The sequence below is a fragment of the Anomalospiza imberbis genome, chromosome 1 (assembly GCF_031753505.1).
Source record: "Anomalospiza imberbis isolate Cuckoo-Finch-1a 21T00152 chromosome 1, ASM3175350v1, whole genome shotgun sequence".
Taxonomy (NCBI): domain Eukaryota; kingdom Metazoa; phylum Chordata; class Aves; order Passeriformes; family Viduidae; genus Anomalospiza; species Anomalospiza imberbis.
This window is the reverse complement of record NC_089681.1, coordinates 38,817,743-38,939,638: the sequence shown is the minus strand read 5'-3', so window position 1 is coordinate 38,939,638 and position 121,896 is coordinate 38,817,743. Positions and strand designations below refer to the sequence as shown.

Sequence of the window (121,896 nt, the reverse complement as noted above, 5' to 3'; positions counted from 1 at the left end):
AGAAACTCTGGCACAGAAGTGGCAAGTCAGCTCAGAGGAATGGGGTAGGAACACAAGAAAGGAAAGATGTCTCCATGTGGAGAAGGCAAAAGCCACCAACTCTCTCTAACAATCATTTCTCTCCAACTTGGTTACAGCAAGGAACCTAAAAAGCCATGATTCCAGCAGAAAAGGAGAGGAACTCAAAAGGGAAACCCAGACAGTGCTAAAGATGTTAACAAAATATGTTCCCAAAAACAATGAAATGTGAAATGCTAATCTTTTACTTTCCTGGCAAACAGTCTATGCTAAGGAACACCTGTGTGGAATGAGCAAGACGTAACTTTCTGCAGTTGTGTGCAGGCTGCTTGTCTGGCTGTGAGGCACCTCTTCCCCAAGCATTAGCCTGGCTTCTTCAGAAGTCAGTGCCACGGCCAGACAGACATCTATGGGATCATCTATGGGATCAACTGAGTTTCTCCTGGAAACACTGCAGAGAGACATCCCACATACTTTGTCTAGCACATGCCATGCCCTTGAAGTTTGTCCTGCAAACTAAAACAAACGATGTATGAGACTTGCACTAATCTGAAATGATGGACCTATGTGTCCCAAAGGAATGGTCCCACTATGGATACCCCAAACTTACCTTCCAGTGTCTCACAGTCTTTCAAAGTGCAATTTGATGGCAAACTCAATTGCTTCCTTCAGTTCAGATCTGTCTTGTCACAGAGACAGTAGCATCATCCAATTTGTTCCTTGGTGAAATCATGAAACGCAGGTATTTATGCCTTAGGATTTTTTGAAAAACTGACATTTTACCAGTCATAAATTATAAAGACAGTTATGCCTTTGCAAACTACTCCCAGCAAAACTGGATGGACTCTGTAATTACTTATTGCAATCCCAAACATGCAGATCAAGATTATCTAGTGAAATGCCAGGCATAAATTATTCATTAACTAAAACCATTCTGTAATTTTATTGATGTATTTTGTGGAGTTCACATATTTTTGTACAGCAAACATAACACTGTAGGCCACAAGAAGCTGCAGCACTATTGTTTAATAGCAGCAAGGTATATTTTATAATCAGGGTATGTGGACAATAAATAGTCTGTTTCTTTGGATGTGAATGTTTAAAATGAAGTTCTGCTGCAGCTTCATAATGTGATTGCTATTTTACAGAGCTTATACACAAAAATATATATGCAATCTTTTTGTCTATATTTTATACAAATACAACAGTAGTTTGTGAATACATTTTAAAGTACATATACATGATAAGCAACTCAATTTCCCATATCACAGGATAGCAAATTTTAAATGCAAGAAACATATACAAATTCAGTCTGGAATGCAGGGTTTTCTGTGTTCTTTTTTTTTTTCCTCTATTTTTTTTGACTCAAAACTTTTATCATTAAAAACATTTTAGCATACAAGTCCAAACAATTTTTCCACTAGCTAAAAATATAATTTCAGCAATCCGAGTCAGGTTTGGGTGTGACATCATTCACCAATATATTCTTCCCAGTTTTTGTCTAAGGCTTTTAGTAACATATAGTATGTTCTTCACTCCACACCATATAAAAAGCCCACATTTAACATTAACTAGCAGTCACCTATTTTTGTGAACAAGAGCTGGGCTTGTCAGCGTTTAAATTTGCATGTCCAAAATTTTACTTTTGCAAGTGCATATGAATACATTGTGGTGTTGCACAAAGTTCATTAATGACAAATTAAGTCACAGTATAAAAATATATCATACAACTATAGGTCTAGTATAGTCCTTTTTTTTCTATGGGTAAAAATACATCTGAATGAGACAGGGAGGTTTGTAGCACCATGAGAGGAGTTGTATCCCAAGTTACATTAGCAGCATGATCCAATATAACAATATTGCAGGAGTGTTTCTGAGGAGATAAACATTCACTCTGGTTCAACTGTACCACTGAAGCTTATACTGAAAAGTGTTTACATATGATTAGCAATAGTTCTGTGTCACTTCCAGGGCTAGATAACTGTTATCAAAAGACACTGCCTTCCAACAAAAGTAAGACACCCTTATTGCATAAAAGCTTTGGGACTACCCAAACACATTTTGAACTACTGTGGCATTACTTGTAAGTTGAGCATGATGCTAAGTAAGCTGTGGTTTAAACTGTACACTGGGGGGAAGCAGGATGGGCAGCTAAGCCTATAATGGTTTACTACATATCAGATAAGTACATATATTTCAGAGGCTTATCTATAGACTGAGAAGAATACAGGAGAAGCTGCTAAACCAGTGTATGAGACAGACATAACAAAGGATGCAGGATCCCCATAGCATTTACGGATGCAGGATCAGGCCCAAAGTTAACTTCAGACAGCAGCATAGCGATGATAGGATGTGATTAAAAAAAATCTGTATCAAATACTGCATGTTAAATATTTTTGACAAAGTTTACCATCAAGAACTCCAGAAGACAGTTTGCAAACGGTGAGGACAAACTCCTAATTGTTTTTGACTGGTATTCAAAATGGCAGTAGAAGACAGTGTAGTTTGAAACATGTAAACCTAGTAAAAACCATTGTAAAACCCTTAAGAAAGACACACTGGTTCTGTGCAATATAGCAAATTGATAAGAAAACACTGTAAAAATGTACCTGTTTAAAATTACAATGTCTACCATTTTGTACACAAAGCATTATACCAAAGGCCTACATATATGTAATCTAATGGCACTTGAAACAAATTATAATAAAAGGTTTTATAATAAAAAGCATAACCTGTAAGAAATTTTCTTAAAAGGTTTAGGTTTTCTTTTTGAAAGTGCTATATCTTGTAATATGTGTAACATAGAGGTTGACCAAGCTTTATTTTAAAAAATATTGGCCTATAATACAAGTTTAGCTCACTAGGCAAATGATCCTGAAAATATGTACTCTTAACATTCATTATTAGCTTAATAAAGCAATCAGCTCTGGCTCATGTTTCAGTCAGTATATGGTTTTTAAAAACCGCTACTGCCAAATTAACAATAAATCACTCTATTCCACAATTTACTACTAAATAAAGCACAAGCAACAAGTACACAAAAATATATATATTAAAAAAAAAAAAAACAAAACAACAAAACAACCTTACTAGAAGTTTAGAAGTTGCACAAAGAGTGGTGCATGATCAGCCAGCCCTCCCCCCTCCCACCAAGAATCCATGGGAAATCAAGAAAACGGGATTTAAAAACTGATTTCATAGTGGCCAATATTGACTCTGCCTAAGCGATGCTCAAAAGCACTCTGGTGGTGTTGGTATTGCTTAAAGGGTCAGTCTGCTTCCATGTTACCCTACATCCTAGTTCAGCTGCAAACACTCTGGGTGCAGCCACCCACTGAAACCCTGACTGAATGAGGTTCAATATCTTGTCTGAGGTCTCTATTTCTCAAGTGAAATGTATATCTAACTCCAAGTGAAATGTCAATCCCTTTACAGGAAGCTAAGGCACGAAGAAAGTAGTAAGGGTTCTGGCTACACCCTAAGAAACGGGTGTTGGTAAAGTCTCTGTGGGTTTTGGTTTTTACGAAGTCTTTCGGCAGCTGGGGCTGATAACAAGTGGCTCCAGACTGGAAATTTGTGTGCCAGAGGCTGCCCAGGGAGGGCACCGCTGCCCGGTCACACTGCTGGGCCAGCTGCAAGATGCCAAGCACTCACAGCTCTCCTCTGCTGCAGGGAAAGTTGCAGATGCTTGGCTCCACACAGGACATAACCCACTGCAGGAATTAAGTCCATTTATCTTCATCTCATATTAAAAGGACTGAGAATAAACCCAAGTTTTTCTTAGATGCGTTACGGTCGTTCATGTAAACTAGAGCTACATTCGGTTGCATTCAGCTTGTGCTCTGTTCATCTGTGTTTTTCTTTCCTTTAGAAAGGTGAATGGAAAAAAAGCAATATTGAACAAATCATTCAACTGAAGATGTAAGCAAGCGAGCAATCTGTTTCACAGAAACCAGAGGAAGCAGTCGTGAAGCAGAGCTAAATGCCCACTTTGAGATAACATGCTCCTAAACCCAAAATCTAAGAGTAGTTTGCAGAATTTCAAAAGGTATTTTCCTTATTAATACATCCTTATTTTAATGCCTTTGGAACACAAACACATTTATAAAAATGTTATTTTTCAGTAATAAAATTTAAATACACATATGTATAAAATAGTAAAACTACACCTGCATATTGCTCCTAGCATTAAAAAAAAACAGTAGGAGCTACTGATAAAACATCTGGAGCATGAGCTCCTTAAATGGGAGCAACTTTTGTTTCTGTGAAGTATATTTAGTTTAACCACTTAAAACCTTATATCAATTCTCATTATTGTTTGAGAGATACTAATGTACTAGATTTCCATTTTTTAATTCCTTGTACAAAAATGACAAGGAAAATAATGTTATTGTTGAATTACAGCAAATATAGTTTGCTTTTATGCATCACAGGGTTGGTTGTTTTTTTAGGTTTTTTTTTTCCTCTTTTGGTTATTAGGGGTTGGGGAATAGAATATATATTGCATTAGGTAAAAGTGGTGTAAGCAATATGCTTTTACTTCACTCCTAAGAGTCCTGTCTTTAAATCTTGGCAATGGGCAAAAAGTCCCTAACCAAGTACCCAGGTGTAGAAAGTGTGATTAACAGCTAACTTGTTGCTTAGGAGGACACAACACACCATGTAACACAACTGAAAAGATCACTCCAATAAAAACAAAACAAAACAAACTGGTAGTTGCAAATTTACATTCACTTTCTGACTGCACACTAGTTTTGAACTGAAAATAGGTACACACTTTCTGGCTGGACTTGATCCACCCTTTGGCGGTGGCAGCGGGGAGAAGACTGACGCCTACAAACGTGAACACACTACTGGAAGGTTCCTATGCAGTACTCTTTCTATGCTACTAAAGAGAGAAAACAGCAAGTTAAGAATTAAAACAAAAACTGCGACAAAATATTCTGCATTACTACATTACACTTTTATATTTCAAGATCAGCCATTAATTTTGCCTGTTTCCCTATACCAGAGTCACAAAAGCAGAGCAACAGTTTCAAATTCAACTTGAAACATCTGTCTTTTAGGCAAGCAGAGATTCTCTGTCGAAATTCTGTTCAGCCCTAATTTTAGAGAATTATACTAATTTTTTTTCTTCTGTTATCCATAACAGGCTACCAAAATTTAAGCCAGAAAATGGCAAAATTCTTAACAACTTTTATAATGACTTTAATACAAGTCAAAATGCTATATATATGTACATGTGTATATATGGACTTCTATATATACACACACAAGTTTTCAGAAAAATCTGAATTCTATATTTATTTTAAAAATTTAGATTTGTCATTAGAGAACAGGTCAGATGTGTCACCATTTGGGAAGAGGATTTGTTTGGAAACAGACTGGAGACTTTTTTCCCCAAATCTCAGGAATTCTTGTGATACATATTTTAAATTGATTATTTGCAAACAGTAAAACATATTAAAAGGTAAAAGTGGCAGTTCTACCACTGACATTAATAAAACAGAATAGCTGGTATGGTTGAAAAAGTTTTAAAAACGGGATGAGTGTTGTGAGTTTGCTTGGGATGACTTTCTACTGAACATTTTAAATGTGTAAATTGGCAGTGAAAATGAAAACAATACAATGAGACTGTTTAAAAAAAAAAACAACAAACCAAAGTAAACACAGCTGAGAATAAACACTTTCAAAACATTTTAAAAAAGTTAATTTAAATTTCTTACTGGCTTCATGAGATTGGTACTGTACAAAAGCAGAGAATTTATAATGTCTTATAGTAGGCACTAAGTTAAAAATGGTCACCTAAGGCATTTCTACAAATAGACAGTTAACAAGCCAGCTTTGTACATCCTATTGGAAAGCTTGATGAAATCGTGGTAGGGTGGTGGTTGTGCTTAGACTGCTTGTGAAAGCTGCTGACAATGAGTGCAGAGACCCAAGACCTATACTATTGCTAGGATCTTGTGGATCCTGGGTTTGTGGTGGAAGTTGAGTCATAGAAGAATGTGCCTCCTCTTGCGTATAACTCATCCCGAGGTTTCCCACTGAAACAGAAGGATTATAGGGAGGGCCATTTACAGGTATGAAGTTGAACAGCTGAGAAAAGTCCAATGATGGGGCGTTTAGAGGTTCGCTAATAGGAACGGAGCCCTTGGAAAGGGAAACTTCCCCAGACCCATCATCTAGTGGCCCTACTTGTGGATCCAGCCCTAGTTTTGATGAAGATGCTTGAGAATCCTGGGATGAAGAAGGCATTCCACTTTGCAACTCCATTAAGTAACTTTCAATTTCCCCTTTCAATGGCTGTTCTTTTTCAGGCATAGAAATTGAGTATGAGGTAGTACCGAGTGGGTATTTCAACGACAGCTGGTGAGAAGGGTGGACAGACTCCATATCTATTGGACAAGGCATTCCCAATGGTAACGATGTGGCAACCATTTGGTGTGCAGATGCAGAACTCTGCATGGACTGAATCTGAGTGTTGTAGAGATTTAATTGCAAAGTGTTTGTAAATGGCTTTGATGTCAGTTCACTGGAAGGTAAAGACATCACTGGAAGCAGCTCATCCTTAATAGGCACAGAAACATTGCAGGTAAATGGATCTAGAAGGTCCATTGGCTCTGTTTTGACCTTCAGAAGTTCTTGGTTGTGACTTTTCTTCATGTGGCGCGTGAGGTGATCCTTCCGCCCAAATCTCTGTGCACAGTACTGACAGAGGAAGTCCTTTCTTCCAGTGTGCACTACCATGTGTCTGCGGACATCCTTTCGGGTGTAGAACCGACGATCACAGTGTTCACACTGGTGCTTTTTCTCCTTCACTCCACCCGACGACTTGCCTGCATGAGTTTTTAGGTGCTCCAGCAGCACTCCTGTGCTTTCAAAAGTCTGCAAACATACCTTACAGGTGAGGTCACCACTTGTTGCAGCATGCAAAGCCAGGTGACGTTTGAACCCAAGCTTGGTATTGTAGTTCTTTCCACATTCTTCACACTTAAAGGCCTCTTTGTTGGGATTGTGTGTATGTAGGTGATTCTTTAGGTGATCTTTTCGGTGAAACATTTTCTCACAATAATTACACTTGTGGGTTTTCTCAGGAGAATGAGTAGCCATATGCCTTTAAACACAGATATATTCTGTAAGTAATTATTTTGATCAAAAAACACACGTGCTCATTTTTTAATGGCAGCTAAATACTACACTAAGGGCTGCTTTGCAACAGAACCTTTTAACTGAAAGCATGACACTACAAAGACAGTTTGACAAATTTAAATATAGCAAAACGCGAGCCATTTCTCTTAAATTGACACTTTAGTTTTGGTGGGTCTTAGCTACGGTAACAGGGGTATATGGGCAAGTATGAAAGTACTCGTGTAAAAGTCCATAGCCAAAGAACTTTCAGTCCATACTCTTTTTCTTGTGACAATTCCTTATACAAATGAAAATTCTACTCTCATTAAAAACAAAACAAAACAAAACAAAAACAAACAAACAGAAAACAAAAGCAGAAAACAAATTAAGAAACAAAATCAAAGACATTAGCTTGCAAACTTAGGTAATTTAGAATTCTAGAAACAATCCAATAGCTACTTTAATTAACACATCCTCTCTGCAATCAGCTGAAGGCGTACAGAAATATATACTTTTACACGGCTTAACACGGCCAACATAAAATAGATAATATAATCTGAAAGATAAATAGAGTTTAATACCTTAGTAATTTGTACTTAGAAACAAAGGCCTTGGTGCAGTCTTGTTGTGTGCACTTGTAGGGCCTCTCTCCTGTGTGAGAGTATGAGTGAACCTTTAATTTCTCAACACTGTTAAAGGCCTTGTCACACAGTTGGCAAGGAAAGTTTTTTCTTGGTTTGGTTTCACCACGCTTACGTTTCCCTGAAGGGACTTTCTGGGTATCTCTTACTTCTGACAAATCACCAGGAATGACAGTGGCCATCGCAGCCTAAACCAGGCCTTCTTGTTGGACACTTGGGAATTGCCCAACTCCACTAAATGATTTAGCTTTAGATGGCTTCTCAAGTTTCATGTGGTCGTAAAAGAAAGCAAAAGGGGACTGGAAAAAAAAAATAAGAAACAACTAGTTTGTAACTAAACTTAGATTTTGAAGTTTACTTGCTATGTGATGCTTCTGAATAAAACTTAAAAATAAAGTTAGGTTCAGCTGGTCTAATGTAATACCTACAGGTTTCTTTATACTATTTGCTGCAACTCTTAAAATGCATTGCTCAGGATGAACAGATCCACATATGCCCTGAAATCACACCTCACAACTTTCCCCTCAAGCACTGATGGAGAACAGCAGAGTTTCTGTCAGATTAAGGGAGGCATCAGGCAAAGACCCTACCTACCCAGGCACCTTTTGGCAGCTTCCGATTTCAAAGGAATTATAGCCGCGCCTGTGGTGTTTGCACAGACATCCTCCCTCCAACCCCCCACCCCCAACTATCAAAGCCTGTAAGCCTCAAAATGTTTGAAAACCTGCACAAAACACAGCAGTACCCATGCAGACACTATGGAGGGCAAAGCTCATGTTCCCTTTTGGATATACCTCCCTCCCCATGATTACTGCACATCTGTGCATCTACTCTGGCAAAATACATGCACTGCCAATGATGCCTAACACGGGTGAAATTCTCCTGTAAACTCACTCTCTGCTAACAGACACTTGATCTATGAATGGCAGAAGTCCAACGGATTAAGGTTAGATTAGACAGGTCAGGGTTTTATCAGCCAAGTGCTGGAGACCCCCAGCCTCCTGATGCTACCCTGTGAGACATGAAGGCTGTAAGCATTCAGACTCAGGCTAGCTCAGGATGGAGGATCCAAGTCCTGCCCCTGTGGCACAGCAAAATGCCAACTAAACCGGAGGCTTTCATTGTAAGGAGGTGCGTGACGTGATCCTTGTGTCTCACTTGTGGGTGAGAAGTTTTAAATTCGTCATCTGGTATCATATAGTAGCAACTGGGCACCTGCCACCACAGGGCACTCAACAGCCCTCCTTTGTCAGGGGTTGCTGACAGCTTCGCTTCATCCTTGGAGCACAACTGCTACTACAGATACCAAAATCCTGTGCTACCCAGAGTGGGAAGGGTGGAGCGTGAGGTCTGCAGCAGCAGGGACAAGGAGGACAGCAGGGCAGCACTCAATGCAAGCATTTTTGAGGGCTGGAAAGCCCTAAAATTTAGCCTTTCTCCCTTGAAAGTGCCACCACCCACCCCCAACCCCGGTGTCATGGCTGGCAGCTGCTGTCCCCTCTGGTCTCTGCTGGGGCAGCTGCGCAGGAGGCAGCCGGGCCGGGCGGCACCAGGGCCGAGCAGTGGCCGGGCCAGGGCTCGGTGTCCGGGCAGCGCCAGAGCCCTGGCAGCAGGGCCAGGGAAGCCGCAGCTGCTGGGACAGGTGGAGCTGGGCAGCTGGAGCCGGGCAGGCACCACCAGGCTGCAGCTGCTCCAGCCCAACGCCACCTCCCTGGAAAATAAACCGGCCTCCTTCCTGCTGGCAGGGAGGGAGGCCGGGTAGCTGGGAGGGAGCCCCGGCCTGAGCTATCCTCTCACCCCTGCTGAGGCTCAGCAGAGATGGAGGGAGCCAACTGCTCCAGAGAGAAGTGGAGAGCAGCGCCCAGGTGTGCCAGGGGATAACAACACGGTCCTTGCAAGTGCCCCAGCATGGTCCCTGAAGAAAGCGAGAAGGAAAAAAAGCCTGTGTTTTCCTCTATGCATGGCAGGACAAGAGAAGCAGGGAGAGGAAGAAGGGGAAGTGCCTCTTTAATGTCTGCATTTTAAGAATTCCTCAGACCTCCGTTTGAAATCCTCCATTTGAAATGTGTACACAGAATATGTCTTTGTCTAAGCCTTTTCCTCCCTCCTCCCCATTTTCCCTTGTCTTTAGAGGAGGAGAGAAGTACTGGCACATCAAGATGGAAATCTGCTTCCTTTCAACCCTAAAGTCCTTGAATGACAGGTTAAACTATGCTACCTCCTTTAAACAAGCAGTTTTGCAAGACCACCTTATTCCCTTAAATTTCATAAGGAAACACTAACTTCTTTTAAAGATACCTAGTGAGAGAAAAGGCATTTCTTTAAGGACTCTATTGATTTCAGATTTGTCTGAAACTCATTCCCATTCGTGGGAGGAAGCCTGGAGACATCAGTTCCATGAGTGGGAAAATGCACAGGTCTTCAAAGTATCAGCTTAATTTTATTTTCTGTCTCATAATCAACAATCTAGTTCACTAATTCTAGCTCATAAAGGACAGTTGTTTTGAAACCTAAGAGCAATAATTTTCTTCAATAGAAGTGAATGAAGACCAGTTCCAAAGACTTCAATGAAGCCACCAATGTAATCAAAAGGAGAGTCTGATTCACATCAAAGTTGTGATATATCTGTTGACTGAAAGTTGTTTTTTTAATATAGGCTTTAACCAGAATCAGGTAATAAAATTAATTTTGTTCTTCTGATAATGAACACACTGGTCTTCAGTGCATATTGGCCTGAATGTAGAACGAAATTTTGTTTTAGTCTAATCTGACAAATGAAGTTCAGGGGGGAGAAGAAAGTCCACCCTGACCTGCACTTGCACAGGGTACTTTTATACCACACAGGCACCTGCATGAGACCCATCACACGGAGCTGAGCACAGCAGTCACAGCCCTCACCACATGGCCAGGGCACACTTACAGCCCCAACGGGGCACGAGGGCTCCAGCCCCTCTGCCCCCCCTGCCAAAACCATACCTAGCTTGAGACAGGGAAGTCAGGATTAGCAGAAAAGGCAAGGGAACAGTCTCCACAGTCTGCTGCACAAGAGTGGCACTACTTTGGCTCAGCAGCAAGGGGAGTCGGTGCCCAGATGGTGACAAGAGAAGTGGGGACAGCAGGAAAGATACAGAGAAAGAGGATGAGCCACCACAGGGAGGGAGAGTGGACAGAACAGGGATGGGGGTGTAGGGCTAGGGAGGCTCAAGTTGTGCTGCATAGGCGTTGGGAATATCTAAGGACATGATGAAAGGGGTGGGCTGGTAACACTGGGGTGGGTGGGAAGGAACTGAACGTGCATCAAGCTGGGGAGATGCAGGACATGAGGCCATGCAGCAGGGTGAATCTGACGTGATGTCAATAGCAGCCTTCATTATGAAACAGCATATTAAGCTTAACAAATTAACATCTGACAACTTCTCACTCCTTTTCTCAATGCAAAGATCACACCTCAGGCTGGAGACCATCCTATATTCAGGCCAATATAAGATCACTGTTTTCTTCTCCAAAATTTTAGGTAACCTAGCTGCTGTGCAAGTCAGAACATTCACAGGGATGAAAAATTTGGTTTCTGTTCCTCTATGATCAAAACTAATTAAGCTGACTTTGAACTGTGTTTAAGTGTCCTTAACAATGCATCATTAGAACAAATATAGTGTGGATCCAATCTTTGACAATGACAGTTTTATTAAAAAACACGTATGCACTATTATCTCAGTATCACTTCTCAAAAGGTGAGGCAATTAAGAATGTCAGTACTGATCTCTTTCCTTTTTTTGGGTGTGGATATATAGACTGAGCAATGGAGATAAAATTTTAAAAAAACACTGATCCTCAAATATTAAATTTTTCAAAGACCAGCTGAAAGAATTTTATGAGTAATACTGCCTGCTTGTGTCTCAACATATTATCACTTAAAATCCATATTCTTACTGGTGCTTTCACAACTGCAGGATGAATGATTATATGCAGTATCAAATATAACAAACACATTACACAAAAGCTTATATATAATACTATTTTTAAAGAAGCATATATTTAAAGAGGATTAAAGCAGCCTCTGTTCAATGCACACCTGATGTTTGCCCACTAAAGTCCTCAGATTTTGGTCTTAACCAGTTCCGCTGACTCTTCTTGGAGGAAACCAGAATCCAGTACTTCCCATTTTTACTGGTCTGAAAAACAAAAGGAACAACGGACTAGACTCCAGCGAAACCAGTGCATTCATAAAGGCTGTGATGCGGCAAGACCAGGGATTGGAAAGAATCAGAAAGGAAAAGTTAAAAGGGACAGATCCAACCCATGCACAGAACATTATATACTGTTAATTATAAACTGTAGGAATCATTCTTGCATTATCAGTAGCAATTATGCACTTCAATTTGCAGTATACTTACATAATTTCAACTAATGCTATGCTGGACAGTGACACATAAAGAGATAAAATTAGACAAAAGCAGAGTTTTCATATAGTTAAAAAAAATCCACAGACCACAAATAATTTAGATGTAACAGCAAAACATGTGACATGCTGGGCCCAGACTTGAGTTTCTTACTCAGAAAGGACTGAATAAGAGAAGATTCTGGATTAGGCCCAACTTTACTAGAATCTAATGCCTTCATTCTGCTTAATTATACAGGAAATAGCAGCTTAAAAGGTGACCTGCAAAGGAAAATAAAATTAATTTTAAAAAAATAATAAAACCTCTTAATGATTAACATGCTACAGGTAAATCCCAAAGGAGGGCAAGTCTAGGTATGCCTGAGCAAACTGAGAGGGCCTTTTTGGAATTTCCCTTGTATCTCCCTTTCCCCTGCCATCATCCTTTTACAAATTTGCAGCAAGTCTTCCTTGTCTTGCTAGAAGGCCTCCTGGATGACACAGGTATACACAGAAAACCTGTTCAGTGCCTCTTTGTAATGGGGAGGTTTATCCTGTCCAATTCTTCCAGATGTGTAAGGGCAAAGCCCTATACATACCCCACAGCAGGCTGAAGCTGTTTGGCAGGAGCCCTGTAGTAATGTAACATTTCCCCTCACACAAAACATTTTCCCTTCTGGCTCCTCATTCATTCCAGAAATCATTCTTCCTTTTGATACCGAGTTCAGCTCTGCACAGCCCCAGCATCCTCTGTTGGTGAGCATGAATGTGAGCAAACAGGTGTCCCTTAATACCTATTAATGTCAGAAGTGCTTAAGAGCAACCAACTGAAGTTCTCTGATGGCTGAGGAACATTTATGTGGGGCTTTGTGGCAGGAGGCAGAAACAGCTCCAGTACTCAAAGAAAAAGTTCTGTTTTCAACTAATCAGCACAACCCTCACCTCCATTTTTTGGGGTTCCCAAATCATCTTGTTTAAGGGAGAAAATGAAAATGACTCCTGATCTCCTCTCCCAGCAAGACCCTTATAAATCCATTCCCCTGCAATGCCCATCTCAACATCTTCCACTATCACAAAGGAAGAGTTTCATTCCCCACATGTTTCTACTGAGGTACTACTATTGTTAAGTGTTGCTACTAATGTACTACTATTGTTAGGTAGACAATATTTAAGACAGACACATAGATGTAATGGACTAAGTCCTCATGGACTTAGCTCCTTCACTATTCACATTTACAGACTATTTCCTGTTGGGAAAAAAGACCCCAACAAATCCTGTTAAAATATTATCAAGTCCTCTCAGTGGCATTTAACATTTTCTCTTAAATGTTTATAGTTCTCAATGCTCATCGCACATCTAAAGTCACTCTAGCAAAAAGCAGATGACCTCAGGGACAGGCCACTAGAGAAATGGAAGGACTATGGAATCGGGAAAAATGAAGCAATTGTAACAAGTAAACAAAAAAAATAAAAACGAGATGTAGCTACAGGAGCTACAGGAGCTGAGGAGAATGAAGGAGGACAGTCAGGTACTCTCATTCATTCATTACCTTACGAATACAGCAAAATCACAATGCAGTGGAACCAGGTGAGGGCAATGCTACACGTACAATTAGTGGGATCTCAATTTCTACAGGGCCATTCTTACGTAAAGAGCTCAACAATGTACACACAAAAGGGGCTACATTTGTATGAATAATGAAAACATTTACTCCGTTTGACAGGATTAAGTGAAAAGATAAAATAATTTCGATGCTTTGCAACAATAAGCGTTCTATTGGATAAAAGACTTTTCCTTATGCACAGAAGACAAAAGTTGTCCATGATAATGCTGATTTCTAGACCACCTTTCTCAGAAGCTTTTGGTGTTTGAAAATTTCTGAGGCAAAATACTGGACAAAGATGTACCATTCTCCTTGTAACTGCTTATAGTCATAGTGCTACTAAGCTTTTCACCTAGATGAAGTAGGAAGAATTTTTAATGAAAAACAAAGTTTGAAGTATTCTCCACATGAAGAAGAGAAGCATCACACTGCAAAATGCATTGTCACAGGCGTGTACCCAAAGCCCACTTGGGTATAACAAAACATAACTTCTCTAATATGTTAAAATTCTAACAATGTACCATATCTTCCATAATTTGTAAAGCACTAATTTTGCTAAGTCTCCAAACACCCTGGTAATTCCAGGTTAGATAATATTTCAATTTCAACAAAAAAAAAGTGCCCCAAAACCCTTGTGTGGAAGATAAATAATATAAAATATAAATATAAAATAATCTATTCCTTTTTATTATTAAAAAGAGTAACACTTATTTTGCCAAATTCACAGTTCCTGTTTAAAAATCTGATAAAATAGTTACACTTGAAAATATTTTAAAACATTTGATATCTTAACTAAAAGGATAATGAAGACAATACAGAAATATAACCAATAATCCTCCTCCTAACTTGCATTTCATACTTAAGAGGGTTCAAGCACAATAAAGGAAAACAACAGTTTCATGATTATTTTCTTTCAAAATAAAAGAGCAATAATGAGAACACAGTACTGAGAACACAGTATTTATCATTTTGCCTTTTATATAAAACAGCAAATCTAGCTTCAATTCCTGAAATCAATCAGTTTTAAACCACAGGAAGGGCACTAGAAATATTAGAATCATAAAAATGGTAGAACTCAGTAAGGAGTTAATAGCATTAGAGTCACTGTGGGTTTTAAATATTTCTTTAAGGAAACAAAATGGAAAGTGGTTACTTACCCTACGGAAACTGTGATTCTTTAAGAAGTGCTGTCCGCACAGATCCCAGGTGAGCACGTACTCACACGGACAGGACCAAGTCCTCTGAAGTTATGTCCATCCAGGCTGTGCCTGTGAACCATCCCAGCTCTGCACAAGGCAAAGGACTCCCCAGCAGTGCCATGCTCTGCCACCACTGCCCCACCTAGCACAGCCAGCAGCAGTGGCAGCTCCCACCTCTGCTCTTCACTCACACTGTGGCACAAACCCAATCGCCCACACCACTGCCATCAACGCGCTGCTTTGACAACTCCCTCTCCCCTGCTGCTCCCAAACCTGTGCTCCCACCTCAGGGGTTTAGGTGCTGATGTGACTTGAGCTGGCAAGGTTTGCTGTGGATCGTGAAAGGGAGCAGGGGCATGGGAGAGCAATACATGGACAAGAGTTGATGTCCTAGCTGGAATTGTGGTGTGAGGTTTGGAAAGCTGAAACACCAACTGGCATCCTAGTTGAGGAAGAAAAGAGGATGAACAAATGCAACCCAAAGAAGCAAGGAGTTGCTGCTACTCAGGGTGGTAATGGAGCAAACTAATCTCAGGATGCCCCAGTCCAACCTCTCTCAGGTTTGCCAACAGTAAAGACCCATAGTAAAGAGTAAAGAACGATAGATGACTTTTGGTGCCTCTATTGCTCATGTACCAGAAGAGCCACCATTACCATAGCATAAGTAATGATTTTTCCTCTCTTCTGTACCAGGTGACTAATAGTCTAAAAAGCACTGACAAGCAGTCACCTGACTAAAAAGTACTGACAAATGAAATCTGCTCTGTTGGAGCAAACAGGGATAGCTGGGGGAACCGAGTTGGTGAAATCATCAGTAAGCGACAGCTGATCTCATCATCATAGCTCAGAAGAGCCAAAATAACTGTCAGACATCACCTCCATTTGTAGAGAGCCAGTCACTGGAACAGGTTGCCCAGAGAAGCTGTGGATGCCCCATCCTTGGAAGTGTTCAAGGGGACAAGTTAGACAGAGCTTTGAGCAACTTGGTCTAGTGGAAGGTGTCCCTGCCCATGGCATGATGGCTGGTACTACATGATCTTTAAAGTCCCTTCCAACCCAAACTGTTCTATGACTCCAACTACAAACCTCACCACCTTCAGCTGGGGCTCTTAAAACGGCACAAATGTTGCCAGAGCTCCTGAAGGAATTTAACCCCACATTAAGGCAATCAAAGAAGGAGCACCACGTAGCCTTCTCTGGCTTTCCCTCTGCTGTGGGCTTACACACAATCCTCTCACCAGGCAGTTTCATTTTGTGGGGGAGCAGATTTAATCCTCCTGCTGATTTAGCTGCTGGAAGGGGCTGAGGGCAGAAGTGGCTAAGTGCCTGCACTGCTCCAGGACAGCATGCTGGGACCTGCTGCCCTGCAAGGCTCAGGCACTCTTCCTGGATCAACAAGGATCAACGTGCCTACTGCACACTTGTGCAGGCCTCAGAGAGAGAGCAGGAGGTCTGACCAGCTCCGCAGAAAAACATTAGATTTTTTGCAGAAGAAGCTTCAACTCAGAGTAGCTGCAGGCAGCAGAAGATTCAACTTCCCACCTGTGGCTTTCAGAGGCCCCTCTTAGAGAGAATAAACTTTCCGTAAGAGAGGATCTCAGATGGAAAAGCTGATCCCACCAATGGAAACAGTCAAGCAGGTAAGAAAAATCCATGCAAAGATGTTGAAGTATTGATGCTTCAACCTACTTAGGGGTGCCTTTCTCCACATTGAATTAAAATCAAGTCTTCTGACTGATTCAGGGGTCTACATCCTGGCTTGTGCTTGGCAGGCCATTTGATCTGTATTTATTTGAACAGCATGTCACTTTTTAAAAGACACAGTTGAGGGAGCCTGCTCACCTTTGCTCATATTTAGAAAGAGAATCCTGACTTTGGTAGGAAGATGCTCATCCTCCCCCATTTGTTCTTGGCTGAATAGGGGTGGAGAGGGAAAGGGGCAATGAAGGTCTCTCTGTGGTTCTACATCTGGAAACTCAAGCTGAGGCATTGAAGCTGGAGGGCAGAAAGGAAGAATGCGCATTGCTAGGGTGAGGCAACAGAAAGTGAGTCTGGCCATGAAGTCTGACTAGGCCAGGAGAGGCTCACACCTGCACTTTCACAAAGTGAAATTTAATTTTCTGTCTGTTTTTGGTGTAATTTGGAAGAGATTTGAACAGCAAGCAACATGTGCAGACACCTGTCCAAAAATAAGGCACCGCCAAATGGCAGGAGGGACAAATCTTGGCCCCCAGAGCCCTGTCTCTGTGGCCTTTTGTATGGCAGGCAGTGAGAGGGGAGAGCTGGCAGGTGCCCTACCTGAGAGCAGCTAGAAATCAGCCACGCTTTTACAGCTCCTCTTCTCTCATAAGCTGACAGACAGATGTGAAAAGACAAAGGGGTCCAACACTGAGGCCCCAGTGGGGCAAGATGGCATTGAGAGGTGGGTGATGCCACTGGGCCTTCTGCATTTTCAGACAACAGTTACTGCAAATAGCCATTCAAAGATGAAGGCACTGGCCCTATGGTACAGTGGTGCTTCATGTAAAAGGAGCATGCACATGTACGCAAACTAATCACAAAAGAACAGATAGTTTTGCTGTGTGGGTTTTTAAAAAATATATACAGGGCTGTATTTATTTTATCTTGAACTTCAGGACCTGCTTATAGTACACAGCTCAATTCAGGGAAATCCTGGTCCCAGGATTCAAGCTCTAGCCTAGAGTGCAAAGGAGTGGTTGAGGGAGCAAGGTAGAACAGCAGTGAGAGCATGCACAGGCTGCAGGAAGACACAACCAAATCCCCAAATCCAGGCATGCAGCAGGAGAACTGCCTGCGAAAGCTGCTGCAGGAAAATGGAATGATGTGGGCAAAACAATGAAAATATCTCTCCACCAATCTTAGATATAAACATAAGAATGACTTAGAGATAATAACACATAAGAGTTCACCCCTCAGGGGAACAGCCTAACATCTAGAACACAATGAAATAACATAACCACTGAAACTAAAACCAGGCAACCATTGTAGTTTACCTTAGTGATAGCACATTGCTAATATCTACTGTGTGCAGAATGATGATTATGCTGCAAAGAATATAATATAGAAGACAGAAAAATACAAGATTCATCAATACTAGATTTTATTTAAGGCTTTGCCGTTTTGTTTTTTTTTTTTTTTAAACATCTACAAAACAGAGAAACCTACAGAAACTGCAGGTAGTTGAGCAGAAAAAAAATCCCAATCCCTTCAAACCAGTCTGAAATTTGGGTAGCAATGTAAACCAATGCACTAAAATTATTAAACACATTTCTTTTCTTGTGGGTAGTAAATACACAGATTCCAGTCGTAAACATCTGTTAAATATACATATATTTTATTAATTAATAAAGCAAGCACTTGGAGGAAAAAAACCCACTAGATTCCTGTGGGACAGTAATCATCATACAAAAATAGGCATTTATATAGATATGACTATTAAGTTTAATGTTTTTTTTTCATTGTCATAATTCTATGCAATTCTGAGAGCTGTACTACAGTCATGAAATTTGGACAACTAGCTTTTTAATTTTAGAAAGTAACTCATTCTTATAATATGCTACACTAGAAAGAGCATTACATAACTTTTTTTTCAGAATATAGAAGAAAAGTTCTATCATGTTTGCCCTTTTTTTTTCCCTTAAGTTTCTGGAAAAGTAGAACATGAACTTACTAATGTTTATTTTAGCATGACCTAATAGTCTGTAACTCAAAGAAAAAAAAAAAATCACAATACCATCCAGCATCTCTTTGTGGGCTTTCCATGTTTCAGATTACTTAGGTCCACTTTAAATCTTGAGAGCTCAGTTTTGATTACTAAATGTTCCAAAGGATTCCTGGTTATATACTAAATTAAAGGAAACAAGAGCTGCCTAGAACTAACCCATCTGATGATGGTGGTTTTATGGACTTTTTAAGAATCTCTATGACACTGCAAATATGTTTTTCTAAAAACTTTGGAGAGACTGTGATACAAATAACACTGTTAGCGTAATTACTGTTGGAATTTTTAAAACCAGTGGAAGTGTTTTCATGTGTTTTGGAATCACACCACCACCACCACCACCCCTCCTCCTGAAGAATAATCTGCACCCGTTTTTAAAGTGATGATGCTTTTGTGAAAACAAACTTTGGTTACTATTTAATCTGCATATAGACCCATGCTATTTTTATAATAAAATGCAAAGGAAATCCTGTAGATGCACATACAAGCATGAACATACAACCAAAAGGTGCATGAGATTATACACTAATATAGTCAGGAACTAATTCGATATTTTTAAGGAAAAGTATTTTCCTTTGCCAAAAGACACCTTAAAATGAGCATGGATGGGGGGGCAACATAAGTGCTATGTCTAGGCCAGTATTCTATCTTCAGTAGTAGCCAAAAGTATAGAACAGGTCACAGGTGTGTGGTATTTCTCTGATTCTCTTCAGACCACCCACTCCTTTGATGTCGGGGACTTTCTGAACCATATGTGGTTTCTGTTGAGCAACTTTGAGCACATCACCCTTCCAAGCAATAGTCCACAATTCTCCTGGAAACCATATTATTTTTTATAATATCTACAACATATGTTTAACAAGTCATCCCACAGGTCTCTCCACTACTGATTTCATGAAGAATATCTTATTTTTGAAGGCTCTGAATCTGCCTTCTCTCCTAACTGTGCATGCTTTTGTTTTGAAAGGCAGTGGTTAGTATTCATCTTCCTTCCTCTGCAGATGTCCACAACATTGCCCTCAATCAATTCCTTTCCCGGACCAAAGTTCCAATTTATAGAAATGTTCTTTAATGGAAGCCACCCTATGTAGCTCATCATCCTTACTGATCTTCTCTAAGCTTCTTCCAGTTCTAATATACCTTTGAAGGTATATTAGAAATACACAATACTTGGAAGCAACTCGAACATACACTCTTGTAATGACATTCTCAAAATTTATTCTGTACATTTTTACTCTAATATTTGGATTGTGTTTTGGTGACCAATGAATTCATGATCTCACAGGACTGCCAATCACAATTCCCAAATCTTACTCCTCAATGGTAATACTAAGCTCAAACTCTTAATCCAATATATAAAAGGGATTGTTCTGCCCAGTTATCCTTCTTAGTTATCATCATAATTTATCTACACTGAATCTTATCACCCATTTTGTTGCATAGTCCTCAGCACTTTAATGTTCTTCCATTGTTCTCCACAGCTAGCTCTCTTCTTCACAGCAAAGTTGCTCACCCAACTGCCTATCCCCTTACTGATACCATTCATGAACATGTTCCACAGATCTCTGTGGAAATTAACTGGGACCCTCCTTTAACTGGGAACTGACCTTCTACTTCTTCCCTTTGACTGTACCTCTTAAACTGTCATTCACTTTCATTTCATCATCTAAAACTGTCGTTGTGCAAAGACCTCCCCTTTTACATCATCTTAGTTTCCTTAAAAAGTCCTTTTGATAAAGTTCACTTTGATTTTTGAGCCAGAACATCTTTACTTCTTGCTGACCCTCCCAAGAACTCCAATTCCCCAAGACAGGACTTCCTCACAAATGCTTCTTTGACTCTTCTCAGATTATCATTCCTATGCAATTGGCCACCAATGTTGTGCTTTATTACAGCATCTACCAACCAAATATAGATTTCAGATTTGCCTGGTACAGGCCTGCCTGGCCCAGAATACCCCTGAAACCATGATTTTCCATACTTGCATTTCAGAAGATGTTTCTGAACCTGAATACTTGAGCATGTACCAACAATGTAATTAGGTTGCAGAGCACAAATAGATCGGATAGGTGTTCAAAGTTTTGCTTTTTGAGTCAGTCAGCTAAAAAATCATAATTAAAGATGTTTTTTACAGTTTCAGCTATCATTCAAGTAAAAGGGCTTCTGGTGCTCTAGTCCTGCTAGTTAACACAAGCTCAAATTAGAGGGGCAAGTTGAAATTGGTGGTTGAAAAAAATCTCAACACGTCATAGAAGCTGCAGGAACTGTGCTAGAACAAGGCCTTCCACAGGAACCAATTTCTCTCATGATGCTACACTAGATGGTTGAGAAGGTCAATTCTGGAACAAAAAGACAACTCATGCAGGACAGATACAAAGTGACTGAGAGACAGGGTAGTCTCCCCACTACATAACACCACATCCTGGGTATAGGCGGCAACCATGCAGTAGTGCAAAGCCTGCAGCAGAAGCCCAGTCCTGTCCTGAGCCACACTGCCAAAACAACATTTCCTGGGGGCAAAAGCTGTGACACAGTTTAGCACTGCTTTTTTGTAACCTTGGATTTCTTTGAACCATATTATTTATTGGAGCTATTCCAACTAAAATGCTGATAATCTCGGTTGCCCTGTTTCCTCTTATCCCAGCCCTCAAAGAAAGGCAACAAGTAAGAAAGAGTGACTATTTCCAAGCAGTCACTTCCAATACAACCTACAGTCAAGGAACTGCTGTTCTATCTGAAAGAAAATACTTCATAGAATATTGTAGCCTTACAGTAAATAGAAAGTGTTACATCTAGCCATGATTGCTTTTGCTACTACTGCTACAGCTGTGATGCTGGATGATGGTATCAATGACCTTATAAGCTAAAACACAAAAGCCTTAACTGAAAATGCAGAATACTTAAGGTAATACCAAAGCAAATCCCTCTTCAAAGCTGTAACCAGTGAGCCTTTCTGAAGCTCCACAGCACAGACACCAAATGTATTTCTGAATCTGTTCATGTACTAGCTTTGTGCAATGCTGTTACTACACACCTAAATAGCTTATTCTGACTAGAGTGACTACTCAGAGCCCCCACAAGTCCTGTTGCTACAAGAACATCCTTGTGAACAAGGTAAGTACATAGCTCCACATTTATTCCCATTTCCCATTTGGCATGTTGAGCATTCTGCTCCAGAGTACTGTGATGCCATGCAATGCAATTTGGGATGCACATCTCAATGCATAAGAATTCTGAGATTTGATGCCAGATTAGTGAACAAGTAAAAGCAGTCATGCATAATTTAGAGCTACACAACTGAACACTGCAGTGGGAGATAAGGCAGGCAGTTAGTATCCAGAACAGCCAACTGGATTACAGTATTTGGATTCAGGTGACCGGAAGCAATGACTGGATCAGTTTCAGGCAGCAAAGCCAGAATCTGCTAGAAGTCCACACAGATTTTGTCCTGGAACTGCACCAACAGAAAACCATTCTGGGAGCTCCCAACAGCCTGATGAAATGTCGTAACAATGTGGTCACCAAAAAACTTTACCATTAAATCACAAGGTAACTATCTTGTTATTGGCAGGACAAGTAAGCCAGGAAGGCTGACAGTAGCACAAGGTTTCTTCATGTCATGTCAAGGGACAGGGATAGGGTTCCCTGCTGTCACAGAAGCAGTTTGTGAAATGCATACGTGTTGCCCTACTATGTCCCAGCTCCACCTCCAAAAACACTAGCTTAAGACAGTCTCACTGGACACAGTTTACCACAGTAAGCATTCACCAACACTGGGTGATCTATGATGAAAGACCCTGATGTCCTGAAATTTAAATTTTATTCTCCACGGTCTAAGACACCAGGCCACTTACAAGCTCTCTTTTTTTAAAGCAACTTAGCAGACTCTGCTTCCCTGATTTCAAGCCTACATTAAGCGATGTGAGAAAAACACATGCAAGACTTTGCCTTGAACAGCTGCAAACTGCTAGTAGGGCAGGCTTCCAGAAAGGTGGAAGGAAGATGGTGACAAAAAAGATGGAATAAAAATAGTCTTATGACTGTATGGTATGCATCAATGTTTCACGCATGTTATGGGAAAAAATCCTGGAAGGCAGATGGAAACATGAAATAGAGATGCTTTTGTGAATCCCGGAGAATGTCTTCCTCTAAAAGTGCTTTCCAGCAAGACACTCGAGCTCCTTTCACGCTGTGGGAAAGTAGCTCTAGGCTAGCAAAAAATTTGCAATCAAAAAGGTATGTTTAATTTTATTTTTAAAAAGTTGTGAAGAGATTAATTTTACAATAGTTGTATGTTCAATTAATTTTTCAGACAGGTGTTTAGACAAATGGATTTATTTACTGATTTAGCTGATGGTCAATTTTTTTCAGTGAAAAATAATGACCTTAAAAACAAAGCAAGTCTTGCACAGAGTGCTCCTCTAGATGGTATACAGAAGAATCAGAGTAGTCAGGAAACATTTCAGCTCAACTGACAAAGTGGTATCAATCTGAAATACCTTCTATATTTTGCAGGGTGCTGGCGATAAAATGCTTAGAACAAAACTGTTCTAACAGTTTTGTTAGAACTGTTTAGGTTTAGCACCTTTGTACTGCCTATTTCCTGTCCCCTTCCAGAAACGCATAATACATCACAATCTTCTGGGGGTTCTCCAGGAAACCCTCCTTTCACCACTCTGCCTTTGCTGAACTGACAATTTCAAGGTTCAGATCCACCTTTTGTTTATCTTCTGAAATCTTATGGCCACCTTTGAGCTACTAATTTCTTCTTCATATGGGCTACAGCTTTTTTATGGGCTAAGAGAAATCAGAAAAAATAAAGATGTTACTAGTCACCCCACTCATTACAAAGTCTATTTTAATACTACTAACTAATTTCTTCCCTCATGACCGCATTTAGATTCTTTTCTCCCAGTTTCTCTTTTCACCGTGTGCCTTTCAAGACTGCAAGATGCTTTCCAAATTACTTCCACATACTACATATGCTGTTGTAGGTTTTTCTGAGACATACGTAATGGAGTAAGTTAGTTGCTATTGTTTCAAAACTTGAAATGGTCAGACACTGTTGGATATGGAATTTGAGTATAAAGTGTTCTGCTTTTGGTTGTTTGTTGGTTTTTTTGTTTGGTTTTTAAATAAAAAAATAATATGCATTACATATTTAACTGCATACATGGGAAACTAGCTGTCCTTATGCTGAAGGACAGCACCCCCTAACAAATTCCTGGGAGACTTAAGGACCTCATTTGTAAAGACAACAGGCAAATTGTGATAATGCACTTCAAGGTTACCTATCAACAAGCTTTATCCAGAAGTGTTAGAGTAGCATTTCCTTAGAGGGGGAAAAAAAACTTCCAATACCAACAACCCGACACCTTCTTTACCTGCACTTTTTGTATCAAAGCTCTCTCTTACACACTACTTTCACTCTTTTTATGGCACCTGAAAATTACGGTAAAATACACTGCGAAGGTAAGAAATTTCTGTTGCAGCTTTTAGATCTACACAAGCTCATTCTACTACACAGAAGATTCAGAACAGCAACACAGTTCAAAATTTTTTGTGTACTTCACCCTGGGTGAAGATTGAGCACGATAATGAAACTCCGCAACAGCATAGCTTTGTATTTGAGACTGCTCCAGGATGAATAAACACTCTGAGCATGACTAAGGTCTGGAGCAGGGGGGCAGCATAACCAAAGCTGGGGAAGGCCGTGATTAGCGAGGAGGAAATGACAGATCACGTCAGTACAGAAAAGAGGCAGAAAAGTGTGAATCACGTCTGGGACTTGACACAGCAAAGAAATACATTATTAAAGCTTTGAAGTAAGAGTGATGAGAAGATGACATTTCACTGAGGGGAACAAGAGTGAAGAAAAAAGCATGCAAAAGTATCAAAAAGTGTGATCATGAGCTCTTGCAATTGTGGAGTCAGGTACTAGACAAACTTTTACAAAACATGAGTCAGCAGCACAGATGTGACAGTCACTGACTGGGAGGAAGGCAAACCAACACTTGCTAAGCTGAAAGATGTCACACAGGCAGGGGTGTAGGCAGCAGCAGGAGGAAGCAGTCCCATACAACACTACACATTCTCTATGTCTACGCACACCCCCTGAACACAGGACTCCCTCCAGCCTTCAAACTATCTCCCCTTGCACCCAACCTGAGGAGCAGAGCTCCAGGGAGCATGGAGGTGAGCCATGCCATGGCTTCAGCTCAGCTGGGACAGGCAGCTCCTTGCTGTGTCTAACTGGGTTGAGCTGCTTCCTGCCTTCCGCACAACCTAAGGGTCCCCAAGGCAGGAAGCAGGCAGTGAGCTCCATGGTGACATCAACACCAAGAGCAGGATCAGCATTCTCCTTCTGGAGATCTCCAGGCTTTCCAAATAGGGCAAGTTAGATATGGGACAGAGTTGCAAAGATTTGGACAGTGAGGATAACTGATCTGGGCAGCTAAGATAACTTGATGATACTCCTCATGAAATGGGTCTTTTACACAGAAGGTACAGAGCACAGACAACAAGGGGAAGAAGAAGACATGGCAGGTATCAAGAAGCTGAGACAGGAAAGTTTCTGAGAAGTCCTTCCATACAGCTGGATTGGTAAGACGGCAAGGCTAGGTGAGCAAAGACCAGGGACAAAGGTAGCGGATACCGACAGTAAAGGCTGATACTCTGGATGACAGAATAAGAGAAATTAAAGGATGGAGGGACAGTAGCTGGAGTGCAGAAGTTTAGAGATGGTCACTAAGTGACAGCACATCTGTGTGGATGAGGAGCTCACAGAAAATAAATAAAACAGGAGTGTGACATAAGTTTGAGAATATCTAAGTTAAATGGCAAGGGAAAGGCTGCTACCTGAGTGATGGAGCGATGCTCCAGAAAAAGTAGTTCAAACCCTCCTGTGAAGTTATTGTGCAACTGGGCATGCAATACTTACCAGATCAGTTTCCTCCTCCAGCCTCCACAGGATCCAGTAGCTGTTTCTTGAGTATTGCTCACAGCTGAGGAGACACAGTGTTTTGCAGCAAACCCAGGCCAGGAGGACACTATGGTATAGGTGAGGCTACTGCCTTTTTTTTTTTGCTGGGTTGTTTTTTTTTTTTTTTTTTTTTTTTTTTTAACTCATTCACCTCAAGCCTCTGTTGTGGCACTGTGTACCATCTGAGAGAAAAAAAAGTAATTCATTCCTGGATTTGGTGGCAATGTCACTTGCAAAATCACAGCCCTGAGCATGTATGAGGGCACTGATCAAGAATACTGTTGAGTTTGTCTTCTGCTGTATCCTTTGTGGTCCCTTGTGCTGATTAATTCCCGAGGCCAGGTCCCGGTGTGTTTTCTCTCCTTCATTTATGTATGCACCTGTACCTGTCCATCCCGTAACAATTCATATCCAAGCAGGCTCAGTCATGTATGAACTGGAGGCCACCAGAGCCTTAGCAGGCCCTTCAAAACTAATTGATTATTATAAACAACTTTCTTACAACCTCCACCACAAAAAGCAGCACTGTTGCCTACCTGCCAACATGTATAGAGCATCTACCTCTACGCAGAATGATCCTGGAGTAAAGCAGGACATGGGTAGTGAGCCAGGTCGGAAGAAACAGGACTAAGCAATCAACCCAAAGAAACCCTGAGTGGAACCCAGCGCACCACAACAAGCATTTACTACAGTAAATAGTCCTTTGTGATGCAACATTGAGAATTCAGTTCAGCACAGACACAGGATGCTGTAAGAGGAACTGCACTGTATTCAAGGTAACATTCTACTGTGGAGTAAGCCATAGTGAATTTGATTTGTTAATTATTTCTCAGCAATCATCAGCCTAGAAATTCTTTCTCACTTCATCCATTTTAAAGTTCACAAAGGGACAATCCTACCTATTGTCTGCTTGAGTGAATCCTATGTTTCCGTACTTACAAAAGGAAAATAGAAGTAAAGAACGGAAAATGCAGTGAATTTTACATGCAGTTTCTGTTTGTTAGAGAAAAATCTTTTTCAGCATATAGGAAGAATATCACAATGAAAAAAAAATCCCCACAATGGGTTATTCCTCATCCTCTACCTTTAAGAGATAACACAAATGGATTTGTAATTACTGTATTCAAGCATCTTCTGTAAGCCAGTAAGACACCAAAGGAATGGGTCAGATGGATATGCACATTTCAGATCTGCTAAGTCCTGGTCCCATCTCTCTCACATCCCCCTCTGCAACTTTGAGAAAAGCAGCTCATATCTAAGGCATATCACCTTACACATTTTTATCAACTTCCAGTCCCTACTTAAAGAAAGAAACAAAACTACTTAACCAAATCCAGCCTACCTCTCTGTTAAGTCTTCCCTCCTCTCCCAACAAGACCCATCCATCCCTCGTTTCTAAAGTGCAGCCCTAACCACCATGCTCTTTCAGAGCCTCCACTGTCCATGTGCAGCTGCAGAGCCACACTCCTCCCTAGAAAGGCTTCCCTGCTCTGGTGGCAAAACCCAAGAACTCACTTCAGCTCCTTGCTGCCAAAGCCTGTAGGTCACTGTGCATCTCAAACCACGTCTTGGAGATTCTATCAGATGCACAGGCTGTTCTTTATTTACTAAGGCCTGGATATTAAGAAGACACCACTACAAAGAGGAGGAGTATTTAGTTACAGATATCATTAGCAATTTACAAGAAAATGAAATAAATAGGTCACATAGGAACAGATGAAGCACTGAGCAGCTAACTGGATGTTTCAGCTATCTTAAATTCAGTATTGCATCAAATGTTGTAAGAGAGCGACAGATTACAAATGCCAAGTTAGTCATTTTCAGTAACAGTTCTCATGGAATTTTTTCCTTCTAAATAATCAAAACAATTGGTCATTGGTCCTTATAAGGAAACGTGCCATACCAAACAGAATTTCATAAATTACTGCTGTTTTAACTTCATAGTTCCCTCCAGCATATCCACAGCACCTGAATTTTAGGGCTGCATTTTTATGCTTGTGTCTTTGTTGTTTTGGTTTTTATTTCTTTTTTTTTTTAACAAGATAACAAGATAAAGCTATTAAAATTATTGGCAATGGAGTAACTTGTTCAGCTTCAGAGTAACAGGTTTCATCTGTTCTTATGACAGAGACACTCAATAAAGCCACAGCATAGCAAATTTTAAACAAATAAACAGCCATGAGTTGTTTTTTAACAGCAAAGTATTAGCCTGTGAGATTAATTGCCAGAAGGTAGTTTACAGTCAGACAGACAAGATTTACACAGATAACTGGATCATCCAAAATTATAATATGATTTCAGGAAGGCTTCAGGGAAAAATAATAGCAATCCACTTCTTCCAAGACAAAATACAAATCAGACGAGAGTTAAATAAGAGAGGATCTCCTCCTCTGTATCTTACAGTTGTAACCCCCCATGAGGCATCTGATAGCACCTAATATCAAGACAAAATACAGGACTAAACAGAACAGTCAGAATTCCTGTGTTGTACCAGATCTAGAGAGGATAACACCTTTGTGGACTCCAAACAACAGCCTCCCATCTCCTCAGAGCATCTTTTGAAACACGCAGTTGGGCTTGCCTCGAGTATAGCAAAGTACATGTTTTAAGACCTCGGGCACTGGGATATCTGCCAAGTCACAACAAATATGTATACATAATCTAATCTACTTAAATTCTGAGTGGAAACTCAGCGCCCTTCAGGTATATCCCTCAAGGCTACGAATAGTATGCTTGTCAGACAGGATGAAGTTTCCCTGTGTGAGTAATAACTGAGTGCTTCTGGCATCTAACCACGCCTCCCAGCTTCACCCAAACCCAAAGATCAGGGAGGGAGGAGTCATCAGCATGAAGGTGAAGAGGTTCAGAAATAGGGGCAAAATGAAATTAAGGAAGAGGAAACCGAGACAAATTACAGTGGATTAGGAACAACAAGGCTCTCTTAACAAAACAGTAATAAGAAAGCCCCCTCTTCCCTTCACCTGTCCCATTATGTGGCAGATAACAGGCTGGTAAAAAAACTCCCCAAAACAGGGATTCCCATGAAGAGGAGAAGGGAGCCTAAAAGTGAAACGAAGCCAAGCAGAGGCAAAGCAGCCGAGTCAATGAATTGCACGGCAATGCTGCAGACAGGATTTTTCACATCATTGGTATGGTCACCATTTCTTAGGAAAAAGTGTCTAGAAAGAAAGCCAATGAAATCCTTTGGAGCCTGTAAAGGCTTCTACTGCTAAAAATAACAAAACAAAAATCAAAACAGTTTAGGATACACACAAATGTAAACATACAGGGGCATATGCTGACAGCAAAAAGCAGTAACTGTAGTCTTCTGAAATTACGGAATACAACTATTTTTCTTTAAAAGCAGGTGATGATTGAGTATGAAATTTCATACTGCACTTGTTTCTGTGACCTATGAACCCTCCGTTAAGAAAAGCTAAACAACTGGATAAATTTTAATAAGAGATCTTTGCATTTGGACTCTAGAATAAAGATTTCACTGGCAGCCTTACTTCCTACCACTAACCAGTCTCTTAATATACAGTATCTACTAATCCTTTAAAACACTTGGTTTAATAGCACGTGACAATAGTCAGCTTTATCTGAAGCAGATCTAGTGTGTTCTACACTACTTCTTTTAGCAGTTTTTTTTTCCTTTACTTCTGACAGATAATGTTACAATTACAAATTTCAAACTACAAATGCCCTACTTATTGAAATCTGAGTACCAGAGAGAGGAAAGGGAGATGAGGAGACTCATGCTCATTCCATCAGTGTTTGTAACTGTCCACATGAGCAATCTTTAAGAAAAAAGCAATACCTGTGAACACTAAGCATGGATTCATGACCAGCTAATGCTGGGTAATACAGTCTGACAGCAGGGCACCCACCCAAGCCTTCTATCAGCAAGAACACATGAAAAAGTAACACAGAAACTTGGCTGTAAAAATGACATTTCTTTCCTGCCTCCTATCATCTTGCAGAAATGTGCCAGAGTAAAGGAAGGTGTGCATCCCCTTCTGCAGGAAGAGCTGGAAGCTCATCTTACTAAACCACACTTGCTACATACCACCAACCACACACAATACACTTATTTATGACCTGTAGCTTCCACCCCTCTCCCCAGACTCACCCAGTCCTGCCACCTTGCACAAGCTGCCACCATGACTAGTGCTGGGGGGAAACATCTGCTAAAGAAAAGGGTACAAAACGGTCAAAAAGAGCTAGGGGTATGCAAATAAATGGCTAAGAAAAAAGACTCACTACCAAAACAGGTACAATGAATGGCCTGATGATTTCAACATGTTCCTTTCTGAAATCATTTGCTTCCTTACCAAAGCAGGGGGATGCTTTCGGATGAGCCTTTCCCAAATGAAAATACAAGAATGTATCAGAAATGAAAATAGAAGAATGTACATTTGCATTTTAATTTTTCACTGCTACCCTACTTGTCACCACAACTTTGAGGTTTGTACCCAAAAGGCTGTACTTGCCAAGATGAAGGCTGGTATTTCCCTTTAAGTACACACAAACCAGCACTCTTTTCAAAACAAAACAAAAATCAACACAAAACAAACCCCCCAAAAAATCACTCAGAATAGATATAGCTACAGTAAAGATAATTACTGTTAGTTAACCTAAAGGCCTGATCCATCATCAGATTTGACAGCTGCCTTGGCAAGCAACTTCAGCAGCTATCTTCTCATCTCTAGATCCAATCCCAAGAGCAAAGCAGCTATCTCCAGAATGAGGTAGCTCCACCTAAGCAAGCACCTTGTTTACTGCATCAACCATAGGCAGAGGCAACCATGCCCAGCCAACACAGCAAGCTGGCCGGACACAAGCCACCTTCTTGCTGGAAGCCAGACTCAGCAAAAGCTGAGTCTAGAGTCTAAAAGTCTAAACCAGCAAAAGCAGCTGAGCTTTTCTGCTTTTCATCCACGAGCAGCTCAGAGGCAGGGGTAACAGCTCTGGCACAGCATCTTGGCTAATGTTCTGGGATCAGAGATGGACACATCTGTCCAGCTGTCACGCTGAAGACAGCACACGTCAGCACTCTGTTAGTCTGCCCAGAACTTAGTTATTTTCAGCATGCCTCCACGCTGAAACAGTTCAGTGCTTCTTCCTCCTTCCCTTTCCCTTTCCTTTCCTTTTTTCCTTTCCTTTCCACACTCTGTGCCAGGTCAGACACCTAAAACATTCAAGTTAACCATAGAGAGCTAAAACAGTCAAATTAACTCTACTGAAAGAACTCCAACCATTTCCATGAAGTCTAAGTCTCTGGAGTGGTTTTGTGCCCGCACAAGAGGAGGCAGAGAGGAGTCACCTCATGAACAGGGATGAGCAGTTTGGGATTCCCACATCTCTAACCCCAAGAGCATGCACAGATTTCTTGTGGTCTCTTGGTACTAACTGTACTCAGTAGCCATTCAGAGTCAGGAACAGCAGCAATTTCAGCACCCTGCTGAACCATGGGGATTTGGCACCAGCTCTGTCCTGCAGACTCAACATCCAAGAGGGACCAACCTGATGGAACAGACTGAGCACAGCAGACTAATGGAGTATCACGGCACTGTGAGATGCTCTCACCTTAGCAGGGATGACAAAAGGTGCTAAATGACCAAGTTCATATTATTATTGGCAGTGTATAGATCTCCTTGAATAAACTTGGTGCGATCTAATTTGCCAAACATCTACAAACACAACAGGGAGAGCACTGGGCAGCTGTTTGAACTCACTACTCCTACTAGAGTGAAAATAATGTAGAAGTTTACAGTCCTCTGCACCATAGATGGTTGTCCACCGCAGAGACCAACACAGGCTTTTATGAAAGATGAATTTAAAAAAAAAAGCATCTACCACACTTATATAATCTTACCTTTCATATTGAAGTACTACCTTCTGATTTAACAGGAAGCAAAGCTGTGATGAGATGTAACAGTCTCACAACAGCATCAAATCCAAGTACACACTTTTTGCCTCATTTCAATATTGAGAAAGGTGAAGAAAAGTTATCTGAACATACAACTAATGATGATAGCATGGCCTCTTGCTTGGAGCACATTTTCAATGAAAACATGAAGGTAAAGAAAAAAAATCAGACAAAATGTCACATGATTTTTAAAACCATGAGCCATGTCAAACACCCAGCTTTTCTTCAACATTACAAATAGTCTATATACAAAAGAAGCACAACACTTCTAGTCTCACTCCTTAAGGGATACTCTACACTACCACCTGAGCAGTAATTTGTTGAGCTAAGAAAAGAGGAGTTAGTTCAAGAATAGTATGACAGGAGAAGCAGCAGATCAAGAGGAGATGACAACAGATTTCTTTCAGAAAAAGGTGGAAGGATGTTAGCTAGGGACTTCTGCCAAGATTGGTCTTTAGTCTTTTTTGATTCAACACTTTTATTTAGAATTTTTTTATGCCTTTAAGTGAGCACTACAAAAATATGCAGAAAATATCAAACTAGGAGGTTGCAGAAGTACAGTGCAGACTGAAACAGCACACAAGAAAAATGGTAACAAATCTTAAGGACAGAAACAGGATGAAAAGGAACAACAAACAATAGAGTAATGCTCTTAGAGACAGTGGTTTCTGCTGAGAAGTGATTAACTGTTAGTTGGAAGCAGCAGAGAAGGAAAAAATTTGAGTATAACCCTCCTATAAGCAGCTAATAAAAGTCACTAAAGAAAGCTGTTTCAGAAGAAATAAAATATAATTATTAAAAAAAAGCAGCTGTATTTTCAGTGCAGAAAGGCATATAAAGACACCACCATAGCGGACTACCAAGATCTTCCTGGGAACACCACATATAAATCTGGTCATACATATTCACAAAAAATTTACCTGGGATAGCACAACAAAACATCTGACCAAAGGAAAAAAAAAAAAAGACTAAAGTTCTTAATAAGTAAACCAAAGAGACAGTCAGTAGGGCTGGAACAAAGAAGTGGAAGTGTAAGCTTATCAAAATAAGTTTAGGCTGAAATTAAAAGGCTTTCTAGACAACAAAACACTGGCTTTAAGTTTACATGGAAAAAACTTCACTAGTTTGCAAGTGGCTCTATATAGGTTCACAGAGATAGACGTGGTTTCTGTGACAGCGAGGCATCTGGCTCAGCCAGGGTGATTTGTTCCAGTTCTGGGTGATTTGTTCCGGTTCGGGGTCTCTGAATACTCATTGCAACACAACGATGGTCCTTGCAGGCCAGAGCAAAAGTCCATCAGCCCAGCAGCCTTGATCCAGGGAAAGCCAACAGCAGATAATGAGGAAGACAAATGCGCAGTATTTTGGGGAAGTATCACCACTTGTGATTTAGGGACTTCGAGATCTAGACAGATTTAATACCCCCCTTTTCCACTATTCTGGCAGCCCTCTCTCATGCCCATGTAATCTTTTGTACCAACAACATCTCATGGCAAGGAGTGCCACAGCTTAATTTCACATTTTATTAACAACAGCTTCCTATTAGCTTGTTCTGAGCCCATTTCCCACTATTTCTTTTTCCTCTTAGCTAATGATTTTGCTCACCCTTTATCCCATCAATATCACTCAGGGTTTCTTAATCACCTTGTCTATGATACAAAACCTCTGTTTTCAGTACTCTCCCTTATGTAGTCTCTTACAGAGCTGAAAAGTCTAAACCAACTTAGGCCTTCCTTGCATGGAAACTGTTTCACTACTTTTTTCATTCATCACCTTGTCCTGTATCTTTGCCATGCTACTTACTGTATTGTAGTTCTTGTACTGTATTGAGGAGACACAACACAGATAGCTGCCTCTCTGATTTCTTTCCTAACAATTAATTCTCAATACGCAGTGAAGTACTATAATAAGCTTGACATCTACACCAGGCAAGAAAGCATAAACTTCACTGAACAACTGCAGTGGGGGTAGGAGGACACAAGAATAAACATATTGGTGAAGAAGCAACATAGTTTAGAAAAGGATGTCAAGCTCCAAGAAGCACGTGGCGTTTCTGGAGAAATCAATACACATGCAGAAAAGGGAGATGCAAATGAATGGCATGCGAGTACACCTCAACTGAAGTGGCTGGAGAGACAGAAAGCTGAACAGACTGGCAGCTCTTCCAATGAAAGAGCTGGAGATGTGAAATTAAACAAAAGGACACAGGTTTGAGAAGGCAATGCACCTGCCTTTTAAACATATCTGCAGTTTAACTCCTTGCAATTGCATGTTTAGACACTTTGCAAAACCTCAAGAGATAACAAAAAAAGTTATGGAAAAAATCCAGTAAAAGTTAGTAAAGGTTTTAATATACACACAAGTATAATTATTCTTACTAATAAAATGCAAGCATAGAATTTGATCAGCATTTCTTTTATCAGGTTAAATAAAAGTACTGTCATCTCAAGCCTTGATCAGGCTGCAAAGCCCTCCTGTAACAGTTCTTTAGCCACCCTTGATTTCAAAGCAGGGCAATTCCTCTGTTACTTTCCACAAGAACCAACGCTGCTGTCAGTAAGTACAAATGTGAACTCAAATCCAGTATACTTGACTATGCAGAATGAGTGGGATCACATTTCACCATGCTGCCAAACACTTGCCATTATATGATAAACTCCTCTATTTAACCTACAACTTTGCCAAACTGCCATTGTTTGGGCTGAAATTTTACAAATTAGTGTCTGCTTCCCTGTTTTGTTTCTTCAGTTTTTATTCATTCAAAACAGTGCACTTCTAAAACATAAAGGTTAATAGAAAAAAAAAAAAGCTTTGTCTGTGTCAAAAAATTCTGGCACACTTTTCCTACTTTTCCTTTGAACACCTTTCTTTGAGATGGAGACTTGAAATTAGACAGGGATAGTGGTGCAGCTGTCATTCCTGTGAACACTTCCCAAATTCAGCCAGTTTTTTAATTACTTATTCCACAATCCCATTAGTAACTCAGAAATCAATGTTTTGAGTCAGACAATTGAACACTGTCCTAGAGGTCTCAGATTCTACTAGAGATCTTTGTGTCATTTAAACTAAATGCTACAGAGAAGGTCATTAATTTTCCCATTCCTTGGCATGTGTCTACAAGGAGTGATTTGCAGAAATACTTAGTGCCTGAACCTGACGTGAAAGGCAGTGAAAGCTGCATTCTAAACAGATTATGAAGACAATGGTTTTGAAAAACTCTGCCTAGCAATCTCAGAACAGGTTCTTCCAAAAATTCCACAGAAATTTGATTCTTAAATAAATAACTAAAGAAAAAAAAAAACACAGGAGTAATTTACTTTATTCCTACTGCATTTTATCCTGTGCATGCACTACAGGCTCTCCTCCTTTGGAATCAAGATGCTTTACAGTATAAGTATCATGATGCAGGTTGCACAAGAGGTGTCTCTCCATCACAAGAGTCAGAAACAATGTACAAGCAGCTTGGCATTTCACCAGGGCAGGGACTGTGGCTGTAGGGCAGGTTTTCTCAAAGTATGAAGCAAAATATCAAACGTGCTAGAAAGCATACCAGAACTCTGTATAAATATGTTCCATTGTCAAGATCCATGTATAAGTTTCCAGCCAGAAAACTGGCTTGTGAACTCCCATCTGAGGGATACATACTGCTCTGAGAACCAGCATCCCACCGGGTATTTGCCTTCAATGACCCACAGCCTGAAAAACAGGATAGCATAGGAGTGCCCATGGTGATGACTGAGAGGAACATAATTTGGCTTTGTGAGCTTCTGTTGTGCCATATTGTTAAATTAACACAGAAAATTAAACAGTGTCCACACATGTAACTGCAAGTACTCTAACTGCTTTTTTCCCTTTCCTTTCCACATGTCTCAGTTCTTCTTTTTGAAGCAACACTGTTAGTTTGTCAGGACAGATGCCTGCTGTTTTTTTTTTCTTTTCAACCTCTAGTACACTGAATCCTAAAAATGGATGCTATTTTTTTTAAGACATGAACAAAGCAACACAACTCCTAAAGCCTTCTTTAGTTCTATTTATTCTTCTCCGATCACTGGTGCTTTGAAACAAACATTCTTCCTGTCCACTGCTCTCCTGTGAAAGACCACAGTATCTATACTTACTGGAGAAGACTGTTTCAGTTATTTAGGCTCCAAACTTTCCCATGCTTTACTTTTCAGCTTGCCCCAGAGGGCTTGCTCTCTTCAACATCAGAACCAAGATTTCTCTCTTTCCAAAGGTAGCTACTAAAATTCTCTCTCCTCACCAGGAAGCTCATCAACTCTTTAGAGAATCAAACACCATGATCATATCTGAAACTGAGGAGCTGAAGAGTCTCTTCTGATCAACTTACAGGTTCCAGACAACTTGCCAGCCCCACCCCCAGCCCAGTGCAAGGAAAGAGGTGAGACAGCAACTCTAGCCCTAAGAAATGTTGTCAGAGAGCACAGGTTGAGGCTTTAAAAAAAATAAAAAAAAATTACCAACTTCCCCAAAACCATGTTTTCTTCTTATTTGTAGGCCTTCCTGCCAAAGAAAAGCATATTGGGCAGGTGGCACACACTACAACAAGCTGACACTGCGAAACTCTCACCGGAAGGATACAAATAGCATCAGAAACAGCATCTCAATTTCCTTCGAAATATCCATGATTTTCTAACAGCCCAAATAAGCAAACACCAGGATAATTCCCGATCCTAAGAATGGAATGGCATGACTGAGCAGAGGGAGGAGGACTATATCAAGAAAGAATCTTTCCTATTCCTTTCTTAAAGCACAACTGCTTACAAGAGGCAATCTCATACAAATACAAGATATTTTCATCTGATCTTGTTCAGCTGTTTCTCCTTGGACATTTGAATACCACATTTATCAAAAGTAATACTGTATTTTTGGTTAGAGGTGAATTAAAAATTTTCCTCCTTAGAATCTATGAGAAGATACTTCCGTCTTTAGTTCAGTGGAGCAGCACAAACTTGTGGCTAAGAAATTTTGGGTGTAATTCTGAAAGGTACAAACAAACAAGCCGAAGTCCAAGTTCATGCAAAAATCCTCTCAGGGCAGCTGTTTATTTTATATAATTCTTCCAGCTGTGCAAAGGTGCTCTAACAAAATAAAGCATACTGCAGAAGAAAGGATAAGAGCTCAACAAAACTGGAGTATGGCAGAGTTCTTCCCTGGGGAGGGGCAGCGGGGGGGTGATTGGGGTGGAGGTAGGAAGTTCAAGCCTGAGAAGCTGCTGTGGCACACAGCACAGGGCAGCAAGACCCAGGAGCTGAAACCCTGCTGGCAGATGGATATTTCAGATGGTTCATCTCAAGGAATGTGTTAAGAACAGCACACAATAATCCAGTGAAGCATTCAAGTAGTCAGAGGATCAATATATTTTGCAGGTATGTATATCCTTGGTCACAATCTGCTAGCGCTTTATCTTATAAACTTCTTGTCAATACACAAATATTCCTGTTTCCTAGTGATCTTATGTCACAGACCATCATCAGAGTAAGAAGTGCAGAAACATTTTTCTTTTGCATCTGATGAGTAATTTGGGAGTGAAAAATCAAAGCAGAATACAAAAGAAATCTGGTACAGAAAAATGGTACATTAAAAAAAGTAGTAATGAAGCATTCAGAAAGAATGAATCAAAACAAAACCTAAAGTGACCTTTTCCTATAAATCAAAGATTTCAAAACACTAAACAATAAGAGACTTGATTATGAAGAAATCTAAATGTGCAAAAATAAAAAGGTCAGATGAAGGTGTTTGGAAGCATTATTAAAATGATCATCCACCCAGAGAAGGTAGTTTTCAGATGCACTGACTACTCTGGGCAATCTTATTTTATGCTCTCTCATCTTTTCTTAGAGATATAACTAAAAAAAACATTGTTAAGGAAAGCTGCAGAAACTAGGAATAAACAGGAAAGAACAAGATGAGAAACAAGTCATTGCTAGACAGAAAAATAGAGAAAGCAGAAATACGGAAAACCTGAAGCAAAATAACAAACAAACAGTTTAACCTTGTTGAGAACACTGGGACACAGTGATGATAACTACGAACACACATTCTTCTGGTCCTCTTTTACTATAAGGAATTTATCATGAGCTCAACTTTTTGTCTGATTTGGCTTTTTAAATATAAAAGCTCCTCTTCGGTAAATACATTCTCATCTTTAAAACAGAATTATGGTCGGAAAGTTGACACTAAAAATAGCACTTATTAAGGAACTTCATATTTACATCTTCTTGATTTCTGTATCAATTTACTCGATTGCAACAGTCAAGTGATGTCCTCTGGTCCTCAAGACTCAAAGGAGTTCTCCCGAGGGTTAATCCTGAAGATAAGTTTGACAGGGTGACAGTTTTCAGTTTAAATCCATAAATTATAGTTGAAATCCCATGTGTAACTGTAAACACATTATGTCTAAAGAACAAAGCATTCACAAATGTTTAGCAACTCTCTTAAGAAAAGCAAGTATCTGAGAAAAAAAAAAAAAAACAACCAAAATTAGATTAGGGAAACATAAGAAAAAATAAAAATAATACATATTCCACTAATCCATACTGGCATGCCAGGAAAACTTAAAGACAATTTGGAACAAACTTCACAAATTCTTACAATTAGGAAATACATGAGGAATAACATCATGAAAAAGTCTTCAAATTAGCAAGTGACCAAGAAGTACACACTTTGCCAATTTCAGTTCAAATCAAAATACTTCATGATACAAGCATATTTTTAGTACTTTTACAAATAAATGAGTTCTTTGGAATAAGATCCTTCACTCACTAACATTCTCATTTTTTTCCTTGCAGTCTCAGAAACAGCCATTTCAAGTTGACTTTTCCAAATCTCAAAATTAAAAGGGACACTTCACATGTAACCACATATGAAGTTAGAGGCTGAAAAAAGGGCAAACATCTCTTAAATATGAATCTTGGAAAAGCTGCAATTTTTATTTTTTTTTTCCTTCACATTAATGACTATCTGAAATAACTACTGCACTAACCTGATGACACACTTATTTATTATATTTTCTTATGCCTGTTATTCACTTTCTGGCAGTAACACAACTTCATTTAGCAATAGTTTAGACCCCTCAGTAAGGGAATGTGTACATAGTAGCTCTCTAATCTTGCTGCCCAGCTGCTAAGACAGTCACATGAGTCACTTGCTGCCTTTAGAGCAACACACACCACTTGCTGAATTTAGAGACATTCTCTGTTTGTGCATTGGCCATACATATAAATTGAGTAATACCCTATCCTAACTACATACAAAAATCTCTAGGTATTTATTTAAATCGGTGAGTCAAAGAACGTATTTTTTTACTAATGCAGTTAACAACCCAGCTCCACAAAATGATTTATGTACCAATTTTCAGTGTTATCGCTCTCACACCTGTTGGGATAACTTCAGCAATCAGTTCAAATGTAGGTAACTTCATCTAATTGTTCAGTGAAAATCCAGCCCTGGAAGAATGAAGAACTCTGCCTGCCAGGACGATTCAGTATAAAGTTTCAGAACAAAATACTTTACAACAATTCCTTCCTTATCAGTATTTTAAACTGTGACTGTTTGGAACATCACCATATTCAACAGTCTACTGAAAAACAATTTACATAAAGAGTGGCATTAATGCTTCCATGCAGCACCTGCTAATACACATAACTCCTTGTGGAAAATACTTTATTTACTAACATAACCCCTAAGTGTTATGTAGGAAGTGCTATTCTCATGCTATTTGGTGCAGTGCCTTAGAGGAAAGCACAGTGAGGAGACAGTTCTTTGGACTATTGCTGCATCACCAACGTAGGCCTGATGTTGTTTCATTTTTCTTAGCATCACACAATACCTTCTTTCCCATATTCTCCCTGTGTCTCATTACAGCACTGCTCTTTGCAGATGGTTATAGAGGGATGAGAACAAAGCCACAATGTACTGTGCTCTGGCCATACGTGTTTACTGACTAGCAGAGTAACAAAACCCCCACAGAATCACTTCAAGGTAAAGGGCTCATGCCACCAAACCTGAGGAGTCTTACATTGTATGAAACACACTTCTACATTCTACAGTCATTCTACACACATTGCACATTATTCTACAGTCCAAAACCATGCTGGCACAAATTCCAAAAGACGTTTCAGCAGGCCTAAGGAAGAAAGCAGCATATCAAACCTTAGTTAACTCTGTTAGTTTCAAGTATGGCCAAGCTTACCTCAAAACATAGTTCTTGCCAGTAGGAAATCACAGTAGGCAATGTCCCAACTTGCCAGTCAGGCAGTAGCACATTTTCAAGTTAAATATTCTAATCTGTCAGATAACATTAAGTAGACCTCCACAACTAGCCAGAATAGAGTATCACATAGTAACAACTAACTAAACTTTTCACTGATGTTGTATCATTTTGAATTAGCATTTAAAAAATAAATGAAAATAGTTACTTCTATGCTGTTTTGGCAAATTTTGCACAGTGATTCAACTAAATACAAACAAATTCCTTGTATTGGTATTTATTACCTAAAAAAAAATCTAGTCATTGATGTACACAGAGGCAGTCAACATACAGGTAAATCAGATTACCACACATATATATACTGTTCTTAAAAGCAACACTTAAGATTTCTGAAGTCAAAAGATAAGACAGAACTCTATTTTTCTGTTACATTTTTTCCACTTTACTGAGTTTTCTGCCAAGTCAGTACTGCTGTTTCCCACGTCTGCGTGACTCTTTACTCAGCAACAGTATACAATTACAAACACTGAAAAGACAACTTCAGAAAACAAAGTAGCAGAGGAACACGGGGTAAGATTAGCAATTGAAACAACTAATCCAGATGAATCTCAGAGTCTCCAATCCAGCTGGCGTAAATTCTCATACTCCTTTGTCTTTTCCCTCATCAGTACGGTATTCTATTCAGGTATTTGGTTATCACAATATAATATTCTACATCAAAATTAGTAATTACTACCCCCTCCCACTGCAAAAAAAAATTTTGCATATCCCAATTTTAATCAACAATTTGTCCCCAATAGCCAGAACTCCTTAGAGGAGGCCAAAACATGCTGTCAATTCTTGGAAAAAAATGTCTTCAATTTGATAATGAATGCTTTATGCATTGTATTGAGGACGTTTCTCTCCTAAAGAACTCAACTTCATGGGTTTATTTCTGGGCTATCCTAAATCTCTCAGATGGGCTCTTGTAAGAGGTAGCTGCTTAGAATAAAAACATTGCCTACAGAGTGATGTATGATGGCTTAGTGGATTAGCATGTTAAAAACATAATCTCTTTTGACACAGCTGTTTTTAAGTGTTCTTTAAAAAATTACAAAATGTTAATTCTGTTTTCCAGTAAACATAACTTCTGATCTGCTGAGTCAGAGATGTTATGCATAATAATCACAGCAGGAATACAATACTATTTGTATGTTTTTGGAGGAAAAAGCATTTGCACAATTTTGCGCAAATAATAAGAAAAAGAAAAATCACAGAGCAGAATTCAATTAAAGGCAAATCCACCAGAGGGAAGGGGAAGCTAGTTCTAACAAAACAAAATACTTGTTTTCCTAGGTAATTTCCATATTTCTAGGAAGTCAACTCCAGAGCCATGTAACACCCACATACAGGTTTTATAATATGTACTTCCAACAGTGGACTAAAATACTTCGTGCTACTAAGTCAGCACAGTACCACTTTTCTATGTATCACTTTTAATTCTGAATTCAAACCCCCCAAATCAACACTCACTAACTTTAGAAAGCACTTTATCATGCACTATCTGAATGTAGCAGAAGAGCTTTGTGTTTGTACAGCTTCCAGAAATCATCATGGAAGCTTCTGAATACCTAGGCATATCTAGGTTATGGATGTATGTAGACACAATGTAATTTTTTCCTGTGATCGAGTTATGAGATGGTTTTGTTATCAAAAACTATATTCTTCTATTATGTATTATATTAACAAATATACTAATATACCAACATTCTCTTACTGAGGGATCAAAGCTATTACTAAATGAATCTCTCACAACACATAAGTATTATTTACTTCACTAAAAAATTTCCAGATTATTGCAGTAGTTATTTTTCTTTGCTTTCAAGACAGTTTAATATTTTTTGAATATTTTAACTTCATTTATGTTTACATTAATTGCCCTTTCAAGTTGACAGGCTTCTAAAATTGTCCTGAAGTGCTTGTTTTTGATACTGCAGGAAAAAAATTAAATGCCAGTAAGTAAAAGAAGCATCTTATTCCAAATAATTAATTTATTTGTAAAAGCCAGAATTAAGCAGTTCCCTGTTCACACTTTAGAAAGCAACCAATCCTTCACCGCTGGTCTGCTCCTTCCACATTCAGGACACTGTAGTTCCATCATTAAGAAGCATCCCCTGCCGAGAAGCACATGACTCTACTGTTCCATCATGTACCCTCAATGACCACCAGCTTCTGAATGAAGCTACAAAAATACTGGTTTTTACTTACTAAAAAAATCCCTGAACAGCTTGCTTCTTGCCAACCTTAAAGACCATCCCTTTCAGTGACTGCCACCTGAAACAATCTCAAATGCACGTTACAGTATTAAAAAAAAAAGATCACAGAGAAATACCACTTGCCCCCAAGAAGTACTTCAGTTTTAACACAGATCTCTCACTCTGAGATGGGTTTATCATATTGGCATTACAGACCATCCGGTTACTACTACACACTTTACTAATGACCTACCTAGAACTTGACAGATCAAAATGGTGATGTTTGGAAAGCATGAAATAGAGGCTTTGTATCTCAAAAGTTCCACAGTGAAAGGAATTGTTAGCATCCAACCAGATTCTAATAAGCTTTGCAAGAGGAACCTGGGCCATGCATTTTTACTAATTGCTTAATTTAATTTGTTTTAATTTATAGCAAAGCACTGTTGAAAAGAAAAGGAAACTTTCAAATAATCTGGTCAAGATCAAATGGGAAAACATCTCCCTCTTCCACTTAGAAATTCTATAGTTCAGATCATTCAGTAACTTTGCCAGCCACAGCAACATACTAAAAAAAAATATCAAGAAGCAAACTTCCTAAACAAGTGACAAATGTAGAAAGTAGAGGTTAAAAAAAGGATTAATTTTTTTACCCCCATATAACCAGTCTAAAAATACTCCAAGCAAAAAGACAAAACACACACTCTGTGGGTCAGAACTCTGTCATGCACAGGGAGTGAAGTAATTTTGACTACATTCTCTCTCAGATGTACCCCCAAACACAAAATCACATCACAAAATTACAGAGTTGCTAAGTAACAGTGAATTCATAAGTTAATTCACAAAGGCAATATATAATCTATATATCTATATATATATCATATAATATAATATATAATCCAGGAGACCTCATAACCTTCCTACAAAGGCCTAAGTTACAAAACGTTTGGATATATTATAGAATTGTAAAATGGTTTGAGCTGGAAGGTACCTTAAAGATCATCCAGTTCCATGGGCAGGGACACCTTTCACTAGACCAGGTTACTCAAAGCCCTACCAAACCTGGCCTGGAACACTTTCAGGGATAGAACACCCAGAGCTTCTCTGGGCAACCTGTTCTGGTGCCTTACCAGCCTCACAGTAAAGAATTTCTTCCTAATGTCAAATCCAAACCTATCTTCTGTCAGTTTTACTCCTTGTCTTATCCCTACACACCCTTATAAAAAGTCCCTCATCCCCAGAGGCTGTTGCCAGCCAAAATGGTGGAAAATTTTATATATATTTGGGAAGGAAGGACTAACAGTTAAGCTCTTTCTTAACTGCTCTAAGTTAAGCTCTTTCTACTTCAAACTATGAGTCTTACAATCTCAAAGTAAGAAATGGGATTTAAGTATACTTCACAGGACAGTTACAAAGCACTTGCAACCTGACAGCTAATTTCTGCCTGCCTTTTAGCTTTTTTTGTTAAGCTGCCTACATGAAACTTTCATGCTAAAACTACCTTCAAATGCCAAGCTACCTCCTTTAGGACAAAATTCGGATGCTTAACAGAAGGGATTATTTGACCTTCAACCACAGTTTAACACCTAAAACTATGACAAGAATATTCATTTAGAGCATCCATTAAATCTTCCAGGCTTTGCTCGGAGTTGAGAGACTTTTTATTGCTGGGTTCCTGATGAAAAATGGAACAAGCAGCACAATACTCAAGTTCTTATTCAGACAAAACCTTCAGGAAATTTAATCTGCTAATGAAGAATTATGGAGTTCATTTCAAGATAACTGAATACATTATCAGTTTCAAGGTTGCAACACAACTATGTGACTGATACCACAAATTCATATGATTTAAATATTTTGAGAGGACTGAGGAGCAGTGATTTAAGTCACCAGAGCACCTTTTTGACCACATCTGTCTTCTCACTTGAGGATTGAAGGAAGAGCCAGTCTCTTTTTATGTTCAGTTGTTTTATTAGTCAAACTACAGAAAAACTGAAAATAATAACACATATCCAACCTCCCCAAACTAAAGTATCTTACTACTCCAATCAAACTGACAATCAATGTAGTTAAAAACTGCTTAATTGCACTTTCCTTTCAGTACAAATATTTAAGTATAAAAAAGAGCATGAAGTTTGTTTTACATGATGCATAGATTAAAACTGTACTAGAAATTGAAATGCATTTTTCAATATGGACTTAACTTACTTGTTCTCAAATATTCTGAAGTGGCCAAGTTTTCAAAGGTGTAATAATACAGAGGAGACCTCTAAAACCATTCTTCCCCCCACAAAGAAACTTATTTCACAGTTTAACATTTCTGAAAGTATAATCTAGTTTTCTGTTTGCCTTCTACAGCAATTAACACTAGAAGTGTGTTTGAGTATTTCTTATGAGAAACAATGATAGCACATATTTGACAAGACCTGACATCTTTTCCTCATAGATAAGTTTAATATTCATCCAGTTAGGGACTATTCCCATCACCCAAACACCATCATGATTAAGTTTCCTGTATTACACTGCACTCAATTTTTCTACTTGTAGCATCACCAGCTCAAGTTAATTTCACAGTACTCCTTGGCATAATTTTTGTAAGACAAAAATTATCAATAGCTAAACTTAAAGGGACACAAATAGATTCTGAGAGAATAAAAGAGTTTTAAACAAGTTAAAGTGCTGAGTTCAGAAAAGATGTATCCAAAAGAAAAGGATACACTCAGGCAGCTAAGACAAAAAAACCTTTAAAATTATAACTGGGAAAACATTACATTTTACAAGTAATGAGAAATTAAACAAGTTTGATATAAATATTTCACATATATTTTTTAAAGCAATTTCAACACATACTAAAACCAGCCTGAATAATTAGGATAATTAACATATTAGGATTCTTGGTTAACTTTTTAAGTAAAAAATAGTGTAACTTTGTTGTTTAGGAATAGAGCTGATTTCATTGTACTGGTATGCTTATAACTGTACTTAAACACCATTTAAAATAGCATGTAGCAACACCATTCTTTGACAGATGCAATAATATTTTTATGACTTTTTCTGAAACTGATTAAAATATAGCCATAAGCAATATGTTTGTGCTGGGGTGTAATTAGGAGTGGTTTAGTCTGAGCACAATCCTAGTATTCAAAAGAATAAAAGAAAATTTCAAATCACAGATGAAGAAAAAGCCTAGGTTTAAATAACTAGCATTTATGTCTAAGATCTTCTCTAAGCTAGGTGGTTCAATATTTCTTAGTGTCCTAGGTGAAACAAATCATGTAAGTATTGATCACAGTAACATCCAGTGAGCAAAATAAGCTTGAACAATATTGTGTTTAGCTTTTAAACAGGACACAAAACTCTGAGACCCTTTTATATTTGTTTTATTTTACTTTAATACCCTTCTTAAAGTACTTATGAGGAGAAGAGCACCAGTAACTGATAGCAGGTAGCTAACACCATGAATTCACACCTTTGTAATGTATCATCTTATGAAAACATAAGAACAGCTGCAGGCAATTTCTACTTTTATATATTTATATTTTATCTATACTTGCATGTGATAAATGCAGTATTACTAAGCCTTGCATGTAGGCAGCTGCAGTAAATGCAAAATAGTATAAATGAAAATTCCACACGTGACAGTAGGAGTTTGAAGAAACTTAACATTTACAAACTTGTAAATGTTTTATTACTAACTATACTGGCTTGATTGAAATTTAATAGCAAGCTGCCAAATTCTCTCATTCTGCCTTTCATTCAAAAGATCTCTTTAAAAAACAATTCCTATACCACAATTGATTCAAAAGACATGATATTGTCCCTAAATGTCTCCTAAAAATGAGCACATGACTGTATCTATCCCACATATAAATGTAACATTCATGATACATACATACACCACAGAGTAAACAGTTTTATTACAAGTGACAGGCTCTTGAGACAGTAAAATCTGATTTGCGTACACAGGGTCTTTCTGCTGCTCAAACATGGTATAGTGAGATCTCATTAACTCAGAATCAGATGATTTGCAAGGATTTTTAGAAAACTCATGCACTAGCAAAAACAAGTATGTACTCAATACATGAAGAGGGAAGGTAAGTTTTCTGACAGCCTCGTTCCTTTTTTGGTTATTTGGCAATTCACAGTAAATGTGCATAAGGCAAAATCAGCAATCTACATCTTATTTCCTAAGAAATACTTTACATTTGCAGACTGCCAAATCTGATGTGACTCTCAACCATAAAGAAAAGCTTTTCAGGTTAGAGATACACAGTGTCAGGCTACTGGTAAATTACCTGCACAATACATAAGTAAATCTACATGCAATCAGTATGGCTAAATTGTATCAAATAAAGTATTATTACAGCAATATGGAAGAGATTATTATTAGTTATCCTAACTTGAATGAAAAAACAACTTTGACAAATAATTCCCTTTAAACTCTTTCTAATCTGATTTCTAGGGATATTTTCCTTGAGAGAGGAATTTAGCACATTAAGTGCAAAAGAAGATTATAGCAATTCAGTTTACTGTAACAGACACTTTTTGCATTTTTCCAAGTTTCTTTACATAGTTATTTCTTAATTGCATCTGATGGCAATTCTTAGGTTCTACTTTCCTGACTCCCACTTGACTTTCTCAAATCTGATTTGAGGTATTTTACCTCAGAGTTCTGAGTTACTGTTGTATGCATTATAGCCACACTTGTCTGCATTCGTTTTTTTTTAATCTCACTTTTTGGTTTTATAATAGTTCAGACCTGTGGGGTTTTTTCCCTCTCTTTCCTTTCCTCTAAACAAATAGCCATTGGGCCACATTTTATTTTCTTTGTGCCCCCCTGTCTATAAAAACCATCAGATTTGGTCTTGAATAGAATAGCTCATCACTCTGGCCATGTATTTTAATGTATTTGACAAGGTATCTCTATACTCTGGACAGGCAAGGAACCAGGAAGGAGAAAGAAGAAGGCTACAGAGAAGACTATAATAGAAACTGATTAATTCCTTCAACATAAGAATAACTATATATCCTTGCCCACTCTTCACTGTCAGGTATGTACTTACACAGTCACCTCAAACCCCTGACATATATGGTGGTTAATTTTAATGCCCTGATCCTACAGTAACCGTTTGCTAGACATGCAGAGTCCATTTAAATATGAAAAATTTTAATACATCCTATAAGAAGGCCCCATCCTTTAAAACTGTGAGCACACAACTACTCTAAAAAGCATGCTATATCTTTTCAAAAGTCAAAAAACTCCCTCTAGTTCTATTAATTTCTGCTATTTGCCCTAAGATGAGACAATAACAGGTGAACAGTGATACAGATGTAGATAGAAAACACTTTAACAACACAGACTAAATAAAAATAAAACTGAATCTGCAGTAATGGTGACCAGTTCTGTTTAATATTAGGTTTTCTGAACTTGCATACAGTTAGGATCTTTTGCATTTGATATTTGGTGGACAACTGTTTATTTAAAATGCATTAGTAACTGCAATCTATGCAATTTCAGAAAAATGTTCAGTATATTCCTTGACAACTAAAAAAAAAAAAAAGCATCTGTGTAAGTGATTATAATGAGAGTTAATCAGTGTTTTACATTCAAGTTACAAGATCACACAATCTAAAAATCAATATAAATTGAATTAAATTCTAGATGTGGGGTTTTTTTAGATTAGAGGAAAATACACAATTGTCTATAATCAAAATGCCCAGATAATTGCAAAAAAAACCACTCTCATGCTTTGGAAATTCAAACATTTTATATTTGATCAATACAAATGTTACTTTGCTCTAATATTTGAATTATTTTAAAATAGTTTTATAAGGCTACCTAAACATTTGGTAATCAGTTAAAGATGCTTAGCAGTTCAGCAGATAAATACTGCACATTTTTTCAAAAGCTCTGCAAGCTAAATCCTTACTAGTAGCAGCTATTTGGAGAATAATTCCTTGAAAGCAAGTCCTCTGTCACTTCAGTGGTGGTCACTGCTAGCTCCTTTTAAGTCTATGCTGATTTGAGAATGGTCTAAGTACTTGAACAGATTTCATGTTTTCCAGAATATTTCTGCTTGGTAAACATATAAATTTGTTCAAGAACCCTACCAAAAAGTATTTGTTCACAAAAACTGGTTTTAACAACATAAGGGGTTATAGACAGAAAATTTTAAAAATTTATGGTTTAGACTCTGAAGTAAAAACATCTATTTTACAAAATAACCTTGAACAGCTACAAACAGTGGTTTATTTAGAACATGAGTAGTGCTCTCCTTAACCCATTAATTTTAAAACATATACAATACCCTGAAAGGAGGAGACTTTAGGGCACCATTTTGACTAACCAGCTACAGACATGGACAACCATTAAAAGTGTACTTTGTACACAGTGCCTTTTGTAATTACACAAACTTTTTAAAGGTTTCTTAATTTAAATCTCAAAAGTTCTACATTGAAAACTAATTTTTCAGGATAATTGCTAAATTAAAACTATACACCAAGAGCCACATTTGAGCTAAGCATTCAAAGAAAGCTGAATGTATGTCACTTTAGTTTCCTATATTTGCTTGTACTGTTGTAGAATACTGTAGTTATTAATTTTTAAACATTCTTGAATAGGATTGGTAAGTCTCTAAAAAGAATTTTAATACATTTACACCTCTCCTGTTTACCTAGACAAAGTAGGTTAACTTTATCAACAACACACCATAGTAATTGTTTCCTCAGGTGTTTTAATTTTAGAAAATCTTGAAAAAAATCAATCTGTATCATGTATGGAATGAGACCAATAAATAATAAAGATTATCTCAACTCTTAGAACAAGGAAGCTTTGAAAGTTACTTTGTATTTTTATTTAAAAAAAACACTTCATCACTGTAAGAATTCTGTTTTCTACAAAATAATAAGTCTGTAAAAAAATAATCCTAAGCAACATTTTTTTCTGCTATTATTATCTCCATCTGGATTATACCTTAAAATCAAACTGGTTTAGAAGAGTATCAAATTCTGAGAGAACACCCTTTCCTCTTTCTCCACCCTAAATCCTGAATTTTGTACTATGGTTGGACACACTGAATTTGCTTTGTAATACATAGCTGTAAGTCAAGAAAGATACTCCACAACACTGCTTCTTTCACATTGTTATTACCAGTGTCTATACCTATTTTCAGCATTAAAATATTAATGATTAAAAAGCTTCAAATTAGGTAAAAATGTAGAGACATGTTAAGCACTTCATACTGATGGTCACAGAAGCAGCATTTGAAGAGTTCTCAGTACCATTAACTAGTTTATTTAAGTTAGTTCTGCACATCTAGTACCATCTGTCTATCTACCCTGGTACATTAAAACTACCAACATATGGTGAATTGCTATTAATTTATCAAATTTCTATGCATTCCAGGGTAATGTTACTTCAGTCAATAAAAATAATAGATCAGTTTAAGAAATACTCAGAAAGGAACTTTAAAGTCTGAATTCTTGCTAACTATAAAAGAGATCTCTAAACTATAAAAGGCAGTTTTGGAAAAACATTCAATATCATTCCTTTATACAAAATGATTAATCTTTCTTCCTTAATGACCCTTTTTTCTAACCTAAAAGTAGTTAATGTGATTTAATTTTCACAGCTGTGAGTCACTGGAAAACTCTGAGATTTCTTCCCAAATCTTTAACCACAAGACTATCCTAGGCAACAAGTTTCTTTGGTCACACTTGCAGAAAGGGTACAGATCATTTGCAAGCACATGCTATTCAACACAGAGGGCTATCACAACTCCTGCTCAACTTCCACAAATTCACAGAAAACATGTGCTGCAATAGCCTCCATCCAAGTTCAGTACCCCATCTTCCCTCTCAAGAACCGCATACCTGTACTCAGTTTTCAATCCAGAACTAAGTACAAAGACTCCAAAAACAAAGCAAGTGTAAAGGCAACATTGCAACTCCTCATAAAGGTATCAAATTGCCATGTTAAAAGGCGATGATAATTTTTTAAAATAGGACATTCAAAAATAAAATTAAAATACATAGGCGATAATAGGGACAAGCAGAGCATTTCACATCATCACAGTTAAACATTTACAAGTTGAAAATTAAGAAAAAAACCGGTATCAGCCAGAACCCATGCTAAAAGCATGCATGCATACACACATGCACACATATACATGACACCAGACCACAGTTAGGATGACTTTTCTTTCTTTAAATAAAGCCAGAGGCAATTCTTCCAAGTGATGTTATAACTACACAGCTAAGGTGTACTTGTAAAGAGCCCTTACTTTGGCCAATTAAAATCTACAGTTATTTTTCAGTATTTTCAAAACATTTGGGGATGGTTTAGGAGATTTAGGCATAGAATAAACTTTTGAACAAACTCACGTGTTCCCAGCAAAACTGAATGTATTCAAAGTAAAAATAATGCACTTCACAACTTTCACAAAATGTCTGTGAAATTGCCCTACACACAGGGAATTCATCTCCTCCCACAGAATTCACAGCTACCAGAACAGCACTAGATTTTAATATTAAACAACTTGAGACTATTTCATTTCTGCAACATACATTCCAAAAACCACTCTCCAAAACACAGCATTTTAATTAACACACCAAGAAAACTCCCCTGAAGACCTGCTACACACAAAAGAATTGCTCTGATCCCAACGATTCTGCACGTTTCCCCCTGTTATCCTTCCCTAATTTATCAGACTAGGGCCGATTTGATACCTTTCCATTAAAAAAAAAAACAACGAACCACCCCTCTGCTAGAGGCAGAGGTGCAGCAGAGGTGATGATAACCCTAGGAAAAGAGAAGCTGTCTCTTTAAAATGCCCTGCTATGTCCCTGATCCCACGTGGAACCAACATCAGCAGCACTTTCGCATTAACTTCAACGTGAGGCGAGATGAGGCATCATTATTTCATATAAATAAAACGAGGAGACGGCAGAATACATTCTTTGTAGGAGACAAACAGGTGAACTGAACGTGCCAGGGAAATCAGCAACCACCCGCAGAAGAGGTGCCCTGCCCCCGAGCCCTGTCTGCTCTCCCTATGGAGCATTAGCTCAACCCCACACCACTCTGAAGAATCCAGTTCAAACAGAGGAGTGAGCCACCAAGAAAACTTGAAATTCAAAGGCAACGAAAATGCACTTTATAAACCGGAAAGGTTTACTCTTTGCCTCACACATCCTAATTAGATCAGGAAAGTGACACTACAAAAGCATTACATTCCCCGTCCGAAAAAAAAAAAAAAAAAGGGAAAGAAAGAGACAGAGGAAAGGAAAGGAGCCCCCATCTCCCCAGATCCCCCAAAAACACACACAAAAAAAAGCATTTAAAAAGGAAGTTATAAAGCACCACATCCAGCATTTATCTTATCTAGGATCAGTCCACATTACCCCCAAGTTATACACTTTCTGCACCATCATCTCCCCCTACCTCTCTGTCCTGAAAGGGATTTTCACGTTTTCTCATTGTCGGTGGCGAGTTATAAGAGGCTTTTGCCTTTCCAAAGAATTCATCAACAAAAAAAAATAATAAATATTAACTCCTTGCTCCCTGAAACCTTAAAACGGTCTCGGGAAGACACGGGTTTTATACTGTTACCTTGAGGAAGAAAAGGGGGAGCAGCCCCGATTTTTAGGTATTTTTTGGCATTTTTTTCTGATTTTTATTTTGTTATATGCCTCAGTTCTCCCTCCATTTTGGTTGTTTATGATACTGACAACAAGCTGTCCCTGCTCTCTCTCTCTCTCTCTCTCCGGATCTCTCCTGCTTTCAGTTAGCAAACCCCCCTCCCCAATGCAACACGACTCAGCACTTACTTGGGTTCACACTTTTCTCTAAACACACACCGATGGGGAAGGGAAAAGCTCCTGGGCTACTCGGAGGGGGAGAGCAGGCAAATTCGTTTCTTTATTACGAAAAAAAAAACTTTTGTCCAAAAAACGACGGGAAAGGGGGGTCGAGTGCCCCAAAGTCACTCCGGATCCCCCCAAACACGCAGCCGCCAGGTCCGGAGGACACCCCACGGGTAGCCGGGTCCACGGGGGAAATTTCTGTGCGAAATTTGTCCGGTTTGAGGCCGTGGGCGAATTTATATTAATTTTTTCCCTCATTTTTCGGCACCGCGGTCTCTAATGTCTTCCGCTCCCTCTCTCGCCGCTCTCGCCGCTGTCACTGCATTCACAGCACAGGCTCCGGAGAGGCGAGGAGGGGAGGGGGCGGCCGCGCCGCTCCTGCCCCTGCCCCTGCCCCGCGGCCCCGGGCCCGGGCCGCCGCGGGGGTCGGCGGCGGGCACCCCGCGCCCTCCTGCCGTCCCCGGGGCAGCCCCGCCGCCTCGCCCGCTCCTCGCGAACCAGCAGAGCGCCGCGGGGAGGGAGGGGAGGAGTGGAGGAAACTCCTGAGAGAGGTTTTTCTGAAAATCATCTCTTTCTCCCTCCGAGGGAGGGGAAGGGGGGTGTGGGGGGGGGCACCGCTCGCCTCGCCTCCCCTCCCCTGCTTTTCCCCCCGGGGGGGTCCGACGCGGGGCGGCGGGGGGCTGCGGGAGATGGGGGGAGAGGGATGGAAGGGAGGGATGGTTAACACAAACTTTTCCTCACTGCTCGCTGCTCCTCTCTGCTCTCCCCCCTCCTTCTCCTCCTCCCCCTTCATAATTTAAATAACCCTGATATTTCCCTGCTAAACCCCGGCGCCTGCCCCCCAAACCCGCAGCAGACTCACCGCGGGAGCCTCAGCATCCCCTCTGCGCCCCGTTTCCACCCTTTACAGTGTTCTCCGATTTTTCTGTAATTTTTTCCCCATATTTCGGGCTGGACGCGGCGGGCCTGGAAATTGTTTGCTTTCCCGTCTTTCCAGCAGCCATTGTAGTGTATGCGCTGCGGTGCAGCCCAGCCTGCCGCACACGCCGCGCCCACACCGCCCGCCGCCCACACGCACCGCGGGTTGGACGCCTCCCCCAGTCAGTCAGGGCCGCGGCCGCGCCCCGCCGCCGGCGCCTGCGGCCCGCGCCGCCCGCCCCGTTGGTGGAAGGAGGCGCCGCTCACGGCCGGGGCGGGCGCGGCGCCGCCGCCATTGGCGGCCCGGCCGTGCCACTCAGAGCCGCCGGGGCGTGGGCGGCGGCGGCGCGGGGCCGGGGGGAGCCGCGGGGCCGGGAGCGGGGTAGGCTGCGCCCGTACTTAAGCGAGCTGCCCGAGCCGCTGACGTCTTTCGAATTGGAGACGGGCTGCCCCGCTCCCGCCCCGGGCTCCAGCGGACACGGCCGGGGACGGAGGTGAGTGCCGCCGGCGGCGACCCGCGCTGTGCCCGCCCGCCGCTTCCCTTTCCCGGCCGGCGGAGGGACGTCTCGCTCGACCTTCGCCGCCCGCGGGCCGGGGCAGCCCCGCTCGGGCCCGGCGGCGGCGCGGCCCGGGCACCGCTGCCTGGCGGCAGGTGGTGCCGAGGGGAGGCGGCGGGAGCGGCCGCGGGGAACGACCCGGGGCGGGGGAAGGGGTCGCCGGGCGCCTCCGGCCGCTCCGCCGCCGGCGGAAGGCAGGGACCGGGCGGGGGGCGCCGGCCTCGCTCCCACACCTGAACGGCCCCCAGCCCTCCCCGGGAAGCTGAACTGGGCAAGGCGGCAGCTCCGCAGTGCTCAGCGTCAGGGACCGCCGGCTGCTTCCTCCTGCCTCCGCCGCCGTAACAGCCCAAAATGCCGTAGGAATTTTAGTACGGCCTTAGCTCCAGGGTTCAAAGTTTTAATGAGCTGGTCTACATCGCAGCATAATTAGCGAATTTGTATCTATATGCGTGTATTTAAAGCAGACCGAATGATTTTCAACGGGCAGGAGCCTGTAGCAAAGTGCCCTGATGGTTTATGAACTGAAAAAGCCCCAGGGTTAAAGAGTGCCAGCAGCAGCCCTGGTTCTCTGTGGTACAGTTTACAACTGTTAATGTGTTAAAGCATAATTAAGAACTGTGGAATAGCCAAGCTTTCGGTTGTGGTTGGGCTCTGACCTGTAATCTGAAAGCAGGAAGGGAAGCCCGTACACGTGCAAAACCTGGGAGGAGGGGAAAGCTCGCTTCCTGCCCAACTGCTCATTCAGTCACACAGCAGCATTTCGGCGTGACCTGCCTGCCCTTCCAGCTGATAATGTCTGAAGTACTTCGGAGAAGAGGGAGAGAGTAACACGCGCAGGAGCTATCAGACCTTTTGGGTGGTACTAAGAATGTTTCAGCATTTGCCCGCTCTGAGCTGCGCATCTTCCTTAGAACCTGAACTGCTTATTCGTTAAGTAGGTGTTTCATGGATTGCATGCATTGTTCCTTAGACCGGGCACGGTTGCAGACTCTGGTGGCATAATCAAACTGAAAGTGTCAGGTGCAGTTTGTATAAGGAACACTGATGATGACAGCCCATCCTATGACTCACAAGTATTCTTTCAGAGAGCAATTCTGAAGTCAGAGTGACACTGTACACCTTGAGGCATGTCTGCTTAGGCAGTAATATCAAAAGTGGAGTTATAACACAGACACATGCAAACATCCAAAAATCTTGTATCTGTTGTGGTGAGTTAGGTGAGGCATTGTGGTATGCTGCTGTTGCTTCCTACTTCTCCCTTCCCTTCTCCTTTCTTGAAGTCCGTGATGATGCTAGTATACCTGCTTGTGTTTCCATTTGAGTTGGAAGTGCCTGATCAAAAATGCACTTCGACCTATCAAAAAAGAGAGCATTTGCCTGGCTTGTGAAATTAGGCACTGAGTAGTTCTCAAAGGAAAGTGAAAGCATTTCCCCCCACCTTCCATGCTGTTATTTAAAAGGCCCATTTGCAGAAGATGATCATATGGAAAGCAAAGGGTACTCCAAGCACCAGGAAAGTATACATGCACAGATTGTAAAGCCTAAGGCTTGTTTGCTGGGAATAGCTTAGCCAAAGAGGAAATGCCATCTAAAATATGGTTTTCTACGAGCTACAAAGAGCAGTATTTTAATTTTTATTTTATGCTGGTATCAAGCAAAACGGGCTTTTTACTGCAGACTTGCACTTAACCATTCCCTACTGTGCACAGGAACAGGTCTTAGTTAAGAATTAGCACTTTTTTTTTTTTTTTTTTACAAAGTAAAAAACAGGATTAAGTTGTGTCCTTCATTAGCAGTACTTTAATTTTCTCCCTCTGTCCTATGTTTCTGATTGCATTGATTTTAGCAATCATCTGGTCAACATTAATTTAATTTTTTGTTAGATTTAGTATTTGTTTGGAACACATACCTGTATCGCCATATGTGTGCTGGAGGCAATGTATAGGAAGCTGTAAAGGGAAAGAGGGTCTGCTGTTCATCTTGATGTCATCATCTTGGATCAGTGTAGAGTCTTGGCACTGAACTCTGTGTGTCTCAAGCTTACAGAGTCAGTGTAAAACTACTAAATGGTAAAAAATGTGATTCAAGCCGTCGTACACAGTGTAAGTGGGTCTGGTCCCACCTTGCGGTGAAACCAGTTCTTTATCTATTAAATATTTGCTATAGCAACACAGGAGATAGTTGGGCACTTGTACCTGGGAAAGCTCAGTGACGATGCAGATATGATCCAGCTAAGGAGTAGGAACAAATCTGGAAAAGTTTACTTGTACATTCCTCCCACACGCTATTAATTGAAGTGTCTACAGTGTGTTGGCTGTGAACAGCTTCTATGGAGCTGTTTCTCCTACACGTGGTCACTTCCTCCATGATACACAGGCTGGTGTGAGAGCTGCTGCAGTGGCTCCATTCTCTGCAGGAATTTATCAGGGAGTGAGCAGTCTTGGCAATGGGCTAAACCTGCCAGTGTTGTCTTGCTGTTATTGCTTTTGAAATAACCCTTTGCAAAAGAAGGTTGGGTTTTGTTTAGGTTTTTTTTTTTTTAAAGATAGCAAAACTGTATGTTACTAGAAGGCCTTTATTACATGTTGAAATTCAGAGTTAGTCCTGAGTTACTGTTAAAAGTAGATACTTAACCTGTTTATTTTCCCTTTCTAGCCAAGGTACGAGTGTCTGTCTAGAATGTCCAGGCATGCAAAAAAGCTTAGAGATCACGATACAAATCCATGTCTAGCGGTAAGATGATCAAATTGAGATGATCAATTTCCGTCTGTACCTTTCAATGTTAAATAATGCACTTTCTAGAGGATTGTTTTGTGGATAGCACTTTGGCATTATAGCGCTTCACATTAAAAGTTTCTTAAGAGTCTGACGATGGGAAGGGCTGAAAATCATCCATTATAATAAGCATGAAATAAGAAGTAAATTCCCCATAAATAGGAGTAATATAACTGATAGTAGTCTCTTAAATTTTCTGTCCCTAAAACCAGAGCCTGAAATCCTGGTTAGACAAGCTTGGTTATTTCTTAAAAGTCTTTTGTGAGTTATACCAAGCATCATTGTAAACAAATATTCTGCGGACTCTGCACTTACTGTCTGAAGAGGGCTATTCTCTGTTATCTCTAAGTGAAATCACTGCTTGGAAGTACTGATGATCCTTTGTAATAGGTGTTCCTTTGCTCTCTTTGATAGTGTTCTTTCATCTGAATAGCTCGCTCCTATCTTCACAGATATTCTGTGACTTGTTAAAATATTTAAATCCTGAGTACAGTAACTTCCGTCAGCTCTGAAGTACATTTTCCCCTATTAAAGGAAACAGATGACACTACAAAATGTATGGATGACAACAACTATAACAAGGATATGTGTACTGATTATTTTTTGAAGTACAAAAACTGCAGACAATTCTGGGTAAGCACAATAAACTTTCTAAATTTTACTCCCTGCTTTGCTCTATGTACATTACTTCTGGCATGCTGCTTTCTGAATCCTTCAAACTCAGCTAATGATGTTTTTACGGTAACTTACCAGCTCAAGTAGTTATCAGTATATGTTGCTGGAAGACTTAAGCACATGCACATCATAGTACTTTCCTTGATTGTTCTGGGTTTGATTGTGAGTCAGTGTTCTTGCAGTACCTGATGTTTTCCTCTGAACTTGAGTCACATATTTCTAGTAATAAGTTCTCTTTTAAACTGATGCAGTGAAAAATTTCTGAGGCAAGGTAAGGTTATTTGGTTTCCCACTAGCTTGGATCATGTTCATTTTAACCTGATATAAAGCTTATTTGGTGGTAGAGAAGTATCATGAGGATCTATGTGCAGTTAAAGTGTTCTCTGCTGTTTCCTTATACCATTGAATTAAAGAGGTTTTAGCTTAGCCTTTAAATACTTGCACAAATTACAAAAAAAACCTATTTATGGGTGATTGTGCATTAGTCTGGGATAGAGTAATGGGAATACTGATTGCACTGTGTTGTGAAGCAGCAAGGTAAACTATCAGGTATCTTGAACTAGCTACTAGTATTTATTTATCAGCTAATCAGGCTTTTAGAGTACCTGGGTCTTGACATACAAAGCATTTTTCTATTTAAGAATCTTGTTCATTCAGAACTCAGGAGCAGAGATTCTGGGAAATCTGTTCTCATGGTCACTTTGTTCTATTTTCAGCATGGAATTATGATGCAAAGGAAGAGAAATGGTGTGAAACCAGAGATGCCCTCAGCAGAAGAAAGAAAGAAAATACTGGAATCAATGGGGAAGCCCTACTGACTAGAAACCTGAATTGATTGACTGTTGTCACTGTACATATGAAGGCTTAGCAGCAGCAAATCACCATTTTATGAACTGGATTTTACAGTTGCCATATGTTGGATTAAAATAAGATCTTAAATTTTGAAATGTGTCAGCTTTCTAGGATAGAACTTTCTGGGTTTGTTCATGCCTCCTGTCATAGGAACCTGGCCTCTTTTTATTGGAAGATACGGGTATCAGTGCAACTTGTGTAGAAACTTTTGGAAGTCGAAACCACCTTGCTGTGAAATGCTAAATATGAAATTAATGGGACTTGCAGAAAGTCTGTTTGAAAAGATGGGATTGGTGAGCATTGCAGTGTGGTTCTAAGTTCTGAGACTGGAGCAGGTTGAGAAGCTGGTACATGCAACATGTTCCTTGCACTCAGCTGTTCTGTTCAATAGTATGGATTTACCGTGTGTGATTTTATTACTATTTTCACATGTTGAATACTGTGTCCCCAGTTTTAATTTTTAATAAGACTGTTCATGAACTAAAATCCTAAATCCAACAGGCTTGTCATAGGGTCTGCCACTGCACTTGTCAGTGGCAGCAGAAGCTTGCAGTAAATCAGACCTGCGAGCTTTGCTAGTTAGAAGGTTAGAGAGACTGGTGAAGATAAAACTGAACTCCTCAGGTCTGAGCTGCATAGTAATTTCTGTGGATAGTAAATAGATACTTTGGTGGCGGGCCGGCAGGGAGGACTTGCAGACATGTAAACAGATCCTCTGAGTGACATGGCAGGTTTAACTATAGTACAGCTATCTAAGACTCTGGACAGCTGAAACCTGGGGTTTGGAAATGCTTACTCATACGAGATTACAAAGCTCAGTTTAAACAGGTACTCTAATCTTAAATAAGGTTGATTCTTTAGCTAAATTGAACAACTAATACATGTAAACATGTTGCTGTCTATTGGAAACAGTGGTTGTTACTTTTTTACCTTCTGGTGTCCTGGATTAAAAGCTTGTATCCTGTGATAAAAAAGAAAAACTACTGTCATGAGCTCAGGTTCCATGTGAAATCCTTTAGTTCTTACTGGGATCAACTTGGCAGAACTCTGGCTGACCTCATGAAGGATGGTGTAAAAATGTTGTCTCTCTATTTAGACTGTTTTGGAAAGACTTCATGGCTTTCTGTTTCTCCTGTCTGGCTTGTCTTGTTTCTTTCCACTGTAGGCCTATTTCTATGCTTGCTGAGATTTTTATGCTGTTTCCTTGTTGCTTGATCTGACTAGTAACTCCACAAAATCTGCTTTTGCTCTTCCCTTCTGCTCCCTGTCTACATCTGAGTTTTGAAATGGATTGATCCTACCATCTCTGTTGGAATGAATGTGTAACCCTATACCTTTTGAGAATGCAATTCTCTAAGCAAAGCTGTACAGCCTTCAAGCATGTCACAAGTTCTCTTGTCAGTTCCTGGCAAGGAAAATTTACTTTCTTGCATCAAGACCATAAGATTCTTTATTTCAAATAACTTTGCCTTCACCTAAAGTGCAAACTTAGATGTTTTCCTCTTTTTGTAGTTGTTTTTTGTTGTTTTGTTGTTGTCTGGTGTTGGTTGGGGTTTTTTTTTTTTTTTTTTGTTTGTTTTTTTTTTTTTTGTGGTTTTTTTTTTTATTGGTTTTGTTCCACTGTGTGTGGAGCTGAAGATACTTTGATTCTAGATTCAAGGGCTTGCTCTTTTTGGCCACATCCTTGCTACCTTTTAATACCCTCCTACATACCAGTCTTTCCTCTTTTTTTTTGCCTGTTTGGCACCAGTTCTTTTTTTGACTGATTTTAAAGTTTTGGTCTCTTCTCATTGCAGTGTTTTTCTAGTACCTTTGTTCTGCCTCTGATCTAATGATGTAGTCTTGTAGTGACTTTCTGATACAGTTCCTTTTGAAGGTCATGTGTTCTCTGTTCTCTTTCATAGTGTGAGAACCTCTTGCTTTCATTAAACTTAGCCATAATACTTCCTCATTAACCATGCCTCTCTTTGATCTTCTTGTTCATCTGCAGATTTTGGTAAGCTGTTGTCCTCTTCCTTAGGGCTGTGTCTCTTCAGACTCTTCTGCCTTTGCTGCCTTTCTGGCTTTTTGCCTCCCTTGGTGTCTAAGGGCACCTTCTCTCCTACTTGGCACAGGTTTGTCATTTGCCACCTCTGCTGTATCTTTGGACATGTTCTTTGCTCCTATGGCTTTAGCTACTATTCTAGTGCTTGCTGTTTTTCTGTTGCTGTGCTCTTAAATTCTGGGCTTATGTTAAAATCTACAGTACATTTTATGTGCAAGAAAAACATCATCTCATTCTTGAAGTGGGTATGCTGATTCTTCTTTGCATAACCTCAAGTTCCTTAAAGTGATCTCATTTATTCTAGGATTTCCTTTCAGGTTTTCTTTGCATGTAGAAATATTCTTTCTCTTAGGTTAACTGTTGCACTTACAAGTTTGTTTTTTTTTCCTGACAATATTTACTTGGGAAGCTTCCAATAATGTTGTTTTCTTTTAAAGGATGACTGGCATTGATAGGTACCCTGTGCTGCTTTGTGAAGTGTTGGTAAAGAACTGGTACTGTACCAGTGTTTGTAAAGTACTAGTACTTCAAAAAATCAGAAGGAGATGCATTACTGCTTTCAGGTGTCAGTGCAAGAGTGTGTGATCACAGGATTTGCTAAGGCACATGTAATGCAGGAGCAGTAGTCTAACATTAGACTTATCATCTGTGGATGTACATGGTAAGCTCCCTGTGGATGTTACAAGAAGAATTAGTTTAGTGTAGAACTGAGGGCAGTTTAAGCAGTGACCTTGTATATTTAATTCAGGTAATCAGTCATCTGTTATAGGGATTGTCATTTATTTCCATTGCATATTCCTTACTGTTAAATAACACAAGTTTATGAAAAATATTGAGGGAGCAAGGAGTTTTCTTCCTCATGTCATAATGTCTCTCAAGAGTGATCTGTTATTTGAGTATGAGTTTTTATTATTTTTATTCCTCACTCGATGTTGCTGTTCTTGCTTTCACTACTGAAGCTCAAGTGGTAGTGTGATAGCTTAAACATAGACTCTTACTAGTTGAGATTTTTCCATTCATTTTTGGAGTGTGATTAACTACCTTTGGTTGTGAGACAAAGATAATGGTCTTTTCCTCATACCTGAGATCTTACACGCCACATGTCACTGAAACAGAGGTAAGCTGCAGTCTGCTGCTCTTACTGGACCAAAAAAACCAAACAAAACAAAAACAAACAAACAAAAAAAAAAAACTGGTCTGCATTCTTAATTTCACTAAAGCACAGTCTTGTACGTAGCCCAGAAAGCGTAACACAGTGGATCAATATAATTAAGACAGAGGGAAGGGACCTGTGGGTTGGGTTTTGGTTTTGGGGGCTTTTTTAATACTTGTAATTACTCATTTTGCTTGTGATACAAGGACCAAATCTGGATAGCAGCATTAATGCTTGATGATTTTTTTTATTTGACAGCTGGATGGTGCTGTTGTACAACAGACTGAAAACAGAAGCACTCCACCCACTACTGACTTTCAATCTTTTTTTGTCTCTTCCCACAGAGGTATCAGAATTCATCCAATAGAAAGGAAAGATTGGTCCTGTCTCTATACTATAAACAGAAAAGGAGGAGAGGAGTCTAAATCATTGCTGGGAAATAGAAGATTTCTGTACAGCCTGAGAAGCTTTGGAATATATTCCTTGATAGACTTTTTTCACTGTGGTTATTTGATCACAACTAGGCACTGAGGAGCAACTGTAAGCTTTCTCCCAGGTCTAGGTGAATATCCTGATTTCCATCTGTACACTTGTGCCATCACATTTCTTTCTGTTACCCTACAGTGCAAGGCCTTGTCTGGCTCAAGAGTTTTCTGCTGCCATAATTGGGATGAGTCTGTGCTCTTGAAGATGTTCAAAGGAAGCTCACAAAATTGCAGAGTATGCTGATTTGGAAAGGACCCACAAGGATCTTTGAGTCCAAATTGTCTAGCTCTAGAGTCCTGAAAATTTCTTTGGATTTAGCTGAAGCTTTTGAAAGGCAGTGAGTTGAATCTGCTGTTGCTCTGAGTCTCCTTCATGGTCTTGTAATGAAACTTTTGCACACAAGTGATCAAGGACATGTGCATAGGTGAGCTTTTGGTAAAACTTGCAGAACAGAGAAGATGAATTTAGAGTACAAAATGTCACGCTGCTCTAATGCATTTGGAGACAGCCCTTAACTTGTGTTAAAGATATCTACATCTTTAAAGTTGGTCTTCCCAAATAGCCATGAAAGAATTATTGTGTGGATAAACAGTACACCATTGCAGGCTTTTATTTTCTTGGAAGAATCTGAGGCAACTGGAAGAAATAGTTCTGTAAGTATTAAAGTAATAAAAAGTAAAATAAGCAGACTACTTCAGAATATTTTAATTTTTATTGCAACCTGTTTGATATGAAGAAGAAAAGGGAAGTACTGCAATTATTTTAACTAAATACAGTGGATCAGTTAAACTTAATTGTTTTATGACATATATGGTACCATATATAGTATTTCAAGCTATCAGATTGTGACTAAGCAATTTTTTTCTATCCTTTAGGTTTCTATTTTAATGACTCCTATCTCAAAATCCTTTTTTGGAAGAATTGTTCTGAAAATCCTCAATCATTACTTCCTCTTAAAAGTCCCAATACCCTTGAGCTGTCTTTACCTATTTTATTTCAATAAGCTGCTATGCACTGCAAACACTTACTGATATCAAGTAACTGGCAGAACACAACAAAATTCTGCATAGGATAAAATTGAGCTGGTGTCTGTCAAATGGAAAACAATTGTAGCAAGGTGATGTGTAATGACAAAAAAGATTATGCTTAAGATAGTATATTCAGTCAATACCTCATTTCTTAAAGCAATTCACAGCTCTAAGACAAAGTTGCACCAATAGAAATAGGGGCCATCAGCTCATGCCTGACTTTGAAGAATCTAGAAAATTTTAATTGATTATAAAAGATTGCAATTGTTTTGGCAAAAAAAAAATTTTGCAGTGTTTTTATGTTTTGTTTCTGTGTCACACATGGATCTCAAATTTTTGTTTACCTGAAACATGTGGATCCCTCACCAGTCCTTGTCTGCAGGATTGCATGCAGCTATTGAAGTGGTCAGTGAATGTGGTTGCATATTACAAGTAGGGTGGCATTTTCTCCTATTTTTATTAAATAGTGGAATTGAATGAAGTTGCTGAATTGGAATATGTCAGTCATACAGTGCTTGCTTCAATCCATAAGTTAGAAATGGATGGAATGAAGCTAGCAAGACAAATCCTTAGGTAGGGGGTATACTATGAATTTGCCACATCCTGCAATATCAGTTTTGAGTACTTTCTGGCTGTATTTTTCCTAATGCTGAATGGATTTGAATGGATGTTACTGATAGTCTAAGGAATGCTGTGTTTCAGTATTTATCTATGTGACAGGTATACTAAAGTGGTTCTTAAGTTAAAGGTGATAGTTCAAGATGTTGGAAAAAACCCTTTGACTCTCAGATTGAAAATTAACAGGTCTTGAGGGTTCTATACCTTGTTGGCTGTTGTGTTGTTTAGACATCAAAAGCCTATGGGTGACAGAAACTGTGATTGCAGAAGTCTCTGATGCTTCATGTTCTACTCTGCACTTTGGTGCTGACAGACTGCTTGTTCCTACTGCAACACTGCTGGGATTTATGGAAAAAAAATTTCATCAGCCTTGAGGATTGACTGTGAAGTCTTCTAGGATGTAGGTGAACAGAGGGAAATTTATTTTTCTGCAAGGCATTGTTTGAATGGCCATCTTTACAGTCATTCCCTTCAGCAACTGCTATTCCATGTCCCTTCTTCCTCCCTCCAGCAGGTGCCTCTGTGTGATCTCCAGACCTCTACCCTGGGACATGTATCCAGCTGCCCAATAGCAGAGGGGAAAGGGGCTAACCACTGTTCTTCAGCCCAGCTGGACCTTGAGCACCTCTCTGTGGAGCTGCAGCCACCCTTGTATCCCTGGGCTGGAAGGGACAATGTAGGATGTCTGAGTAAGCAGCAAAATACAGGAAGCAAGTGCTGAAGTTGCAGCTGCTCTCCAAGTCAGAAAAGGCTTTCTGTGCTTGAAAAAGTGCTTAGCTATTCTGTGAGCACTCAGGGGCTGTGATTCTTAAACTCAAAGCTGTAAGATTGGGTCCAACTCTTACCCTGGCATTACCCAGTCTACCATCAAACCCTGTCCCTGAGCACCACATCTACACATCTCTCCAACAGCTCCAGGAATTGTGACTCCACCACTCCTCTGGGCAGCCTTTTCCAATGGTTGACAACCCTTTTGGTGAAGAAAATTTTCAAAGTCTCCAATCTATAGCTCCCCTGGCAAAATATGAGGCCTTTTCCTCTTGTCCTGTTGTTTGTTACTTGGAGGAAGAGACTGACTCTCGCCTCATTACAAGCTGCTTTCAGGTTGTTTGCAGTGAGCAATGAGGTCCCCCACTGAGCCTCCTTTTCTCCAGGGTAAACAACCCCAGTTCCATTAGCTGCTTCTCATAAAACTTGTGGTCTGGACCATTCTTGTAGAATGTCTAGCCTTCCTGGACTTGTTTATCCTTCAGGACTACTTCCAAAGCAGTCCTATCAACCAGGCTCCTAAACAGCCCAAAATCAGTCTAATGGTTGTCCAGTGTGGCAGTTCTGCTAGACACATCTCCCTTCTACCCCTCCATCTCCTCCCTTCTCTGAGAATCAAAAACTCATTTCATGACTGCATGCCCCAGATGGTTTCCAACAGTCCTTTTCTGTTCACATACAACTAGGGTGTCTTCCCTAGTTGGCTCCCTCATCGGCTGTGTTAGGAAGTTTTCTTCCACACTCCAGGAATGTCCTGGGCTGTTTTCTCTCTGCTGTATTTTATGAGGTGGCAAGCAGCTAAAAGTAGATAGAACCTAGAAGGAACCATGGTCTCCACCTTCAGCTAGGCAGTCTAAATAGTCCTTACAGTGTACTCATCTGTTTTGTCCTAGATGTGTTCACACTGCAGTTGGGTGCTGCAAGCATATGTGTATGAGCAGAAAACCACTGAAAAAGCTCACCGGTAGGTCTTTACTTCCATCTGCATCAAAAGCAGTTTTCAGGATTCTGTCATTTAAATTTTAATGTTCAAAACCCTGAGAATCAATAATAATAATAACACTTCAGTTCTTTTAGCATTGCTGTGACACAAGAAGAGTTCACAAAATGCTTTGGTTTTCTGTTGTGTAAGAAAATTTCCAGCCAGGAGTTGGTAGAAAGCATCAGCATCTCTTTCTCCTCCAGTTTGGCAGCTGCAGGAAATCAGCCTGCCAGAAATGTTGCTGTAAAGCTGGATGTTAGCAAACAGGCAGCTGCTCCTTGAGTCAGGGAAATCTCATTCTCTGACCCAAATGGGTACAGATCAGCCCAGTTTTGTACAGGTCTGGAAATGCAGGCTGGTCATTTTGATTGTACTGGTGAGGTCATTTGTTGCTGATTATTGCTACCAATTGGCCTCTATTGCTGATTATTGCTACCAATAAAGCCCCAAGAAGCTAATACTGTTTCTAAAATCTGAGCAATTTGCTAACTTACAATATTAATTGATTAATTCAGTTTTGTTCACATCCTTTCTTGGGTCTAGAATTACTGTTTACTTGTAGAAAATGATTATTTGGGCAAGTTTTTCCTTGTGATTTATTTCCAGTTCAGCTTTCACATTGCTAGATTCTGCACCAACCCAAGAGAAAAAACATTTGCTGTTCAGTAAGGGATTAATACCATTGATGAGATGTGCCTGACACAGGAGGTTCACAGATGTTTTTGCACAAGCCTTTAGAAGGACATTTGACATGTGGCATTGCAGGAACATATTCAGCAAATCTCTAGGTAAGGAAATTGACTTAGTAAGCCTCTTTTCATCAAACTAGATGGAGCCAAATCAGGTACTTTGCTGAGAAATTTTTGTTTATTACTGCAGTATGATTTGGTGCTTCCAAAGCTCTCTGGTTCAGGCAGTGTTTGTGAGGGGAAGGTGTTGGTGGTGTTGGGAGGTTTCCTGCTGGAAGAGGGTAGGTCTGCTGGGAGCACAGCAGTGCTTGCTGCAGAGATGCTCCTCCTCTGGGTCCTTAAGGAAGGGACCCAACACATTGCTACACAACCTATCCCCAAAAAAATCACTTGGCATGAAAACCAGAGAAAGCTGAGCTGTTTGGTAGCCTGTTTGCTGCTTTTCATTCCATCAGTGATAAACACTAATGAGAGGCTGAAGTAGGAAATGGTCAGAATACCAGAAGGCATCCTAGGACTCTGCTTCCAGACTCATAAAGATTTCTGAGGTTTATAACAAGGGGAACCATTCACTGTGCTATATTCACATGCATAAACCCTTTTGTGGGTAGTGAATGTGTTGGCATAGGCAGAGTTCTTTCAAAAGTCCATATTCAATACAGATTTCAACATCTGGACAACAAGTTATCTTTCTGTATCCCCAGGTACTGCAGAAGTTGGTCATGTTTTATAATTAAGTATGATTTTTCCAAAGAGAGATGATTGCAGGAAAAAGAAATTTTTCTTCTATCATAAGTTGCCTCCCTGTGTCTTTTTCTCTGCTGGAAGATATATGTGGTATTTGGGATATGCTTTTCTTCACAGTGGATCTTGGATTAAGGATCATGTGCTTTAGATTTTGCCTAACAGGTAGCCTGTCAGATAGCTCACAGATAGTGTTGACTCCCACAGTATTTATCCAAATGACCTTGAAGTGACTCATTCAAAGAAACAAAATGAAGGTCATAGTCTTTCCCACCTCAGCCCCCTATTCCAATAGCTGAATAGTGATATCTAATATTGGTTTGCCAGATTATTTCATGTAATGTCACGAGAGACCCTACCTAACAAAACAGTAGTCAGCATATGCTGGATAATGTAATAAGTGTAGAAGTAATAAAGTGGTGTCATGGTTGGTGAAATACAGGGCTTTTGGATGCCTTACTCTGAGAAAAGCCATGATAAGGACCTGCCTTTGTAATAAGGTATGAAACTGTCATTCTAGCAGTCTAGTAAGCTTTGTTTGACACTGGGAGAATGATATCTACCCAGAAAGAGCAGGGCATAATAAAGAGTTCCTGTACTACAAATCAGGGTAGTATAAATAAAGTTTTCTCCTATACTTTTCTTAAAGAAATGTGGTATTTATGCAGATCATATTACTGGTACATTTCTTCCTCAGGTACTAAAAATCCCTAATTCTTGAGAGAAGAAAAAAGGTGTTTGGCAGTAGCTTGGTGCTTCTTATGCATCTGCCTTGAATTTTGCCCTGCTATGGAGGACAGCTAAGATTTAATTATCTACAAGCAGAAAAAGAACTTATAAATCCTTCACAAAGACCATGTTCTTCCAGCTGGGCTGAAAAAAAACCCAAGAAATAGCAAGTAATGGCAGCTAATGGCATTTCCAAATAGGCCATCTCTAACCTTATTATCAAGATGGGTAGTTTGTACCTGTACCAATAGTATCATTGTTCAAACTTCCAGGCCTCATTCTGCTAAAAAAACACCAAAAAAACCTCACCAAAAAAAAAGCTAAAAAAAGCTAAAAAAAACACCCAAACATGAGAGGAAAAGAGCCTAAATCTAAGTAGATTCAGTGTTCAGTCCATGTCTGTGATCCTGTGCATGTTGGTCCTCTTGTGATGCCATCACATGCCATCACATTTTAGCTCTCAAAACTACAAATCGGCAAATGTAATTTTTCCTGTCTTTAAAACCTGTTTAAAATATTTGAATGTTATTAAGCTAAGTATCATTTGTGAGGATAATTCAAGGAAGAGAATGGAAAAAAATATTTGAGTATCTGCAGACTTGTTTTAGTATGAAATAAAATGTTTTAACCTAAATGTTTTTAGGTTAAAAAAAAGTCCTCTATGAGAGGGATTTTATTGCCAGTGTAAAATCTGTTTTTCTTTATGAAATGGAGACTTAGGCCATAGATACATTACTCTTTTGAATAACTTTTACAAGTTCATATGCACCTGTAGTATTGAAGTTCCCCACTCAGCAAATGGCCAAGTCTGGAGCATTGATCACCTGGATGGGGCACAGTGCAGCCTGTGCCTTATTTGTTGTAGACCTGTGGCATCCCCACAGGACCCAGGTCCAGACATTGAGTTTCAGACAAGCTTTTTCAGAATGGAAATCTCTGATTTTAGGCAGTGTTTCTTCCCCATGTCTCTTGGCCCTCTAAGTATGTCTCAGGCTGTACTCATGGTGTGGAAATGCCCAACCACTTGATACATCTTAAATTCTGACCTTTAACTGACCTTTAATTCTTCACAAAGACCATATTCTACCAGCTGGGCTGAAAAAAAATCACACTCCTCATGTTCTTATACCTTCATCCAAGTTCCTTAAGAAGTTGCACTACATGGTAAATTCAAGTCTTCTCCCATCTAGAGAAGTTGGTGCAAAAAAAGAAGATATGGGAATATTTTGCCTCTACTCATGTTGCCTTAGAGAAATAGCTTTTCTTGGGAAGATGGAGCCTAGTTCTAGTCCAGTTTGCTTGTCCTGAGGTAAACCCAAAGTTTGCCTTTGAGAAGACAAGAGTGTTCACTTTATTCACCTCTACCCTTGATGGCAGAAATTGTTTTCAACCCAGGCTGCATGGTCAAAGTGGAAGTGCAGTAAATGTTCCTGTTCTGTGGAAGCTACAGATCAAGTGATTATTGAGACTTGAGTGTAACCAAGTGTTCTAAAGCATTACACAGTCTGTGAATTTGGTTTTTCTGCACTGTGTGTTAAGGAATAATCAATTTTGTACCTTTATGTTGCAAAGTTTGGTGTTTTAATTGTTTATTGCAGAACAGTGAAAGCAACTAATTATTAATTTTTTTTTAAGTGATGCCCATGATTAATAGACAAAACATTATAAGGTGAGATAAATTGAAGGGCTGAGCTGTCTAACAGCTAACCATTGTCAACTGAAGAGACCCTGCTCCCTTTACCCTGTCCCATTGCCTAGGAACAGCTCATCTTCAACCTTCCACCAGTTTTTACATTTGCTGGGTCCTTCACTGGACTGCTCACATTTACTAACAAGGCAACTTAAAGGGAAGAGCTTCTTTGTGAGCAGTGACTGGTCTTATGTCATTTCACACTTAAACAAAGTGATGGTGCAAACACTGGAGCACATGAGCTTCCGGCACAAAGCAGCATCTGCTTATAGATAACCATTTGTGCTTGCTGCCCTTCTGTTCAGTTATGGACATTTAAGCCAAGTGACCTCCCATGTAAGCCTGGGTTACCACCAACCAAAGTGATGAGTCAAGACTGCAACAGCTCACATCCTCTGTGGCTCACCAGAGAGACCTCTAACACTGAAAGACTCTAGCTGCATGTCAGTGACTTCAATTCCACTTTTCCCATCTAATTGTTTAACAACAAAAGCCTGCAAAAAAAAAAAAAAAAAAAAAAAAAAAAAACCAAGAAGTCTGACTAACTAATCATGAGTATTGCTTCCTGTTTTCTGAAGCTAAACCTAGAACAACAGTTTGTGTAATGATGATGAACTGTTAAATAAAATAAGGTCTTCTTCCCTATGGACTTCATAATAAAAATTGTAAACAATGTTTGGCAAACAAAGCTGCAGGCCTATGGGCTGTCATTCCCAGATGGCATGAATTAGTGGAGAAAGGTTTGTTGTGCTTCCCTTCCCTAGCCGCCCACCCCTCCCTGGGTTTTGCATGTGCTAGCTTTGGACAGGGATGACTCAGCTGCTGGTGAATCACCTGCTGAAGTGCTGAAAGTGCTGGCTTGGCTGCTGTTCCTCCAGCAACAGTGAACTGTCAAGGCAGACTGGCAAGAGAATAATCCTCTGCAGCTGGGAGAATTTTTGTGCCTGCATGAAACAATCCCCTCTGACTGCCCCCCTGAACTGTTATGCTAGCTCAGTCTTGGGGGACGGCCGAGGAGCAGAGTTTCAGAAGCTAGGAGAGAGAGGCTCAGTTTCCATGTGTTTATTTTCTGGGGAGAAGGAGGAAAAAGAGACCGAACAATGGCGGAGTGGGTTTTTATCTAGGTTCTGGGGGGTTGGGGCCATCTGGCCTCTGGCCAATAGGTTCCCTCCATGGTTTAAGGGTGATTCTAACATTCCTATCTGTGGGGGTCTGCTGCAGGGTGATACCATTCCTTAAAGAACTGCAGCACCTGCACATCTTGATTTGCTGCTATTAGAGGTTGCACAGATACTACTGTGAAAAAAAAATGCCTATTGGAATCTTGCTTGCTAAAAAGCTTCCTTGTGCAACCGCTTATTCATGAGAGGGCTTTCCACAGGCATTGCTGAAATGCTGTCTTCATGAGGTTGGTGAATGGCTCATGTACAATGTAACTGGAGAAATGCTCCTAAGGGATGCTTCACTGTTTTCCTATTGGTGACCTGAAAAGTAAGGGAATATTCCAACCAGGGAGGTTGTTCCAGAAAAATATATGAGGTCTAGAAAATCCTTCTGAAATCTTGCTATTTCAAATTACTGTTTTCTGGATTGGTGGTGGTGGAGAAAGACAGAAGGAAAACTAAAAACCACATGGAAAACTGCCAGGCTCTACATCCCTACATGTCCAACCAGCTGCTGGGTAGAAAAACATGGGAAACTTATTGTCACTATGTGGCAAGTCTAAATGTCTTTTACAGACAGAGACTGTTTGAGAGATACAAACCAATGTTAGTTTATTACAATAATTTTTAACTTATGTGATCAATGTGCCTTTTTGACTATTTTATTCAGTGTTGGCATCTTCTTCACCTTAATAGTCAAAGAATCACAGAATCTTTTAGCTTGGAAAAGATCTCTGAGGTCTTGGTCAACCTATGACCAAACACCATCATGTCAACTAGACCATGGCACTGTCACATCCAATCTTTCTTTAAACACTGCCAGGGATGGTGACTCTACCCCTCCCTGGACATTCAATGCTTAACAACCCTTTCTATGAAAAAGTTCCTCCTGATGTTCAGCCTGAACCCCCACACTTGCACAGCTTAAGGCTGTGTGCTCTCATCCTGATATTTGTTACCTGGGAGAAGAGGCCAACTCCCTGCCTTGCTCCTTTCAGGTAATTGCAGACAGTGATAATGTCGAAGCGGAGCCTCCTTTGCTCCAGGCTAAACAACCTCAGCTCCCTCAGCCACTCCTCATCAGACTTGTGCTCCAGACCCTTCACCAGCTTTGTTGCCTTTCTCTCGAAATGCTCCAGAACAAAAATGTCCCTCCTGATCTGAGGAGCCAAAAACTGAACACAGGACTCGAGGCGTGGCCTCACCTGTGCTGGGTATAGGGGGACAATCCCTGCCCTGGTCCTGCTGGCCACACTATTGCTGACACAGGCCAGGATGCCACTGGCCTTCTTGGCCACCTGGGCACACACTGGCTCATGGTCAGACGCTGTTGCCCAGCACGTCCAGGTCATTTTCCACCAAGCTGCTTTCCAGCCACTCTGCCCCAGCCTGTACAGGCAGTAGTAGTGTACAGTGTATAGTAGTAGTGTATATGCCAGCAGCCTGCTCTCAGCAACAGTAGCACCAATTGCCCCTGCTGATGAGCAGACATTGTGAGGAGATCATCCCCGAGCCTCTCTTGTGGCCCTAAAGAAGAACCAGCATGTAGAGAACAGCAGTATCATAGCTCCTGTTTTGCTGATTATCCAGGTCATTCTTTCCCAACAGATATTTCATATCATCATCTTTGTTAGCATCTTCTGAGCCAAAACCCTCTTTCAAACCAACAGCTGCACAATGACGGTTAAATTCCCTGTCATATAGGGTGGAGAAAACAGAGCCAAAAAGGATTATTCAAAGTTACCTATCTGTGTAACTTCTCATTGTGGCAAAGTCAGAGGCTTCATCACCTGGCAGGTAAACAAGTCTATTTTCATCAATTCTTATTCTTGGAAAAAGTCTGATATTATTAACATTTTTGTGGGGGAAGATCCAAGGATGTGGCAGAATCCCAATATAAGTCAGGTTTGCTCATATAATCTCTCGATAAGCCTTCAAACTAGTCTTATGATAAGCATGTTTGAAAAACAGGGGATTTACTCAGGCATTCCTTCATGTATTTTCCCATGAGTATTCCACATTAGTAATATTAAAAAATATTCCATTGTCTGGAATAGCAGACATTGAATTTGGTGCTATTTGAGGTTCCTAAACACAGAACTAGTGATCCAAGACATCACCTCATGCAGAGTGCAAATATCCATATATACGCAGAAAAGTAAATGCAAGGGTGCACACACACCAAGTGCTGCCTACTCTAATCCCATTCCAGCCTCAGTGGAAAGCCACTGCTAAGTTGTGTGTGCTTAGTTGCATGACAGCATACACAAATCTTAAATACAAACAATTATTATGAGCATTGTACCGACTGTGATTTGCCTTTGTTTTGTCTTTCTATCTCAATTTCTTTTCAAACTGTCAGCCACTTTAGTGTTGGAAGCCTCCATACCACTGAAGCTAACTATTTACCAATATGTTAACTGTAATCCAAAGTTAAGCATAACATGTGTGTGCAAGTTTATAGGCATTTATCTTTTTCTTCTAAAACAATTACTTTTGTTAAGAGACAATTACTTTAAGAGACTATAGTCCAGTTACAATCAATCAATTTTGCTATTCTCTAAAAATATCCAAGGTAACAGTAGTCAATTTATAGCAGTCCTTTCTCTATGCAGGCAAAATACAAAGGTTATTAAAATTTTCCATCCAAGTCTCATTATAGTCCAGCTAGGGAGTGGCAATAGGATGAAAGCCAAGGAATTTCCAGAAATCTTGAAGTGCTACTAAGTCACTGACGCAGTGCCCTGACTATTTGCTTGATGAAAGATGCAGGGCCATTCTGCCCCTAATTAGCAGATATTATCAATGCATCCCAAAAAAAGTAAAAAATTCTTGCCTGCTTACAGTGGGGAAAGAAAAAGGATACTTACTTCCCCACTTAGGAAAAAAACACAAGCTTTTAGCACTCCTTGACCTCAGTCTCTGGAAAAGACTATTTTAGTTACCACATTTTCTAAGTCCCTTCCTCAGTTCAAGTCATTCTTTATTCAGATTATATTTGGTTTACAGTTTAAAAGATTAATGTGTCTATTGATGTGAAAATATCCTAAAAAACATTAGTAGGTGTATAAAATCTGGAGACCAGTCCTGTGGCAGAATATCTCCCAAAACAAGTTTAATGGAATACACAGGGGTGAAGCCTTAATGAATCCTGAACTTCATTAGCTACCACAGAAGCTCTAATGGTATACATACAGGAATATAAGAATGGACATTGTAGATTTCCTTGGGGTGATTTCCTGGATTTCAAAGTCGCAAGATCACATGCTTTGACATAGTTATGAGAGTTTGTATTTGGTTGTAAAGGCATAATTTATTGCTCTATTCTGTCTCCTTCAAAACTCTCAGACAAAGAATTGTTGTGAACCCTGAACTTATCCCTTAGCTTGTTCTCTTGATCTCCTTGGACTTCTACTGCTACTTTCTGGATTTTAAGACAACATTATTAAAAAGGAAAAAAAAATCCAAACAAATCAATCTATAACTCAGGTGGAGAACACGGGTAGATACTCCTGGTATGTTTTGTGGCTTTTTTCTGCTGTAATGCAACAAAACAAAAAAGCATATATATAGAAGAGAATAATACAGGACAGGCCTTCACACTGGAAATAATGCAACAGCTCTTCCTGTGGATGTGAAAAATCCATTGTTTCTGTGCCATGTTCTGAAAAATAATGTTAAAATGGCTAGGCTTGTGGTTGGCTGAATAAAAATAAATGCTGTGAACATGCCACTGTCTCCTTAGTCTAGGTTCCTAGCAGTCAGGTATGCTACCCCATAAAATGCTTGTGATAAGAGATTATTTAATCTGACAGACAAGTCACTACTTGTCTTCAGATGTAAATCTCAAACCTGCTACAGTGAAATAAATTGCAAAAACTAGTTGAAAAGTCTTTTAAAAGGGGATAGGCTTGGAAACCTTCCTGTCTCTCTATACCTCTGTGCATGCAGAATCAAAACAAAATTTAAACACTATACTTCATATCTGTGTAATTGAAGTGTGAAAATATATATATGTATGTTTATATATATCCTATATTTCACTCTTCTGAAGTGCTTATCCTTTTTACAAAATACCTTGTTTGTGAGACACAATGCAAACCTACCCCTATTTTAGGTCAGGAAATTCTCTAGAAAAGTAGAAACTGATCCAGCCTTCAGGAATCCTGTGGACCAAAAGGAAGTCTTCTGATACATCCCACAAGGAGACCATATACCAACTAATTACTCATCAACAATATAACCAATATCACCCTTCCCTCTTTTTTTGCACTCTCCACATATTTAGTGGATTCCCATTTGAACTGGTGAATTAAAGTTCCTCACTTTTTTTATCCCTTCTCCAGTCTTCTTTTCTAAGGGGGTTTTCCACTTTGGATACTGTAGTTCTTTTCTAACAAATGTAGCTGCCTCATTCCAAATCTAGGAAAAAGCAGATGTCAGGACATTATTTCTTGAATGTGAAGTGATTGTTTGAGTGCTCTCTCCCCTTTGAATGGGAGCTGAAAACCTGACCCATTTAGACGGGCAGAGTTACAATCACACAAATTAAAAGCAAAGATACTTTGTTTTTTCAATTATCTGAACACTAAGGACCAATCCATAATCCCTAAAATGTTGTTATAAATGTCATTGCAGATAAAATTATCTGGATCTAAAAGCATGAAAGAGGGCAGTCAGACATTTCATTGTCAATGTGGAAAAAAATAAAGGTTGAATAAACTAGCTTCATAGCTGTCTTCCAAGCCCTTGGCTCAGAAGCAAGGTTGGAAACAGATTTCTGCTTCTTGCTGCCGGTGGAGATAATTGCTACAGCAGGCTCTAACTGCTTCAAGTGTTTTTATTTTCTTTTTGGTGGAATTAATGTGGTATTCCTTTTTTTGGGAAATTTTAACACAGAAATTTCAACTAGGCACAATTACTCCCATCCTCTGTTAGAGACTGACTAAATACCAGAGGGTAGAAATTACATACTTGCTGAAGGAAACACTTCAAACAAGCACCTCACCTGGCTATTCTAGTGATATTTGCTCCTTCTGGATACAACACCCTTGACAGATGTGATTACTTGGAATTGACAGCTTTCTCTTAATTTGTTAGAAGCTCAGCAAAACACAAGTGGGACATTCTGCAATAACTGTAGCATGATTCAAATCAGTTTTGTAACTTTATTAGCTGTGCACGATTCATTGTGTGAGTGTGCTTCAGGGTTAATCATCATCATGACAAATATGCAGACAATAAATAATGCAAAGTGTGTTTTCTAGAATTAATATTGAGAGGATCTTCCATGTTAACCTTCCAACAAGAATTCCCATCTCTGGGGAACAAGCATTAAAGATGATGTGCTCAACAGATTCCTCAGCTATCATATATCACCCAGCATTAATCTCTGAGCAAGCTGCCTTTACAGCAATACAGTTAATAGAGATGATGCAGATACCTGCCCAGGGGGACTGCACCATCACCCAGGTTCCGTAGCCTAGACCGTGGCACCTTCTAGGCATGAAGTTTATGCTGCCAACAGGCCAAATTTTTTCAGCAAGAACCTCTTTAATTGTTGTTGGCTGCATGTGCTGACAGTGTTCCTGTTGCTGCTTGTGTTCTGGCTCTGTTGATTCTTCTTTCTGCCAAAGCCAGGGTTGCTGCCTCTGGACCCCAAAACATGGAGAGGAAAAAGTGTAACAATATATCTTAGGGTTCTTCCTTGCTGGGTAGGGCTTGTGGAAGACTAATCCACTACAAGTCCTACAGAACAATGTTTCCTTAGATGTAGCTATGCCTGACCTTGGATAAGAGGTGAAATGTCTCAACACAGCTGTACCAAGAACCAAGGTTTGTTTTAATTAAGCGGTAGCTACCCAGCAGATGCAACAATGCAGAGCACCGTGGCATAGGACTTCTGACTTTGTAACTCCTTTGTCTTGAACATCTCTGTCACAATCCTGAGGGTGCTCCTCCTAGTGTGATATTGCCAATTGCAAAGGTAGAAGGTGTGATTTTTTTCCACTTCTCTTCCCTAGATAGAGCTATGTTTTCCTCAGCCATAGGCCACAGGCTCTCTGTGAAGTTCTCACAGAACTTCAGGCTGTGAGTTTGGTGGCTTTCAAAGGCAGTGAAAATATCATCCAGCTGGAAACACCTAAGACTGGAGAGAATGTGTGTCATACAGTCAGTGGACAAAAGTCCCTGCTTGTAGTGCTACCCCACCTACCTAGGCATTGATAACACATTTTTAAGTGTCACCTGAGAGACAGTAATCTTGCATTTTCCTAGAATATCTGATAACTTTGGATCCAAACCAATTTATCTTGATTGTCACAGCAAAGAAAAAGTCAGTGTGAGAAGCTAAGTTATTTTGTTAACATGCTTATTTTACAAAGCTTATGGCTTTGAACAGCTGCTTAGCAAAGTATGCAGTCCACACAGGTGTCTTTGGAAGATCAACTGCCCCTAGGAAAGTCACCAGAGAAAAGGTACCTGCTTGGCTCCTTCCTAAAATGAAACCAGACCACCATGAACACCAGATTCCAAGCACGTACACATAGCTCCTGGGTATGAATTCTGAATTCATAAAATAATAATGGAGCTTGTATCTCAGCTGCTGGGTTTTTTTTGTTTGTTTTCCTTCTCAATCTTCTTCAGAGGATTTAATCGAGTTAATGTTTCTTGGCACTATGTTGTCCATGTTTTGAAGCATTAGGAGACAGCAAGATGTCTGCTACCACAGGAATATGATCTCACATGGAGAAGAAATACAGCAGGCAATAAAATAACATGGATTGCATTTGAATCACCATAACCATTATTATTAGGCCAATGCAGTCATCCCAATCAAATTTGGGACAGAATTTTTGGGGAGAAACTATTTAAAATTTCAGGCAATGGCCATGAAACCAACAATTCTTTTGTGGGAGCTGCCTGGTATGCCTTCCAGCAGTCAGACATTATGCTGTCACAAATGATATGCTGTTCCTTTCCAAGTTTTATCTTCTTGTTTAGGTGTCACAGTGATCCTTCCATGAGTTTTCTTGTCAAGAGCTGAAGGAAAGACTCTTTTTTGGCATCAGGAAAGTAATCAGTCAAGATCATTGTTATGCTGGAATTAAGTCACCTTTTATCTCAAGACATTTATATCTCACTTGCTCCATGCAACCTCCTGAACACAGGGGAAGGATGTGTGCTGTTTGACCTCCAGGATGCAACTCCACATCTATCATGCCATCACAGGAGATGGGAGAGATAAAAACCATCACAGGATAGGCTGTTATCCTCCAGGTACATGATGTAGTTTACCAGTGACCACAATATTCAATGTGGTGGCAGCACATTTATATAAAAGCCATTATTTGTGTACTCCTACTATGACAGCTAGCAAGCAGAGATCTTCTACTGAAGCTCTGTACGACATATTATGCATGCTCAGTCTAGTACAGAAATTGGTCTCTAAGAGATATGAATATACTCTTAACTAATTTTTGCATATAATCAGCGAGTCCAGTGAAGAGCTGCAAAGATAATTAAGATACTGGAGCACCTGCCATACAAGGAGAGGTTGAGATTTCAGGGATTGCTTAGTCTTGAGAAAAGGCTGAGCCCCAATGTGTATAAGTACCTAAAAGGAAGGTGTGAAACACAAACTCAAACTCTTAGTGGTATCCTCTGAAAGGACATGAAATAAAGTACATTCAATTTATACATAATTTTCATTTATCTGTTTTTAAACAGAGTGTGAACGAACACTAGAGCAGGTTACCCAGAGAGGCTGTAGAGTTTCCAACCTTAGAGATATACCAAACTTAATTAGCACATGTCCTTTCCACTGATTCTGTGAAGTAGGAAAATTCCTTGGAGATGTACTTATCTGCTAAAATTATCAGGTAAAATCAGATAAAATCCTCCTAGGGCTGTGAAAAACATGAACCTGCTGAAAATCCCCAAATCCTCCACCAGACTTACTGCTTCTAATTTTCCTCAGCAGAAGATGTTCACCAAATATACTAAAAATGAAAAGCTACTTGCTCTCACTAGAGCTGGAGCTTGATACTCATAGTGTTCATATACAGAGCTCACTTTTCCCCTTTGCTCCAGAACTCTGCATATCTAGTACTTCATAGCCAGGAGGGAAAAGCATGTTCTGTTAGCACAAAAAGGTGAGGAGGCTGAAGACACAGATACACCACATAGTTATTAGTGGTAGAATTTGTTAACACTGCAATGTGTGTATGGACTACACATTGAGACAATCTCCTTTTTACTTTTTTACTTGGTTAACTTCTGTTTCCTGAGGTGTACTGTAAAATGAGTAAAAATTTTGAGGAAGAAAAGCTGAAGATCTGAAAGGAGATTGAAACAAATCTCTTCTTCATCAGTCTGAATTCTAGCTCTCATCAATCGATCATAAAGGGAAGGTGATTTTTAACACATTTGTTTTACTCAGTGTTTCTTGCTCATCAGTAGTAAAGTAGTTTTAACTGGACTCCACTAATAAACCTTACTATTTGTATAGACAAGGGAAATGAAGGTAGTTTCTAGGTCATCATTGAAAGAAAAAAAAGACCCCATTAAAAAAGTCCCCCTTTTCTCCATACTGCTTCAATTGCTATACCAATTACTAGCAGAGAACTGTGAGATGAAGTGGACTTAGCAAGTACAAAAGTGATGTACACATAAACTTCCTTTTCCTTGTTTTGGATTACAAAAAGTCAAGGTAGCTTTCTAAGCATCCATTGTCAAAAAGGGCAACGCCTCCTCAACATATGCTCAAAATAAATGGACAGTCCTAAGAGTAAAGGGAAAGTAAAACAAGTCTCTGTAGATACAAGGCAACCTGTCACCCAACTCAGAGAAGCAAAACATTATGCTGTTACTCAAAGGACGGCTGTAATAATACCATTCAGTTCTGTCAGCACCATTCCTTTCTGAAATAATCCCAAGAGAAACCCCTATTACACAACACAACACCCTTGCTTTTAGTAGTTCGTTGTCTCTTTTGACGAGACGTTGAATAGCCCACCTAGACTGACAGTCTCATGCTTTATAAATACAAGTTTATTCTTCTTAGGAGATGACAATTTAAAATAGTTCTTAAAATACTGTACTTAAAAGATATAAAGACTTCTGTTACAAAGTTGCAGTCATAGTATTAGCTTTTAAAATAAATTAGGCACAAAGTAGATTAGTAGCACAAATGCTTAATTTACATATGCTTCCCTGTCCCTGCCCCAACATCCACTGTCATCTGTGAGTTGAGAGATCACACCTCCAAAAATTAATAAATGTAATTTTTTTTTCACCAACAGAATGCATATTTTTATCTCACAACACTTTCATTTGTAAGAGTTAGAATCTGTTGTTTGAGGAAATTCTTGAATTCTTCAGCTTACCAGGGAATGGTAAGGGCACCAGCAGTACAGCCCAACCTCATGGTTCATTGAATGGCAGCAAGAAGTCAGATCCACTACAGGCTTTTCTGGCTACCTGCTAAATACATGTAGTTTCTTGGTATTTTCTTCCCCACAAAGTTGCCAATTACTGGTTTGTGATGCAGAATCCCATTTAAGGCATTATAAACCACAGCAACTAAATTCAGTTAATGTATTTTCATAATGAGGTGAAAAGAAAACAATTCGCTGGACTAAAAACAGTAGTTCAGATGAAAGCTGTTGATTAAGAGCCAGTTAAGGAGCAACTCTTAAAAATCTTGTTACTATTGAGAAATGAAGCACCCAAAGTTCACAGCTACTAGTGAAACGAACTTTTCCCACCACCACCTTTAACAACATCCACTTTAGAGCTGCTGGTCTCTGAATTTTGTGCTTTTTCACTCCTTCTTTGGTTGACCTTTGAAGGTATTCATGACATCAAGGTTTCCAAAGTACTCTAAAAGGACAACACTTACTTTCACTGGTAGGAAGCTGTAAGGCAGGGACATGGAAGAAGAAGATAAAAAGGAACAAACAAACATCAGAAGAGTTGTGCAGTTTTATCACAGAATTAGTTTAAGGTGGCTAATATTGGCAAAGGCAGTATACTCTTTAGAATATAGACCCACTGGTCCGCTCAAAATATCCTTTACACTCATTTGGCAGCCTGAGTTATAGATAGATCAGTATTCCAACCTGGCTTGCAACAGAGTCAAAAGTGCCTAAATGCTAGAGCAAGACACCAGATGGGTTTACAGTTGAACTCAGTGATCTTAGAGGTCTTTTCCAACCAATAATTCTCTGACATGCAGTTATGGAGAAGCTGTCTCTACAGCCCCTGGTAAAACTGCACCCCAGTGGAGTCAGCAAGGCACAGTTAGACATTTCTGTCATTGTTCTGTGGCCCAAGGGTAGACTGAACCCATAGAAACAAACAAACAAACAAAACCCTTCCAAAAATGTGCATAACTTAATGAAAATTCAAACCAGCAAGTAGAAGCCTCTTTTGTACTTTAAGCATCCCCAGACAGAAAATAGAGAGAGGAAAAGAAACATAACTTACCTTTTCAAAAAATATAAAACATACATGATGCGTGGTATAAACAACATTTCTTGGTTCTGCCGAATAGCAGTGATTATCCTCTCAGCCACATACTCTGGATCCAGAATAGGAAGGATATATGGCCGCCTGAAAAGGAAAATATTGCTATAATGCAAATTGCTTTGGATTCACATTTTCTTAAAAAAGTCTCAATTTTACAGTTATTCAACTAAAAAAAGAAATAAACGCCACAAGTCCTATGAACAACAGAATCTTTATTACGTTAGAGTGAGTGGACATTGCTATTTTCCCCTGTATGACTTCTCATAAGACAAACCAGAGACCTCATATTAAGACACCAGACTTTTATTTGGCTCCTAAACTTTGTCATTATACATGCATACTGAGCAAAGGTATGCCATCAATTTCAGGAGGAGAATGGGGGCTTAGAAACCAGAGAGGACAAATGGAGCATCTGGCTTCTTCAGAGGAAAGGACAGTGATTATTTTTCACATTTCAGTTTAAATGAATACTAAAATACTTAGTTGCCCAGTCACTGGATAGCACTGTTAACAGCCACCTGAAGCCTTAAAAATAATACAAGCAAAAAAAGCCTGGCACATGATTTTCATAAAGGAATTAGGGATTTATAATATGCTAAAAACCCAACTTTCATGAAAACCTCACAAGAGTTTACTCACTTGGATATAACACCATCAAACATTCCTGTGTTTATGAGGTAAGGACACACAATTGTGGTTTTAACACCAGTCTTTCTCAGAGCTCTCACCTCCATATCAATTGACTCTGCAAAACCAACTGCTGCAAATTTACTTGCACAGTAATCTGTAAAACAAAACATTAATTGCAGTTAAATATTTAAATTTACAAATTAAACTTTACTGTCCAATACTAAACCACTTCACATGAGAATAGGAATGGTTTTCAGGATTAGGTTAAAATTTGCTTTTGATCCGATTCATTCCTTTTCTTTCCTCTCCTAAATCAACTGTTGTTCTAGACTGGCAGACAGAGAGTTTCTCATGACATCCCTGCTAGCACCTTTCCACTCTCTAATGAACAATGGTAAATGAAATTATTTTTTCATACAATTTTTTCTTTAAATCCATGCGCTCACTCACTGTGTCTCAAACTCACATTTTCAAGACTCTCTAATGTGGTTTCAACTTGAAATTCAGTTTGTACTTATGATCACTCTCTTGGAGCTAGATTTCTTTTACTGCCATGTCACCTTATTTCACATTCCTCCTTCTTTGTATACATATTCCAGAAATGTCTTCAGAGCTTCCTCTAAATCTAAAGCGACCTCTTCCCTATCCCACAACCTGCAAGTAAATTTTAACATTGAGGTTCTCAGCTTCCATAGTTCTATATGGCTTCTAGATCCTTCTGCCTTGGCAGAAAAACCTGTTTCACAGCACTGCTGAGCTTCTGGAAAACGCATTGTAAAGAAATGGTCTGTTTAAGGTCAGCTGTTTTGAAAGTCTGACTACTTGCTTTAATTATACCGAAAGATCCAGAATTTCAAAATAAGTTAGGGTTTTTTTCCCCCATGGATATTGATTGCAGAGTTTAAAATCAAACTAATTACTTCAATTAATATTAACTTTAATACACTTTAATACTACCTGCAGCCTTACTGGTTCCACACAGTCCTGCACAGCTTGCTATGCTAACCAAGTGTCCATGGTTAGCGGCAACCATTGCCGGGAGGAAGGCTTTGTAAGTCTGCAAAGTAAATCAGAGTTGCAATTTTACTAAGTAAGCTACATGCCATAATATTTTGAAGGTGTTTTTTGGTTTTAGAGAAATTCTCACAACAGTTTAAATAAACAAGCTTTCCCCCTTCCATTATGGAAAGGATGCGTGTATGTATGTGGAGCTTGTTTTTTGATTTTATTAAAACTATTTAAATGGGGAGTTCCCACCCCACCAGCACTACCAAAGACAGATAGTAACTTGATGAAAGCCAAATATATCGCTTAATCTAGTAATGAAGTTTCTTTCAAATGAGAATTAAGTGTTCACTACAAATTTTGTGAAATGGCAGAGATTTTAATTTCATGCTTTCCTTCTATTAAATTCATTAAATCTTTGTGATTAAATTTATTTCTAAATAAACTGAAACATGATTGAATATTCTCTTCACAATTCTTTATGATAGAAATACCATATAGGTGACCTGCCTTCACTGAAAGGAAGAAAAAGCACACCAGATTACTCATTCTGGACAAAAGCTCCACTTATTATTAAGATGATTATTAGAACATGTGTTGTTTCTTACTGAAGTTACCACAGCCACAGAACAACTAGAACACTAACAGAACAGAAGAACTGAAGTAGAATTGACCACTCTTCTGTTACTAGGGGCAGCAGCTATTAAGGTGAGCCTGCTTCATGTCAGTTAATAATGAGACTGTAACTTATGACTAGCCTCAGAATTTAGCAGATGGTAGACTTCAGTTCTTAAGAGAATTTCTAAATGTGAAGTGCTTCCACCTGCCTACACTAGAAATTCTCAAAGGATCCATTCTTCCACACTTTTAAAAAAGATTTTACAGACTCCAGAGCAAAGTAAATAATTTCTTGTATCATTTCTGAGCTCTATATCCCTGCATGTTTTCCTCAATTCCAAAAGGCAAAATTAACATTGAAAATATGTTAAAAGGATGTCTTAGTATGTATATGCAAAATACAGGTATTACCCAGAAGTGTGCCATTGTGTTCACTTCCATGGTTTTTTCTACAAGTGAATCTGGAGAATCAAGAAAACTCTTCCCAATTACAATACCAGCATTGTTGATTAGGATGCTGACATCGCCAACTTCTTTTTTAACCTAAAACAAAAAGCAACAAGAGAATGTGCAATAAATACAAAATATTCTTTTCAAGTATTATATATGAAAACATAACAAACGGAAATATTACACATTTAAGTAAGTTGAACTTATGCTTGTTAAGGATCCAAACACCTCAGGTTCTTGCAGTCTCACCTGATACCTTTTTAAAGGTGAGCTCTCAAATAGATTTTCTTCAGATTTGTGGAGCCCAACAGTTCCACACAAGCTTCTGCTTTCAGCACCTCTGTTTCCGAGGACAAATGTCCCAGGTAAGTCTTTAATGCAGAAAGCTTAACTAATACAACAAGTATTTTTCTACAGTAAACACATCTTAAAACTAAAAAGTAATTCTGGACTAGAAACTGGTACACTCTACCCCAGAAATTAAGTTGGCTAAAAATTTCTGTAATTAAAAATTCAGTATTAAATGTATAGGTATAAGCCTATACATTTAAATTCAGTAAGAGGAAGTATAGTTTTCATTTTAGCTTCAGACTGAGAACCTTCATGAACAGACTCATTTGAGAGAACAACTGTAGGCCAGCTGATTGCAAGATATTGTGTCAGCTCTCCAAACGAGAATGAAAATATTTAATATAGAATTTGAAATACAAGTCAGTGATCTGAGCTATTTGGGGAAAATGAATACAGTGTAATACAGTGAAGAATTAAAGAATAATTTATCACCTATCCTTTACTCTAGCCTAACTTCCTCATATTCCTTAAACTTGCTCTAATCTTGTCTATTTTTTTAGCTAAGCTTTAGGAATTGGGTACTTCTGGAACAGAGACATTAGAAATTAATTTTAAGCTATAGGATATAGAGCCAAAAGGGTGTCCTTCATTCTGTTGGTACAGGAAAGAAACAATGACCTGATACATGCAGACCCTTTGGGTTTTCCTCCTACCAAAGTAACTTTTTCATGCTGTCTCTGTGTGGCTGATGAAGCACATATTAAAGATCCACATACATTTCATTTTGGCTTTAAGATTGTTTTATTGGGAGCAGAATTTTCAAATATATCCTGCTCTGCCAGCATAAATTTAGTTCACCACAGTCTTGCAAAACTCAGCATAAAGCTGAATCACCAGAAGATGAAAAAGGACCTGGAATCATGCTGTCATATCTTCCAAAGGCTAATGCTGAACACTAAGAAGCAAAGTCTACTATGCTGCATGAATTTAACAGTGGCACCAAGCGCCACTTAATACTAAAGTCTTTTTGTAACTGGTAAGATTGGATGATTCTACATCATCAGCAGGACATGACATTTCTGAAATAATGGTAGTAAGGTGTTTTCTTCTGTGCAGATCAGCATGAGGATTATTAGTGAATCTGACAATTGCTGACAGAAGGTTTTAAATGAGGGACCATGCACTGGACCCTACTGCAACTTCTTTGTTCCTGCCTTTGTTCCTCCAAGCTCTGTTTGCATCAGCCTGAACCCACATCACACAGATCTACACCCTGTTCTCGTTTTCAAATTTCGCCAGCATGACTCAGCCACTGCTTTTCTCCATGGGCCCAGAGTGCTACCCCTCAATTCATGTCCTCAGACCTAAAGGTTAATTTTCATCTGCTTCATTCCAGTATCCTTCACATTACAATATTATTCCTCTAGCTCTCCCAGTTCAGCAGGAAGCACAGCTACAGGCCTATGGAGAGACATGCAACTTCTCTGCAAGGACAGCAGATGTCCAGCTCAGCTGGTCTAACAGCTGCAAGGGGGACCAAGGCTGATCAGCATTACTGGAATACAAAACTAATAGCACCAGCCTCTAACAAGCTACAATCCATGCACAAGCTTCACATATCAGAAAGCCTGTCATAGTCATTTTTTGGATAGACAGAAGAAGACATAAGGCTAGAGCTTCTTAAAGAGCACCAAAACATTATTTCAACCAAAAGATGTTCCTGAAGACAGCTGGACTTTTTGTTAAAAACAAACATCCAGGGAAGACTCACTGTGGAAATCTCTTTGTTCAACAGTTAAGTTTAGCAAATTTTAAGTGAATAAGAACAGGTTCTTAGACTTGAAACTGCTTCACAATTTTAGCTTTTGGCAATACTGCTAGTCTACCCAAATTATCTAACTACGTGCTATGTTTACAAAGCTCTTCAGAAATGAAAGAAATAAATATTTAAGATATCAAGACACATTTATTAATTTAGATAAATTAAGTCTGCCAAAATCTCTTCACAGCAATGGAATTATTTGAAAATTGCCTAAGCAGTTAATCCTTTTTACAATGTATGGTCTTTTGGTAAAAGGCTGCCAGAACATGAAATACTGCTTTAGCTTCAATAAATTGATTTTCCGCACTTCACGATTAAGTGCCTGCTTGGTAATTGAATGAATGAATGAGAAGCTACCCAGTTAAAATGAGCTACTGAAAAAGAGAGCCAGCTCTTTTTATTTTTTAAGGAATAGAGATACACAAGTCAATTCTAAAAACCAGAATTCTTGAAATAGATAGGAAGTGCAAGACATTCAGAATGAATTAACTTTAATCTCTTGCTTTGAATCCACTAAAAAACTTACTCATGCATCTTACGCCCACGCTTGCACTCAGCTTAGAATAATGTCAAAGCCACAAATAAGATACTTTACCTGGTCAGCTACTCTGTAGACCTCCTGTCTTTTGCTACAGTCACAGACATAAGAGTGTACTCTTCCTGCTCCATTTTCTCTGGCCAGTCTAACTGTGCAGTTGAGTCCCTCTTGATTAATATCCCAGAGGACCACTGTGGCTCCAAGGCTGGCAAACTTCACCGCTAAGAGTCTTCCAATGCCACTTCCCGCTCCTGTTATTAATACGATTTCACCACTAACATTCTTCTTCCGTCTAGGAACAACCAAGAACACCAGTGACTCCAATAAGTAGTAAACAAGAAGTACAGTGAACTGTAATGTTTCCAGGAAGAAGTTCATCTTCAGGCTATTTCTTCAGATACCTGATAAAAAACCCAAAACATTTACCAGATAGGGTAAACCATTGAGAAAATGCCAACATCAACATTGCAAAAACATTTTCCAATCCATTCTAAATATTTTCTCTACCCTGCTTTTGAATATTGTTTCAAAGAAATATATAGGCTTACACCTGCATATCTAATCCATTTATCCTGTTTCTGTCTCATCTTCAGGTTGCTTCCACTTTCCTTCAGGATGCAGTATACAATTCATTTACCATTCAGAAGCAATAGGAAACACCTGCTCTTATCTGCTTTAGAAATTCCCCATCCCTCATGCCATGGGTTTCATTCTCTGCTCTGACAGAATGTGCACAAAACTCTAAAATACATAAATACATACTACTAATAATAAAAATCTGCCCATTGAGCATCTTAAACAGAAATACATGACAATTACAAATCAAAACTTATGGTTTGATCAAAGAACTTTAGTACTCACAAACTAGTACTATAGGTCAGGAAAAATTCTGCTTTTAGGACCACAATGTTTTTTGCTTTGTAGGCACTGCTTATCACCATGAAATCATATGCAGTACAAGTCACAGTCCCAATTGTGCCAAAAAAGCATGAGCATTAAGAGCTTCAAAAGACAATATGCTTAATAATCTCCAAAGCACACTAGGTAACTACCTGTCTGTCGCTACTGACTTTTCAGCTACCTGTACTATCATTATTGAGGAGAGCCTGCTTTTGCAGTTGAATACAGTTCTTTGAGAACGCACTGCAAAGCTGTTGAGTTTCTTCTCTTCACCTCCCTGCATTAAGCAAATGCCATGGGCTTGAATCACACCATCTCAGGTATGTATTTAAGCTCACAATCTGTACACATCCCAGGAATGCTGACACCAAGCAGACCTTTAAGTCCTTGGAGGAATGTTATTTTATTTTCCAGTATACAAAAGCTGTGCAAGAAATTAATCCTTGGTTAAAACAGGTTTTAAACTTTGAATAATAACATTATGAAGCAATAACATCTTTCTCAGCTAAAGGCAGAGCATGCTGGCATCTACACTTCAACCTTTAGCACTTTTAGACATTTAGCACCTTTAGCAACCTTTAGACATACCCAGCCTGATTACATCTCTTAGTTAACTTTGCTGTCTATGTATATAGGTAATCATGTTTGACAAGTGCCAGGAGATAAGTAACTTAGGTCTCTGCTGCTCTGAGCAAAGTTCATGAAATTTAGTATGTGAACATACATGGGTTGCCATGAGTCTCAGGTTTTCCACATGAGAAACTAGGCTGGTCTTGAAAAGAAACAGGCCTCTTCTAGAGCAGAGCTAGTTATTTCAGAAAGTTTTCTGGCAGAAACATTGGGACATCTTAAAACTGTTCTGATAACAGAAAAACATTTGCCACAGACATAGTGGGTAGGAAAACAAATTCTTTCTGGCAAAGTCATGGGGTGAATGCTTTCTATTGAGTACTTTCTAGTCTTCATTCTCATTAAAATGTGACAAAATGTGTGCGGAGGCAGTAACTTCAGTAAGAAGTGAAACAAATATCAAAACAGCACTGAAACATTTTTCTAGAGCCAATATTGGCATTTCCTGTAAAAGGCTTTCTTATCTATAGAGATATTACTGTTCTAAGCAAAAATAGAGTTATATAGGAAAAAATGTTATTAATTTTCATGCACATAAAAAAATGCAAGTTTTTGGAAGTACTAGTTCTTTGCTGAGTCTAAAACAAGCAACAAGTCTTTAAAATAAATGCAGCAGCTGAATTGCTGACTTGATTGCACTGATTTAATGCACTTAACATAAACCCCTCCATTTGTATAAAAAGAGACTGGTATCTCTGCCACAGATAAAGATGTTAAATTTAATCCCTAAAAAAAAACAAGCGAGGTAATTGCCTTCAGAAGCAATACACAATTTGACCTAAACTCAGTTTAAAATTTATGACAGTAATTCTTTAAGTAAAATATTAATATATTAGGCTTGTGTAGGTCAGAGGCACATCAGCTCTTTCAGAAAAGTATGACTTTCTCTTAATGAAGTAGAGTTGTTTATGGATACACACCACAGGAGACTTCCTGTTAGAAGACCAACTCTGCATCCTTCAACAAGGTGCTTAATTTCCATGGACACATCTCTCCCCTAACCCAGATTTGACTGGGCCTCCATTCTCACTCAATGCATTAGTATTGCTAATTACACCAGCTACTGCAAACAAGCGTATCCATACCGACAATTAAATTTGCCACTCACTTGGCCGATTTTGGCTTGTCAACTAAAGTGAGCAGGGATGTACTTAGAAGTAAGTGAATTAACCAAGGGGGCCTTTGGCACATATAAAATCTCAGATCACTTCTGATGCCTTATATTGTTTTTCAGCATGCCTATGTCCTACACAGACATTAAGTGTGAGGGCTTTTATGCGGTAGAGAAGTATCAGACATTCTACAATGTTTTATCAGACAGATTTCAAGTGCAGATAACTTGGCCAGCAAAGACTTGTTGGTACGTGTGCCAAAGCTAACCACCGACAGGCTCCTGCAGACCTGACAGGGTCTTAAAGATGATCACTGCTCACGAATCACAAGGGTAGGATTGAGGCTGGCACACCACCCTTGCTAGTCGAAGGACTAAAGGTTGAACACGCAATCACCTGAGCAGCATTTGGCAAACATGAATTTTTCTCACTGTACTGGGAGAGCTGCAGTCCCACAAAAGTACAGCAGTCCTGTAGCTAAGGCTGCCCAAGTACAGCAGTGAATTCCTCAGTCCCCGGGGGATGCTAGATAACCTTACTCTCACTTGGCACAGCAAGCCTACCAGCCCAATCGGCACCATAAGAACCCCCACAAGCAGCGTTCAGCTGCAGTGACCAGCTCACCACCCCCTCAGGCCGCGCCGCTGCCCCGCAGCGCCCGGCTGCCCCCGGCCCCCGAGCCGGCTGCCGAGCGCCCGCGCACCCCGTCCCGTCTCCCGGCGCCCGCCCAGCCCACATCACCCCAGCACCGCGGTACCTCCGCCTGCCGGCCTGAAAGACAGGCAGGGCACCTCCGCCTCCCGCCGTGGCGCAGCGGCTCTGGGGCGGGCGGGCGAGAGCGGTGCGAAGGAAGCAGGGAGCGCAGCGGGGCGGAGCCAAGCAGCCCTGCCTTTATCAGGCAGCCCGCCCCGGCGCAGGGCTGAGCGGATGCCGGGGCCGGTGGCCGCTCCGCCGCGGCAGAACGCCGGGCTGGGGGCTGCAGCTGCCGCGGCGCTGACCGCGCTCCGCCCGGGGCTGCCGGCCGCTAGGATGGGATTCAGCCGGGCGGGGGCAGCGGGCGCGGCGTGGAGCTGTGGGGTCCTCCCCGGGAAGGAGAGCTGCGGCCCCGGGCGGCCGTGAGGACGTTTATCCTCCGTGGGTTCTTCGCTGAGGCTGGAGAAGGGTTAAAAGCTCAAAGGACGGAGTAGTTTGTTGGGTGGAGGCCCTCGGGACAACGCCCCAGCTCCCCCGCACTTTCCTGGGATTTGTTGTTGTTGTGGTTTTTTTTGTTTTAAGAAAAGTACTTATACACATGAGGTGGTTATCGCTCCGTGCTGAGACTTGCACCTAAAGGTATGGTTGATGTAAAGAGGTCACCTGGCTGTGTGAAGCCATGCTGCATGGAAGTGGTTTAACCGGGTTGAGTGTGACCCTTCCAGGGTGGGGTCCTTTTGAGGGAATGAACAATACTTCAATTTAAAAAAAATGAGTTCTGGTTGTACCTAGATTAGAGTATTCAGTTTGTTAATTCAGTGACATGCTCTTCGTTTACTGCTACATATACACATAAGTCCCTTAGGGCAGCATTTTTTTGGAAGGTTTTTTTAACCATATGCTCAACCGAAGGCAGCAGAACTCTGAACTATAAGTTGTTGAACATTCACAGCTTCAAGTAAAGTTTGTATGATGAGAGAACACTTAGTACCACCAGAAAAAATATGACTGAAGGCATTTGCTTGGCAAGTTATTATTGTGATCGTTAATACGCCTACTTTCCAGTATTGTTGTATTAAAGCAGTACATTTAGGAGGCTAATGATAGTCAAACAGTGACACTGGCTGCTGCTTTCTTTTTAGAAAAGTTTATTTTAAAAGTGTCTCACCTACAACAAGAAAATGTTAAAAAACCACCCGTTATTTAATTTTTTAAAGGTTTAAATATGAGCTTTGCATTAATACTTGGAAATTAATAGTATTTAACATTGAGAGTGGCCTTATGATTGGAGTTGGAGGCTAGAAGATGGGAGACACATCCCCTTTCCCCTCCTTGTATGAAGATTTCAGGCATGTAAGAAACTTGCTGAAACAAAATTCACCAGATAGCTTCACTTTACTAGTCTACATTATGAAAGACTAAAACTAGTTTGTAGAGAAACTATTTTAAGACTGTCAGATTAGCATCTTTCAGAGTCCTGTGTCAAAGAAGACACAAATGGAATCATTACTCTTGATTCTAGTCTAGAAATGGAACTATGCTAATTTGTATCAGATGAGGATGTCTCCCTCTTGCCACGTGTGACTTTTGGACTGATTTTTGAGTGCTGTCAGAATTCCAGGAATGTAGAATTGGGACTGGTGTTGTTTCTTTTGTGTAATGTTCCACTGGATGCCTTCAAAGGAGCCCAAGGTCATTCAAGTCATAAGAACATGTTTGAGGAACTTTTTAAGTGTTGTCCCTTCTGCTTGTCTATAGTACTTATGCTGTGTAAGTGTACTGCTAGTCTAGCATTTTTTACTGAGAGCTGTATTGTATTTTGGCCTACCTTAACTTCAAGAAAGCACTTGGCATCTGTTGTTGGGTAGATATTGGCACCTCTGCTAGAACAGTGTACCTGGTAGCATGCTAGAGTGCTGTTTATGCTTCATGTGAATCTGTGGTAGATGTTTTATTACATTCACCTGACTTCACCACCACTTAATCTTGATTATAGATTATATATAATGACTGAATCTATACTCTTGATTACAGATATGTCACAAGAAACATGGATAAAGCAAGTAGAGACTTAAGGTTAGTCTAAGCTGGATAAATGCAATTGCATGGTGATTAGAATCATCTTCCTCACTTTAGAGTAAAAAAAACAAACAAGAATATCCTGTCATGCTGTTGGAGCCATAATCTCTTAAAAGCTCTTGTATAACTTCTTTTTTCCTATCAGAGAATGCAATAAATATTTTTATATTAAGCATCAGTTTGTACCCCAGCTGTTGAAGTGGAATAGTGTGATATCCTTGTAAACAGTCTGATCTTTCTGCTTTCTTTGAATGCTTACTCTAGAATTCTGAAAATGACCTTATTGCGCTCTTCAACATCTTCATGAGGGGAAGTGGAGGGGCAGAGGGGCAGGTACTGATCTCTTCACTCTCATCAGGATTCAAGGAAACAGCATGAATCTGAGTCAGGAGAGTTTCAGGTTGGATCTCAGGAAAAGACTTTTCACCCAGACAGCAGCTGAACACGGGAACAGGCTCCTTAGCGAAGGGGTCACAGCACCGAGCTCAAGAAGTGTTTGGACAGTGCTCTCAGGCACATGGTGTGACTCTTGAGGTGTCCTGTGCAGGGCCTGTCCTGTGTTGGACTTAATGATCCTGATGGGTTCCTTCCAACTCAGTGTATTCTATAATTCTATGGTTAAGTCTTCATTGGCAGTATCAGCTGCTTTAGCAACTGTAAGTATGTCGCTGCAATTGCAGCCTACACAAACTTGTCCTTAGTCACACATTGCAACTTCTAGGAGAGGAGTGGGTCTTCATAGAAACCCTAGTGCCTTGCTCAGAGGAGTCATATGTGTCCTGTGTTGCCTCTGAAGGAAACGGGGCAAACACCACTTAGCCAGAGTTCCTCAAACTTGACTCTTCCTTTTTTATTCCTGCAGAAGAAGAACAGCTGGGGCTAAGGAGATTCCAGTCAAGAGGAAGGATTATCATCCTGAACATAGATGACTAAGTGACATTCTGAACTTTCATTTACTATGTGCATTTCCTTTGAGTGATTTTTACTATCTAATGGAGATTTATGGAATTCTAGTTCCCAGTATTAGCAGATTTGAAAACACAGGAATTGTAAAAGTGACCAACTATTACCCACAGGTGCCCCATTCATTTCATCTGGGAAAAGTGCCAAATCCTGTTTCGTAAGGGTGAGGGGGTGAGATGTGCTGCATTAACATCTGTTCAAAGTATTTACAAACTACACAGCAAATATAACCAACAGCTTTGGTGTTTCTCAAACATTAGGAGAGGGACAAATTCTCATTGGAAGAGGAATATGCCAGCACTAATGACTTAGCCACTGGATGCTCAGATCATATAGTTCAGTGCCTGTTAAGATGTGTTTCCACTGTCAGGATCTCATAGATTGTTTTTAATTCCCCAAGCATTTTTGGCAGTGAACCTCATCAGAACAAGAAAATGTGTTGATATGGGCCAGCTCTGTGATGCAATGTTTCATATGTTGACACAGTGCAGAGGATTGTGTGGCAATAGAAGTGAAAGCTTGCAAAGCATGACTACTTAATTGGGGTTCCCATGCCATAAGAAAGGGTGATATGGGTGCTCTTGCCTCTAATCATGGCAACAGGTAGGATTATACACAGGTGTGTGTGTGGAATTATGTTCTTTACCCATGCAGGAATGCCTATTAAATCAGCCTGGTAATCAGGCAGCATTGGCTGACCTCCCATCTCCAGAGTTAACCCACTTTATTCACAACAGTTAGATGAATGGAAAAAAAAAGGTGCATTCTAGTGCGATGCAGAAATGTTACAGCATATTCTCAAATATTTAATATTTAAATATTAAATATCAAATATTATTATGTGTCCAAGGGCTGTTATAAATCAGCTTTGTTTAGCAGCGTGTGTTTTCTGATCCTGCACTAGGATTTTATTTGCCAATGTATAAGCTGTAAATTTATGCACAATGAACACGGGTAGTCTGTTGGCTGCCACAATCAGCTGCAAAGAGACTGCTGCTGTGTAGCTGTTTGCTCAGAGCTTTTGCATGCTCCCCTATGTGCCTATGGTATGTTCTTATTAGTATCATTACTTACTAGAGTACCTGCCTGTACTGCAGGAGGAAGTGTCCCACAAGAGATTTTTTTTTCTCCTTTCTTCATGAAAAAAAAAAAAATTGTGAATAGTTACTAGAGGAATCTGGGCTAAAACATCAGGAGAAGTTGAAAAAAAAAGGTAATTCTTAATTATTGCTGAATAGTAAAGAGAGTGAGGCAGTTTCCTACCATTTGGGACTTGGAAAAATGCTTCTTAATAAAGAGTAATGCAAGGTTTCTGACATGGAGAAATTAGAGACACAGTAGGGAAGCAAAACCAGCAAAAAAGGGTTTGAGTCTGAGAAATGATGCAGCAAGGCTGATACCCAGTTAACAGAAAAAAAAGCAAGGTTTTAATTTATTAATTGAATATATAGGAAAGCAGTGGGTTGGAGAATGTGTTCTAGTATAGGAATAAGTAGGGATTGGAGGAGAACACAGAATGGAAACAGCAAGGTATAACCAAAGAACTAATTTAAACCTCCATGTGCAGGAGGGAAGACTCCAAGTGTGGCAGTCATGAATATTGCATCTGGGCTTGCAGATCTATACCCTGATGGAAAGCCAGGACAGCCTTACATGCAGGTAGGGGCTAGAAGTGAAATTAAATGATAGGGGGAGAAGGAAATGAATAATGGCTCTGTGCCAGACCAAATCTTCATTTCTCCGCTTTTCCTTCTTTTCAAATTCTGCTGCTTTTTGTCTTGTTTCAGATGTTAAACAGTCTGGGGAGAGTGAGGTGCAGAGTTTCTAGTGTATTGAAATGCACTCTGTAATGTGTGGCCACTAATTCTCTTGAGTGTTCAGCTTCATTCCACACCTGTATCACTGTAAGCTACCATGAAAAAAACAAATTGCTCCTTTGCTCCTCTGTTACTTTGCTATTTATAGGCCTAAAGGAGATGGGGGTTTCCAGCTCTGCACCATACTTTCTAGGGTATCAGCTGATGTGATTATTAAGTATCAGGATTTTTGCCTGTTCTCATGTAGGTGCCTCTCAATAAGACAGAAAGTACCCTCTGTCCCTCAGTAAAACTTTGTGAGTCCCAGAATACTTGCCATGTCTTGTGATGGTTGATTTTGGCTTGCTGTGTATTTCTCAAAAGCTGAGATATTGCTGCTAATGTCTGTGAAGAAAATAAAGACTGATACATTCTTCTGCATTGTTGGCCTGTAAATTGGAAAAAATGCTATGAAAGGAAAAATTGATGATATTTTTATACTAACTTTTATGTCCATGATATCATACTTAGCTGCCAGCTGCAATGACATTAGCCCTCATGTTGCTGCTACATGCAAAATCACAGCACTGTTTTGCTTTTGGATTTTAACTTGACCTTTTCTCTACAATTTCTAAGTTATAGGTCTTTAGCTACAGAGGAAATCCACACATAAGCATGTTGGTGAAATTATTTTCTCAGAGAACATATAAATTCATGAACATTGTGCATGAAGTATTGACATTTACAGAAATGTACTGGCTTGGAAAATGTTTCACTGTGCTCCCCTGGTTACTTCAAAAGAGTTACTTCAAACCTGCTACCTTTGGAGTGATCAGCTGATTTCTGCGGGACCAGAGATTAAATCACCTCTGCTTTGCCAGGTTTCATTCAAACTTAAATGTCACCCTCCCTCATCTGCAAATCTGGATTTTTATGGTCCACTTAACAGTCCACTTAATTTGAACAACTCCCCAAAAGAAGCTAAGAATGTACAGGCCTGATTTCCACACAGTGGTTCTAGATGTGCCTCAGTGCTACACACTTGTGCTACATGATACACATGACTCAACATGCAGTGCAAACTCCTGTTTTCTTCATGTAAAATTCTGCTCTAAAGTAGGGACATGATTTGTATTCAGGGCTTTGAGGTCTTGAGTACTAATGAGTTTATTGACCTATGCAGTACTCTGTAGGTTAGAAAGTTAGAGAGTGTAAGAAAAAAGACATCTGAAATCCTAAAGCAGATGGAAAAATCCTGTCCAGCTCTTTTAGTCACACTTCGCAACCCTTTTTTAAAGTTGTACTACATTTTGTTGTATTTTATTACTCTATTTACACTTTGAGGATTTTGTTACATCCATTTGCCTACACTTGTTTGAAATGCAGCCAGTGCATTTGTTAATAAATTTTCCCTACAGCTCTGATTATTATGTCCATAGTAGCTGGCTATTGATGGATTAAACTGAGCACCATGTTGATTGGTGGCAAAAGGCTGATGCACGTGATGTCACAGCAGCACGAAATGGTATGATGAAAAAGTCTCAAGGAAGTTTGTGAAGAAACGAAACCTGTCCAGGAGATCTTTACTCTCAGCTAATCTAAGGAAAACGTTTATCACTATATTTGTAGTCCTATATTTGTCACTGTATTTTATACTAGAAATTGAGAAATTAAAACTTTTTTCCACAGCTGACTTTAAATAGCTATGGGAGATTTTGATTTTGCGATTTTTTTTTTTCCCTCCAAGACATCACTTGCTAAGTGTGGAACCTCACCCACAGAAATCCTATGAAATCATCTCAATATTACAGAGACAGAACTTTTTGCCCAATTTTTGTTCTACTTGAATGCAGGATATGATCTGAGCACTTGCAGTGTCACTTCTCATATATCTGCATATAAAGTAAGTCCATTACATTTTCTGAAAGGTCTGTATTTCTCACTATTGCTCACTTAATTTCTGAAATATTTTTCTGTTCTAGACTTGAAATCTGTAACATGTTAATTCCATAGCTGAAAGCCATTTTAAAAATGCTTTACTGTTGCCCATTTAGTTTCCTGTGGTTGAAGGCGAGTTCCACCAACGTTATCTTCCTCAGCCTCCTTCCTGTTCCCTGAAAATTACACTTGGAGAAAACAAGACCACAAGACCACAAGTTTTAGACTGGATTTTGTTTCAAAATATGTTAGGCTGAAAATTGCTTGCTTTTTAAACCCAAATCAGTGGTCTCTAAAGAAGGGAGAGTTTGGAAAACATGGGGAAATATATCAGAGTAACATGTAAAGTGACATAATAGTTTTTCAGGGAAGAAAGGATAAGGAAATATAAAGCAACAATCACACCACAATGAATCCATCATGCAGCCACATCTTCCATGCTAAGTGTGAACTAATTCCCCTGCTTTCTACTCTCATCTCAGAAAAAATCTAGAACAACTTGGAAAGTATGCCAAAGAGTGAACAGGCTCTCACAGTGTGCAATAGCTTTTGCCTAAGAGACGTTTGAACAGCTTGGAAGAATTGAGAGGGGAGAGGTGTGATAGAGGAATATAACATCTCAAATGATGTGGATGAACTGAATGCTTATTCAGTTTCTCACAATGCACAAGTAGGTGATAACAAGTCACTGGCATCCTCAAGGTGTAAATGAAAGAAAAGAAACTGCCCTTTCCCTTCCCTTTCCCTTAGTCCTGGAAAGCAGACTGATTTTCATGGTGAAAACTGTAATTATTTTATGGAGGTTGATGATAAAATGAGTACATACACAAGAAAAAGTGTATTAAAACCCAGTGTTCTTAGTGATTGCCTACTAAAAGTCCCATTTCAGAGATTCAACAGTCTTTTATGTATGTATGTAATAAGTACTGGACACTTTGCAAAGTGATTGTGGAAAACAGTCTTATTGCTCAGAGCAGCAGTTTAAAGAAAGAAGTGTTTCATTTTAGAAAGCTAAATTACACAGCTGATCTGACACAACCGATACCTACACAGTAATGGCAGCAACATTGTTCATTGCAGAAGAACAGCCACACTGTGCTAGTCAAAACATCTATTTAACCGTGTATTTTTCTCCTCATGCAGCCAGCAGCATGTACTTAGGCAAACAGTGTAAGAACAGGGAAAGCAAACAAGTGCTCTTTCAGTGCATGTGGACACATTCAGTCAGGGACTTCCTAAGCCACAGAAAACAGTTTTGCGTTTAATGTTCCCAATGGATAAATGGAGAAAAAATAATTGACATGCTTGTGCATTACAGCAGCTTCTGAATAATTGTGGAAATGCTGCTTTTATGCTTTTCGATCTCTAGATAATGTCTGTGAACCTTCCTTTAGGAAAAAGACCTCTTGTATGTAAGGTGCGTGGTTTTGGTTTGTCCATGTTAGTATGTCAAGCACTATAATTAAAATCTTGGGGTTTTATCTCACTTACCTGCCCTTGTAGGTATTAGAGAATAGGCACATAACATTTATATTGTGCAATTAGAAGAACTATTAATTACTGAAGGTATCACTGAATTGGTAAACAATGTACATCTGCCTACCTGTTGCATTTTAAGCTGTGATCCATGGATTGTTTAATCTGTGGATCATGCTCAACATATGACAACAGTAACTAAAACTCTTCTCACTGGGCTTAAATTTGCCATATGGGTACATGTGGGTCCATTGGAAAATTTCTAGACATCTGAAAACTGAGATTAAAAAATATACTAGGAAGGGAAGGTCAGTAAGGAAGGTGGGAAAAAAGCTTTCCATCGTGTTCAACAAAGACCTCATTTTTTTTTTTTTTTTAATTGAGAGGTCACCTTTAGTTCTTGAAGAAAAACAGTGATCTATCAACTTTCTGAGCAAAGAAAATGCACAGGCCAGCTCGGGCACCAGTTTTCAGTTAGAAGGAAAAAAATCAAATCTGAGCTTTAACGATTCTGTTATTTTCACTTTGTCCACATTTGTTTGTGTGCGCTCTCAAATACCGGTGGATACAGATTTGTTTTGCATGTTTATGCAAACTTCATGTTTGCATGTTATGCAACTTCATAGACTGCCTTTTTTACATCTGGCATAACACTGGGAAACAAAACATCGGTCAGGAAGGTATGGCCAAAGAGATGGCCCAAATGCCAACCTCACACTCCTGGTCTTTGCTAGCAAGGTGTGCAGTAAATACAGCCACAGCCTCACAGGGCCTGACTTTTGCATTTGGAATGAACACCTGCAAACAGTCCCAGCCCGGAGCTACCATGATCCCCCAACAGCTGTTAGTCTCCAGGATGCCTGCGAAGTGATTATAGAAACCATAAATAAAATAAATGATTTTCAAATCCGACCTCTGAAGCGCCACAGCCCTCCAGAGGAAGGAACCGCTTCCCCCCTAGAAACACCTGGGAACCGGCTGGACCCCCCGCACTGACTGGCGCTGCCGTTACCGGTCCCACTGGGAACTGAGGAAGCGGTGATGCTTTTTTTAGGCCGCGGAGCTTTCCCCTTTCGGTTTGCACCTACAACAAAAACACCCCAAACAACCCTTCCCTTCCTGACGCTCCGGAAAGCCAGCAGTCGAGGCACCGGCCCTCCCAGCAGCCCCAGCCGGGCCCGGCCGGTCCCCGCCCCGCGCTGCCGGGAAATGTAGTGCGGGGGGCGGCGGCCCGCGGGGCCCGGGGGCGGAGTGCGGGTCCCGCCGTGCCCCGGCTCGCAGCCTCCTGGGCTGGGGGGCGGCGGCGGGGGAGCTCCGCGGGGGCCGCGGGAGCGGAGCGGGCCTGAGGTGGCACAAAATGGCACCTGCTGGATCGAACGGGCGGGCGCCGCGCACGACTCGGCCTCGTCCCTCAGGGCGATGGGCCCCGTTGCCGCAATGGTGGCACTTAAGCAACGAGGGCTGATAGAGCAATAGGTACCTGCTAAAACAGCGTGGGCCCGAAATGTTTTTTCTGAGCCTCGAGCTTAGGTGTGCCCCTGTGACGATGTTTCCTGGGTGGGAAACACACCTGCACATTTATATGCAAGTGGGTTTGTACCTTGTGCTCATGTTTTGGTTGTGCCGAGTTTCAGTGTTACAGGCTGTGTTCCAACCAGACCTGCTTCTTCACGTCACCAGGTCTGGAATCTCTTTTTTGCATGTCCATGATGCTAAAAGCTCAAGTCATCCACAATTACTGGATTGCCTTGTCTTCCCCACAGCCTTTCTCTTGGTGGTGGTGTGCTCTCCTCAACTCTTTTGGGATCAGAAACAGATCACATGCTCTCCTTTACGAGAATCTGATCTAGTTCCACTGAGGAGGACCTTAGCCAACCCATATTTACTATGTGTTGTAATCCTATCAGTCTGCCAAGCATCACCTCTTTGACATTTGGATGTGTGCCATACACACACACATCTTTTTATGGCCAGATTCTTAGCTCTTCTCACCACTCCCTTTTCGTGCATTACTAAATTCAACACTTCTAAAACTATACAGTACTTCCAACTCAGCCAGGTGACCACTATTTTATTCTTTCTACCCTTAACTATTCTCTTCAGTTTTATTTTTATTTCATCTCTTTAAATCTTAAAAATCAATCTTTTACTTGCAAGTTGCAACACTAAAATATGTTTCAGTGATTCCCCATTGACCTCAGAAATCTAAGGAAAGACTTTCCACAGAGGAGGTTGCCCAGACACTTGACTATCAGGACACAGAAATGTGCAGAATATTATGAAAGGCTGCGAGCAGATCAGTTCCCCATACAGCAAAGCCAGAGACCCTCTTAAACATAAGGGATCTAAGAAGGGAGAATGCATTGTTAATGACCCACAGGGTCTGTTTGTTCTTTCTGTGTTAGGTCTGGAAAGCAGGGACAGGAGAAACTCTGATGCACACACCAGCTGCTCCCTCAGAGAAGTCTCATCCCTGAGGTGAAACAACAGCAGTCAAAGCCAGTGAAGCACATGGGAATGTGCTTTGCCAGCCAGGCTTACACAGGTTAGGACTGCAGTAAAAGAGAGGTTCTGCTGCACGGGATGGAACTGGAGCTAGTGGGGACCAGCAGTGTTATACTGGCACCTGAGCTCCTTGACTTCTTTTCCTTGGCACTGGGAAGGTGCTGGCCTGAATAATGCCAACCATGAGCTAAGTTACCCGTTGTAACTTACTAAAAGATTATTGTAAAGTGCAAAGTTTCTCTCACAAGAAATTATGGGAGTTCCTTGGCCACAGGCAGAACTCTTTCCAAACCCATTCAAATAATGTGTGACTTAAATACTTTCTAGATCTTGCTGAATGTTCAAATATTTAGGTGTATTTCCACAATTTCCTGGTGTTTGTTGTCCACTTCTTCATCAGTTCCATTTTTGCTGTATCTATCATAGAGCTGTTTCTGCATGTGAATGAAATTTGGTTGGGAGGCAAAGTGCTCAAGAACAATTCACTCAGTGGCTTGCTGGTTTTCTTTGGGTATTTGGTTGGTTGGTTTTGTTTCTTTTACAGAAAGACCTCTGTGTTTCTTTGTCTGCCAGATATTTATTCTACCGTCATGGTGATAAGGTGTGATAGAAAATGAAACCTGCTGGGATTTATTTCATATACTTTCCTGTAAACCTCTTTCATGTTTGGTAAACTTGCTTCATATGTGGAAAATTGACCTGTAATCACTTTGAAACTAGATAATCTTTCTAATTTTTCCTCTGAATTATTTAACATGCTCCATAGAAAACTTTATAATACTCAACATTATTTCCTGATGGCCCTATAATTAAAAAAAAAATAAAATTACTTCCTGAGTGTCATAATTCAGACACAGTAGATGTTTGAAGAGGTGATGGCCATTACATGTTTTTGGAAATTACTGCACTGTTGCATGTACAACAGTACAGACGTTTCAGGTTTATTAGGTTAATATGATTCTCACAACAATATAATTTTAAAGTAGATATGTTTATGCTCATGTAGAGAAATTTCCTCTATGTGTAATTTTAATATTACTGCTAAATCTCTATGATCATGGAATCTTAAAGAAAAAATGTATGCAGTGGAGGGCATGCAACTCCTTGAACGGTTAAGCCAACAGTTGACTGTCCTGAACAACTGTGTTCAAACCAGTGGTACCTGGTTTTCAGATCTAATGCCCACACTAGTCAATTCTTCCAGTGGAGCCATTCTTTTTCTCAATGTTTTAATCTTCTTTTCACTGGTGTCCCTTTGTAGAAAGTCCTTGAAGCAAATTTCCACCTTCATTTTGTGTCTACTGTTGCTTCTTTATCATTGTATCCTGTGAACTTCTTCTTGTGTGTCCTGCCAGCTCCTGTGAAGACATAATGATGCATTCCTTCACTTGTTTAGGATCTGTAGCAACCACAGTAAAAGGTACACACCAAGATATTTGATACATAATAAAATTACACTTTAATTTGATTTATTACCAAGAAAAATAGGACAACTGTAATAAGGAAGTCCTGGGCTTTCATATTTGAGCAATTACACACATGTGGAATGGAACAGGACTGATTGTCATCCTGCTGTGTGAGGTTAGGTAAGACCTTACTCCAGTTCCAGTTGTTGATGACCATCTCTCAAGGCCTGAAAGATCTGTTGTTGAATGGATATCAGAGATGAGAAGGCTTAAAAGTAGAATATGGACTGGAGCTCACTATAGGAAGAAGTCAGAAGGCCACCTTAGATTTTAAACAGTCAGTATGTTGCTTCATACAGATAAGATAATTTTGTGTCATAAGTAGATAGATTTATCTCATGAACTTTTCAAGTTTGTCTCATGAACTTTTCAAGTTTGTCTATGTCTGTTCAGGTTTTGCTTTGTCTATTTTGCAACACATAAAAACACAGTTGCAGGTCTAAACTAAAATGAACACAATCTTTGCAGGATGTTATTTTCCACTATTCCACATCAATTTAATATCTTTTTAAAATCATAAATAATCATAATCATGTTGCTTTTTTTGGAAAGAAAATATATATTGTTTTTACTCTAGAGAATAGTTTACATAGGTAAAATGCAAGCTTGTTAGGCTTATGACTAAGTTTACGGCTCAGTATAACACCATCCATAAGCTCTTAAACCAGAAAAACAGGGCCAACACTGCATCAAAGACTCATGAAAGATAAGCTGTCTTAATTTTTCTGAACCTGATGGCCACATGACAGAAGAGAGGATTGCATACAGAAGGGTGAGGAAGAACTGGTTGACCATGTGATTTAAAAAGCTTGGCCATTAGCTCAATAGTCCTGCAGGTTTCGCTGCAGAAAAATGTGTTACCACATTGTCAAAATTGTTTTGCAATGTCTCATGCTCTTTTAGGATGTGCAGTTCAATAACATTCTGTTTCCCTGAAAACCAGAATGTAGAATCAAGGTACATGCTAATGTAACCTTAGCTCTTCCTCATTGAACAGATGATGATCACTTGGAGTTGCCTGATGCTGTCCCCATCTTTGGAAGATGCTGAATTGAGGGATTAGGGGTTTAGCTGGAACAGTTTGAGAAAGCTGTTAATTGGACATGAGATAATTCATCCTTCAGTACAGGGTGGAGGAGGAAGGCTCTTTTCAGGACTCACTCCAACAGATGATCACAAAGTTGATTAGAAGGAGGGGACACCTTTCCTATGAGGAAAGGCTGAGACAGCTGGGGTTGTTCGACCTGGAGAAGAGAAGGTTCCAGGGATACCTTACTGCAGACTTTGAATACCTAAGTAGCAGTTGTAAAATAGATGGGGACAAATTTCTTAGCAGGGCCTGTTATGATAGAAAGAGGTGCAAAATTTTTAAACAGAAGGAGGATACATTAAGTGTAGATATAAGGAAGAAATTTTTTACAGTGAGGATGGTGAAACACTGATACAGGTTGCCCAGAGAGATGGTGAATGCCTAGTCCCTGGAAACATTCGGGTAGGATGGGGCTCTGAGAACCTGATGTAGTTGAAGATGTCCCTGCTCATTGGAAGGGAGTTGGATGAGGTGCCTTTTAAAAGCCCCTTCCAACCCAAACTATTTTATGATTCTATGATCCACCCCATTTATATGACCAAAAGAAAAGAGAGATTCCTAAGACTCCCTAAGCAATCCAGAATGGCCAGAGCCTAGTTTTATAGCATGCATCAGTGGTGAATTCCTGTGTTCTTGTCAGGGCTTCTAATGTACAGGGATCCATATGTGTTGTAGGGGTCCCTGGCAGGCCTATGAAGGGATAACATTGTGTAAGAGTTAGTGTGGCTGAGAACAAAATAAGAGTTTATAAAATTTAACAGGTTTAGTTCTAGGCACACGACTAAAAGTTTGAGTGCACAGCTGTGTGGGATGCTTGGTTTAATATGTCTCATGTAGACATGTGCTTAGATTTAGCAATGGGATGGAATCAGTATCAGAGCCTCAATTCTAGAACAATATCTTCACAGGCAAAATAATACTTATGTTAATAATACTAATGTTAAACTACAGATGCTCAAAGAGAGCAGAATTTAGGTGATTTTGGTGTATATCTTAACTCATTATTGCTTATCTTCAAAAGTCTGAGTGACAATGAACATGGTGCATGGTTGGTGTGTGACCTTATTCTTAGTCTTCCTCTTCCTGTACACTATTCTATAGGAGAAGTGGACTAATGCTTATAGTTCAAAATAGCTAAAATATGTTGGGGTCAGTGAGAGAAACAAAAAAAAAGGTTTAACTGCCAAATCCCTGCAGCATATTGGGGACATCCCTTTCCTCTCCACTTACCTACTCACTTTTCCCCCAAAGACACCAGCTTTATGCCAGACAGCATTCCCAGCTCACCCTCTTTAATTCCTGTTGAAATCTTGTAGGTGAAAATGTAAGTGTGCAAAAAGCTGGTGTTTTCCATCTCACATTTTATGTTGCTGGACACATCATAAATGTCAGTTTACTTTAGGGTTCAGGAATTCTGGGTTACCTGAGGTATCTGATGTGCCTGCAGGTGCCTCTTTATAATGGTGTGATTAGCTTCATTTTTTTTCTTTGAAAAGGAAAGGGTGAGACTCCTCTTATATTCAACCTACTGAATTTATACCATGATCTGATTGAAATAGTGAATGCATTGCAGCAGTTAAATCACTGTGTTGATCAGGATAGATCAGTGCCTTGGGTGGAAGATGAGCCCAGGTCATTGACTCCTCAGTAGTTTATGCACAGCATCGGTATGTTAACAAAGAACTTGTGATTACTATACTCACCCAAATAATGTATAACCACATGGTTAAAAGAAATAAGAGGTCAAGACTTTCTGGCAGCAGCTCCTGGAAGGAGCAGAGCTGAGATGTGTGATTTGCTTGTAGGAGCTTTATTTGTAGTGAAGAGACTTAAGTCTCATGAAAGTGGAATGTGCTGCAGTTTTGCCCTTCCCAGTCTGAGGGTTAAATTTGCATTTCTTTCGATGTCTCTGCAGCTAACATGAAAATAACTTCCATGTGTCGCTTCTCTTCTTAAAAATAGTTGGAGTTCCTTCAAAATCATGTTTGGTATTCAGAATATACCCCCAAACGACAATTATCCCCAAGTACTTGAATGTAGTTTTAATTTCTTTAATTCAGTGTTTTCTTGAGAACTACAAGACCTACTCTGTTCTTTCTTTGGTTCTAAAAACATCAGTATGCCAATATACAACCATTGTCTTAAACTCCCAACACCTTTCTGAATTTTAGTTTTAATAGGCTCGCTCTTTCATGTTTCTGTTAATAGACAGAGAAACGAGGAGTGAGGTCAAGTTCCTTTGTAGGGAGCACAGTGAAACTTGGTTTTTAGTATGTGTTGGGACCCCAGGACCCTTGTCTCATGATCTTGGTTTCTGACCACAATGGCACATTACTAACCAAGATGTCTCTGCCAGTGATATCATCAGGACCATTTGGCAGAATGGCATAGAAGTTGCATTTCCATATTTTTTGTGAAGAGTTGTAGGAGAGAAGAGAGTTGAACTGAGAGAAATGTAGGAGGAATTGAGTCAGTGCCGGTCAGAGGCAGCCAACGCTTGGCCAGTCCTCCAGTGCTGTCTGAATAGGGTGCTCTCAGTCCCCAGCCAAGCCGGCAGGAGCCATGGAGAGGAGACATCAAGGGTGTGAACCAAATAGCCTCAGCTAGGCATGCAAGGGTTGAGTGAAGGTGTGGCAGGGTCCTGCCTTGATGGGGAAGACTTGGAAGGGTTAGGAAGGGATATGAGAGAGTGGACAGGGGTGCTGTGATGGTGTTGCTGGGGATATGTAGGGTGTTGTGCAGGGCAAATTAGTAGTGCTGCCCATGGAACAATTTGGCAGCTCTGATCACAGTTGAGAGAAAGAGAGGAGAAGAAAACAAGGGTGGCAGAGAATAGTTCTGTTTTCTTTTGTGATGAAGTGGAATTTCAGTGAAGGGGGCAAGATCACATTTAGGACCAATAATATAACTTTACAGGCTCTTTCACCAAGAATGTTTTTGTTTCTTTGAAGATGAGATTACTAGATGTGACAGAGCTGTCTGTCTCCATGGCAGCAGAGCAGGCTATGGAGCGAACAAGTGCAAACCCAAGTTTTCATTTTAACTAATGTTGTTTTCTCAGGGCTTGCCTACACCAGGACACTTTGGAATGTTAAAATGAAATAAATTACTGCACATATGCTAAGTTGCACTAAACTTCTGTGTGGATGTTCTCAGTCATTGTAACTTAGGTCACCATATTTATCCTACTAAAGAAATTAAACTGCCCTTCTTCTAAATGAAAATGTAATAAAGCCTTGCTTACATACATCGTCTGGTTATTTGTCTTGAGCAGACATTTTCGTTATAGCCCCCTATGAATGAAGACTTAAGTGAAGACAGTACTGGAGTCACATTGTTGCGCAACAAAGGTCACAAGCTTAGCTGAAAGTGGTGTTAGGGTATGATAGGCCCATCAACTTCTCCATTAGACGCTCTTGTTAACACAAATCTAAAAATATCTCCTTCTTGATGCAGACAGGCACATCTATTATAGGATATTTCAATCTGCCTTTTTGACAAAGTTTATAATGAGGCAATTCTGGAAATATTTGGAGGGTTCATATTTCCTTGATCCCTGCCAAATTGGTTTCAGGCCTTATTATGGTGGGGAAACTATAAGACTTTTTGTCTTATTAGCTTACTGGCAATTGCCAAAGGCTGAGTTTACACATAAATTATCTACAAAAATCAGGTCAGAAAGGACTCCATCATAGACAAATATACTTAATTGATAAATATTTTTCACAAAGGCATGGACACTTCTTTCAGTGTAGGAAGTCACAGTGAAAATGTCAACTGGTCTTCTCTGCAGGATGTGTTACACGATGTTTAACAAGACAGACGGAATACAGAAACTTGTCAAATTAAAATATTATAGAAGTGACGCCACTAACTGGCAGAGCTCAGTATTTCCTATTATGTATACATGAATTTCAATATGCCTTAAATACTGAAATGCAATAAATAAGATAATGAAGATGTTCAACCAGGTTAAGAATTAATTTCACAATTTTTGTATCAGAATTTTCCTTTCTTTACCTGAAAGGGCATTCCCGTAGGATGACATATGTAGGTGATACCCTTGTTCATAGTCGGGGACTGACTGATTCACAGAAGTCAATTATATTCTGAAGGTGGAGATTCAAGAGAACCACAAGACTCAGCAATCGTTCTTTGAAAGATCCGGAGCTGACGACTCAAAGGATTGCTGTATTTTTCAGCCCATATGTCTGTCTGGACCTGGATAATATTTGTATTCTCTAAAGAAAATGTTTCTCTAAGCCCCGAAGAAAATAAGGGATAAACACAGGAGATTCTAACTAAGATAAAATTGTTGGAATGAAAAAAGCAGGCAGAATCACTGTAAGAATAGTAAAGAAATAGATTATACACTGAGGCCACCTACTGGGTGTTGTTGAATTAGCAAAACAAATGGTAGAAAAACTGCACATTCGGTTGGAAGGAGTCCAAAACAAAACAGGAAAACTATCTTGCTCTTAAAACCAAAAATAAACAAACAAACCAACACAAAAAGGAAGGGGGGGAGAAGGGAGGAGGGGAAGACCTATCAAAAAAACCTCACGAAAACAAAAACCAAAACCAAAAACCCCTCCTCCCAAAAAAGACGAAGAAATACATAACATCAATATTTTGGAAGCTCTGATTTTTTTTTTTTTGTCTCTGAAGTTTAAGAAAAAGAAACAGCTTGTAATGGGATGACTTCTTAGGTCTCTTTTTCTTTTTCTTTTTCTTTTTCTTTTTCTTTTTCTTTTTCTTTTTCTTTTTCTTTTTCTTTTTTTTTTCTTTTTCTTTTTCTTTTTCTTTTTCTTTTTCTTTTTCTTTTTCTTTTTCTTTTTCTTTTTCTTTTTCTTTTTCTTTTTCTTTTTCTTTTTCTTTTTCTTTTTCTTTTTCTTTTTCTTTTTCTTCTTTTTCTTTTTCTTTTTCTTTTTCTTTTTCTTTTTTTTCTCTTCCATCCTAGCTATCATCTATCTTCATCTTTCTCTTTTGTAAAATCAAAGTAGATTTTCATAAAGGAATCTAGAAGACCATTTGTAAAATGATTCATTCTGGTGCTTTAAATTAGTCCTGTTCAAACAAGTAGTAGAGGATATCTATGATTATATGTTAGAAAAAGTGTATTTTTGTCTCTTGAAGTGTGATTTTAGAAATTATGATCATTAAATACCCATGTTATTCCTTTTAACTTATTCATTACAATGAACTTAGTATCTGAATTTGTTTATGGCAATGCAAAGCAAAGTTGCTTTGAGAAGAAGATGGCAGTAAAATTGGCATGCTAGTGCTTATTGGGCTTTGTAAAAAGGCATTAATCTTATCTAATTATGTTAAAATGAATTTTTTTCCTCAAATTTGGTATTTATTCTTTGACTTTAAGGTAACACTGTTTGTAAGCAAGTTCATCAGTCCAGGAAAATCTTTGCACCCTAGAAATACTCGTGCAGTCAAGGGAGTATGAATAACTAACACACTTTTAGCAATGCCTTCAGCAGAACTTTATGTAAGTGTGGCCTGATGGTAAGACTGAAAGATTTATACAAGTTGAACGTTGTCAATGTTTGATCTTTTCTGCCACTTGCAAAAATCTGTCTAAGAAGTGAACGGTTTTTGGAAGATGGAATGCCATCACCAGAAGATACCTGTCTTTTAGGCACTTCTTAATTTCTTTTACTTTCCACAGCCCTTTTCTCTGTTGGTATGGAAAAGTGTGAATGACTAAAGAATGTATAGAAATTTGGCCACTGATTTCAGTGCAAAATTCGCAGTGCAACATAATCTAAGCAGAGAACTTTTTCTACTACCTGTATCAATACAATCTATAGCAACTAATGGTAACACCAGGTTTTAGAGGAACCAGGAGTGTCAGAGATGAGCTTTGGTGTGTCAGAGGGTAAAGCAGAAGCAGGCAATACTTTGTAGGTTTTGAGGAAAATGGTTTTGAGTGGGATGAAAAGGAAGTTAACTTCCAGGCTGGCCCACTGCTGAATACATCAAGACAAACAAGGTGATGGAATTTAGAAAAGAAATAGAGCTGAACTTTGTGGAAAATGAGAAATTCCAGCCTTCCTGACAGGGTTAGCTAAGGCCTACCTGGTGAGGTAACGCAGGTAATGGCACTGGAGGGAGCACAGTGCATCCCCTCCTTTCACCCTGTAGGCACAGGTCAGTCAGACACGAAAAACTCGATTAAGCAAGAGGACTTGCCATCCAGTAGGACAGGGCAAGAGATCACCTGGTTTTCCAGTAAGAACCTGGACAGTTTTGGCCCCAGTTGTTATGATTTCTGCTTCTGGTTGTTTTGTAACTAAATAGAAGTGAAGAATTCAGAGCTCAAGAGCTTATTTCACAACTTAAATACAACAACACGGGCATGTTACAGACATGACTATATAGATGGAGAGAGCAGTCTGAGTAAAATGGATACTGTTGGAACAAATGATAAGGGAGAGACTCCATTCGCCACCCAGAGTATCGGAGCAGTGTCTTGTGCTTGCTGATGCTGAAACATCAGAATCAGGGACAAGCACTGTCAAGGCTGAAAATCTGCTATGTGGTTTCCCAGGCATTTCACTGCAGATTTATGGTCGGTAAGCTTGGCTTCTGAATTGCAGGGATGTATTCAATTTTTTTCCTGGCTTAGTATGTTGCTGATCTTTTGTGCACTATTTTTTCTTCAGAAAACTTTCCAGTTGCTAGTGAATGGATTATATATTCAAGTTCCTCTGTTTTCTTCCCTGCTGAAAACATTATGCTGATCTTTGACTGGTCGGCAAAGAGCAAGTCTAGCTTTCATCGTATGTGTTACTTGGTATTTTCTGGAACCAATTATCAGTGTGATAATGTAGTCACAGCCTCATACAGTATAATCAAATATACTTACAATATCAATTGAGTGGCTTTTGTCTGAATTAGGTGAAGCACACATTGTCATGTCAGGGAACAAATGTCTGATATCTTGTAAGGAGACCAGCAATTTGTACAGTTTGAAAATATCCCACTTCACACAGCTTATGTGGTAAATTCATTCTTTGTTTAAAAAGACAGTAGTATAGCTGGATTCATATATTCTGTAGAAAATTTTAAGAAACTTGGGAGCTACGCCTTGAAACTGCAAGTAGTACTGAATAAAAGTAATGCAGACACTTATGCAGGAAGGTTTACCATCTAAAATATCTTAAATTTCTATTGTAGGTAAGAATTCCAGTTATGGCAGTTTTCTTCTACTTTTAGTGTTTGCATTTGAGCCATTGTATCTCAAAATTATTCATATTTTAGTTGTGAGATAATTTTCAACACTGAAATATAGCATTTGCATGTCAAATATGAAGTTTTTCATGATATAAGGTTTTGTTTTGTCAAATATTCTTTGATCTCACCTGTAATGTCTTGGCTGTGATATGCAGTCAGTTAAAAAAAAAAAAAATAAAGTGTTGATGGAGTCAAAAGCTTTTCCCTGATATGAACTTCCCAAAATGTACTTTGCAAAAATAAGTGAAGCCTGTGAAAGTTGTATTTAATTAGAATTACCCTTTTTCCTCATACTATTGGCATAATTATTTTTTCATAAAACTAGTATTTATTAGGCCAACTTTCATGCATAAACCACAGAAATTCATTCCAAAACAGGCTATGCATTTCAAAGATGAATGTTGAGGTTGAAGTATTGTTTTCTTAATTTAAAGAAGAATCCCATGCATAAGTAAATTCTAATTGATTTATAACGCACATTATAATAATGTGTATTTTTTGATTAATCATCTTAAAATTCTTTTAGAAATAGGAATTCTTTCGGGAATACTAAAATAGAAATAAAACTGTTAAATATGTCTGATGTTAGTCTATCTTGCCATGCACTCTGGTGTGTATATATATGTGGCCTAAAATAGCATATGACTGATTTTATCTTCCCAAGACAATAAAATTCAGAGGTTCTGGTTTTAGTGATGCTGCTGAAGACCACAGCTGGATTCCATTCATAATTTGAATATGTGGTGGAAAAAGCAACCTGTCCTTTTTTATGGACACAAAGTCATGATCCTCTCTCAGCTTAAAGGTTGAATAGCAGTCCTGTTGCAAATTACGTGCGTTACAGTGGAAAAATAGGAGTCAAATTTGGACCAAGACTGTTCTGGTGCACAATAAAGACAATTGCATAGTGAGCTACACTGGGAGGAGCATTGCCAGCAAATTGTGGGAAGTTATTTTGCTCATTTAATAATAAGATGCAATAACCACAAGACTGTGGCCTAGGATGTTCAGGATGGACACTAGAGAAAACTTTACTACACTGGTAGTGTAGCACTAGAAAGTGAGTCCAAGGATGTGGAGAAATCTCTTTCCAGTTTTCAAAAAGAATCAGGGATTGACCCTGTAGTGCTGAGTGGAAAGCTGGGTTAGAAACCCCCAGAGACACCTTCCAGTTGATGTGCTTATGATTCTGTGATAAGTCTTATGAAAACGAAAATTCTGCTTGCCTTAAATGAAAGCTGGCAAAGTTCAACTGTGCTTAGTACAGCCCATGAGTATTTTTCATGTGATTTATGAATTATTCCAAACACAGTGACATCATTCACACAGCTCTGGATTGTACAATAGTAACACAGAAACTCTGCTATCATTCTTCAGCTGTCAATATATGTCTATATGGCACAAATTTATAACAGAAATATCTATGATGCCCCTACAGTTCTCATCCCCGGTTATTTGCAGGTGTGTGCTCCATAAGAATAGAGTGCACCTCTGTACCGTGAGTTTTTAAAAAGGTTCTGCAACAAGTGGCCCATGAATCATAAGAAAGAAGAGATCAATCACCACAGACATCTCTGTCTCCCTTGGGATTGTGAGAAAATTAATCAGGTCCTTGGTTTTCGTCTTCATCCATTATTAGTGGGTTTTTTTCCTTATCAGTCAGCCCTCCCCTTAACTGTGCATGGTCATTTTGAGGACAGTACAGGCCAGGGATCATTCACTGAGGCCAACCCATTTTTGAGAAGAAAATTTAGATTTGTGGACTTCAGTGACTAGACATCCTACTTATTATTTGTTGCAACATAAAAATGTCAAAGATTTTATGTATCTGCAAGGAGTCAAATTTAAGATATTGAGGTTTCTCAGGTGTCTCACTAGACATAAGGATTCAGTCAGTGGCAAACATCGAAGTGTTGCTAGTAAATTCAAGTACCATAAAAACTGCTCATCTAGTGTTTTAAGATTATTCAAGAGCTTGCAGCTGTTCTTCTGATGAAAAGAAATGGTAACAATTTACACATTTGTATCTACAGTGGATTTTGTTGCTAGTACAATTTCATGTTTCCCAGATGTTTCAGTACAGATTCTCTAGTCATGCCACCCTTGATTTCTTGACCTCTTATATTCTCAGCTGTCTACTCACCAGGTTTATTAACCCTACTCTATTTTACCTCTTCTTTATAGGAAGGCCACTTTGTGGTTCAAAATTACCCTTGCTAGATTTTTCTCTACCTTTTCATTTCTGCTATGCCCTTTCAGTCGTGGTCTTGATATTCATAATGCACATAATTGATTTTATCTGGTGGCATAATGACATTTTTTGTTTTTTTCAGTATTCATTTCCTAATAATTCATAGCATTTTCCTGAGTTTTTATTTTAAAAATCTTTATTGAACAGTGGCATCTGATGTTTGTATTTGTGTTATTTTTACATAACCATGTATTATATCTATAAAACCTCTCTAATAGTAATAGCCAAGTTGGGGCCATAATTAGATTTGTTTGCAAAGTTAAGATTGTGCTTTCATGTGTCATTTTACATTGTTTACATGAAAGTGATTTCCTCTGGTATTTTTGTACTTAGTCACTCAATCTCTTGAAGCTTTACTGTGGTTCATTTTCAGGCCTCATGATGCTGAATAACCACCTCGGCAGCACACCATGTCTCCTTCTGAGTCACACCTTTTTGTGGTCATTTTGGATATGATGAACACGTTGGATCAGAACACCATGCAGTTTGTAGCAGTTGGCATTTACTCCTATTTTTTTTAACAACTGTAATAGCACAAGGGGTTTTCCTGCTAGCCCTTATCAGTATAATTTTTAAAAATCTTGTCAAATGTCTTTTTGAATCTGTATACACTGTTAAATTTTTCTCCCTTGTCTGTAGGCTTCTTGGTTTCTTCAGAGATAGATCTGTGAAGCAATTGCAGTAGCTTTCCTAAAGTATATTAAATTCTGCATTTATTCTCTATTTCTGGTGTCAGTCATTTGCAGAAAACACATATACTAAGTATAGATAGAGATGCATTGAATGATATGAGTGGAAATGGACACCTGAAACCATTCAGAAAAAAGATATTTCTTGAATATCTAATTGACTTGGGTTGTTTGCACTGCTTTAATGATCTTCTGATAGAGTTGCAGTGATGTATACATTGCACATCTACCATTCAGAATTTCCTCAGTCAAGAAATATTGCTTATGAAACTTATATCTTACCATCAAAAATTTCCTGATTCCTTATGCAGAGGCAACTACCCATTACTAATGAGATATTATTACTTTTTTCCTACTCCATTGCAATAAATATGTGGAACATATAAAGCAATACTACAGAAAGTCTGTTTTGACTAAGCACTAGTTTGTTCTGTAGTGTGAATAAGAAAGTAAAGAACTGTCATGACTGAAAAAGAATTAGGAAAAAGGAAATACTGACAGACTCATTGTATTTAAATACTAAACCTTCAGTCTTCATTGTGATCAATAAACTAAAGAAAATGAAATGTCAGGCATTACAGAGCTAAGGTGCGGATGACCTCTCAGTCCCCAGTAAGGTCCCACAAGCAAGTACTTATTCTACAGAAGAAATAAGGTTACTTGATCTCAGGTCTGGACACTGACCTGCAGAGTCATTGAGCTTGAGTGGCTAAATGTCATGAACATGAAGAGAAAGGACTACTTAGAGAGAGCTAGCATGTTCACACCCTCTCATATCCTTTCCATATCCACAGCACTCAAGATGGTCAGCCATGAAAATGAGTTATTTCCTCTGAAAGGAAAGGATGCTGGAGAATGTATTAAGATGCTTTGAGTCCTTTCTGCAGGTTTGCACTGATGAATAATTGCTAGATACTATCAGGCTGCTCACATGTGCTGTTCAAGAAGGACGTCTCTTGGGTCTTTTTCATCATCAAGTGAAACTCATCAGGTGACATAAACTGAAGTACTAGAAAAAGGTAGATGAGACACTGCTCTGTTACTTACTCCGTACAACTGTGCTGCTGTTTCTGCCCTGCCAGCTCTGTAGTTGAACAAAGTTAGCCCAAGGATGAAAAACATCTGTGTGAAACTGAGCCCATGCAAGAATCATGATGTGAGGAAAGCCGTTCTGAAGAGTGCAGTCTACTTTGGAGTTAGTTGTTGCACATCTGTAATTGATCAGCTGAATCTATAATTTAGAAGTCCTTTTGCATTCCTTGATTGTGCTAAGTTTGGACATAGCATTACCCATGAGTAATGCTTTCTATAAGCTTTGATTGGCTAGAAGATCCCATCCCATGCTGGCAGACGATGACACGTTACTCAGTTATTCATGCTTCACTTGCTTCCTGGCTGGACTACAGGAGTCTGATGTGTTTGGTCACCAGGCTTTCAGCACTTAGAACAATTCACCTACAATAAAAAGCCCTCAGCCATTCTGTTTACTTTGAGTGTATCATCAGACCTGTCCTCAGCTGTCTACAATCTCTCCCCACAAGACGATGGTTCTTCTCATCGCCATGGGGTTTTTCAACAATGGCCAAAAAAGTATCTAGAGATTGGTGTTGACAACTGCATTCATCTGTCCACACAGACTGTTCCCTTCACTCCCTATCTCCACCTCAGTAGGGGTAAATGCTGTCATAAAAGTTGTCTGTCTAGGGGACAGAATGTTCTTGGAGACCACTCTGAGACAGTGAAATGAATATCCTAGGATATAAGGACAGTCACAAACCTGACCTTCCAATCAAAGTTCAAGGCATATTTATTTGACTTCTAGCAAAAACACTGAGGCAACATAATTGTTTATAATCAAACCAACTCTACCAAATAGACGAGACTTCACTGCCCAAGCATCTTCCCTTGGGAAGAAGAGGAGAGAACAAACAGCATGCAGCAAGCAGGAAGTCATGCTGCTTAATGTATTTTGGAATGACTTTCCAATGCCATACTAGTGAGGTATAAAGAACTCTTGCAAAACTGGGCAGAAAGTTGCTCACAGCCTAGTTCCCATGCTGTAAGCATTTTTTTTTTTTTTTTTTTGGTGCAACCTTGATATCTGCTTTTTTGGGCAACATGTGAAATGGCATTGAGTAAATAAACACACCCTTTTCTTCAAATGCACTTGGTTCTGCTACTTGAACTTTTGCAATACTGTCATGGGATGTGACATGCAAAATTGGTATTTTTCTCTTATTTAATTTTTGTGATTGAGGCCCAGACCCTGCAAAAACACCCTGAGTTCTCTGTGCTCAGCCCCAGACTCGTAACCCCCGAACTCCACCTTTTATTCCCTCTGCCAGCTGCCAAATTTTTTGTTAAGCTTACAGATTTCCTATTCATGACAAGAGCTCTTAGGCTGACTTAACAAACACATAAACACACAAGCTAAGAACGTGATTGTTATACTGATAGGAAAGTGCAAAACCAAATATTGATAGAGCATTAAAACTAAATGAAGGTTGTGCCCATGTAGTTGTGTTCTGCCTTTATAAGAATTCATCTTCCTTCATCATCTATGTCTTGAGAATTCAACAGAAACCTAAAAATAGTTAACATTTCAATTGTAAGACATTTTAGTGACATACACTAAAATACACTCAAAAGAAATACTTGCAGTGGAACTAGCATCTTGGAAACCTGTGGAAGAGATTCATGTCAAAGTTTCATGGAAGACATGAGAGTAAATTAATTCCCATGTCTCATTTTCCATAATATATAAATAAGTATGAACTTTACCTCTACAGAGGCACTTTTTATAGAGGTCATAGGTAATTTTTGACCACTGCTGACAGTGTCAAGCAAACACCAATAATAAATGACACCCCATTTTCTCTCAAATATTATATATTTAAGTCTACCCAATAGACTTTCATTTAGATTTTCATTTAGATGCCTCATAACTTCCAGAGCCACCACTGAATCTTTTTTATACTTCGTATGTTCTTGTCCTTCCTCAGCAGGTCTCATTATGAAGCCTGCAGTTGCCTGATGTTCTTGGATCTGCTATCCCATGCTGACCCAATCCACTGCGTTTGCATGCCATCTTGGCTTCCCAGCCTCTTCAGATGTGGGACTAAGTTTGGGATGGAGAAGCTGTGAGGCATGCTAGCAAAAGGCAAGTACAGGTAAAAGCATGTCTGCTGCCCTTCATAGAGGCAAGATTTTGCTTTTACAAGGACCATTTTCTCCAGACATCTACTGCTACTGTTTTCATAGATCAATAAAATACCAAGAAACTGCAAATATATTTCAGAAGTTATCTCAGACTCGGACACTGGTTCTTTATTCTGAGGTGAGCTGTGCATTGCTTTGGGATTGTGTTCAGTTACTTTTATGCATCCAGAATACTCTGTGAGAGGAATTATCATTTTATGGATTTAAATGTGAATTCAGTGTGTGTGTTATTTGACTGTGTGCTTAAACTTGTACATATCTGCACACAATGATACAGAATTTGCAGCTGAATGCCATAATGCAAGGAATACTTTTTGTGATTCATTTGTACCACACTGTAATTCAAGAATTTACAAGTAATTAGGGGAAAAAGGACATATTTAGAATACTTGTTCATAATAAAAAAAGTATGGCTAAAGCCAGGAAACTTCAAGGCATTAATTTATTTTTGAGGACTTTTTTTTAAAAAAAATCATTTTACACTTGAATCTATTGAGAAAACTAGATTTTAGACAGGAAAGAAATTAGACCTACTCCATAATAGCATATCCCTTAAAAAAAATCCTAATTTAATTATAATCTTGTTTGTATTCAAATATTTTCATGGCCTATTGTTTGAAGGCACTTATTTAGCACTCTTTACAGCCCCATATGTCATCAAATTGGAGGTTAGAAATTACAAACAACAAATTCCCAACAATTTACTGTTGAATAAAGCACAGTTTATAGTGTTTACAACAGATATAGCTGAAAAATAATCTTGTGTGACAGTACTTCCTTTGCTGCTTTACCTGCAATGTATAAATATATACTAAAATATCTTATTTACCACTTTATAAGAAAGAGATGACTGTCCAGCTAGATTTATTGTGAAACTCAATGTGTTATATGCTTTTTAAAAAATAAGTAACAGAACTGTATGTGTGAAAGAATAAAATTTTCACAACATCATTTTGTTTAAACAGATATTAAGAATAACAACCTGAAAAATCTTCAGTGTCATACAGAAAATATGACCTAAAGAATGATTAAACATAAGTAATTTATTAATTCCGCAAGTGACTATAGAAGAAGTTTTATTCACTAGTAGCAATATTTTAAAGCTGTCTAGTTTCAGTCTTCTCTGAACAATGATGTTATTTAAGCAGTTGAAAATCCCCAAGTAACTAAAAGCAAATATTATTGTTTTCCTTGGTGCAAAAGTGAGGTGGCAACTACAGACTTCCTCTTAGCCCAAGCTACTGTAAGAGTCATCTTCTTCTTCCTCATCCCCAATAGACCAGTCTAAAATGAATGTGGTTAAGTCATGGTCTATGGTATTTTTTTAAGTCTCTGGGGTTTATTAATGTTGTATTTGCAAAGTTGCTCAAGAGGCAACAAAAGTAGAAGAACCCATATGGCCAAGAACAATGGGTAAATGCAGTAATAGGAATTGCTAAATTGCTGGCATTTAAGATCTTCAGAGCCATTTTCTTTCATAATTTCTTTTTCATCACATGAGCCTTCAACAAACTGAGTAATTTCACTCAGTGAAAGATTGTAAGGTAAATGAACAATGTGAGCATCAGTTTTGGAGATGCCAAACCAAGGAGACATTCCTAGTTAGGCCTGAAAATATTGTATGTTGCCCCCACTAATGATATCTGAAAACACCTCATTATATCTACAACCCTGCCCCCAATTAAATTCACAACATATATATATATATATATATATATATATATATATATATATATTTATATTTATATTTATAGTTATTGCAAATTTTGTTTAACTATTATGGAAGTGCCATCTTGCCTTTACATTTCCAACACTGTTTTTCGTGACCTAGCTGACCTTCTTAGGCTGCAGATGAAGAAGGACCCTTACTTAAATTATCCTCTGTAGTTGAGAGAACAGTCACTAACAGAGACTTCAGAAACTGAAAATTATTGATTCCTCCTGCAGAGGACATTTTACCAGAGCATACTGCTTTAGACTAATGGTAATTCTTGGACTAAATATATGCATGCATAGGACTGGAAAAATATATCTGAAGCATGTGTCTCTGTAGGAATCTGATTCATCTAAAGCATAAAATTTGAAAACACATTTTCTTTGTGACTCAGATTGAAAATGACCATGAGCATGACAGTCTATTTTATTGCATGGTTTTCCCATGTTTGTAGTAATGGATATATGCTAATCGATATTTGGCAAAGAGAAGAAAGACATCATAAAGAGGAAAGACACATCCTTAAGTGCTTAACTAGGAATGTGCTTGAGTTTTTCCACTTGAACTTCAAGCCTGATCTTTCTGATGGGGTACACTATGTCTAAGTAGAAAATGAAAATGTACACCTGATAAAATAAGAAATAGGAATTAAAAAAAAGTGTAAAGTTTCACTTTCGGCTTTTCTTATTTTAAAGCAAATTATTTCAATATCCATTCTCCAGTCTCACAGAGTTACCTCAATAAAATCTGTAAGAACAGCTGCAGACATTGTGAGATTTTAACAATGAATAAATAACACTTCTTTCAGAGCCTGGTGAAATTTATAGGACTTTTTCCCACAGTAACTGACTTGTTCAAATGTTTACTAACTCATGCTATGTATAAATATTCAGGGTTCTGTGCCTGTAAATGCATGCCTAACCGGGGCCAGCTGAAGGCGACTGCAGTTTCCTGCAGCAATATGGACCCGTTTCTGGCAAGGCACGCCTAATTCGCACACTCACACGCACAAAGTGGATTCAAAATCTCTGTAGTACTTCAGACTACTTACCTGCCTTCAGTCTCCTTTTCTTGTTCTTTTCACTGCCTGCATGGGGAATTTGTGCTAGCAATTCTGGTTACAGTTCTCACCAAATTCATTAAATAGAATGTATTAAAAGCTGAAGCTCATGGCTGATAAGCTGTACTGCTGGGACAAACCTTATCAACATTTCTTAGGATATCATCTGTCTAGGCAACTAAAAAGGATGCCGGTGTTTCTGGGAAAGTAATTTTTTCTTTCTTGTGCCCTGTTACACTTCGGGGGAATACTTGTGCTTTCCAATGGAAACTGAAGGAAAAACATGAAGAATTGCAATGTTATTTGATGGAGTGTTCAAGCCAAATCTAAACTTGATGGGGAGAAAGCATTTATTTTTCAAAACTGAAGCATATCGGGAGCATACAAAGATTTTATCATAAATGTGTGTAGCCATGCAGTGGATGTCTGTGCCTCAGAGAGCTACAGATTATCTTCATGGTCACTCTGTTTTGGATGTGCCAGTAAAACTTATCCACATAATGTGCAGGCTTCGCAGAGCCAGTAAGTAAGAGATCTTGTGGGTTTTGCAAAGTTTTTACACTGTTTGTCTGCACTAGGACAACATATTTTTTGTTTGTTTCTGAGGATACCTGCTGAGTACCTGTTCTACGCAGGGAACTTCATCTGCTTCATGAGAAGGAGGACTAGGTCTTCATGAGTGCCAGACCTGTACAACAGGGACATCACTCTTTTTTGACACTTCTCTTCATCCTGGATATCCTCATGTTTACTGCAGGTGAAAAACCTCCGTTAAGGAAATCTCAGCTGTATAATGCCAGAGGAAATCTTCACTGGAATGTGAATGAGGGCAACTGTCTCCTGCAGTAACCTGAAAATACTTGAGTTTTCATTGTAAATTAGACCAGTGATTTATTTGCTTCTTTATCAGGGCCTGGAGGACATTATTGCTATTCCATGCTCATAACTGTATCTTCACTACTCTTAGCATACCCCATGTGCAGGGAGCTATGGCTCTCCATCCCCAACTCTGGCATTTTTCAGTGTTCATCCTTCTCTTTCCCTATAAACATTGGGCAACATCATTGGCTTCTGCTATTTCATATCACCAAGGGTTTCCAGATTTGGCTCTGTCTCATGTCTAGTCTTTTGGATCCAGCAGTCTTCTGCACCTCTCTTTTTAAATAGCTTGCTGTACTTCCATAAAAATTTGCTGCACAAATTTTACTCTTGTGCCCTGTCTTTTCTAGTTGCCAAGCTTTCAATTATTAAGGTGTTATAAATGCTCTTGTCAAAAATCATGAAGAAGTGCCCCTGCCGTATGAATGTCTACAAGATGTTTTAGAAGGTGTATATGGATTTTCTCAATCACGGGACAGTTTTCTAAAGAAAAGGCAAAAAATGACTTGCAGTTCAAAAACGTGACAATTTCTCTTAACTGCGAAGTGTTCACGGCAAAATATTGCTTTCAAGATACAGATATTGTTATTCACTAGAGGGCACTCCTGTGTGCACAAAGCTTGTACGGCACAGTACACTCAGGCGAGATCGGCTGGATTTAGGATCTTGCACTTTTATAACAGTGTTATGTGAGCATGTTTCCTTCACGTTCCTTTCTTGATGTACAATTCTATTGTGTCACTGAAAGGCGATCTTCTCATTTTGAGGGCTTGTGAAGGCCGGGGGTAGAAGAAGGGAGTGAAAAGAGGGACTGATGCCTCAGTCTTTTCCAGTGGTGAATGCTCTCGCCGTAAATCACACACCCCAGTGTGAGCGGGAAATATAAATGGCCACCATCAAGAAAAAAGTAAAGAGTTAAGCACAAGTACCCTTATGGCTTCCAAATTTTGCCGACAGCATTGGAGGAGCAAGTGGAGAGTCTGTGAAATTGCCTCTTAGAGATGTTCCTCCCTCGCCTGCGGGTTCCTATCGGGGCGGCGACCGCGGCCGCCCCCGGCAGCGGAGCCTTTGTCCCGCCTGCCGCCCTCAGCTCTCACGGGACGAGCCCTCTTCTTCCTCCAGGGAATCGGTGCTGCCGCCGAGGGCTGTGCACTTGTGGTTCGGCGACCCTCGAAGGTTTTTCCTCCTTCTTTCCAAATAGTTGATGCGTATTAAAAATTATATGTTCGGGAAAAAAAAAAAAAAAAAAAAAAAAAAAAGTGCCTAAAGTGCTTATATGGTGTTTCATCAATAGGTGAGATTCCTGGTGTGGAAGGTGCCAGTTTAACAGGATTAAGTAGCCACGACTATACCATGAGTATAGCCGTGAGTGCGTGGGTCGGTAACACGAAGCGACCCCCGATGCTGGAGGCAGCCCGGGCACGGAGGTTCACAGGGCAGGTCGCCCCAGCAGCAGGCGCGGAGCAGGGGGTGCCGGGGGTGCCGGGAGCCCCGCAGTGCCCGGTGCCGCCTGCGGGCCGCTGCCGGCCCGGCGCGGAGCGGGAGCGCCGCAAGCCCGGCGGGCGCGGGGCAGCGGCGGGCAGCCGGTCTGGGGCGTCCCGTCTCCGCTAGGAACCGGGGGAGGGAGCAGGTTTAGGGCAGGTTTATTTTCGTGCAGGACTGTGGTCTCTCCTGCCCTCCGTAATTTCGGGAGCAGCTGATGAGCTGAAGGAAAATTCAGCGAGAACTGTACTATATGGGAGAGAAACCAGGGAGAAGAGGAAATTGGAAGAGGGCCACAAATTGTACCAGCAGAGGTTTAGACTGGAGATTAAGAAAAAAAAATCTTCTCTGAATAGGTAGTCAAGAATTGGATCAGGCATCCCAGAGAAGTGGTGGAATCACCATCCCTGGAGGTATTTAAAGACAGGTACATGTGGCCCTTGGGGACATGGTTTAGTGGTGGACTTGGCAGTGCTGGGTTAACAGTTGGACCCAATGATCTGATAGCTCTTTTCCAACATAAAGGAATGGATGTGTGTGTGATGGAATGCCACTGTGCCTGGGTGTTTTCTGAAGTTTAGTGTACTTGTTGGTATGTAAAGCTGAGTTACATATATGTCCAAGTGCCAGGCTCATGGAGACCATGACACCTTTCCTTCCCCCTTGCTCATGTGCCTCTGTCATTTAGCTCCTCTTTTCTCCTGTATTCTGGCCATTGTGCAATTCACCATCCCACAGTCATGCCTTCTGTCAACTAACCTGAAAATGTTGACCAGTGTTCATTTGGGGAAAAAATGAAATTGAGGTTTGCCTTAGTTTAGCTGGTAGCTAGCTATTACATCTGCTCTAGGGATGCCTGGGACACAAATGAGCCAAATGAAGAAGGGAGTGAAATAAATAATTCAAGTGTCCTTAATATCGTCAGATGATTTTGCTACTTCATCCTCTATTCCAGATCAATAACAAAAACATGAAATGAGCACAGCCCACAGCACAGGT

General features: G+C 39.6%; 3 protein-coding genes and 2 long non-coding RNA genes across 19 annotated transcripts; 1 reads left to right on the top strand and 4 right to left on the bottom strand.

The window, feature by feature from the left end:
• Positions 1-930: 930 nt before the first annotated feature.
• On the bottom strand, positions 931-54,551 carry PLAG1 (PLAG1 zinc finger). 12 transcript variants are annotated; one of them, XM_068188495.1, is made up of 5 exons: positions 54,084-54,551; positions 11,863-11,962; positions 7,906-8,089; positions 7,731-7,800; positions 931-7,135 (listed from the first exon to the last, which is right to left on the bottom strand). In XM_068188495.1, the coding sequence occupies exons 3-5, from the start codon at positions 7,970-7,972 to the stop codon at positions 5,872-5,874; spliced, it is 1,401 nt and encodes a 466-aa protein (XP_068044596.1). In that variant the 5' UTR covers positions 7,973-8,089; positions 11,863-11,962; positions 54,084-54,551; the 3' UTR covers positions 931-5,871. The 12 variants fall into 12 exon arrangements, with proteins under 12 accessions (XP_068044596.1, XP_068044604.1, XP_068044574.1 ...); XM_068188503.1 differs by having other exon boundaries at positions 7,940-8,089; XM_068188473.1 differs by having other exon boundaries at positions 7,731-8,089.
• CHCHD7 (coiled-coil-helix-coiled-coil-helix domain containing 7) lies at positions 53,225-57,824 on the top strand. 2 transcript variants are annotated; one of them, XM_068188591.1, is made up of 4 exons: positions 53,225-53,364; positions 56,083-56,160; positions 56,737-56,835; positions 57,594-57,824. In XM_068188591.1, exons 2-4 carry the CDS (start codon positions 56,107-56,109, stop codon positions 57,693-57,695), a joined length of 255 nt encoding a protein of 84 aa, XP_068044692.1. In that variant the 5' UTR covers positions 53,225-53,364; positions 56,083-56,106; the 3' UTR covers positions 57,696-57,824. The 2 variants fall into 2 exon arrangements, with proteins under 2 accessions (XP_068044692.1, XP_068044702.1); XM_068188601.1 differs by lacking the exon at positions 53,225-53,364 and adding an exon at positions 55,271-55,854.
• A 9,102-nt stretch (positions 57,825-66,926) lies between these two features.
• Positions 66,927-71,016, bottom strand: LOC137473006 (uncharacterized). The gene is made up of 2 exons (XR_010998556.1): positions 69,913-71,016; positions 66,927-69,604 (listed from the first exon to the last, which is right to left on the bottom strand). It is a non-coding gene; the product is annotated as an uncharacterized lncRNA (long non-coding RNA).
• Positions 71,017-76,176: 5,160 nt separating this feature from the next.
• Positions 76,177-86,391, bottom strand: LOC137472980 (epidermal retinol dehydrogenase 2-like). Its single transcript, XM_068188579.1, has 7 exons — positions 86,256-86,391; positions 85,765-86,108; positions 83,018-83,149; positions 81,941-82,040; positions 80,993-81,137; positions 80,312-80,437; positions 76,177-79,740 (listed from the first exon to the last, which is right to left on the bottom strand). The coding sequence occupies exons 2-7, from the start codon at positions 86,083-86,085 to the stop codon at positions 79,647-79,649; spliced, it is 918 nt and encodes a 305-aa protein (XP_068044680.1). The 5' UTR covers positions 86,086-86,108; positions 86,256-86,391; the 3' UTR covers positions 76,177-79,646.
• A 6,892-nt stretch (positions 86,392-93,283) lies between these two features.
• LOC137472999 (uncharacterized) lies at positions 93,284-98,478 on the bottom strand. Of its 3 annotated transcripts, XR_010998550.1 has the most exons (4): positions 98,208-98,478; positions 97,422-97,571; positions 94,218-94,285; positions 93,625-93,750 (listed from the first exon to the last, which is right to left on the bottom strand). It is a non-coding gene; the product is annotated as an uncharacterized lncRNA (long non-coding RNA). The 3 variants fall into 3 exon arrangements; XR_010998551.1 differs by lacking the exon at positions 94,218-94,285 and having other exon boundaries at positions 93,284-93,750; positions 98,208-98,476; XR_010998555.1 differs by lacking the exons at positions 93,625-93,750; positions 94,218-94,285 and adding an exon at positions 95,302-97,053 and having other exon boundaries at positions 98,208-98,476.
• Positions 98,479-121,896: the final 23,418 nt, after the last annotated feature.

What these genes read in the sequence shown, in the direction of transcription:
- PLAG1 (XM_068188473.1), bottom strand. Translation starts at nt 7,972, where the DNA reads ATGGCCACTGTCATTCCTGGTGATTTGTCAGAAGTAAGAGATACCCAG. An exon ending in TCTAAGTACAAATTACTAAG is followed by an intron (nt 7,136 to 7,730) that starts GTATTAAACTCT and finishes CTGTGTTTAAAG; the next exon opens with GCATATGGCTACTCATTCTC.
- CHCHD7 (XM_068188591.1), top strand. Translation starts at nt 56,107, where the DNA reads ATGTCCAGGCATGCAAAAAAGCTTAGAGATCACGATACAAATCCATGT. An exon ending in ATACAAATCCATGTCTAGCG is followed by an intron (nt 56,161 to 56,736) that starts GTAAGATGATCA and finishes CCCCTATTAAAG; the next exon opens with GAAACAGATGACACTACAAA. An exon ending in AAAACTGCAGACAATTCTGG is followed by an intron (nt 56,836 to 57,593) that starts GTAAGCACAATA and finishes TTCTATTTTCAG; the next exon opens with CATGGAATTATGATGCAAAG.
- LOC137472980 (XM_068188579.1), bottom strand. Translation starts at nt 86,085, where the DNA reads ATGAACTTCTTCCTGGAAACATTACAGTTCACTGTACTTCTTGTTTAC. An exon ending in ACACAATGGCACACTTCTGG is followed by an intron (nt 82,041 to 83,017) that starts GTAATACCTGTA and finishes TTTACTTTGCAG; the next exon opens with ACTTACAAAGCCTTCCTCCC. An exon ending in TGGAACCAGTAAGGCTGCAG is followed by an intron (nt 81,138 to 81,940) that starts GTAGTATTAAAG and finishes TTTGTTTTACAG; the next exon opens with ATTACTGTGCAAGTAAATTT.